The sequence below is a fragment of the Pinus tabuliformis genome, chromosome 8 (genome assembly GCF_031772625.1).
Source record: "Pinus tabuliformis cultivar Carrire ecotype Pingquan chromosome 8, CPIR1, whole genome shotgun sequence".
NCBI lineage: Eukaryota > Viridiplantae > Streptophyta > Pinopsida > Pinales > Pinaceae > Pinus > Pinus tabuliformis.
Genome location: NC_142294.1, coordinates 193,910,501 through 194,054,679, shown reverse-complemented (window position 1 = coordinate 194,054,679; position 144,179 = coordinate 193,910,501). Strand labels below are relative to the sequence as shown.

The following is a 144,179-nucleotide window of genomic DNA, read 5'->3' as shown; positions in this document are numbered from 1 at the left end:
ATAACATTTGGTATCAGAGCTTTGGATTCTAGGGTTTCGCTGCTCCAAACAGGTCATCATGGAATTTTCGCTATAACTTTTTTTCTGTGGCGTTTCAGAAGTCGAAAAAAAAACCCATTTGAGAAGAAATCGCGCTGAACCTTGGGTCCAAATTTCAGAGCTTTTCGTGTGACAGTTTCAGAGATATGATCTCAGGAAGTTGGTCTTTTTGCAGACTCCTGAATTACACTCAAAACAGGTGACCTGGGGAAAATCGTTATAACCTTATTTCTGAGCATTGGATTGAAGTTTCGTAAGAAGGTACAGAAAGAGGACGAAATGTAGTTTCTTGTGGGTGTTTTTTAGATCCAAAGGTCGAAACAGTGACTCGTGGCACGTCGTACAAGTTCGCTCTACTAAACTAGTCTATAATCAAGTCACTGTGGGAGATTTCACATAACTCTTCCTTGGAGAATCCAATTTGGGTCAGACTTGTGGCATTGGAAATAGGACACAGAGGGCTACTGCAGGTCACAAATTCAGAACTAGGTGATTGAAAAGTACAGAGTTACAGTCATTTCAAGGTCGAGCTCCTAAAATCAAGAAAAAGCAAGATGAGGAAGTTTGATGGCAAGGATCCAGTAAATTGGATACTTCAAATGGAGCAATATTTTGATCTACATGGTGTACAACTGTTACAAAAGGTATGTATTGCATCTTCATATTTAGAACCAGATCAATTTTTATGGTATGAAGGGCTTTGTTCTCGTAAAAAACTTGTTACGTGTGTTAACACCAAGGTTGTTCCCTATGACTCCCAAGGGAATACGGCCGGGGTAACCACTAACCAATCTTTGGATCACAGTTTCTAGCCAAACTGTAATCAGAGAGGGCTCTCTCTTTATAATTTGTCTCTTTTCTGATAGTGTTTTAGGCTAGCTATGTTGCTCAAACTTTTGTTTTTGTATTTGGTTGGAAAATGTTTCAGTCAAGATATATATGCTTTCACTAAAATGTTATATGTCATTGGGCAATGGAGTCAGTGGTCCTTTAACTGTTTTGAGGTGCTGTGTGATGCTGTAGTGATGCTGCAGAGCAAGGTTAGTGTCTGAGAAATAAACTTTCATAAAGTGATTGGGTGGGTTGTGTCCAGTTTATGCAAGGCAATTAAGAATCTTACAGTAAACTGTTAGAGAAAGACAGTGAGAATATTGACCTAGGAGCATTTAAGAATTTCTAGGTAATATTCATACATATAGAATCACCAGCTACATGAGCAATTAAGAATTCATGTCCATGGTTAATTCTGAAGACAAACATTTACAGCAGTAAAAATTGAGTACAAGGTGTCGTATAACAAATCCTGCACTATTCTTTTTCTTTACTGCTAGCTTAGTGTAACATGAATATGATTTGATAAACATAAGAAAGACAAGAACAGAGATTAAGGAAAAAACTTGTTATTTCATCAGACAGCACAGGAATTCTGCATCAACACATGAATCATCAGCAAGACACCATAGTTCCAGGAAATCACTGAGCTGATCTAGCTCTTTGTATTAAACAATTCTGAAGGTAAACAGTATACATGCCTCAGAGTGAAAAATTACCAACCCCTTATGCGTTACTAAGGGGAGTATATATACAAAGTTATACATAAGAAAATATCTGAATGGAGAGTAAATGCTTCATTAATAGCATGCCAACCGCTGGAGTGTAGCAGCTGAGAAAGTTAATGCTGTAATAACTTTTGTTCCCTTAGCTGTCAAAAATGGTCAGAGCTTGTTGACTTGTTGGCAGTTGGAGTCGGCTGAGGGTACGCTGTCAAAATTTACGCATTTGTTTCACCTTTTGGGCCAGTTGTTGTTGTCTATGTGCTGAGTCATATTTCAGCTGCTTTTAATGCTGACTTTATCATGCTGTTGTCTTGTAGTGACCTGGAGCTGGCAGTGGCCGAATGACTGAAGCTATCGTGGCAAAATCTGAAGCATAAATTGCCACCAATCCTCCTTAGGCATTTGATGTCTGCACATCTTTATCAATGTTTCCTCGGCCTCTGTATGTCTATAAAGATTGGGAGGGGTTTCAAACAGGTGATTGACTTCATTCTCAATGAAGAACATGCCTTCAAGTTTGTCATATAAGCTTTGCCCTGTGGGAGGCCCTGCTTGTTCAGATGAACTGCCAGATGCAATAATCTGATTTTCAATAGTGGTTGCCATTCTGTTGGCCATTTGATCTGGAGAGATCAGTTTTCCTGCACCACTTTGTAAGCTGGGCAGGCCTTTTGCTTGCAGCACTCCCATTTTAACTTTGTATTCCTCCACATCTACTTGCATCTCATAGTACTTCCTCTCCAATGTTTGTATATAGTTCCTGAGAGTTAGTACCTTCTTGGCAGAGAGGACAGCCTCTGTTCTGTTGGGAATGCCTATAGCTGCCAATTCCTCCCTTTCTTGCCTGCTCAGGAAGTCTATCATTCTGTTTGCCTGTTCTACTCTGTTCCCTAGCACTGTCTTGGCCTTCTGAATTTCTGCTTGAGCTTGGCCCATTAAATCCATCTGCTCATGCATTATTTTTATTGACCTCGATTGCTGTTTGATGGATTGGCCAATTTTGGCCTATAGGATTCTCTTTATGTCGGCCATAGCAGTCTCCAGGTTCAGCTCTTTCTCTAAGGCCTTTATCTTTTCTTTTTGGGCCTTTATTTCTCTACCCTGTTCTGCTACAGTCATTTTGGACTTGTCATACTTGGCATCCAATTCTGCCAACTTCTCCTTGGCCTTCTTTATTTCATCTGCCTGGAGCTCCATTGCTCTAACGGCCTTGGTCAATTCCTCTACACTTGGGCTGGCATTTGGAGCTGCTGTTGTTGTTGAAGTAGTTGGAGGAGCTTGGGAAGTGGATTCTGCCTGTTTATCTTGTAGTGCTTCTTCCAGCTCTTTCTCCAATTCCCTGATCCTCTGGTCTTGCTGCATTAGGAGGTCTAGTTGGTCCTCAGCCTGTTTTTGCTTTTGAAGTTCTGTTGTTTGAGGGTGTTCTGTGGGCTGCAACTTCAACCTCTTCTTCAATGCATTCAGGTCATCATCTTTCTTCTTCATGAGGGCCTTCACGCCCGTTGGATCACTAGGATCATGTCCTAGATCAATGATGATCTCCTCAAGAGACTTTATTCTATTGTCTTTGGCCTGAGAGGACATTCTCTCAAAATCCAACTGGGTGTTGGTGTTTTTTAGGGACTCTTTCAGCTCATGGGCCATGGTTGCCCTCTCCACCAAGGTTGCATAAACCATTTCTCCAGCTTGCTTGTGGAGTTCTATTTGGTCCATGGGATGGATATCTCTGGCTAGGACCTCCACCCTTGTTTTCACAAAATCTGCAGTTGATGTCGGCTGCGGTTTTGTAGGCTTGAAGTGACTGAAGATTATCTTTTTGTCTTTTATGTCATACACAGACATTAGCCTTTCTTGCTGGGCTGGTGTTGCATCTATAAATTGCTTGTAGACCTCAGCCCTCAGCAGATCATTCTGAGCCTTTATTTCTTTGAAAGAAGCCTTAGTGCTTTTGGGCTTCTTGGTCTGCTGGGAAGAGGAGGACACCTCTAAGCCAAGCTGTAAAGTTTGCTCCTGCTGAAAGGAGCTTGTACCTGTGTGCTGACTGCCCTCCCTGTCTTTTCTTCCACTGTCCAAGACATCTTTAGTAATGTCTTCTACCTCTGGGGAGTCTGCTCTTTGCCTTTTGGCTTCTGGCTGGTGGGAGGATCCACTGAGAGGAGTGGACTCTTCTCTATCTCTTTTTGTCCCCCTTTCCTCATGTGCTGGGGTCTGTAAAATTGGAGCAGTTACTGGCTCAGTTTGTGGGGGTGGAATTTGCAGTGCTGGAGCTGCTGGTAGCTCAGTTTGTGGAAGGACAGTTTGCCCTTGCTGCTGTTCTGTTTGCTGCCCTGTTTGCTGCTCTGTTACAAGGGCAGGCTTTTCCTTCACTGCTTCTTCCTCTGCACCCATTATGCCTTTGCCTTTGTCTGTCACCGGTGCTGATGTAGAGGGTGCCTGTGGTGCAGTCCTTGTGGCCGAGGTCCCTTCTCCCACTGAATAAGGCGGTCTGAAAGGTACCTGCTGCACATAGTCTAGGTCAATAGTTTTTTCAAGCTCCCTCCTATTCTTTAGCATTCTCTCTGCCTCAGTTAGATTTTCAACTAGAGTATCCATCTGCCATTCTTGCAGGTTGGCATATTTTTCAATGTGTGGGTACTGGCAATGCTTAATGCCTATAAGCCTATACTTGTTTCTCCTAGCAGTGATGAAACCTTGAGGGTCATAATGGACCCACCGAAAACTATAGGATAGCTTGTATTTATCCTTAAGGATTAGGTCTGCATCTTCCCACCCTTCTTTCTTGTTCATGATGAAGGGGCCCAACTGGTGTTTGAACTTGAGGTGGGCCTTCTTTTTGGCACTGTGGAAATGGGTGAGGTCGGACTGAATCAACTGCCTGTAATACTCCAAGGCAAATAACCTCATAGGTACATATTTTGGGAGCGTGTATGGACAGAGCTCACAGCCATAGATCCTAATGACAGTATGGTTCTCATATAGGTACCAGTCACCTATTTTATGTTTTTTGGAAAGCTACAGTGCTTTCTTTATCTCATTTGATATTCTGGGAGGAGGGGACCTCATCAACAGGCAAGAGACTGGGTACACAAATTGGTCAACAAATTCACAGTAGGTATAGGGTGAATTTGTGACTTTGTGATAGACAGAGGTCCAGAAGATGACAGATCTTCTTTCCCCTCTGTGATCCAGCTTTTTGATGTAACATGGGAAGGCTTTAGAATGATAGTACATGAACAGGTGATAAATATAGGCCGAGTACTTGAAGACCCCCTGTCTGTCCACTCTGCTCAACTGATCATGAATCTTGTTAGCTATGAACTTAGCAAAGTTATATTTGCGGGCAGGGGGTTGGCGTGGGCTGTAAGCAGATAGTAATACCAGCATTGTTTTATCCACATGCTCACTGTTTTTGTATCCCAGCACATAGGCAATCATGTCCAGTAAAAGCCTGCCTACATCATTGAAATGGACATCCAGGTAGGGGGGTGGCCCTGTAGGCTGGCACTCAGGTCTCATGAAATTCCTGGTGACCTTTTGAATCTCCTCACTGGTCATCTTGGCACCAGTGTCCAGCAAATAGTTCATGGAAAATGGGATTAGCAACTCTGTCTGATCAAAATGTAACATTTTGTTGATGGACTCAGCATTAATGTAGAACAGGATCCTCCCAGATGGAGTGCTAATAGCTTTGTGCTGCACATTATAATTTTCAGCACATAGGTGAATGATTTCAGGGAAGACATTTACAGCTGGGAGACAATAGTATGGTAGGTTTGACTCCCATATCCCATGTGTACCATGACCATCCTTATAGTCCTCTCTTAACTGACAGAAGGTCTGCAAGAAGTCTCTGTTACCCTCAAAGTCTTCAATAAGATAGTCCTTGTCAGCAAATGCCAAGGCCTCCAGCTCTTTATTTGGTGGATTTAATGCAGCTTCACTGAGGGATGAGGATGCAGAAGCAGCCATTGTAAAACTTGATTTTGAAATAAGGTGATGGCAATGGCTTGTAAAGTTTTAAGAGCTCTAAATGTCAGGTCAATTGTAGTCAATGTCTGAACTGTGTCTTATAAAAAAACACACAGTCTGGCTTCTGCAGTTTTTTAGCAAGTTCACAGGGATTGTGAACTGCTCAGGGCAATTTGCAGAGGGTATGAGGAATTATTTAGGTGAAAGGCTGCAGCTGGTGTGTACACCCGACAAAAGGGAACAATGCCGGGCGTTTCAAAGGTAATTTCACAGTTTTTACCCGCGAATTGACTGTTTCTATGTCGAATTATAGAGCTGGGGCAATGCAGGTTGCCTTGGCTTACTTTAGGTAATAGGTGTAGAGCTTATATGAATTTCAACAGGTATTCTAATGGCAATTTACAAAGAATTGGTAAGCATGGGCCAAACAGAGGAATTACGGTGAATACCTGGACAGAACGCTTAGACAACTTGCGGGTTGAACTCTGAAGGTTGAAGTGATGAATCTGAGCGGTTGCAATTTGAATTTGGAGGTCTGGAGTCACTTTGGCAGCTACAATGGCTAACTCCTTCTTCACGCGAAAATGACATTCAAAATGTCTCAAAACATGACTTTAACGATAAAATTCGGAAAAATAGGGTAATTGGCGCCTTTCCGCCGATGACGTCAGCATGACGTCATGGCGGGCCCGGGTACGGAGGTGACGTGGCTGCTGAGGTGTAGGCCAGGGTGACAAGACATGGTGGCGGGTGGATAAGGTGGCATGGCTACGTGGAGGATCATATGGCGCGGGGGCGGAGGAGGGCACTACGTCATGCTGACGTAGTGATGACTTAAGGGAAGTCGGTAAAGGAACAGCGGTAAGCGGATTCCCCACACCACCTTTGGGCAAAGGCGGTATCGGGGAGGGGGGCTCCGAACAACCCCACTGCCTGCCACGCGTCCCTGTACGGGGCGGAAAACCACTTTCCCCGGACGCTAAAGGTCGGCAGGTCGGGGAGCGAAAATGACCGCCCACCATTAGATCTGGGCGGCAGAGATCGGACGGCTGGCGGGTCCTCCGACGAATCGTGCAGGTTGGGGGGTCCCGCTGGTTTATTTAAATATTCAATTAAATATTTTCGGTGGAAAACTTTAGGATTGAGGGTTTTCGGTGTTTTTTCTGGATTTTTGGGTTTTTCAAGGGTTTTTATAAGGAAACATAGGTTAAGAGTGGGTTTAGCAGGGGGGAAAGGAGTTTTCTATGGTAGTTATGAGCAGAGGGAAGGTGAGAGCCTAGGAGGAGGTTCTTGCTTATAACCAGAGGTTAGAGCAATCCCAAGACAGGGTTGACCAGAGCCCCTGGTGGACCAAAGTCTCCCTAAACAACTTATTTAGCTATAGTGCTAAAGGGAGGATATGAATATAATGCTGGGATTTATACACCATAGTGTTATTATAGTAGGGTAAGGGGGACATAGGGGATTTAGATAGTAGAGTTAAGGGTTAATATGGAAAAAGAGGTGAATGAGGAGTGCTGTCATTAAGTGTATTTGAAACTCACTTAGTTTAGGGAGTAGATCAAAATGAAAAGATTTTTAGACAAGAAATGTGGCTTTTAAATGAATAAGAACCACCATAAAACCTCAGATCTTCTCATTAATCTCAATAGATGAAGGGATGTTAGTAATGAGAGTGAAAGGGGAAACTGGGAAGTTAGACATGCTCCCTTGCCTTGCTTTTCCTGATGGAGAAGAGGAGCTTCTCAACCATTGATTTTCCTTTGTGGACATTTCAGCACAGCTTTATTTGCAAGGAATGATATTTCTGCAACCCCAGCTGCCTACCCATCTACTCGCCTAGCATTTTTTATTTCTTCTTGGAGGGTGCACTTAGGCTTGCAGACCCTTACTTGCCTTTTCTTTTCTTTGGCTTTTTTCTTTTGATGGTTTATCTACTTCTACCCTTATTTCTTCCAAGGCCCCAGGTTAAGCAGTTGGGAACCTTAATTCTCTACCTAGCTATTTTATCTGCCAAGATTAAACTGTTTGGACAGATTTCTTTCTCTAATATACAACAAAAATTGAAACATGGCATGACCCAGCTTAAGCTGTTGGATCACCCATTGAGAAGTATAACAGCATCAACCAAATGCACATGTGTGCCTTTTATCAGAATATGAGATCTTTGCCTTGCCAAAGTAGATCATATTGGCACTTCCCATGCCAATCATGAAAAATGAAACCTATTGGTATAGGTAGCTAACAGTGGCTCCACATGGGGATGGTTTTTCTTTTTGAAAGACCAAGAACAGTAGGTCAGATTGCCTTGGCCCTTGATCTGTTTTACCAAAACTTAAAAATTCTCTTCTTGTATTTCAAAAATTGGAGGCTGTCACCTTTGTGGAATTTCTGAAAGATTAAGCCCCTTTCTGCTTATCTACAGCAGCATTTGTCAAACTGAGCTATTTACATGATAAAAAAGAAAAATATATACAGTTGTTTATGTACAGAAGGAAAGACCCAATTATGTGGATGGAAAGTGATCAAAATAGTGTTTGAACATCCTGCCATTTACAGGACCTTCATCCAGATCAGTTTCATTAAGATTTTTAAGGAAATAGGTGTTGTTTCCTTGTACTGCTTGGACAGCAAATGGTCCTCTCCAAAGGGAATCAAATTTTCCATGTTTTCCCTTATCTTCTCTTCTTGAATCCCACTTGAGGACTTTGTCTGCAATATTGAAGTCTTCTGCCTTAGTTCTTCTGTCAAAAGCTTTCTTTAGCTTTTCTTGAAGGATTTGGACTCTGTTATACACTTGATCTCTAGTTTGTTGCAAACATATAATTTGATTCACCCTCCTTTGCATATCATTTGGCTCAGCTTGACTCTCTTGTAGTAGTTTCATGACAGGAACCCCTAGTGATGAAGGAAACTTGGCTTCTAATCCATAAACCAACTCATATGGGCTGGTCCCAATTGATCTTTTGGTTGTTAGTCTATCTGCCCATAGAGCATTCACAAGCTTCTTATGCCAATTCTTTTTATTTTCTTCCAACACTTTCTTTATGATGTTCACCAGGCTTTTATTTGATGATTCAGCTAGGCCATTCCCTTAAGGGTAGTAAGCAGTAGAGTGGCCCAAAGTAATCTGAAATTTGTGGCAGAAGTTGACCATCTTCTTGGATTTAAAAGCAGCAGCATTATCTGTTATTATTTTCTCAGGGCAGCCAAATCTAGCCAATATATTGTTCTCCAAAAACTGAATGATTGTTGAATCATTTGCTTGTCTGCATGGAACAGCTTCAATCCACTTAGTGAAGTAATTTGTGGCTGTTAAGATCCATCTATGTTGGCCTGAAGATGAGGGATGAGTTTCCCCAATGAAATCCAAGCCCCATTGTTGAAAAGGTCTCTCTGTTGCAATAGGTCTTAAGGGAAGTGGCAGTAACTGTCTCTTGCCCTCAAACACTTGACATTTATGACATGAGGTGGTGAATTTCTTGACATCAGAGAACATGGTGGGCCAGTAGTAACCAGCCCTCAGTATTTTATCCACAGTGGACTTCCAGTACAAGTGTCCACCACAGTCACCTGCATGAAATTCTTTTATGATTTTGTCAGTTTCATTCTCAATTAGGCAGTTTAGCAATATCCCTTCATGGTTTCTCCAAAATAAATTTCCATCCATAACACAGAATTTAGAAGCTTTCATTTTTAGGAACCTACATTTAGTTCTGGACAATCCTGGGGGAGCACACAGGTTTTGCAATACATAACATATATCAGAGTACCAAAGGGATTGTTCAAAGGCTACATTGATCTTTGGAGTCGCCAGCTCCAGTTCACTGTCCAGCTGATTGATGTCTAAGGCTTGGAAATTTGCTTCTGTCATTAGTTTGGCCAAACCTTGCCCTTTTATTAGTTTTGTAGGTTTTATCTCAATATCAAATTCCAAAATGTTGGCAATCCACTTTCCTCTTCTGCCCTCTAAATTTTCTTGGGTGAGAATGTCTTTGACAATAGGACTTGGTACGTAAGCTATAACATGTGAATAGAGGATGTAAATCCTAATGTATTTAATGGCTTTGACCAAAGCATAAGCTTGCTTTTCCATAATTTGATATTTTAAAGGTGCATCTGCTCTGCTAAAGAAAGCAATTGGCTTCTCATTTCCTTGGTCATCTTTCTGTAACAAAACAGCAGCAATAGTATGCTGGGAGGCAAAAGAAAAAATGATAAATTCTCTGTCAAATTGAGGATTGGTCAAGACTGGGGTTCGGGTAAGGGCCAGCTTTATACCTTCAAAGGCTTGAATGGCTTCAACAGTCCATTTTACTTTTGAATCCTTCTTTAGCATGTTATTTAGCAATCTGATCAATTCTGCTAAGTTGGGGATAAACCTTCTCAAGAAATTGATTTTTCCCAAGAATCCTTGCAATTCTTTGATATTTCTTGGGTGGGGCATTTGCAAGATAGCTTGTATCCTATCTGGGTCAATTCTAATGCCGTCTTTAGAAATGATGTGGCCCAATAGTTTACCTTCCTCTAAACCAAATAAGGATTTCTTGGGATTCAAGGAAATTCCATATTTCCTGCATGTTAGGAAGATCTGTCTTAAATGTTTCAATGTTCTTGATCAGATTTTGAAAAAGGCGTGAGGTCATCTAAGTAAATGACAAGGAAGTCATGAATCTCTTTGGCAAAAGCAATATCCATTGCTCTTTGAAAAGTGGCCCCTGCATTTTTCAATCCAAAAGGCATTTTTACATATTTGAAAGTTCCCCATGGGGTTGTAAATGCTGTTTTGTGTTGATCATCAGGGTGTACTAAGATTTGATTGAAACCCAAGAATCCATCAAGTAATGAGATCCTTGAGGCCCCTACCACTATTTGGAGAATGTGATCCATCTTGGGTAAGGGATAGTTGTCTTTGAGGGATACTTGGTTCAGATTTCTTAGATCCACACACAGCCTTATTTCACCAGTTTTTTTCCTTGTAGGGACCAAATTTGAAATCCACTCAGAGAATCTGATTGGTGCTATGATGCCTGCCTTGAACATTTTCTGTACCTCTTGTTCCATTGCTGGGAGAAGCATAGGATTGATTCTCCTCAGTTTTTGTTTAAAGGGTTTTTGATCAGGCTTGAGAGGGATAGTGTGCTGGATTACAGAGGTATCATAGGACTTTAGGTCCTCATAGCTCCATGCAAAAACATCCTGAAACTCTTTAAAGAGGTCAATGTATTTAGGCTTTTGGTCAGGAGGTAAGGAAGCAGATAATTTGATTATTTTGGGTTTCGCAGCAGTCCCAATGTTGCATTCTTCAATGGCAGAGTTGAGGGGCTGCATTTTTGGTTTTCTAGGGATGTCATTTGAGTCGAAGATATCCTCTAATGGAGTTAGGCCTGTTGGAAGAAAATTGTCCTTCAGTTCTATGATTTCGGCTTCAGCATTGGCCACTTCTTCACAACTTATTTGGTGAATTTGCTGAATGTTTTCCTTGTTGAAGATAGTTGGATTCAACATTTGTTTTGCTGTTCTAGGTGATATTGGGTGAATAACCTGTTTAAACTGTATTTGTGATTGACTTGCTTTTTCAGGTATTTATGATTGACTTGCTCTTTCAGTGTCAATATTTAATCCTGCAAACTCTTGTTGCAGCGTTAAAAAATTGTTTATTTGCATATCATCTTCAAATACTTGCCAATCTTTAACATTGTTTGGAATGGAGGGTCTGTGTTTTATCTCAGCTGTGAAACAGTTGTTAGGTTCCAATGGTAATTTGCAAGTACTAGCAAATGTGACCAAACTATGAGCATGCAGATTGTGGGTTCTAGGAATTTTAGTGATTTGGAATTCAGAGAAAAAGTTTAGTACTTCAGCAACAGCAGACCTATAAGACCTTAGTCTTTTGTCATTTGTAACAAAATTTCCCTTCACTTGTTGGATAACTAAATCTGAATCTCCCATGATTGAAACCCTGGCAGCTTGCAAGAACTTTACTAACTTGAGGCCTAGTAAAAGAGCTTCATATTCTGCCATATTATTTGTACATCTGAAGTTTAATCTATAGGCTCTGCCTTCTGCGTGACTGTTTTCTTTATTGTGTACCCAAACTCCAGCTCCTGCCCCTAATTTGTTGACTGAGCCATCAAATTCAAGGAACCATAGAATGTTTTGTTGTAGGGGAGAGTTAATGATCTTTTCATGAGCTAGAATAATTAGTTGCAATTCTAGTTTTTCATCTGGTTTATGCTCTAGGACAGTCTTGTCATTTAATTGAATATCCTTGACTACTAGAGCAGCAGCAGTGTCTAGTGATTGATTGAATGTTGTTTCATGGGTAGCAGTTTGCTCATTGGTATCTTCCTCTTGTATGAGTATCTTGGCTTCAATATCATTTTTTGAGAGGGTTGTGCTGTCATTGAAGAGAATGTATGAGTCTATGTCTGAATGGACAGCATATATGGGAAAGTTTTGAGGCTTTTCTTCACTGCTGACCATGTATTTCATGAGTGTTTCTCTGTATAATCTTTTTGGTTGCCCAAAAACAGAGATGGTGGCATATGACATATCCAATTGTAGGGAACCTTGGAGTTTAGCTCCCCATGATCTTGACAACAGCATCCCATACTTAGGTGGGATATCAGCAACTACAACATCCATTAGAATTGTTTTGTTTGGGTATTGAACCAGAGACACACATAAATCTTTTATAAGACCTAAACACTTGACTTGGCTGGAGTCAAAGGAAAACAGGTCCTTGTATGGTCTTGTTATGTCCAGATTCAATCTCTCCATGACTGCTTTTGGCATGAGATTGTGAGAGGCACCTGAGTCAAACATTGCATTATGTAATATTTTATCATGAATATGTAAGCTGACATAAAAAGGTAATACCCCTGTGACTACTGTTTTTCCATCCACTTCTGGGCCAAACAGTAATTCTGGGGTATCATCCAACACATTAACATCATCTTTGTTGCTAGTGAGTTGGAGGGACTTCTTGATCTGTTGTTTATAGATGTCATGCTTGGCTAGTTCTGAGAGAGGAATTGCTATCTTTAGTTTGCCTATTTCAGTTTCTAGGTCAAAGGGTTTTTCAGATTGGGTCTTAGGGTTATGGATAACAATCCTTTCCTTGTTCACTAACTCTTCTTCTTGATTCTTATCTTGATTTTGGGATTTGTCTTTTTTACTCATCTCTTGAGGAGTAACATTTAAATTAGGGTGAGAGGATGACGTAGCCAAAGGTTGCTATTTTAAGGACAATGGTTCAGTGATCTCTTCAATAATTACTTCTTCTGCAGGTGAATTTGTTTTGTCATTAGGCTCTGTGACTATGGCTCTTTTAGGCTGCTGATTATCCTTTATTTTTTCAGGCTGGTTTACATTCACGGTTCTGCTCCTTAGCTTGTATTGTTTATGGACCTCATAAACAGCAGTGTCATAGCCTTGTTTAAAGTCAAAGGATTCACCTGATTTAGTTTGGAACAGTTTGATTTCATCATCCTCATGATCTTCTTGTGTTAAGAAAACTTGACTTTCACCATCTAGACCCATTAAATTAATCTGAGAATCTTCATTGGGTTTAGTTGCTGTGGAAGTTTCAGCATAGTTTTCTTGGAAAGGGGGTCTTATGTCTTGGTCAGCACTGGCCTTGCCAGTGCCTGGGTTTTGAGTTTTCCTAAAATTTGGATTCCTAGGAGGGTTGTTTTGTGGTGCCTCCCATGATGATTTTCTCTCAACCGATTCCACTCTATCACCCAATCTTTTCATTCCATTAAGTATTGCATCCAGCTTTTGATCAAAAGCAGAGGGTTCCTCTTTGAAAACAGTCCTTTTTTCCAACCTTGCTCTGTTTCTTTTGGCAATCAGGTTAGCTTCCACTGTGACAGCAACCCTTTGGGCCTCTGCAAGGGTTTGAGGGTCTCTTTCCTTTAACTGATAGGCCATGTCAGGGTCAAAACCATCAGGGAATTTGTACAAAGCTAAATCAGGAGGGGGTCTTAAATTTTGTGGGATTGCGTTATATACATTGTTAAATCTTGCACAATACTCCAAAACGGTCTCTTGGGGACCTCTTTTGATAGTGTCATATTCTCCAAGTATGTGCGGAGGATACTTCTTCTTCTCCCATCTGTTAGTAAAGGCTTGATACAGCTCATCAGGAGTTGTGATGGAATTTGCATTCAGGGATCTAAACCAAGTTCTTACATCCCCAGTTAGGCTTTGGACAAACATCCTCATTCTCACACTGTCATCATCTATTTCATAGGTTTCAAAATGATCTTGCATCCTTTTGGCATGCTGAACAGCTGTCAAAGGGCCAGTGGAGTCAAAATATGAGATTTTGGTTTGGTAGTCTTGGGGTAGAGCTGCAGCATTAGCTGGTATTTGCAAGGGTGCATATCTGTTAGCCATATTTACAGGGTTCAAGGGGTTGACAGGGATAAATGGGATAACAGGGATAACAGGTATAACAGGGTTAATAGGAGGGGTAGAAACTAGGATGTTGGTTAAGGGAGTATGTGCAGTGGATGAAGGTGTGAAAGGAGGGCTTTGAGATGTAGAAGGGGAACTAGGGTCAGACCGGAAAAGTACCTTGCATGGAGTAGAGATGAGGCTGGGATGATCTGAATCTGAGGTTAAATCAGTAGGTTGCTCCTGCCTTTGCTGCCTCCTAATGTTTCTAGTGATAGTATTTGGATTATCAACAATGATGGGTGGATTAGGGTCAGGATTTGCCCTAGTATGCCGTGGATTTTTCTTGGGAGCCAGCTTCTAACTGTTTTTTAGGATTTTATAGGAAGTTTTTATATCTGCAAGGACTGGATAGAGATTTTGGAATGGCTATATATATTTCAAAGCTGAGATGAAGATTCACTGAAAAAGCTCTTCCCTAAAGCTATCAATGTGACACAGAAACAATTTTGAAGGCCTCCTGACTGATTTCAGGCTTGATTTGTAGCTTTGAGAGATGTATAGAAATTGGAAAATCCTAAGAGTCCCCAGCGGAGTCGCGAATTATGTTAACACCCAGGTTGTTCCCTATGACTCCCAAGGGAATACGGCCGGGGTAACCACTAACCAATCTTTGGATCACAGTTTCTAGCCAAACTGTAATCAGAGAGGGCTCTCTCTTTATAATTTGTCTCTGTTCTGATAGTGTTTTAGGCTAGCTATGTTGCTCAAACTTTTGTTTTTGTATTTGGTTGGAAAATGTTTCAGTCAAGATATATATGCTTTCACTAAAACGTTATATGTCATTGGGCAATGGAGTCAGTGGTCCTTTAACTGTTTTGAGGTGCTGTGTGATGTTGTAGTGATGCTGCAGAGCAAGGTTAGTGTCTAAGAAATAAACTTTCATAAAGTGATTGGGTGGGTTGTGTCCAGTTTATGCAAGGCAATTAAGAATCTTACAGTAAACTGTTAGAGAAAGACAGTGAGAATATTGACCCAGGAGCATTTAAGAATTTCTAGGTAATATTCATACATATAGAATCACCAGCTACATGAGCAATTAAGAATTCATGTCCATGGTTAATTCTGAAGACAAACATTTACAGCAGTAAAAATTGAGTACAAGGTGTCGTATAACAAATCCTACACTATTCTTTTTCTTTACTGCTAGCTTAGTGTAACATGAATATGAATTGATAAACATAAGAAAGACAAGAACAGAGATTAAGGAGAAAACTTGTTATTTCATCAGACAGCACGGGAATTCTGCATCAACACATGAATCATCAGCAAGACACCATAGTTCCAGGAAATCACTGAGCTGATCTAGCTCTTTGTATTAAACAATTCTGAAGGTAAACAGTATACATGCCTCAGAGTGAAAAATTACCAACCCCTTATGTGTTACTAAGGGGAGTATATATACAAAGTTATACATAAGAAAATATCTGAATGGAGAGTAAATGCTTCATTAATAGCATGCCAACCGCTGGAGTGTAGCAGCTGAGAAAGTTAATGCTGTAATAACTTTTGTTCCCTTAGCTGTCAAAAATGGTCAGAGCTTGTTGACTTGTTGGCAGTTGGAGTCGGCTGAGGGTACGCTGTCAAAATTTGCGCATTTGTTTCACCTTTTGGGCCAGCTGTTGTTGTCTATGTGCTGAGTCATATTTCAGCTGCTTTTAATGCTGACTTTATCATGCTGTTGTCTTGTAGTGACCTGGAGCTGGCAGTGGCCGAATGACTGAAGCTATCGTGGCAAAATCTGAAGCATAAATTGCCACCAATCCTCCTTAGGCATTTGATGTCTGCACATCTTTATCAATGTTTCCTCGGCCTCTGTATGTCTATAAAGATTGGGAGGGGTTTCAAACAGGTGATTGACTTCATTCTCAATGAAGAACAGGCCTTCAAGTTTGTCATATAAGCTCTGCCCTGTAGGAGGCCCTGCTTGTTCAGATGAACTGCCAGATGCAATAATCTGATTTTCAATAGTGGTTGCCATTCTGTTGGCCATTTGATCTGGAGAGATCAGTTTTCCTGCACCACTTAGTAAGCTGGGCAGGCCTTTTGTTTGCAGCACTCCCATTTTAACTTTGTATTCCTCCACATCTGCTTGCATCTCATAGTACTTCCTCTCCACTGTTTGTATATAGTTCCTGAGAGTTAGTACCTTCTTGGCAGAGAGGATAGCCTCTGTTCTGTTGGGAATGCCTATAGCTGCCAATTCCTCCCTTTCTTTCCTGTTCAGGAAGTCTATCATTCTGTTTGCCTGCTCTGCTCTGTTCCCTAGCACTGTCTTGGCCTTCTGAATTTCTGCTTGAGCTTGGCCCATTAAATCCATCTGCTCATGCATTATTTTTATTGACCTCCATTGCTGTTTGATGGATTGGCCAATTTTGGCCCATAGGATTCTCTTTATGTCGGCCATAGCAGTCTCTAGGTTCAGCTCTTTCTCTAAGGCCTTTATCTTTTCTTTTTGGGCCTTTATTTCTCTGCCCTGTTCTGCTACAGTCATTTTGGACTTGTCATACTTGGCATCCAGTTCTGCCAACTTCTCCTTGGCCTTCTTTATTTCATCTGCCTGGAGCTCCATTGCTCTAACGGCCTTGGTCAATTCCTCTACACTTGGGCTGGCATCTGGAGCTGCTGCTGTTGTTGAAGTAGTTGGAGGAGTTTGGGAAGTGGATTCTGCCTGTTTATCTTGTAGTGCTTCTTCCAGCTCTTTCTCCAATTCCCTGATCCTCTGGTCTTGCTGCATTAGGAGGTCTAGTTGGTCCTCAGCCTGTTTTTGCTTTTGAAGTTCTGTTGTTTGAGGGTGTTCTGTGGGCTGCAACTTCAACCTCTTCTTCAATGCATTCAGGTCATCATCTTTCTTCTTCATGAGGGCCTTCACGCCCGTTGGATCACTAGGATCATGTTCTAGATCAATGATGATCTCCTCAAGAGACTTTATTCTATTGTCTTTGGCCTGAGAGGACATTCTCTCAAAATCCAACTGGGTGTTGGTGTTTTTTAGGGACTCTTTCAGCTCATGGGCCATGGTTGCCCTCTCCAGCAAGGTTGCATAAACCATTTCTCCAGCTTGCTTGTGGAGTTATATTTGGTCCATGGGATGGATATCTCTGGCTAGGACCTCCACCCTTGTTTTCACAAAATCTGCAGTTGATGTCGGCTGCAGTTTTGTAGGCTTGAAGTGACTGAAGATTATCTTTTTGTCTTTTATGTCATACACAGACATTAGCCTTTCTTGCTGGGCTGGTGTTGGATCTATAAATTGCTTGTAGACCTCAGCCCTCAGCAGATCATTCTGAGCCTTTATTTCTTTGAAAGAAGCCTTAGTGCTTTTGGGCTTCTTGGTCTGCTGGGAAGAGGAGGACACCTCTAAGCCAAGTTGTAAAGTTTGCTCCTGCTGAAAGGAGCTTGTACCTGTGTGCTGACTGCCCTCCCTGTCTTTTCTTCCACTGTCCAAGACATCTTCAGTAATGTCTTCTACCTCTGGGGAGTCTGCTCTTTGCCTTTTGGCTTCTGCCTGGTGGGAGGATCCACTGAGAGGAGTGGACTCTTCTCTATCTCTTTTTGTCCCCCTTTCCTCATGTGCTGGGGTCTGTAAAATTGGAGCAGTTAATGGCTCAGTTTGTGGGGGTGGAATTTGCAGTGCTGGAGCTGCTGGTAGCTCAGTTTATGGTAGGACAGTTTGCCCTTGCTGCTGTTCTGGCTGCTGCTCTGTTTGATGCCCTATTTGCTGCCCTGTTTGCTGCTCTGTTATAGGGGCAGACTTTTCCTTCACTGCTTCCTCCTCTACACCCATTATGCCTTTGCCTTTGTCTGTCACCGGTGCTGATGTAGAGGGTGCCTGTGGTGCAGTCCTTGTGGCCGAGGTCCCTTCTCCCACTGAATAAGGCGGTCTGAAAGGTACCTACTGCACATAGTCTAGGTCAATAGTTTTTTCAAGCTCCCTCCTATTCTTTAGCATTCTCTCTTCCTCAGTTAGATTTTCAACTCGAGTATCCATCTGCCATTCTTGCAGGTTGGCATATTTTTCAATGTGTGGGTACTGGCAATGCTTAATGCCTATAAGCCTATACTTGTTTCCCCTAGCAGTGATGAAACCTTGAGGGTCATAATGGACCCACCGAAAACTATAGGATAGCTTGTATTTATCCTTAAGGATTAGGTCTGCATCTTCCCACCCTTCTTTCTTGTTCATGATGAAGGGGCCCAACTGGTGTTTGAACTTGAGGTGGGCCTTCTTTTTGGCGCTGTGGAAATGGGTGAGGTCGGACTGAATCAACTGCCTGTAATACTCCAAGGCAAATAACCTTATAGGTACATATTTTGGGAGCCTGTATGGACAGAGCTCACAACCATAGATCCTAATGACAGTATGGTTCTCATATAGGTACCAGTCACCTATTTTATATTTTTTGGAAAGCTGCAGAGCTTTCTTTATCTCATTTGATATTCTAGGAGGAGGGGACCTCATCAACAGGCAAGAGACTGGGTACACAAATTGGTCAACAAATTCACAGTAGGTATAGGGTGAATTTGTGACTTTGTGATAGACAGAGGTCCAGAAGATGACAGATCTTCTTTCCCCTCTGTGATCCAACTTTTTGATGTAACATGGGAAGGCTTCAGAATGATAGTACATGAACAGGTGATAAATATAGGCCGAGTACTTGAAGACCCCCTGTCTGTCCACTCTGCTCAACTGATCATGAATCTTGTTAGCTATGAACTTAGCAAAGTTATATTTGCGGGCAGGGAGTTGGCGTGGGCTGTAAGCAGATAGTAATACCAGCATTGTTTTATCCACATGCTCACTGTTTTTGTATCCCAGCACATAGGCAATCATGTCCAGTAAAAGCCTGCCTACATCATTGAAATGAACATCCAGGTAGGGAGGTGGCCCTGTAGGCTGGCACTCAGGTCTCATGAAATTCCTGGTGACCTTTTGAATCTCCTCACTGGTCATCTTGGCACCAGTGTCCAGCAAATAGTTCATGGAAAATGGGATTAGCAACTCTGTCTGATCAAAATGTAACATTTTGTTGATGGACTCAGCATTAATGTAGAACAAGATCCTCCCAGATGGAGTGCTAATAGCTCTGTGCTGCACATTATAGTTTTCAGCACATAGGTGAATGATTTCAGGGAAGACATTTACAGCTGGGAGACAATAGTATGGTAGGTTTGACTCCCATATCCCATGTGTACCATGACCATCCTTATAGTCCTCTCTTAACTGACAGAAGGTCTCCAAGAAGTCCCTGTTACCCTCAAAGTCTTTAATAAGATAGTCCTTGTCAGCAAATGCCAAGGCCTCCAGCTCTTTATTTGGTGGATTTAATGGAGCTTCACTGAGGGATGAGGATGCAGAAGCAGCCATTGTAAAACTTGATTTTGAAATAAGGTGATGGCAATGGCTTGCAAAGTTTTAAGAGCTCTAAATGCCAGGTCAATTGTAGTCAATGTCTGAACTGTGTCTTATAAAAAAACACACAGTCTTGCTTCTGCAGTTTTTTAGCAAGTTCACAGGGATTGTGAACTGCTCAGGGCAATTTGCAGAGGGTATGAGCAATTATTTAGGTGAAAGGCTGCAGCTGGTGTGTACACCCGGCAAAAGGGAACAATGTCGGGCGTTTCAAAGGTAATTTCACAGTTTTTACCCGCGAATTGACTGTTTCTATGTCGAATTACAGAGCTGGGGCAATGCAGGTTGCCTTGGCTTACTTTAGGTAATAGGTGTAGAGCTTATATGAATTTCAACAGGTATTCTAATGGAAATTTACAGAGAATTGGTAAGCATGGGCCAAACAGAGGAATTACGGTGAATACCTGGACAGAACGCTTAGATAGCTTGCGGGCCGAACTCTGAAGGTTGAAGTGATGAATCTGAGCGGTTGTAATTTGAATTTGGAGGTCTGGAGTCACTTTGGCAGCTGCAATGGCTAACTCCTTCTTCACGCGAAAATGACATTGAAAATGTCTCAAAACATGACTTTAACGATAAAATTCGGAAAAATAGGGTAATTGGCGCCTTTCCGCCGATGACGTCAGCATGACGTCATGGCGGGCCCGGGTACGGAGGTGACGTGGCTGCTGAGGTGTAGGCCAAGGTGATAGGACACGGTGGCGGGTGGATAAGGTGGCAGGGCTACGTGGAGGATCATATGGCGCGGGGGCGGAGGAGGGCGCTACGTCATGCTGACGTAGTGATGACTTAAGGGAAGGCGGTAAAGGAACGGTGGTAAGCGGATTCCCCGCACCACCTTTGGGCAAAGGCGGTATCGGGGAGGGGGGCTCCGTACAACCCCACCGCCTGCCACGCGTCCCTGTACGGGGCAGAAAACCACTTTCCCTGGACGCTAAAGGTCGGCAGGTCGGGGAGCGAAAATGACCGCCTACCGTTAGATCTGGGCGGCAGAGATCAGACAGCTGGCGGGTCCTCCGACGAGTCGTGCAGGTTGGGGGGTCCCGCTGGTTTATTTAAATATTCAATTAAATATTTTCGGCGGAAAACTTTAGGATTGAGGGTTTTCGGTGTTTTTTCGGGATTTTTGGGTTTTTCAAGGGTTTTTATAAGGAAACATAGGTTAAGAGTGGGTTTAGCAGGGGGGAAAGGGGTTTTCTGCGGTAGTTATGAGCAGAGGGAAGGTGAGAGCCTAGGAGGAGGTTTTTTCTTATAACCAGAGGTTAGAGAAATCCCAAGACAGGGTTGACCAGAGCCCCTGGTGGACCAAAGTCTCCCTAAACAACTTATTTAGCTATAGTGCTAAAGGGAGGATATGTATATAATGCTGGGATTTATACACCATAGTGTTATTATAGTAGGGTAAGGGGGACATAGGGGATTTAGATAGTAGAGTTAAGGGTTAATATGGAAAAAGAGGTGAATGAGGAGTGCTGTCATTAAGTGTATTTGAAACTCACTTAGTTTAGGGAGTAGATCAAAATGAAAAGATTTTTAGACAAGAAATGTGGCTTTTAAATGAATAAGAACCACCATAAAACCTCAGATCTTCTCATTAATCTCAATAGATGAAGGGATGTTAGTAATGAGAGTGAAAGGGGAAACTGGGAAGTTAGACATGCTCCCTTGCCTTGCTTTTCCTGATGGAGAAGAGGAGCTTCTCAACCATTGATTTTCCTTTGTGGACATTTCAGCACACCTTTATTTGCAAGGAATGATATTTCTGCAACCCCAGCTGCCTACCCATCTACTCGCCTAGCATTTTTTATTTCTTCTTGGAGGGTGCACTTAGGCTTGCAGACCCATACTTGCCTTTTCTTTTCTTTGGCTTTTTTCTTTTGATGGTCTATCTACTTCTACCCTTATTTCTTCCAAGGCCCCAGGTTAAGCAGTTGGGAACCTTAATTCCCTACCTAGCTATTTTATCTGCCAAGATTAAACTGTTTGGACAGATTTCTTTCTCTAATCTACAACAAAAATTGAAACATGGCATGACCCAGCTTAAGCTGTTGGATCACCCATTGAAAAGTATAACAGCATCAACCAAATGCACATGTGTGCCTTTTATCAAAATATGAGATCTTTGCCTTGCCAAAGTAGATCATATTGGCACTTCCCATGCCAATCATGAAAAATGAAACCTATTGGTATAGGTAGCTAACAACGTGGTCAATTTTCACGGAGGAAATGATAGCACATTATGAGGATACAAAGAGCAACACCTTCTTTAGAGCAACACCACAACAATTGGAAAGAGTAAAAGGGCTTTGTGACATAATGGAAAGAAAAATTATGGAAACCAGGAAGCATACCCCTCACAACTATAAAGATGGAAGTGTTGTTTCTCCCAGCCTTCCACAACCTACAAGGGTTACACCACAACAATTGGAAGAAAAAAGAGAAAAAGGGCTTTGTTACAATTGTGATAGCAAATGCACTAAAGGTCATAGGTGTGCTGAGAAGAAATTATTTTACATAGAATATGAAGAGGAGGAAGAAAAGGATCAAGAAACATCAAAAGAAGAGGATATATACCAGGACACCACCCCAGAGAAAGAAGAAATGAATCAGACCATATCTTGTAAAGCATTGGAAAGAATTACCACTCCTCAAACTCTCAAGATAGAAGGACATATCAAGAAGAAAAAGGTGCAAGCAGTGAAAGATCACATCGAGAAAGAAGAAATGAATCCAAGCATATCTTGTAATTCAATGGACGAAATTACCACTCCTCAAACTATCAAGATAGAAGGACACATCAAGAAGAAAAATGTTCAAGAAGTGAAAGATCACATTGAGCATCAAGAAATGAATCCGACCATATCTTATAAAGGACGGGAAGAAATTACCACTCCTCAAAAGATAGAAGGAAATATCAAGAAGAAAAAGGTTCAAGCAGAGAAAGATCACATCGAGCATCAACAGCAAGTTCTCCAACTTTTAAAGGATAACGCCACTTCGGTGCAAAATCAAACGACACAACAAGTAGATCAACATCGTAGTGAAAAATGTTTTGATGTAGGTGATTGGGTATTTTTACTGCTACATCTCAAGCAAGCTATTTATGAGAAGGAAATGTTGGCAATACTACATGCACTTAAAAAATGGCGACCTTACCGAATGAGAATACTCTTCAAGGATGAGGATGTGGAAGCATTGCTTTTTGCTATCTATATTATCCAACCAAATTGGATAAACGAAGCAAGGGATGAATGGAAGAAGGACGAAGAAGTATGGCCACTTATTCAAAAGTTGCAAAAGATCCCAATTCAAGCAATATTGTCAGAAATTGAAGAGGAAGGAAAAATCATATTGCAACCTGGAGCAGTCACAGAAACAAGAACTCAACAGCTACGAAATCGATCAATTTTAGAGTATTTCATCAAGTGAAAGAACTTACCCGTTGAATATTCCACATGGGAGGACAAGAATTTTATACAGAAGCATCAAGAACTACTCAAGCATTGAGGACAACGCTTTTTGAAGGAGAGGGGCATGTTAGGCCCCTATACTACTAGTGTAACCCCCTATTGTTGTTAGTATAACCCACTTATTATATTGATGTACCCATGTAGTGCCCATATTGTTACTATTGTGCCACATAGAAGCCCACTATTGTTATTATTGTGCCCTTACATTATTATTGTTATGTCGGCTCTGATTATGTTATAACCCCTTAGACTCCTATATATAGAAAGGAGGTATTTTCATTTGTATCATCCAAGAATTGTTCATTTATGTAATGTAAAGGAGGTTGCCCCCTCGAAGAGGCTGAATTCTAAGGCTTGGATCTCTCTTTTCTATCTTTTTGTGAGCTGGTTTCATAACAGAATGGCACTACAAAACAGACTGTATATATAAAGCTCATGGGAAAGGAAAGGGATTTGATGATGCTCCTTCTACAAAGGAGAAAAACCACCTCAGGTGAAGGTGCAAATATGTTCTTGGATTCTTCTTCAAGTACACATATAGATCATGAGGCATGGTTGATTGAATCAGGTGCATTCTTTCACTTCACTCCCCATATAATGGTGTGGTCCAGCGAGTATGAAAAGTTTGATGGTGGTGATGTCTTCTTAGGGGATGAAAGGAACGTTAGAATCATCAGATGTGGAAAAGTCAAGTTGAAGTTACAAGGTGGAAGGATTAGAACACTTCTTATTGTTCTGCATATTCCTGCATTATCCATAAATCTAATTTCTGTAAGAAAGATGGATGATGCAGGTGTTAAAAAAGGGTTCGATAAAGATACTAGCAAGATGGTTTGGGGAGCACTGATATTGATGCAAGGAGTTAAGATTGGAACTCTGTAAAATATCTTGGGTAGAACTATTATAGATGGGTGCAACAATTCTATGGTTCCTAAAAGTGGAGCATAAAATCTACTGGTATATAGAGAAAAGACCATGGTATGGCATCAAAGGCTTGGACATATTCGAGAGAAGGGCCTTCAAATACTACATGGTAATGGTATGCTAGAAAGTATGTATAATTTCTCTCTAGATTTCTTTTTTTGTGAACACTGTGTATTGGGAAACAAAATTGGGTGAGCTTTTCCTCATGTGCTAAGAGGGCGAAAATGATATTAGAGCTTGTGCACAATGATGTGTTTGGATCTATGTCAGTTCCATCACTAGGTAAGTTTATGTACTATGTCTCATTTAAAGATGACTTCTCGAGGAATACATGGATATATTTCATTAGGAAGAGACTTGAAGTCTTTGACAAGTTTAAGAATTTGCAGCTTTGGTGGAAAATCAAACAGAGAATAAGATTAAGGTGTTGATGGTAGATAATGGTGGAGAGTTTTACAAGAAGGAATTTGAAGAGTTCTATAAGAAGTGTGGTATAGTATGATAGAAGACTGCTCCATACACACCTCAGTAAAATGGAGTTGCAGAAATACTAAACAAGACACTAATGGAAAAGGAAAGAAGCATGCTCAGTGGCACTGAATTAGGGCATGAATTGTGGGCAAAGGAAGTGGATATTACATGTTACCTATTTAACATATCACCTTAATCAATGTTGGAGGATAAGACTCCACATGAGGTATGGACTAGTAAGGAACCCTCTCTTTCACATCTGAGGGTATTTGGTTGTAATGCATATGTACAAGTTCTAAAGGAGAAAATAACCAAGTTAGATAGTAAATTTGAAAGCTACATCTTTATTGGGTATAGAGTTTGTTTAAAAGGTTATAAGATTTAGAACCTAGAAATAAGGAAAGTTGTGTAAAGTTGAGATGTGGTGTTTAGAGAGGTGAAATATGTTATTAAAAATGATGAAGTCTTGCCAAAGGAAACTAAGGAGATAGAGTTTGAACTAAAGGAGGAAGAATCAGACTCTACAGTAGAACATAAATTAGAAGATGAAGACCCACAAACTCTAGCTTTGAGAAGATTAGTTTGAGAAAGAAAGAAGCGAGAGAGATATAATTGATCTACTTTTTTTTTCAAATTATTCTTTATCTATTACTAATGATGATCCAAAACCTGTAAAGGAGGTAGTGGATTCAGAGGATAGAATACTCTAGAAAGAGGCCATGGTTGATGAAATGGCATGTTTGGACAAAAATGAAGTTTGGCATCTGGTGGAGTTGATGATTGGAAGGAAAACCATTGGTAGAAAATGGGTGTTTAAAAAGAAGATGAATGCAAAAGGCAAGGTGGAGAAATGCAAAGCTCGGTTGGTATAAAAAGGTTATTCCCAAGTGTCGGGAATTGATTATGGTGATATATTTTCTCCTGATGAAAAGTTAACTTCTGTTAGATTACTTTTATCTGTAGCTACTGCATTTTATTTTGAGGTAGAATAGATGGATGTGAAGAAAACATTTCTTCACAAGGATCTAGGAGAAGAGATCAATATGAAACAGCATGAAGTATTTGCGGTGAAGGGTAAGAAATAACTTGTATGCAAGTTAAAAAAGTCTCTATATGGCTTAAAAGAGTCACCAAGGATCTGGTATCATAAATGTGATACATATCTATGGGGACTTAGGTTCACTAGAAGCAAAGTCAATCACTGTTTGTATTTTAAATTAGTTGGTGACCATGTTATTTATTTGTTCATGTATGTGGATGATATGTTGTTGATTGGAAATGACAAAGAAATTATCCATGATTTGAAGACCCAATTTTCCTCCAAATTTGACATGAACGATCTCAGTACTGCAAACTATATTTTGTGAATGGAAATTAAAGGGGATCAAGCAAACAAGAAGCTCTAGTTAAACTAGAGGAAGTATGTCGAGACAATATTGTAGAGGTTTAATATATAGGATAGTAAACCAATGAAGGTTCATATTCCTGCAGCTGTAAAGTTTTATGTTGAACAATGTCCCAAGACAGAAGAAGAGGAAGAGGACATGTACTGTGTTCGATATGTGAGTGCAGTTAGTATCCTAATGTAGGCAATGGTATATACTAGACTAGACATTACACATGTAGTGTGAGTATTGAGTAAGTTTATGTCAAAACTAGGGAAGGAGCATTAGACAACAATGAAGGGGGTTTTCAAGTATTTGTGTGGCACTAGTGATTATGGTTTGTGCTACCAAGGAACACTAGGATTGGACAAAGTTTTGGACATTCGCGGCTTTGTTGATGTAGACTAGGCTAGAGATATGAATCAAAGAAAATCTATAAGTTGGTATGTGTTTAACCTATTTGGAGGAGTAGTCAATTGGATGAGTAAGGGGTAGTCTTTAGTGGCACTACGGGGGTGGGGTCAGAAGTGTGGGCGATAGCGCCTCAGGAATTATGTGGACCCAATAATAGTTAGGAAAACCAAAATATAGAGGGTAGACAAATCAATGGTTTTGTACCTGGGTTTTGCATGTGGTTTTGGGCATGGTGGTTTTCTTCCCATGGTATTTTATAGATTTGGTCAAGGGAACTACTGTTATGCTCTAATCCAGGGTTAGTGGATTGGGGTTTATGAATTCTTCAGCATGTATATATATTTATTGTAACATTGAAAGAAATATAATGAAAAATAATTCTGGTAGTCCCTTTTTTGGGATCCAGGGTTTTTTTCCAGTTCTCACCAATGCTTATTTTTCTATTTGAATAATTCATTTGCAGGTAATTTCTATATAGGGTTAAAACATACCCATTTTATAATTATGTGGGCTCATTCAACTAAATTATGTCCTTGAATGATTGTCGAAACCCACTAACATATCTCTAAATCTTTGGTTTTCATCCTAGAGGTAGCACACATACCACAACACTTCTAAAAACTTGTTGTTATATTGCTTATCTCACATTTTCTGATTTTTTAGTTCATAGAACTCCTTTAATTTTCTATGAAAATACCATTTTCATCGGTATTTTCTCTTGAAATTTCCTTCAAACTCACTCCAAGATAGTTCCTCTTCTCTTATTCCTTTTACATTCTTTAAATTCTCCCACCATATGTTTGAAATTACTTTCAATATGAAGGTAGCTACCTTTTCCTTCATGTTCTATAGCTATGAATTCTAAATAAATTATTCATCCCAAGGGGTCATGCCTTAACACCCTCATATTTCTTCACCTCACCGTCAATTGTAGGAGTTTTGGACTCCTTGAATTCCTCTAGTACATCTTCTAATTTCCTTTGTCATGATGATGATCATGTTGATGTATATTAATGCTATTCGATTATTGCATATGGTGGCTTGTGCTATTTTTCAGGGTATCTAATTGAGTACCTTCTTTTATGGTGTCCTCACTTGACAACTCATCCCTTTTCTTGGATTTTCTCTTGCATTATCCATTATTTTTTCTTCTTATTCTATGGAAATCTGTTTGCTGCTATGAATAGCTCCCAACTCATGTTGATTTTTCCTCCATAACTTTGAGAGGCTTTGTAGTCTAACTATATTCACCTATTCTTTCCTCTCTTGTGATATGACAATCCTTTCACTATGAGCCCTGCAACTCCATATCTAATCCCTTAATCTTCTCAATGTATCCCTCTAGTCAGGAGAACCTACCTCTCCTTTCTTTCCCAATTATTCTTCCTCTTCATAACCCTATTTTGACCTATCTATGCTATATTCCACCATATTGGTTCTCATCTCTTCTAGTCTTGAGTATCTCCTTATGCGTTGCCACACACATTCATAAATGTTAGATTAACCAAAATTCAAATGCATAACCTAATTACCACCTTCGTTTGTTATTAAGAGTATGTTGGTGTAATGATAACTAAAACAATACACTTCCAGTTAGTACCTCAATATCAATAGAATCATATCAAATCATCAATACTACACTATATGCACATATCAAAATGAAAGTGCATCAATCAACACATAAAATCAACCCACAAAAAAAATTCAAGTTTTAACATTTATCACACTTCTCTAACACCTCATTTGATTTCCAAAGGTCCAACATTAAACTTTCCTATGATACCACTTTGTAACACATCCCCTTACCACCCATAGACCAAACTAAGGATGCAAGGAGATTATTACTATGCTAAACCAACCTCCAATTTTAGTTATGGAAATGGGGTATAGGTTTTTTTTACCTTTTTCAAACTTTTTAAAACTTAAAATGGATAATGCTATTATGTTTGTCTCATTAAGACATTTCCAGTGATATAAAATTTATGTCAATGAAATTTCAGGAATGAAAGTTATGGTCATTTAAATAGTGATCTACTAAACCTTTCTATGTCACTTAACATGTCACATGGCCTCCATGTAGTGCCCACATGGTTACCCAAGTCATCACTATGTCACATTCCAGGGTTAGCCACATCATGCTAGCTTCTGAATCATCCATTCCATCTCATACTTATGAGAACCACCCTTTCTTCATATACACATAACCCACAACTCATGGACTACGAAGAAGATCACCCACTACCACATCACCTCGCGAATAAAATCTATGGAGTTCTTGCCCATGCCTCTAATTAAAACCTTCAGTGTACAAGAGAGGGATGAATATCCCCATGTATTAATTGAAGGAATTTCAATTCTCATCCCATGACATAAATCCTAGGAAAAATGCATCAAACACCCTTTGAAGCTACTAGGATGAGGTCACAACCATGTCACACTAAATTCATGCCTTGCATGTGTTGTCTTCCAAGAGTACCACATGGCCTTCACTTTCATCCCACCTTGCCATGCCAAATAATTGAATTTGGGTGCCATGTGTCACAATTTCACCTTTAGAACATGTCATTCACCATGCAACCATGGGTCCCACGAGGGTAAGAATCCTTTATAATTTATTAAATTTATGTTGTACTGAATTTGGGTGTTCATGTCCCTTTTATAAGGACTTAACTGTTTTGGGTTTTCAACCTGAGCCCTCATCCTATGGCTTCGAAGGCCCAATTAACCAATGGCTAAGATTTAAATGTATACAGCCCCTTCCTTATAGACATGGAAAGTGGGGGGGGGGGTCCACTATCATGGTTCCCATGTGAAGTTCCACTACCACTGACAAACATCTACGATTTAAAAATGAAACCCACATCTCCTTATTGACATTGCAAGAAGAGTGCGCTATTAAATCATCATGGTCCAATAAATGATCAACCTCTACCATTGATTTGCATAAGTGCCAAGGGCCCCTGACACCTAGTTCTAGCACTTAGCCATATTAATCGATAAGGCATGAGGCCCATTTTCCTTGGAAACTTTAGAATCCTCATAGAGACAGATGTGTGTGTGCGCGTTATGTAGTTTCTCTTGAGCTTAATTAAGCCTCATCACAACCCAACTTATAAACATATATTTCATAGGTGAATTGGGACATTATCCCCTATAAGATTAAAAAAAACTTGGCCATGTACGAATATATACATATTTAGATACCAATGATAACCTTCTTGAAGTTGTGAATTTATAAAACAAGGCCTAATACCCACATCATTTTAATAGAAATATTTAGTTATTTAGCAGAGATTTGTCTATCCCTTTCATGTGCAAACCATTTAGACTAATTATAGGCTCATAATAGACACATGAATAACTAAATCCATAGAAACCATTTCGGGAAGAAAACACCTCCCCATCATCAAGAAGTATCAACCATTAATGTTACTATGAGAAAATAATTAGTCTGGTATTAGTTTGGTGTCCAGGATGTAATACTTAATATAGAGAAGCATAAATTAGATTTAATGGGTAAAACATACAACGATTAATCATTCTTCATCATTATCATACAAGTTAACATTTCCCATTCAGATAGGAATTATCATTCCTCACCATTAACATAAGAATTGAGCTAACACCTCAATTATATTCATAATATTCAAAAGACAATTATACTACACCATAAACATGTGTACAACATTCACTAGTACATAAGGTATAAGAAACACTTATATTATATGGTACCTACAATTGGGACTATGAATTTTCACCCAATCGTAGATTGGTCTGCACTGTGGCCTTTATTGCAACCAATCACCCCCGAACCAGATTCCAAAGCTTGAGTAGGAATGCTCAAAATATAAACCAATGCTGCTAGTTGAAACAAGGACTCTAGAGGTTGCAACAACTACACCCTCCAACTAGATAATTTGAACCAGCTAAAAAATGGAATCCATAGGTCCAAACACCTCCACCCACCATCTACTTGATCTACATGTTGAAACAGGGAGTCTAGAGGCCTCATAGCTTCCACTCACCAACCAAACAAGGGAATATAAAGGTTCTTCACCTCTAGCCTCAATGTAATGTTCACAATGGATCCACCTAGGATTAGTAATCTTGAATACAAGATAATGAAAATGAAGAAATGAGAAAGAAAGCTAAAAAAAACTCCTTACCAGGAATCAAAGAGGAAAACATCCACCCCAGCTATTAAAAAAATATAGAAATTAACATTTTCCGCCCTCTATCCAATCAGGGAACCCAGAGGGCACTATCCCTCACCTGAGATATATTATTCTATATTTTGATGCTCAACCAAAATATCACTCTTCTTATTTCTGCAACAAAGTAGAGCTCCACATTTTTTCCCCTCCCTCCTATGATTGGCCTCCTCTTCTCTTCACAAGTACATGATGATAAGTCTCCAACTTTCTTCTCTATGCCCCTCTATGATCTCTCACCTCATTTCCTTTTGTTCCTCTACGATGTTTTACCCATTTATTCATCATTTTCCAGGCCAATGAAGCAATACTACATGCCCTTGCCTCCCCATGGCCTTCCTTGTTTTATTTCCTATTATTTTCTTTTTTTAGCAAATGGCGAACTCTCCGCTACATTCTCTCATACATAAATTGACTTCTGAACAACATGTCCATCACCTCTTAAAATTTTTTTCCCTTCGTGCTTGTATATTATTGCAAGAGGGATATTTTTGGTCCTTATTCTCTGTTGAGTTAATTTATATAATCTATCCTCTTATGAAGACCTCCACCCTCCCATACATGTCAGTTAATCAACTTAAGAATCATTCTAATCCCAAGCAATCTCCTTATTCAACTCTCGAAACATGTGTCCCAATCTCATCCAATTTCATTATAACAAATAATTATAATAATTACAATAAAGGAAAAGTAGCCAATGGTTGTCACAATCATGTATTTGTCTCTCATGCCATGTGGATCTTCTACCATCAAATTGTTGGTGTCTTCAGTGCATCCTTGATTTGATTATAGGAATGTTAGTAAATCCTTGATATGTGGGTCTAAACGACACTCTTTGTCAAATTTGATCCATGATTCGTTGGTCTCCTCAACAGATTAGAAAGGATGATCAAAGAATATTTCCTGATCTTCTTGTAGAGGTGTATCATGGGTATTTTTTTCTTCTATCATTTCTAGAGAGGAATATATTCTCTTCATTGCTACTAAGGTTCACTCTTCCTTAAAGGGAGAATTTTTTCTAGCTATGGTTGGAATATCAATATGTGCTTGGAGAAACATTGTTCAAAAATCATAATCAGTCCTGATTTCTTCCTGTTGGTTCTTGATCCCTATATAGAATAAGGGTTAGTGTATGGGGATTCCTACAAATTAATAATACCATGATTTTTATTTTGTTAAATAAATAAATAAAATATGCTAAGGGAAAAAAATTTCAAAGAAAAAATTACCATGTACTTTGAAATCTTGACACTACAAAGATCGTGTTGTCATTAAGTTTTCTATTGACATGAGTTAGCTTCTTCCTTTCCATGAATCAAAATATAAGAAAACATACTTTCATATCAGAAACACATCGTACCACCATGATAAGGGCTCATAGAGACTCACTAAGGTCATTATGTAGTTTCTTACATGCAGTCTTATCTTATCACTCATCCAACTCTCAAGTGTTGGGGTAAACCATGAACATTTACTTGTAATAAAAAGTAGACTAGTAATATCATAACCCTATTAGCAACTCCCCAATAATGACACCAAAATGTTGATCAAACTAATTTCTTACTAATTACAACATAAATTATCCACTAGGAGTTGTAAATTTAGATATGCTACATAATATGTGCAGAGTTCAAAGCATAAAAATGATTTCGAGCCTATACTATAAGATGGAAACAAATAATGGCAATATAAGAGATGTGTGCTATCTGAGCATCAATATAAGGTCCCTTCACAACAAGATGCAATATTTCAAAAATGACCTAATAGAGTGTTCATGCATTTGAGGAAGAGTTACAATGCATATTGTTTCCCCTTCATAAATTAATCTCACCTCTATCAAACAAATATATAGATGAAAATAAGGCAAGAAAAAAGAGATGAAAAATGGTTTCACTAGGGTTGCACATAAATCCCTTGTTTGAACATGTACAAATATATCACCTTAGTGAGACCAAGCAACCAGGAGGGTTGCAATATGCATCATTTCCCCTCAATGATCAATCTTACTCCTATAACAAACAAAAAATTGTAAGCATTAGAACAATTGAGAAACTAAGAATCAAACACACATTGATCTATGAAATTGAAGGGAAAACGGATTACATTCTAAACTAATGTTCTAATCTATGCTACAATAATAAAGAAAACATAGTATCGTGCATTGAGTTGGTGGGCCTACCAAACCTATAGCACAATTCCTAAGAAAGTACAAAACAAAGGATAATTTTTGTTGTTAAAAATATTAGGTACTAACTTCACTAATTTGTTATTAATCTAGAGATGAAATCAAGGTTACATAATTTACAACAACTTCTAATAATGATATTATAGGATTACGCAAATTATTTGACAATAAGAACATCTATTTGAACTAATTATTAACAAACATAACTCTCAAAAATATTTATGTCCATATATTTATACAGAGAAGCAAGGGGGTGGATTGAAACCAATCCCCCCAATTCTTGACTATCAAACTATGGATAAATTACAAAATATTGTGTTTTTCTTATTTTTTGAATATCTTGGTTGTAGAAAAACTCATGATTTATTATACTTAATCCGTTCGATATACAATTAGTTGAGAATATGTTGGAGTTAGTTTGTTTTGTTGGTTGGTTTATCTATTTCGGATGTAGTTTGGGAATGGTTGTAACGAAACATATACCCTTGAAAGAACCAGCAATAGCTCCAAAACAACACACACTATAGGGAAATCAAACTAATATGACATTGTTGGGATGCTATTGACAAAACCCATGCCTTGGATTTCCCATATTATTGTTCATTTCCTCGTAACTCGCTTCGAAAGTTAGTCGCTTGATTTTTCCTGGCACAAGTTGTCTGAATTGTTGATCATGAGTTGGAGGAATGTGGAATTGACCTAGGTACAATTTACATGACATGAAACCCTGTCACCAATTGTAGGAACAAAATACATGTCTCAATTCCACCTGGAGATACTTAGATATGCCAAACTTGGAGGTTGCCTACTAGAACTGCATAAGAGCTACAAGAACAATGCTAGACAAAATATTCATTATTAAAATCAAGGATAATCATTTTTAATTTGTTTGAAAGGAAATTACAATAATGGAAATTAACTACATTAACATTTGTAATATTGTCATGGTATATGTACAAAGAGATGCATTAAGACTAGTAACATACAAGCAAAGGAGTGAGATGAAATACAAAAAAATGGATTTTTTGAATGGTGAAAAGGATGCCAAATTGGTGACTCAATAGAATGCATTGTCCACTTATTTAGTTAAATATACACAACATCACATGCATATTAGAGTCATATACACTTTTCCTCTCTCTACCACCAATTTGTTGCTATGAGAATCTCTATATCAACTCTAAATATTTTCTTTCTACTACACTTTTTCATCTTCTTCATTATCATCTCCACTTGCTACTAGACCTCTTCATCTTCCTCATTGTGTCACACAAAATTTTCTTGCTACAATCACTTCTCTATTAGGAATACATCATCATGTTCTTTTTCATTTTCAAACATTCATTATTAATATGAATTGCACTAATAATTTGCATCTCCACCTCATCTTATCCTACAATTTGGAAACATCCTTCTCGCATCTTTTGTTTGATTCTCACTACAATTCTTAAAGAAAATTGTAGTTTTCATCACCAATAGCACATCAAAACCTAAAATAATATGTGAGTCATTCCCCATCTATATATATTTCATTTTTACATTTGTAATAACATCATCTATTTGTAATTCGACTACTAGAATACCACTCTCCACATTACATTTATTTTTCTCATGTAAATTTCCTCACTGATTTTTTTGTCTACATCAATTTGCCCTCTTTCCCTTATTCAAGTTACCTCAATTGACATTCTATTAATATATTCAATTTCAAAGACAAGCATTCAACATTCTCCCATTTCAGTCCATGCCACATTCACGTACCAATTTCCTCATCTCTTCTATATTTTTGTAACACACACCTTGCCTCTTTCAACAACACATTCTTTGCCCTTACTATCTCATTATTTCCTAAGTATATTTATCATTTTCTTTGCAAAAATATTTTACCTCTCCTAATGTTATAACTAACAATGATGCCACTTGATGTAACATGGATTGTGATAAGAGTGACATAAAAAGGGTTACGATGTCATTTGACATACCAGGTTCACCCTCCTCTCCCTTAAATTTAGAGTACATCTCTAAATTTCCTATGTACTCAAGCTAATGAACCAAATCGTATATATAGTGGACAAAGAGTTTCTATAAACAAAAGTAACAACCCTTCCAACTAGATATTATTTCTAAACAACAATTCACATAATTAAGAAGTTGTTACTCGCATTTTTATTGTGTTCGACTTTCTTGAAATTATTAATTGAGCTTCAACAACTTTTGTTTCTCGAATAAAAAAATATATGGAATGAGTTTTAAGAAAGAGGGTATATTCATGGTCATATTTACACATAAAGGGAATAGATTAAACTCTAACCCCATTTTTGGTAGCTAGTCAATTTTTCCTTTTTCTTGGTTCATTTCAATTATTTCAACCACACATTCATATCTTAAGTATTATTATAAAAATATAAAATTATAAAAAATAAGATTAAAAAATAGAATTAAAGAAAGTTCATTTGATGGTAGAAAAATACAATTTAAGCTAATCAAACATTTTACTTATATGATTTGGTTGGCATATATCATAAAAAAAAATGACTATGAAATACTCAATATTAACTAATACACCTCACCATTTAAAATTAGTCATGAGATTTTATTTTTATCCTTACTTATTATAAATAAATTAACCATATTAAATGAATCAAAAACTTAACTTTGGAATACTACAGTATAGGAAATCTTACCTAATATAGCAATACAATATTAAAATATTAAACCTTATACAATTACCCATTAAAACATGTATATTTTAAAAAAATGTATTTATATTCCATATATTTAATAAAAAATCAATATATTATTACATATACTTGAAAAACTAAAATTTAAATATTTTTTATGAGCACAACATCAACATAAACATTAAAAAAAAAAAAAACCCACAAAAATATATATATATATATATTCCAGTAAACTTCATCAAATTTCTCTTTATTTCATGGTTTTTTATTACGTTTGCAACTGAGCATAGCATTAACTTATTATAATCATTATGAAAATAATCTCTTTTTGAAAGTTGACATCTTTATTTATTAATCATAAATCAATTCCCGACTTTCCCTAAATTATCGTCGTTTGTTACCAAAATCATGTGTAAAATTTCGCAAATAGTAAATACACGATAATATTATAAATCCATTTTAATATCATCATAATATTATTATAATATTTTCCAAAGTATAGAGACACAACGTATCATCTCCCTAACCAAAAATCTTCGTAACCAAAAAGATATGTGAATGTAGGGATGACATAATGATGACCATGATCTTAAAGATCTTACTTATTTCTATTTTGAAATTCTTTCAACGTGACGGTATATTTTTATTATACTTATTGTTATCACTCAGGTTGTTCGCCAAGAAAATTCTAAGGAGGGAATATGGTTGAGGTAACCACTAACCAATCTTTTAGCTGTGGCATTCCAGCTAATTTGCAACGAGAGAGGGCTCTCTTTGTATGATTTAGCTTTGTTTTGCTATATGTTAGGCTAGTTATGAGGCACAAGTGTTTGTTTGGTGTTTGGAAGGTGACATTCAATAGAACAGAACTGCAAAGTATAAGAAGTTCAGACCATTGGGTTAATGGAGTCTAGTGAAAATAAACTTTCTGAGTATGATTTCTTTGGCAAAAGGGGGAACTACAGAGCAAGATAATTAAACATGGAACAATCTTCAAGCTGGAATAAGATGAGATGAAGTCAGGGAATGAAAGGCAATTAAGAATCTTTCATTATGCTAACAGAGGGAAAATGAATAAATATTACCAAGGAGCAGTTAAGAATTCCTGCCTATGCTAGTCTTGTAGAAAAAATAAATAATGACAGGAATTGAACACAAAGTACAGTAAAGTAAATTCTGGGCTATTCCTTTTTCCTGCAATTTAGAGCATGATATATAGATGATATATAAGACACAGGAACAGTAAAACAAGAGTTAAAAGACTTATTGATCCATGAGGTAACACGAGAATTCTGAAACACATTCTTCTGCCATTAATTCCATAACCATCAAGCTCATCAGCAAGGCTTTCCAGCAATCTTTATTCAGAAGGGTTCTCAAAATTTACAATGCAGGTCCAGAATGATATTCACCAACCAACAACAATACATATCTTGAGGAGATATTTATAAAAAAGAGTTACAAAATATCTCATAGAGAAAACATCAAGCATTAACTTCATCCATCTACTTCTTCAAATGTAGTAAATGATATTGAGTATAGAGTGTAATGAATAAAGGAGTAACTTCGCTATACTGGCTGCCTTAAGTGGTCTGATATATTTGACTTTTTAACTTAATAAGTCGGCTGGCAGCTGTTTCTTTAATTTGCATTCCTGCGTTGCTGTCCCGGTCCTTCCACCTGTGCTTAATTCCACTTTAATGCGTTTGGCGTGAATTCCTTCCTCCATTGTTTTCATTTTCTGATAGGTGGCCCGTGCATTTGAATTTGATTATATGCAGATGATCAAAAAGAACAAGCACCAAAGACTACCTTGGTAAAACCTCCAACATGCTCTTCCACCATTGGTTTGTTGGCAACTGGTGTCTTTGTAGTTTTATCAATGTTTCATCAGCTTCAGTATACCTGTAGTAATTGGGCTGGACTTCAAAAAGATGTGTCATCTCATGTTCAATGTAGAACAAATCTTCCAATTTGTCATATAAGCTCTGTCCAGAGGGAGGTACTGTGTCTTCTGAAATGCTTGATGATGTTGTAATCTGATTGGTAACATAGGTATTTACCCTGTGAGCATATTGTTCATGTGTCAACAGTCTTTGATTGCTGGTCAATAAGCTGGGTAACCCTTTGCTCTGCAAGACTGTGAACTTCTCTGTAAAGGCATTTATTTCTGTCTGCATTTCTTGGCACTTTCTTTCCAGATTTTGTACAAAATTCCTCATGGTCAGCACCTTTTTCACTGTCAAAATGGTGCCTGTTCTGTCCTTGATATCCAAAGCTGCTAGTTGTTCCCTGGTGTGAGTATTCAAAAAATGAATTAATCTATTGGCCTGCTCAGGCATGTTCCCTAATAATGCTCTGGCCTTTTGAATCTCAACTTGAGCTATTTCTATCAATTCGATTTGCTCATAGATAGTCTGTATTGATCTCCATTGATCAGTGATGGACTGGCCAATTTTGGTCCACAAAATTGTTTTAATTTCTGCCAGAGTTTTATGAAGAGTAAGGTCCTTCTCCAAGGATTTTACCTTACTTTCCAAGGCCTTTACCTCTCTTGTTTTCTCAGCCATAGTTATTTTTTATTTATCATAATTTACCTCTAAATTGGCTAGTTTCTCCTTGGCTTCTTTTAGCTCTCCCATTTGGGGTTCTAAAGCCTCTATTTCCTTCATCATCTCTTCCATGCTCAGGCTGGTATGTGGTACTGCTGTAGTTGCTGTTGTAGTTGTTGCTAAAGCTGAGGTACCTGCTGTTGATACTGGGACAGGGGAGGGACTGCCACTGTAGTTGTAGGAGGAGCTGTTGTGCTTATTGGAGATGTTTCTAGTGGCTGGGAGGTTGACACTCCCTGCTTTCCTTGTAATGATTCCTCCAATGCCTTCTCTGTTTCTGCTAATCTCTCATTCATCCTCATTAGTAAACCCATCACGTCCTCCTCTTCTTTCTGTTGCGCAACTTCTGTGGTTTGTGGGTGCATTGTGACGGGCAACTTGAGCTGCTTCCTAAGAGCTGCATTGTCTTCCTCTTTCTTTTTTATTAATGCCTGGATGCCCCTGGGATTCATGGGATCATGTCCCAGCTCAATAATAATTTCCTCCAAGGATTTGATCCTATTATCCTTGGCTAATGAGGAGGCCTTCTCCAATTCTAATTGGGCAGAGATATTATGCAATGAATTCTGCAATTTGTGAGCTAATAATGCTTTGTCTGCCAGGGTGGAGTACACCATTTCTCTGGTTTGTTTGTGTAATTCAATTTGGTTCATTGGGTGGATGTCTTTAGAGAGAACTTCCAGACTGGTCCTGATATAATCAGCCACTGACTGAGGCTGCTGCATTGTGGGCCTGAAGTGACTAAGGGTCATTTTCCCTTCTTGAATATCATAGGCTGCCATTAGCCTTTGTTGATTTGTGGGGGCTGTTCTTAGGACCTGATTATAAAGTTGGATCCTTATTAGGTCATTTCTAGTCTTTATTTTAGTAAAGGCTTTCTTGATATCTGAGCCTTGCTTGCTCTGTTGTTTGCTCTATGGCCTGGTGGATGTGACCTCTTCACCATGCTACCCCACTAGCTCTTATTGATATGAGCTAGCTGATGTTTCCAAAATTGGAGGGATCTATTGTTCAGTTCTTTCCTCACCTCTCAGGTTCCTTGTTGTCTCTCCCAAGAATTCCTCTTCAGAGTAAGGATTTAACCTTTGCCTCTTTTCCCCTTGCTGTTCTGCTGATCCACTTAAAGGTGTGTCTTCCTGCCTATCTCTCTTCTTAGCTCTTTCTCCATTGAGAGGAGTTTGTAACACAGGGACTTCAGGTACCTTTGTTTGTGTTGAAGTACCTTGCCCTTGGCTTTGTTCTTTTGTTGTATTTGGCCGATCTGCCATTGCTTCCTATTCCCCACCTATTACCTCCTTGCCTTTAGCTGATGCTGTGCTAGCTTTTTGTAATGGTTGTTGAGAAGTCCTGGCAAAAGATGTGTCACCTCCTATATGCTGGGGCAGTTTGAAGGATACCTGTCCAAAAGAGTCCAGGTCAAGCGTTTTTTCAAGCCCTTTCATAGCCTTTTCAAGTCTCTCTTCCTCAGTAATCTCTTCTACTAATGTGCCTTCTACCCATTCTTGTTGGCTAGCATATTTTTCAATTTCAGGGATTTTATGATGCACATATCTTGTAAGCTTGTTTTTGACTCTTCTATTACTTATGAAATGTTCAGGGTCATATGGTGACCAATGAAAACTTTGTTTCAGCATAAGTTGATCCCTCAAAATCTTATCTACTTCTTCCCTTTTATTGAAGATAAAAGGGCCCAATTGATTTCTTATCTTGAGCTGTTCCTTTTTCCTAGCACCATAGAAATGAGTCAAATCTGAACGACTAAATTTCTGGAAGTATTCCAGGGAAAAGAGTCTCATAGGGACATACTTTGGCAGCTTGTAGGGGGATAATTCATAGCCATAAATTCTGATCACTGTGTGATTTTGGTAAAAATACCAGTCATCAATACTGTATTCCTTTGAGAGATGCAAAATTTTCTGCATTTCAGCAGAGAGTCTGGCAGGAGGAGTTATCAATAATAGAGAAGTAGCTGAATATATGAATAGGTCACCAAACTCACAATATGTATAAGGGGAGTTATGGACTTCATGGAATACTGAGGTCTAGAAAATTACAGATCTCCTTTCTCCCTTGAGGTCCAATTTTCTAAGAGAGATTTGGAAACTATCAGTTTGATAGTACAACAGCGAATGATATATGTAGGATGTGTATTTGAACAATATTTCTCTTTCCAAGTTCATGAATTTCTCATGGATTTTATTAGCTATGAAGGAAGCATAATCATATTTGACAACAGGGGGCTGTCCGGGAGTAAATATGGACATCAACACTAAGACAGTTTCATCAATATGCTCACTGGTTTTGAAACCGAAGATATATGAAATCATATCAGTAATGAATACACCAGCTTCATTGAACCAGACTTGGTTAAACGGAGGTGGTTGCCTGGGCTGATGATCTAGTTTCATGAATAATTGAGCTATTCTGGCTATCTCTGAACTGGGCAGTTTGTCACCTTGTTCAAGTAAGAATCCCATGGTGAGAGGAGCCAGAGGCTGAGTTGGCTTAAAGTTCAGCATTTCATTTATGGATTGAGCAGCAATATGGAAGAGGATAGTCCCTGATGGAGCCATAACTGCTCTTCGTGTGGGGTCATAATTTGCACAGAATAAATGGATAAAATCAGGCAGCACATTTACTGAGGGAATGTAGTAAATAGGCATGTTGGACTCCCAAATTCCAAAGACATCAATATTGCTTCTGTAGCTATTCCTAATTTCACAAAAGGCTTGAAGGTGAGGTTTCTCTCGAATCATATCAATAATTTGGAAATCTTTGTCAGCAAGGGGCATCCACTCCAACTCTTTATGTGGTGCATTCAAGGGGGCAACATTCAGGGCCATTGGAGCCTCCATGCTTCAACTGTCTGTGTTTTTAGTTGGAATGTGGGTCTATGCAGCAATAGAAAACAAAACACTGGCTCTGAGGTTTTTCTTAGGAAATTGCAGACTGAGTTTTAATTAGAATCGCCTCACTGGGTAAAACTCACAGTGAAAGACAAAGTTTGCAGAGTTTAATTGGACCGTTGAATAAAACAGTGGTAATGGTGCTCCTTTTGTAGGTGTTTTGACAATTTAACTCAATATTTGGGTGTTTTTTGGAGATTTTGTAGAGGAAAGTTAAAAAGAGGGGGCTTGGAAAGCAGACTTTGGTAAAATCTTGTTTTTATCAGCTCACTGTGTTTCTAGCTAGAGTTATAGACTGAATTTGTTGGATTTATTGGTTCTTTAAGCGGAATGCAGAGAAAACAAGCTTAAAATTAGCTCAACGGGTGAATTTGCAGAGGGAAAGACATTTCACAGGACTTCTTTGGAAAAAAAATGGGTAAAGTGGTGACTATGGTGCAGAGGTGCAGTGGCAGCACTGTGATTTTAGCTCGAATTTTGGTTATCCAGAGGATTTCTACAGAAAAACTTGGAAAAAACAGGGTTTGTGATTGCATTACGGGTAAACACCTGTTCTATGGACGCCTGGTGCGAAATGTAGGTACAAGACTGAGCTGAGAGGCTGAGCTGCGGAGTGAATTCCCCTGGGTGGCGGACTGGAGCTTTGGGTGGCAAATTCGTCGTAATTTGCATGCACATGTTCCGCAAATCAACGAATAGAAATAAATGAAAACAATCACTTTCACAGGTTTTTAACAAAATTTGAGCTTTTTGGGCTTTTTGGCCTTCATGACGTAAATTCTGTCATGTAGTGGGGTACGGAAGGTGACGTGTCGGATGACGCGGTGGATGACATGGCGGATGACGCGGTGGATGACGTGGCGGATGACGTGGGTGCTGACGTGGCTGCTAACATGGGTGCTGACATCAGCGGCGGTAAGCGGGAGCAGTTTGTGGTTTTATCGCACCGCTTTATGTACCATGGCGGTTTTGGGCCAAACGGACGCGATAAACTGTGGGAGCGACACGCGTCCCACAGTATGGCGGGAATACCGCTTTCTATCGGGGCCTAACATTTGGTTATCGGGGTGCCTCCGATATTGACGAGAGCCGTCCGATCTGGGGGATCGGATCCAACGGTTGATGGGACGATGAGTTGATAGGGAGACACAGCGCAGGTGCCGCCCATTTAACTCAACATTTTATAACGTTTCGGGGTGTTAAACCTTGGTTTTTCGGGGTTTTTTGCATGGTTTATGTGGGCGGCTATGGTTATTTTTTTAACCAAGTGTTAAACAAATCCTGGTGGAATGCGTGGAGGGTTGTTATTGGCCCCGGGTGGACCAATAATCTCGACAAAAATTAAAATATGGCCATAACTTTAGCCGTGGGGGGGATATTTATAATTTTTTAGGGAATTTTTATGTATTTTTACATAGTATGGGAGGGGAAATATACAAAGGAGTTATATAAATAGAGTTAGGATGTTAATATGGTTTTATGAATGGAGAACACTAGGTTTATAAGGTGAAAACCATAGGTTTTTTGGGGAAATGAGAGGGAAATGAAAAGGATCCTTTTACACAAGAAATGTGGCTTATTTTGGCTAAGCAAACACAGAGTTCTACTTAGAATTTTTCATGAAATGAAGTGAACTAGGACCATTGAGCAGATCCCAATGACCTTGAGGGAAGTTAGTAAATGTTCTTGGAGAAATGAGAGGGGAAATTAGTGATGCTTCGCTTCAACTATAATCATCTTGGCATGGTACCTGTGATAGCCATGAGATAGATCATAAAAAGAACAAAACTGTTCATGAACTTGCTTCTGCAACATCCAACTGCCTACCTAGCCTAATACACCTAACATTTTTTCTTCCTTTTGATTGGGTGCATTTGAACTAGCAAACCCTTTTTCTTTTGTTTTCTTTCAACTATCCTCCTATCTAAGTCTGCCCTTATGTCTTCCAGGGACTCAGATTTAGCTGTTGAGAGCCTTTGCTTCTCTACCTAGCTGTTTGTCTACCAAGCTTGAACTGTTTGAACATACCTTATTCTCTAATGCTAAAACAAGAAATTTAAACATGGACTGGCCAAGATTGAGCTGTCAGGCCATCCATCAAGTGTGACAGGAGTCAGTGATTGCACATTCTGAACTTGTTTGCAAAAAATAGGACAGTAGTATCATTTTGACTAGCCACTTTCCCGGTCTTTCTTTGGGGTTCATTTTCTTTGTTTTCTTTGACCAATTCATTCTTTTTGCCGTTTGATTTTTCTTTTAGGGCATACCCTCTTTACATTTTTTAAATTCTTGATTTTTTGAAAATATGGAATCTTTGCAGCATGGAAAGGATGATCATATTTGGCATTTCCACAATCAATCATGAAATATGACACCTATTGGTATAGGAACCTAAAGCTTATGTATTAGTTTTTTATTGATTTGTTATTATTTCTTTTACTAAAAATTTTAAAATCTATTTAAAGTTTAACATTATAAAATTAAATTTATTATTTTTATGTCTCTTTTTTTTATTGTGTAATGATGGCGAGAATTGACTTTTGTGTACTCTATTATTAATTACTATATATTATATCACTAATTACTATGTACAATAAATAAAAATAATTTAAAAAATAACATTATATATTAATTACTATGTACCATAAACACATATGGTTTGTAGTTAAATTTAAAAATTCCATTTTTTCATTGGTGTAAAGTATTGAATAGACAATTTTTATGGGTTTTCTTTTTTAATTTACAAAAAATAATTTAAAAATTATAAATGTGAAAGAAATGTGTAAAAATAACATGTGTACAATTTGATGGGATAATAAAATAAAGATTTTGCGTACAATGTAATCATTATAAAATAATGTGTGAACCAATCAAGTTTGAAATAAATATATTAAAAAATTATTAGAAAATAATAAAATTTAATTTCTAATGTTAAACTATGGAGAAAAGGGTAAATTTTTTGGCCAAAACAAGTTAATAGATAGCCAAACAGAAAACTGAACACATTATATACTAGTATAATAATAGATAACAAGTGTAATATGCAACATTGCTACTTAGTACCTACCTCTTATGGAAAAAGTAATTGATAAAAGAAGTTATTGTTATTAAGACAAAATGAATACTAAAATACTTCAAAAAAGATTTAGAATAAAACAAATAAAAAATAATAATTTCATAATAATATGAACTTCTAAAAAATAAACATTTGGAAAATTTGTAAACATTGCACAACTCTACAAAATATTAACCCTCATGAAATTTGTACTAATCTTGAAATCATGTGAACCAATTCTCTCTTTCTTTCACAAGTCTTATTGGTCTTGTTGTAAGTTTTGGAAAGGTCTTTTGCTTAAATTTTTGTCTAGTACTATTGGTCTTGTTGTAAGTTTTTGAAAGGTCCTTTACTTACATTTTTGTCTCTTCTCTTTAAGAAGTACTACTTAAGAATTATTATTAGTCTTTTTGTAAGTTTTTGAAAGACCCTTTATTGACACCATTGTAAGTTTTTGAAAGGTTCGCTAATTAATTTGTTGCTAAATCTTTGAGTGTCCTAGAATATTTGTTCTTTTCAATATTTTCAATAGCTTCAGAATCCTTCATAAAGTAATTTTTGATTGAGTTGGACTATTTGTTTTCTTTTGTATCTTTCTAGCAATTGCGATGACCACATATAATCTCAGAAAGGTGAAAGATTATAAAAAATGTCAAGTGATCCCTAATTTTTGGAACATTTTATCTCTAAATTTTAAAATAGTTAGAAGAATAATTGCAAAGTAATTAGTATATGGTTGAAGATTATGTATAGAATTTAGATTTTTTTTTTATAAATTTGAGATTTAAAATTTAGAAATAGAGACATTTTATCTTTAAATCTAACTTGTTATTATATTTTGACAACTTTATAATTTACAACTTTTATTTATTTTAACAAAAATAAATAAATATTTTTATTTAAAAAATTAATTAAAAAAATTAATATGAAAAATAATACGAATGGAAAATATTTACGATTATAAATTCCATTATTTTACATTTTGATAACACGATATAATGTATTCAATTTTCTATTGATTTACTATTAGTTTTTCTTTGACTAAAAAAATTTAAAATGTATCCAAAGTTTAACATTCTAAAATTAAATTATTATTTTTAAATAAAAAATATTTCTATTTATCTCAAATATGATTGCTTGAAATTTCTCCCCTCTTATTGTGTAATGATGGCAGGAATTGACTTTTGTGTAGTCTATTATTAATTACCATGTACTATATCGCAAATTACTATGTACAATAGATGTAAATAATTTGAAGAATAATATTATATATTAATTACTGTGTACCATAAACACAAATGGTTTGTAATTAAATTCAAAAATTCCATTTTTTCATTGGTGTAAAGTATTGAATAGACAATTTTTATGGGTTTTATTTTTTAATTTACAAAAAAATAATATTAAAAAATATAAATTTGAAAAAAATATGTAAAAATAAGATGTGTACAATTTGTACAACTCTCATTATATCAATCTATACTCTAATGCCATGACATGTGTACTATAATATGAGAATTATATAAAAGAATTGTCATCATTCAATATTAAGTAAATAATTATTTAGTTCTTATCATTCTTTTCAATGTTATATATATATATATATATATATATATATAACCTTTATTTACCAAAAAAATGTTTAATTATATTAAAAAAAGGTTAAACAAATATTCATATAACTCATTTTACAATTTTATTATTGTTTGGAGTACATATAACACATTATGACATTAAAATATTTTATTAAACTAAGCGACACAGAATGCTAGTTATATTTTTGTATACACATATGAATGGGAAGACACTGCATACCCTTATTTTTGTACACACATATGAATTAGAAAATTGTGTTGTGTAGGTTCCATCATCACATGGAGACATATCTAGTTAATTTTTCAAATTCTCTATCCTCTGCTTACTTAACATCAGAGTAGGGGAGAATTCTTATTGGAAAAAATGTTTTGGGACATGGTGAAAAAAGAAGATCCATGATTCTTTTGAATGTAGTTTTTTACACATTGAGAAAACCTATCATAGTATAGTTGTCAAATCAATAGTGAGAACAACCATTACCAGTTGTTATCTGCACATGAAGGTTGACTCATCATCATTATTCAAGGAAAACCACACCACTTGGAATAACCCATCGATGATTCGTAAGGGGGTAGGCATTCACTCCTATCAAATGTCTCTCGCTCTTGGACCGTTAACCTATTTTTTTAAGCGTGAGGAAGACGAGCTCTTAGCCAAGAAGAAGTGATTTTAGGGCATACTCTAGGCCCAATGATACCTTTGAATGTGTTTGGATTATAAAGTGTTTAGTTTATGTTTTCAAATTTATTTCAAATTTGGTTTTTAATTTTTAATTAATAATTAATTAATTTACAATTAAATTTTATAAATTTATATTAAAAATTTGAAATTATTTATCTCATTTTATATTTTGAAATGTAAATTTTAAGTAATGTATATATCATTTTTGTATTCAGAGGTGTTTTATAGTTAGATATCGGGTGATATTATAGTGGTGTAAATGTTTGTAAACATTTATCATAAATATAAAAATATATTAATATAGGGTTGGCCTTATATGTTTTAATTAATATTCAAATTAAAACATATATAAATATAAAATATAATGTAAAATTGAAGGCACAAAGCTACCAATGTAACTATTTCTTTTTAACAAGTTATTTCTTTATATATTATTATTGGTATAATAATCAATAATATTTACTATTGTTATTCCAATATATTATAATAATAATTATCTCCATTATAAATATCATTATATTAGACCTTACATATATTATTGATTAGACATAGTGACAATTCTCGATCATATGGATGGAGGTGGAGGAGAGGGAAAATGAGAAAGACAGAGAGAGGGGGAGAGGCAAAGAGAGAGAGTAAGATGGAGGGAGGATATAGTGATAGATATGGAGAGAGAGAGAGAGAGAGAAAGAGAGAGATGGGGGAGAGAGAGGTAGAGAGAGGAAAGAAAAGAGAGAAGAGAGAAGAGGGATAAGGAGAGAGAGATGGTGTTGGAGGGGAGGAGAGAGGGAGGGAAGAATACAGACATAGAGAGATAGAGGTGGAGAGATAATGGGAGTGATAAGGGAGAGAGGAGATGAGGGACAAGGGAGAGGAGGGAAAAGAGAGAGAGAAGGAGAAGAGAGAGAGAGGGAGAGAAGTGGAAGAGAGAGAGAGGGAGACACACATATGGAGCGGGGAAGAGGGTGAGAGAGAGAGTAGGGAAGAGAGATGGAGGTAGTGTGTGTGTGTGTGTGTGTGTGTGTGTGTGTGTGAGAGAGAGAGAGAGAGAGAGAGAGAGAGATGGGGGGAGAGACATAGGGAGGTGGGGGAGAAAGGGAGAGAGAGGAAGGAAGAGAGAGAGGACTTGAGAGATAGAATGTGAGAGGATGGGATAGAGAGATGGGGTTGGATGGGGAGAGAGAGGGAGGAAGAAGAAACAAATAGAGAGAGAAATTTGGAGAGAGAGAGGGAGTGACAAGGGAGAGATGGGGAGCAAGTGAGAGAGAGGGGAGCAGGAGGGAATAGAGAGAGAAAGGGAGAGAGAGGGAGAAAGAGAGGGAGAGAAGGTGAAGATAGAGAGAGAAAGAATGGAAACAAAGAGAGTGGGAGAGGAAGAAGGACATATAGAGAGAGATATATAGATATGGAGAGAGAATGTGTGTATGCTTGGGTGGTGAGATAGAGAGACAAAGAAGGAGGAAGGGAAGGAGATAGAGAAGTAGATGGAAGGGAGAGAGAGAGGGAAGAAGAGAGAGATGGAGATAGGGGAGATATAGATAGATATGGAGAGCGAAAGAAGGCGAGATGGCAAAGAGATGGAGGGGGAGAGAGATATACACAAAGATTAGGGGAGTGGGGAGGGAAGAAGAAAGATACACACAAACATAAATACAAATGTTATATAGTATTATATAATATCAAATATTATTAACCATAGAGGAAGTGGAAGAAATATTTTACGAAAGGTAAAATAAGTCAAATTTAGAATGCCATAATTATTTTGGTTTTTCACTAAAATAGGTGCATTGGTTTTAGTTTGGATGTTGATTCCTAATCTTATTTGATTGATTGCAATGGATGCATTGATTTCTCTGTACTTGCTGATTTCTAATCCTATTTTATTGCTTGCACTAGATGCATTGATTTATGTGTAGATGTTGAATTTTAATCCTATTTTATTTCTTTCACAAGATGCATTGAATCTCTTTACTTGTTGATTCCTAATCCTATTTGACTGCTTGGACTAAATTCATTGATTTCAATGTAGATGCTGATTTCTAACCCTATTTGATTGGTCGCACCAGATGCATTGATTTTAATGTAGATGTTGATTTATGATTTGATGTATCTAGATGTATGATGTGCACTAATTTCAAAGTAATTACATTAATAGTCTGCATTGATTTCAGTGTAAGAATAAAATATTTATTGACGATGTGCATTGATTTCTATGTTACAGTAATTCAACCATAAATAAAATACTTAAATTTTCATCATAAATAAAATGTTCATTTTCCTGAAATGTTCCTTCTTGAAACCGTAAATTATTTGTAATTGGCTACATTCTTATTATTCCCATTTTTCATCATTCAACATTATTAATCACTTCACATTGAAATGAAGTAATAGAAGAAAACTACCAATGAGACTTACTTGGGGTTTAACACTCCAAAGTCATAATGATTGATTTGGGAGAAATATACTATTAATAATGGAGAGAAAGAGATACAAAGTATAATGTTTACTACGACAACTCAATTTAAATATTTTAATGGCCTATAAATTCAATCATCCTTTTCATATGATCAATATGGAAAGATGGTAAAACTAAGACGGGTGATAATAGGAGTAGTCAAAACATAATTTGAGATTGATGAAAATGAACACTATTTATAAATAAATTATTATTACTCACAGTTTCTATCATTCAACACTATTATATTACCATATTGCATTAGAAATTTTTATTTCATTATTTTTCATCATTCGACTTATCAATAGTCTCTATCATGAGAGCGAATAGAGGTGACTCATAAAAATTAAAATTAAAATGAACATATTAATCTTAGACATATTTAGCATATTTAAAAATTATTAAAATAATTAGATGTTCAACAAAGTTTGTGTGATTGTGCACGACAAAAAATTGCCTAGGTACATATTAACCCTAGATAAATCAAGTGCAAAGAGAGATCAAATCTCTTGAGATGCAAACCTTTCCTAAGGTTTTCCACTGAGAAAGGAGGTTTGCACCTTGAGAGATTGTTGGAAGTGTTATGTTGACATTGGTGTCAAATTCAATGATGAAAATCACAAGATGAATTGATTGTCAATATTGGAATTATTGATACATTCAATAATTGAATGTTGGGTATGTTTCCTATTTTATTGGAGTAGAATATTGGTTGTGGAGGCTTGGTAAGAATATTGATTGGTGCTGCTACCTAATTAACGTTAAGGATGGAGATTATATATTTGAATGTGTTTTGGATATAGAATATCATCTCGAGTTCTCTTGCAAAGTGCACGGTTGGATAGTCCTCATAAAGACCTTTCTTATTATATATGGCACCTTGAAAATATCCAAAGGGATAAGGAGTTATGGTAGTTTCAAAGTTGGAAGGGTTCCAAATCCCCTTAGTTCCATAGGTTGATAGAAGGTGGTGGTAGATGGGATGTTTCCCATTAATTGACTAGCACCGCATAAGATTTTAGCATGGATAGACAGGAGTTGCACTTGACAAAACCTGTAGGATGAGAATTTTCTTAATAGTTGATAACTCCATAGTAATAAATTACATAAGTTGACAAATAAAAGGTAACAAACACAAATTTCTCTATCAAGTGATAGACATCAAGTCACTAGAGGTTTATAAATTGTATAATGGCATGGTAGACAAATCTTGGGAGATAGAAAATCATCCATTAGCATGATGAATAATTTCACAATTGTCGCAATAGTTGTTGTAGCTTGTAAGAACTAATGAGGGGAGTCCCACAGGAGATATAGTCCACTAGATGAAGATCTTACCAGCATTGAAAATAACATGAATCCATGCCCTAGGCCATTTTCAATTAACAAAGAATTAGCTAAAATCCACCATACCCTCGGCATCGTGTTATTGCCAATTTGACCCCAATTAGACCTTGGCTCCTTCTGTCAGTTTGACTTTGTGCCTCCCTTGCTATATGACTTCCTCTCATATTCTCATAATAAAAAATCACTCGCTTGATTTTTCATTTTTGCCTACATTAAATCTGTCATTGTAATGATCATCGTAACTTGTAAGAAAATCACTATTATCTTAAATAAAAGATAAAAATATTAATTTTGAATTAATAACTACAATTATATTATAATAAGTTAAAATTAAAAATTAAAATAAAATAAAGTAAAATAATAAAGTAAAAATAAAATTTAATTAAATAATAATGAAAATAAAAAATTATTATTAAACTAATTACAAATTATAATTAAAAAATTAAATAAACAAAATACAATTTAAATTAATAAAACAAAGAATTATTAAATAACATGCATTTAAAAAATTAAAATTTTAAATAAATAAAATATTAATAAAATATATTTCCCTACTCTTACCTCTCATCACTTATTAAATACAATGAACATATAATAAAAAGTCAAAACTAAATAGTGGAAACAAATGCCTTAAATAATAACCACGTCAGAGCATCTAAAGAATATGCAAGCTAACATCTAAGATTGAGGAAGCTAGCTAACATTAAATTAGATTGAGGATGATGAGATGAGTTATCTTAGGTATACTAGACTTAGTTTTATGTTAGCTTCCAGACACACCATACAAAGCTATCTAAGACCCGTAGCCAAGCACCGGTCTTAGCTATGCTGGACTTTAGACAAACCTTTGTTGTGAATGTCATGCCTCTCGAAATGGAATTGGAGTTGTTTTAATGTAAGAAGAGAGACCCATTGCTTTTGGAAGTCATCCAATTAAAGGAAAGTATTTACACAAAGATATTTATGAGAAGGAAATGTTGGCAATACTACATGCACTTAGGAAATTGCAACCCTACCTAATGGGAAGACACTTCAAGGTAAAAATAGATCGTGATAGTCTTAAATACATTTTAAAACAAAGATTATCTTCAAAAGAGCAATAGAAATGGGTCACAAAGATGTTGGGCTATGACTTTGAAATCATCTACAAAAAAGTGAAGCAACATGTTGTGGCAAATGCACTCTCAAGAAAGGATGAGGACTTGGAAGCATAGCTTTGTGCCATTTATATTATCCCACTAGATTGGATAAATGAAGCAAGGGATGAAAGGAAGAACGACGAAGAAGTGTGAGAACTCATTCAAAAGTTACAACAAGATCTCAATACATATGATAAATTTAGCTGGAAAAATGATTCATTATAGTATAAAGATCACTTATAGCTATGTCCGAATTCCGAACTGAAACAAAAGATTCTTATGGAATTGCACACCTCTCCCTTAGGAGGGAACTCAGGGTTTTAAAAAACTTACCACAGGATTAAGAAACAATTTTTTGGGGATGGCCTTAAATATGATATTCAAAAGTTTGTGGCGGAATACTTGGTTTTCCAACAAAATAAAGTTGAAACAATTAAGACCCCAGGTTTATTACAATCTTTATCCATTCCAAGTCAACATTGGGAGGAATCTTCAATGGATTTTATCACAGGTTTACCAAGTCCAAACGAAAGAGTTTTGTCATGGTGGTAGTTGATAGACTTACCAAGTATGCACACTTTTGTGCATTATCTCATCCATTTAAAACCAACAAAGTTTATGGAAGCAATTCAAAAGCTACATGGAAACCCAAAGATTACTGTAAGTGACAAAGATCCTATTTTGAGTTGAAATTTTTAGACATAATTATTTTCTTGTTTGGGTACTCAGTCAGCTCATAGCTCATCTTATCATCCTCAATTTGATTTTATTATGGCCATCAACATATGCAACCACCAATTTCAATCCCAACACATAATTACCAAATTGAATATCCAATGCCACCACTAGTCCATTTTCAAACTTATGACACAACCTCCAATTACATAATTCAGAATGTGCTTCCACTTCATTCCAGACTGAAAATGTCCCATCCATACTACAAGAAGAAATGGTGTCTCCATACTTATGAAGATCCCATACTATATTTACCATGCTACTAGTGTGCGCCTTCCACCTAGAGGTGCAAGTAAACTGTGAATCTTCGACCTTGTGAGAGTAGAAGATGTGGACAGAACTGTCTACATGGTCCCCCACAATTTTTTTCCAGTGTAATTCCATGCATTGCAGTGAATGCCTTCCTCCATTAACACTAATGTTTTCTCCATTTTTGTGCTCTTTTTAGATCGATTACCTCGAAACAATTGAATGCTTATAATTCGATATGCTTACTCGCAGCGTGAGATCAGAATAGCATGGGCATTTTGGAAAAGACAATTTTGATTTGGAATAATAGGCCATTTGAACTGTTATGCACTTAGAGCCATATGACACCTAAAATTTTCTTACTTGGAAGGGACATGTGAGTGATGAGTGTATACAAGGATGTTACGCCTCGACAAGACTCGATTGTGCCACAAATCACTAAGGGAAAGAGAGGCATGTGTCAAATTTTGATTGTCTCTAAGACAAAAAAAAAAAAAAATAGCCGCTTTCTATCACCCCAACCCCGCAGAGAAAACACCTCCAACGTAATTAAATCTTTATACCTAGAATACATTTTCTTAACTGCTCGATCAAAAAGAGAATAGTGAGAATGTTAAAGCCGAAGAAATCTCGTCCATCAAAGAAATATAATGGTATGTTCATCGGGTTGGTAAAGGCTCGATGTCTATCCTTCTTTATGAGCCAGATGGCTTGACTTTGTTTACATACAATGGCTAAAGTAAAGGGTCACATGACTTATTCATTTTTCAAAGGTTTTTTGATTTAATGTTCTTTAGATGCTCTCACGTGGGTATTTAAGGAATTTGTTTCCACTATTCACTTTTGACATTTTTTATAGTTTTGACTTTTTATTATATGTGCATTTTATTTAATTGGTGATGAGAGGTAAGAGTAGGGAAATATATTTTATTAGGAGTTTATTTATTTAAATTTTTAATTTTTTAAATGTATATGTTATTTAATACTTCTTTATTTTAATAATTTAAATTGTATTTTGTTTATTTAATTTTTTAATTATGATTTGTAATTAATTTAATAATAATTTTGTATTTTAATTATTAGTAAATTAAATTTTATTTTTACTATATTATATTATATTATTTTATTTTATTTTTATCTTTTAATTTTTAATTTTAACTTCTTATAATAATAATTGTAATTGTTTCTTCAAAATTAATATTTTAATATTTTATTTAATATAATAGTGATATTATTATAAGTTACAATGATTATTACAATGACAAATTTAATGTAGGGAAAACATGAAAATTTAAGGGAGTGATTTTTATCATGAGAATATGAGAGGAAGTCATATAGCAAGGGAGGTAGAAAGTAACTCACAGAAAGATCCAAGGTCTAATTGGGGTCAAATTTGCAATAACAGGATGCCCAAGGTATGTTGTTTTTCAGCTAATCTTTTATTAATTGAAAATGCCCCACAACATGGATTCATGTTATTTTCAATGTTGGTAAGATCTCCATCTAGTGGACTATGTCTCGTGTGAGACTCCCCTCATTAGTTCTTACAAGGTACAACAACTACTCTCACAAGTGTGAAATTATTCGTCATGCTAATGGATGATTTTCTATCTCCCAAGATCTATCTACCATGCTATTATACCATTTCTAAACCTCCAATGACTTGATGTCTATTACTTGATAGAGAAATTTGTGTTTGGCACCTTTTATTTGTTAACTTATGTAATTTACTACTACGGAGTTATCGACTATTAAGAAAATTCTCATCCTACAGGTTTTGTCAAGTGCAACTCTTGTTTATCCATGCTAAAATCTTATGCGATGCTAGTAAATTAATGGGAAACATCCCATTCGCTACCACCTTCTATCAACCTATGGAACTAAGGGGGGTTAGAACCCTTCCAACTTTGAAACTACCATAACTCCTGATCCCTTTGGATATTTTCAAGGTGCCATATACAATTAGAAGGGTCTTTATGAGGACTATCCAACCATGCAGTTTGCAAGAGAACTTGAGTTGATATTCTATAGCCAAAGCACATTCAAATATATAATCTCCATCATTAACCTTAATTAGGTAGCAACACCAATCAATCTTCTTACCAAGGCTCCACAACCAAGAGTCTACTCCAATTAAACAAGAAACACACTCAACACTCAATTGTTGAATGTATCAATAATTCCAATACTAACAAACAATTCATATTATGATTTTCATCATTGAATTTGACACCAATGTCAACATAACACTTCCAACAATCTCTCAAGGTGCAAAAATCCCTTTTCAGTGCAAAATCTTTGCTTCTGCTACCTTTTGTGAGAGTAAAATTTGTTTCACTTGTTCTCGTAATTTTAATATATCATGTTTCATTTCTTCCTCTTCCTCATGAGTCATGCTAGATATTTTAGGTTGCTTACTAGTTGTTTCCATTTTCTTTCTTTGGGGCATCAATTAATGATAATTATGCTTCACTGTACCCTATGAACTTTAAACTAATTTTTCAACCCAAACTCTTGCAAAATTTTAAAAGGACTCCACACCTTTTTTCGCTTTGTAGAAGCTTGATATTGAATCTATTATATCTCTGTAATTCCGAATCTCCAAGGTCTGAAATTTCTTCCCATGGTATTTCTCTGAGTCCTCTTTCCAATGCCACGAGTTTGATCAAAATTTGATTCTCCAAAAAAACGTTATGCCCAATCTCCCAATATGACTTGATTATATATTTGTTCATTATAGCGAACTTGTATGACATGTCACGTGTCACTATTTTGACATTCGAATCTGAAAAGGATACAAAGAAAATCGCACTCCATCCTCTTTGTGTAAATTCTTATGAAATTTCAATCTGTTGCTCAGAGAAAAAGTTTTGACTATTTTCCCAAGGTCACCTATGTTAAATGTAATTCGGGAGTCTCCAAAACCCTAACTTCCTCAGATCATATCTCTTAAGGTATAAGGAGACAAGCTTTGAAATTTGGGCGCGAGGTTCAGAACGATTACGACACAAATGAGTTCTTTTCTTAGATTCTGAAACTTCATAGAGAAAAAGTTTTAGCGAAAATTCCATGATGACCTCTTTGGAGCATCGAAACCATAGAATCCAAATCTTTGATACTAAATGTTATGAAACCAACTCAAAAAAAGATAGAACAGATAGATCAATAGCTTAAGCATGAGCCTCTTCAAGGGGAAACCTCCTTTACATTACACAAATAAACAATTCTTGGATGATACAAATCGAAAAACCTCCTTTCTATATATAGGAGTCTAAGGGGTCACAATATAATCAAAGCCAACATAACAATAATTATATAAGGGCACAACAATAACAACAGTGGGCTTCTATGGGGCACAATAATAACAATATGGGGATAATAGGGGCACAACAATAACAATAAAGTCTAAAGTGACAATAGTAATGTGGGAATCACTAGTATTATAGGCATCAACATAAAGTGATGGCAGCTTCAGTTTGAATTTCAAAAACATAAGTAATGTGGTTGAGAAATTTGGCAAATGTTCATGTTTGAAGCCCCATGCGAGTGCTATTCAATAGCCCACATTTGTTTTAGTCTTAAATTTGAATGTTTTAGTCTAAAATTCAAATCTACCACAGTTCAACGCTTCAAAGATATGGGAGTTTATAGATGTTCATTAGCATTGGCATCCAATTACAAAGTTAGTAGCCCCTACTGAAGATGCAGACCAACTATATGCTATTTCATGGCCACCTAATATTGGCAAGCCATATGAACTAATAGCCATTGCTAGTAGAAAAGGATTCTCTATCGCACATTGAGCTCGATTCAAACACAAATGAAAATCCTTTACTCGACAAGGTTTCTTTAATATCGGGGAAATATGGTGAGGTATGGCAATTGGATTGGGATATGGGTGGCATGACATTAGCAACATCAGGAAGTGATGGTGTTTTGCATCTGTGGCAGTCAAATACAAGTGGAGTATGGCAGGAAGTATCAGTTATATAAATAAATTACAGGATTAAACAAAGATGCATTATTATTATGATGTCCTAGTACCATGAATTGTTGAAATCGTAATTTCAACGCAGCGGCAACATCACCAGAAAACGTTAAGCTACCCGCCTGGAACTTCTCGGACCAGCTTTCCGATGAAGGAATAATCCGGCAAGGAGCTCCGAGAAAATATGGAGCTGACACGTGGTTTACCACTGACGTAACGCAACGTAAGTTTCTCGGGAGGTATTGTTCAGTCATATGATGCCTTCCGATATTCTTGTGAGCCGTCCGATCTGCCTGATCGTCCTCCACCATTGATTGTCCGAAGCTGCACACCTGCATACGATCAACGTCAATTCAATGTTTGCGTGGAGTGAAAACTTAAATCTGTTGACCGCCGAGAAGGGAATTAAATGCCTTTAATGACTTTCGTAGTTTTTGGTAGAGGCTTTAATTTTGGATATGGGCTTGTGTCCCATATGATATACGTCACATTCTTTTTATATGTTTTTTATATATATATATGTTGTCATAAAAAGTCTACGACAGGGAGTCTTTAGAATGTGCGTGCTGTAGTCTTTATTTAGTTGTGCCTGCGAGCAAAAAAAAGGTCATGTTATGTTTTTTTTGTTGTAGTGTATTGTGGCTGCGGCAGTATATAACGAAGTGCGTTTTTTTTGGTGATGTATATTGTGCTTGTGCACAATTTTTTTTGTATGTAATGGTGTTATGTGGTGGCTGAGCTCGGTGGAGCAAAATTTTTGTAATCGCACAGCAGTGCGAGATATGAAAGAGGTGATGTAACTGTTTTTGGCCCCCATTGTAAAACAGAAGATTATGTAATTTTCACAGCAGTGGAGTATGTAATTTTTGTGGTAAATGTTGAACGCACAGCAGTGCGGAAAATGGAACAGGGGAGGCATGTAATGTTTGTTTGTCATTGTAAAACATAGGAGCAGCAAGAAATTGTTTTGTAATATCCACAGCAGTGGAAAATCTGTGAGAGCAGCAGAGTTTTATTTTTGAATCCCTCTTTGCACAGAGGATGAAGTTTGTATCAGTCTTTCAGTTTTAAATTAATAGAAATGTGTTGTGACTGTGTAATGGACTGTGTTCTGAGTTAATTTTTTTTAAAGAGGTTCTCTGCAAAAGATCCTGAACAATGGAAACAGAGCATTGCCTCTGTGGTGTTAATGTTTGTTTGGTTTTTGGTATTTTCTCCATTAAAAATACCCAACAGTGGTATCAGAGCTAGTCCAGGCTCTTTGATGGTGATAGAGCAGGTTCAAGCTCTTTGAAGTGTCAAAGAAGCTGAAGGAAAGACTCTTGTTGCAGCAGCAGTAAAGCTTCTCCAGCAGTGTGAAGTTTCAGCCAAAGGGATTCAGGTATTTCTCAAGTTTTTGAGTTATTATTAAAGGAACAGTGAGTGACTTAAAAAACAGTCAAGTATTTAAAGCCTAGATAAGAATGGCAAGGTCAAAGAAGAAAGCCTCCAGGGCTGTTAAAAATGTGTCTGCCCCCTCTACTAAACTAGAAGGCAATCCATTAGAATACATTTTATTTGAAACCCCAAAGTTTGATGGAAACTTTGATGTATGGGAAATAATGATGAGGGCTTTCCTAATGTCTGAGGGGATTGAAGTCTAGGAGTCAGTGATTGATGACAGCAAGATGGATGAAGAATCCATGGAGTATGATGCACAAGCAGTAAAGATTATCTTGGATGGACTCCCTGATTCTGTGAAGAAGAATCTAGGAAAATATACATCAGCAAAAGATATATGGGACAGACTGCATGAACTTCATGCAAAGGGAGCACTGACCATGACAATGAGTCAAGAAGAACCCATCATAGAAGCTGAGAATGAAAAGCTTGACCTTATCAAGCTTCAAGTAAAAGAAAGAGATGAAGAGCTTGCTAAGCTTAAGAAGGAGCTTGACCAATGCAAGAAGAAACATCATGAAGAAGTCATATCCATGACAAATCAGCTGAATAGTGCAAGGAAGCAGGCAGACGCCTTGTCAAGTCAACTTGAACAAAGGCACAAGATAGTGAACAAACTTGCAGAAGAGATTGGACAGTACAAGGTAGAGGTCTCCTCCCTTAAGTCCGAACTACAAGAAGCCAGGAAGCAGGCACAAGGAGCTCAAAAGAAAATGGAGAGCAGTCAAGCAGAAATCTCCAAAATGAAGTCAGATACTATCTCCTTCAAAGTAGTAGCAGCTAAAGCCACTCGTAGTAAAGAAGAAACTAAGGAACAACTTGCAAAGAAAAATAATGAGTGTGAAAGATTGGAAGAAGAGATTGTCCTCCTCAGGGAAAAGGTTGAAGGGATGAACAAGATCATGAAGAGCTCTCAAGCATTGGATGACATGCTCAGCTATCACAGATCTCCATTTGATAAATCAGGACTTGGGTATGTAGGTGAACCCTCAAACAAGCATGAGGATGCTTTAAGCAAAGGAGATGTGAAGAAGCCAGAGAGAGATGGTGATGCTCCTAGTTCCAGCAAAGGCAAGGAGAAAAATGAAGGCAGCAATAGAAGGAATCCTGCTCCAAGCAGAAAACCAGCTTCAAGAAGAAATGTAGCTGATGTCAAAGAGGCAAGAGGCAATGGTCATCAACAAAGAATCTCAAGGCAGCAAGGCTTCAGAAGTACATCAAGGAAACCTCCATCTCCCAGGTACCAAAGTTCATTTTATGGTTATTGTTATGCTTGCTCAAACTTTGGTCATATGGCAAAAGACTGTAGAGCATTTCATGGAGATAGATGTTGTGGTCTACGACAATCTCCAAGAAACAATTTTAGAAGAAATCATGAAATGTTATTCATGAAAAATGTTGAATGTTTCAAGTGTCATAACATTGGGCATATGGCACGTGAATGTAACTTAACATGGGCTCCTATGCAAGCTAGACCCATGCAAAAGAAGAAAGTTACACAAGTATGGAGAAGGAAGGAAAGGCAATCTGAAAGCCCCTTGAACTCCCCAGTGGATCTAAATTTATTTTGAGAAGAGTCTGCTGAAAGAAGATAAAGCATACACTAAAGGGGAGCTTGAATTTTTTTTTGTTGTTTGCTGAACTGTATTAACAGTCATTTGTTGATGGAGGATGTATTGCAGCGCAACAGTTGCAAATGAAATCTTTGTTAATCCCTCTAAAAGGTAATATGCAGCAGTGATGAAATCAACAATGTTTTTGCTTTGTTTTTATGCAATATGCACAAAAATGCATAAAGAAGAAAAGATGGCAGCGCTGAAATGTAAAGAGCAGCAGTGAGATAAGAGAAAAATGCAGAGCATGGAGACCCTCACAGCAGTGGGAGGACAAAACATAAAACAGCAGTTTGAATTTTTTTTTTTGGAGTACATGCATTGAAATGCATAACAGTGGAATGTAGTTTTCTTCTATGTAATGTGAGAGAATATACTCACAGCAGAATGAGTTTAATACACAGCAGATGGAAATGTTTTGTATTGGGAATGAAAATGCAAAGCAGTGAGAAGAAAATGAGAAGAAGGCAAAACGCAGCAGAGCATAAATGCCCAGTGGCTGAGAATGCAATGAAATTTTTCACACAGCAGTGAAAAATGTAATGTTTTTTTTTTGTATGCAATGCAACATGCAAAGAAATGCATAAAGAAAAACAAGGACAGCAGATTTTTAATGCACACTGGATGTATAAGAATGTGTGTGGCAGCAGAAAGCCAAAGGAATTGCACAGTAGTGCATTGTGTAAAAAAAATGAAGACTAAGATTGTGTGAAGCAAGAGTGCATGAGAAAAGGCAGCAGCAAATCGAAAGGAATTGCACAACAGTGCATTATGAAAAAAATGAAGACTAAGATTGTGTGAAGCAAGGGTGCATAAGAAAAGGCAGCAGCCTGTGTTATTTTTTTTGTGTTGAGAATGAAGTGCCAAGAGTATGGGCACAGCAGTATGATGAAACAAAAGGCAGCCATAGTGCAAATTGCAGAGGCAACGCAGCAGCAAATAAAAACTCAGGGATGACAGTCTATGGTTATGGGTATGGACAACAGTGAATATGGAAAATGCAGCAGCATGAAGTTTTGTTGAAGAAATGAAAGGTAATGGACAGCAGCACATGTAAAAGAAATTTTTTTCTTTACAGCAGTATATGTAACTGTAATGAATGTGTTGTTCATTGAATTGAAATGCAACATATGCAACAACAGTGAATGTAAAGAAATATTTACACACAGCAGTGTAAATTTGTAAGTGGGGACAGTGTAATTGTTCCAGAAAAGACAGAGTATTTTGTCTTTGAAAAGTGCAGAAGCAGTGCAAGTGTAGACACAGCAGTGTGGGGTAGACGTAGTAAAGAAGATGGCACAACACATTCTAAAGCGTGCTGTAGTCTTTATTTAGTTGTGCCTGCGAGAAAAAAAAAGTCATGTTATGTTTTTTGTTGTAGTGTATTGTGGCTGCGGCAGTATATAGTGAAGCGCGTTTTTTTTGGTGATGTATATTGTGCCTGCGCACAATCTTTTTATGTAATGGTGTTATGTGGTGGCTGCGCTCGGTGGAGCAAAATTTTTGTAATCGCACAGCAGTGCGAGATATGAAAGAGGTGAAGTAACTGTTTTTGGCCCCCATTGTAAAACAGAAGATTATGTAATTTTCACAGCAGTGGAGTATGTAATTTTTGTGGTAAATGTTGAACGCACAGCAGTGCCGAAAATGGAACAGGGGAGGCATGTAATGTTTGTTTGTCATTGTAAAACATAGGAGCAGCAAGAAATTGTTTTTGTAATATCCACAGCACTGGAAAATCTGTGAGAGCAGCAGAGTTTTATTTTTGAATCCCTCTTTGCACAGAGGATGGAATTTGTATCAGTCTTTCAGTTTTAAATTAATAGAAATGTGTTGTGACTGTGTAATGGAGTGTGTTCTGAGTTAATTTTCTTTAAATAGGTTCTCTGCAAAAGATCCTGAACAGTGGAAACAGAGCATTGCCTCTGTGGTGTTAATGTTTGTTTGGTTTTTGGTATTTTCTCCATTAAAAATACCCAACATGAATATCACCCTTCAGACTACTAGATTGAAGCCCCTGTCATTTGAGAGGGTCGATGCAACTTTCTCGAGTCTTTTCCAATGGAGGCCACAACTACACAAACGCACCAAGAATTTGACCATGAGTTTTCTATAATTTAGGAAAAATTAGATTTACATAACTAATTAGATTTACAAAAATATGAAAGTTAATGAACTTTCCTTCCTTTCATGAGAAAATTCAAGATTGGTCCAACACTTCTCGTCCATAATTTCACCATCACCAAGATTGCGAGTCCTCCTCCTGCAAAAAAATGCCCGATACAAAGTAAGCGAACACCGAACTCTTCACACTCTCTATGGCAAAGTAGGCTTCCACCACATTCAATGTGCTTCGAAGCTTGTAGTCTATGCTATCATACTACAACGCCCATTAAAACATTATGAAACCCTTTCTTTCACTATAAATTGTCTGAGAAACCTTAAATTCATAAACTAATTCATATCATATACCTGTGCAATCTATCGTGATGATCATAAAGTGCAGGGATGTGGAAAACTATGGAGAAACCATTGAAGTTTCCAAAAATGTTGCGAAACTGTAAGAGATCGACCTGCTATATATCCAGCTTCCCTGATAATTCTTCTTCAGACTCCATAAGTGTAGCTGCCTCTTCTGTAAATTCACCATAATTTAACATATTCATGATTAGATTTTCAGAGTCATTCATTGATTTTATGACTGAATGTTGAGAAAGTCTGTATCTACAGTCTAATTAAGCTCAAGCTAAAAAAAATTGTTACCTAAAATCCTTCTGATCAATCTTTAGATACCGATCTACAGTAATTTAAATTAAATCTTTATATGAGACTACGAGTATACAGGACTGACTTACAAAGTAAATTTATTATTAATTTTTACAAACCTTCAAAATTTTCTTTAAAAGAATTTTGCATGAATATATACTTTAAAACATAGCCATGCTTAGATCTATAATATGAATATCTAAAGATTTGCACAATTTTTTCTTTAATTTGTTTTCATGAATATATACGTTGAAACATAATCATACTCAGATCTACGCTATCAATCTTTAAGTTTTTTCACAAAATTTTCTTTAAAAGAATTCCGCTAATAGATGTGGCTTCACTTGAACATCCAAGTTTATATACTGGCTAATAGATGTGGCTCCATTTGAACATATTTAAAAGGGATTAAGTTTTAAACAGAGAAATCTCTGTAAGGTTACCAATCTTCTTTCATTTTCGTCGAGTAGTGTAAATTGTTTCAGAATTTTGATGGCTATCGAGGTGTAAGAATCACAATAATTATTTCAATTATTATTCAACCAATTGTCTATACATACCCACAAGCTCTACCTATCACATGTAATAAATTTCTAAAGCATGATTTACATTTATATGGTTGTTGCTTACGTTTGAGTCACTTGCATCGAATTTTTTATGTGCCTTTATTGCTCCACATCATTGGAAACAAGTTTTGTCTGAGGCCGAGTGAGTGATTCAGTATGATGGAAGGAGTATGCAACATGAAATCATATTAGCTTCCATTTCCTCCTTATAGAATGTCATCATTACGTAATTAAATTTGCAAGAAGAAAATAAGCCATTCAACCTAGCAATAGTTGCTACTTGAGAGCATATATGGAGATAGTCTTCTAGTGGGAACAAAGGTGATTATAGTGGCTCTCCTAGTTTTGTAGATACAAGAATTGAATTTTCAGAATGGCTATTTTTTTTTGGAAACATAGAGATGGTCTTCCAGTGGGAAGGGTAACATTGCATTTTTTTCTTCTGAAATTCTCATGCAATTCTATTTTCTCACTACATATTTGATGGATTTTCAATTAAAAAAATGTCTAACAAACATAGACCATAATAAGGAAGTTCACAAAAACGTTTACTATAAATTCTCCAAATATAAAAACAAGGTCTTGGACAAATGTCTATAGGTCTCTAAGACAAACCGAAGTAGCATTCTATTACCATAAAATTCCTTATGAGAAAAATAGAATTCTATTGCCATAAATTTTCTTGCTAAACAACAAAAGAACCATACTATTGCCATGTATTTTCTTTGTAAACAGTGAGTAGAAATAAAGAAACCAAAATTATAACAAATATTTCTGGTCTTTATTATTTTATGGTAATAATTCTATTGCATAATGGCAGAAAAAAAGATTATGTATAATACTTTTTTTTTTTCTAGGTTAAGACTAAACTAAGTACCCACAGGGAATTGAACCAGTGACCTATCGCAAGGAGTGCCTTAACAACGCACCCATTCACCGTCAATCCAAAGCCCCGTGGGCAATTATGTATAATACTTAATGATTATAAACAAGAAGATTAAAAATGATTTATTGTTGGCTGTAAATCGTATGGTAATATTCTTACTGCAACAATAGAACTATTTATAAAAATCAATCATCATAACAAAAACATTAAAAAAGACCACAATAATTGTCTTCAGGATAGTCACCGACCTAAATCATGTTAGATTTAATGCTATAGAAAAAATTGGAATTCTAATTGTATACATATATTTAGGTTAGATATTGATTCATCTTCAAGGTACCAAGAAAACACAATTTATATTATCTATATCCCAACTGCAAAGAGAATTTAAAGTAGCATTTGTCAAAAGGAACAATGTTGACCTCACGGTTAATAAAAATGTATTTATGATGAGACGCTACAAAGTACATGGTATACAAGCATTCAAATATACCATACCTCCTAGTATGATTTCCCATCTCACTCTCAAGTTCAAATTTCCAGTCTCACTCTCACATTCAAATTTCCAGTCTCACTCTTAAGTTCAGATGAGTTCCACTTGTGTATTAAGTTTTATGTCCTCTTGCCCTCTCTTGTTCAAACAAAGTGACTTAATATTGATTTAAGCCTACAGAATTTGTTACATGATCAATACAACATGGCACCAGTTCAAATTCATTAGCATGTAGTTCCAATTTGCAACTAAATGATTTGCATGTGAAAGCCCACCACAAGCTTCTTGTGCCTTTGGTTTTTGGTTTTTTTCTATAGACACAGTCAACATTCAAAATACATTGAACAATATTAAATCGAACAATATTAAATCATTTACTATAGTGGTGTGGTTAGACATTTTTGCCGTACATCTGAAAAAGTTACAAAGTGAAAGTAGAAGTGCTAAATCCTCTCCAACATAAGTGAAACACATCACACATCCAACATTACAAATGATTAGTAAAAAAATGACACGTGCTAAATAACAGAGAGGGCAGGTTGGAACATCATGGAACTTGCAAGACTTTATGGGGTAGCCACACCCTAGGACTCTAATTGCGAGAGAAATTGTATTGACATTATAATAAATAATAATATAGACCAATGTAATGCACGGAATTCCGATAAATAAGGTTTTAGTTTTGCTATCTAATTCTACAAAATATATTACAACTAATTTATATATATTTATTGGGACAAACGAAACTGGATGGCCAGATCTAGAATGACCTCATTCCAATTGACCATCCGATCAACCCATATGATAAAGTATAATAAGAGAGGAAATATTGAAAATGATAAATAAAAAAAAAATCACTTTAACTATAATGATAAAAATAACTATAACTTTAACTTTAATGATAAAAATGTCAAGACGTCCGAGGAGGTGTGGAATGAGTGGTGGAATGTTATTAAGTAGAACCCCGTTTTATGTTTGTTTACACTGTTAGTTTTATAATAAGTCAAATATTCTTTTAATGAAGGTAGAAAAACAAATTATACTATCATAATCTAACAAATGACAATATTTATTGAAAATAAATATTTTTTAAAGAGAAAATATATTCAAAATACAAATAACAAATTTGATTGAAAATAACAATTAGTACTCATTTAAGATGATGAATTATTTGTGGATTTCAAGAGATATCTCAATCAATATTTCAATTTTTTTGCAAAAAAATAATGTATATAAATGAAATGTTCACCCAAGCACCTTTTCACAGAGATGCTAATGTAATATTTGTTAAAAGACACCCCTGAGTCAAATGCCCCAATCACAAAACTTTTCACAAGTACTTTCACAACATTCTTGGAGACAACAATTTTATTTGAAATCCAATGTTTGCTCATCTTCACAACAACTTACTAATAAACATTGTTTCTCCCAAGTGCCATTGGTAGCTTTAGTTGACAGATACCCAAGGATAATTTTAGGGGCGAATGTTCGCCCTTTGGCGAAATTAAGGGGTTTTAATTTTTTAGTGGGCGAATATTTTGTATCATAGTACATTTTTACAAATGACCTCAAATAGCCCACCTTATTTTAAGGGAGAGGGTAAAAAAGGTAAATTTAGCCCTTGAAATTAGGACTTACAACCTTCCATTAGCCCATTTTCAAGAATAGGTTTTATTTAAGTGAATCCATTAACCCATTTTCAAGAATAGGTTTTATTTAAGTGAATCTTATGGGCCAAATACCACATTTATAAAAGAGGTATGGTAAATTAATAAAAATATAAATAAATGAGAGGTATGGTAAATAAATAAAACATTTTTTATATTTACTCCATAAGTCACCTTATATACATGTAAGGATGTAAACAAATAAAAATATAAGTAAAGTGGAGGTATGGTAAATAATTAAAACGTCTTTTTATACTTACTCAAAAGGTATGGTAAATAAATAAAAATATAAATAAACTAGAAGTATCGTAAATAAATAAAACCTCTTTTTATATTTAGTCCATAACCCTCGATCTATTTATGAAGGCTCAAGAAAGAGGTTTTATTTAACTGAATCCTATGGGCCAAATACCATATTTGTAAAAGAGGTATGGTAAATTAATAAAAATATAAGTAAACGAGAGGTATGGTAAACAAATAAAACATTTTTTTATATTTACTCCATAAGTCACCTTATATTTAAGGACACTCAAAAAATGGGTTATATTTAGGTGAAACCTATGGCCAAAATACTATGGGACAAATACCATGGACTAGATTGTTATTAATATCATGCAAAAAACCATTATTAACCCTAATATTAGAATTATTAAAAATAAAAATGGCACATGGTATTGACCCATGGTATTCACCAAAATGGAACATGGTATTGACCCATGGTATTCACTTGGAATGTAGCCTATTTAAATGGGGGAATTAAACCAGCATGTAGCCTAATCTAAGATTCACTAAGACTTTACAAAGTTTTATTATTTAGTGAAAGACTTGCCAAGATCTTACAAGATTTTATAATTGAGTAAAATATTCGCCATGCCTGGTGAGAGATTCGCCAAAAAATTATATATGCATATTATATTATTGATAAAATCGCCTTTCATTTTTCCTATATACCATGGAGATTCGCCCATTTATTATATTTATAAATTTAGGGGGGGTTCTTAAAATTTTCCCTACAGATACCTCATTATTTCCATCTTCACAACTTATTTCATGGCATTTTAAAAAGCCCCATAGAAATTTAACTCCTATTTTAAAAAGCCCCATAGAAATTTAACTCCTTTCTTATGTACCCTCTATGTGTAAGGATTTCCATTATTTCCATTACTTTAGGACATTTATGTTATTGTAAATTTATTCTTAAATTTAATATCCTACTACACTCTTTAGAAGACATATAGAAACTCAAATTTTGATTGTATTTCACTGTCCATATATTTCACTTCATTATTACATTCCATATTTCCCACTCCTCCTATTGATGTTCCTTTGCACCTCTTGGTGCAATTGCCAATATATAAAGATTTTAATATATATATATATATATATATATATAATGTATACATATTATTATTAAGATTTATATATTAAAACTTATATCTCATATATTGAAAATTATATATTAAGGTTACATATAATATATATTATTATTTGAAACTGATATATATATATATATATATATATATATATATATATATATATATATATATATATATACACACGAATGACATTATTAAAATTTCATATATATATATATATATATATTAATTAATTATTTTGATTATGTTTTTAATCAAATTCTAAGTTTATATTAAAACATAATGAACATTTAAAATTAAAGCTATATCTTTGAGGTTGTCTTTCATTTAAACTCAATTTTTTTGTTTTTATAATGGTAAGATGAAAAAATTGTGCAAGCTTCAATTTAGCATGGGACGAGTATTGAGATTTCATGGTAGATTTTTTATAAATGCAAACATTCAACATTTAAAAGGGAAAACCATATTAAATTTAATATTTTAGATTCTATCTTGTATTTCTAGAAATTACGTTCATGTTAAATACCGTTAGAAATTTATATATTATAGAGCAATAGAACACATAAAATATTGCAGAAACACAAACAAAGAAAATGCATAAAACAAGAGAGACATAGATATACGTGGTTCACTCAATCTCGGTTACATCCATGGAGAAACAACCATTCCTTCCTTTTATAATATCCAATAAAGTGAGGAGATACAACCTACAATAGATCGATTGTAATTTCCTCTTCGCTCTCACACAATATCCTCTCTATTTTTTGCTTAGAATGCATGTCTACATAGTCGCAATACAATTCTCTCATATATAGCGAGGGGTTTCCTTATAGGGAAAAAACCCATAAATTAAACATAACTTCTACAGTGAGGTCATTCACCTAATGAATGGCTTAGATTAAGTACAAAATTACAATATTTTACAAGGAAAATTTACATCCATTTTTTTCTTCGAGGTCGCTGCCCCCGCCCCACTGGGGGGGCTCATAAAATCATCATCACCCCTTCCCCTCAACCCCCCTAATGAGGATTAAATGATAGGTGGCATTGTTGTCCCGTTATGAAATAGGATCCAACGCGGCGATACTTTTGAATAAAGAATATAATGAGGCTCCACACCCCACAATCTCCCACTTAGAGACTGATTATAGCAACTCCACTACTGCTTCCTTTGTTAGACAATGACTCCACTTTAGAGATATCTATTTCTCATCTTCATCGTCATGCTTGAAGACCAATTGAAATTGAGAAAAATCTAAGTTTCTCCCTAGTTACAACTTTTGTTAACATATCTGCAGGATTCTCGCTAGTGTGTATCTTTTCCAGCTTCAACTGTCCATCTTCCAACACTGATCATATGAAATAGTACTCGAGCTATATATGTTTAGTCTTGGAGTGAAATGCAGAGTTCTTTCCAAGATCAATGGCACTTTGGTTGTCACTGTATAACCTGCCCAACTCATGTTTCTTACCCAATTCATCGAGAAACCTTTGTAATCAAATAATTTCTTTATTAGCCACTATAGAAACAACATACTCTGCTTCTGTTGTTGAGAGTGCAACAACACTTCGCAATTTTGAAACCCAACTTAAAACTATTCCACCTACAGTAAACGCATACCTTATGGTTCTCCTCTTGTTATCTTTATCACCTTCCATATCTACACCAACATATCCCTGTAGAGCAATGTTTCACGGGGGATTCACTCAATGAACCTATGACCTATCACGTGCATTTGTGGAATATTAAACAATACCCTTAATTTTAATACATATTAGAAAATACCCTTAAAAATCACATTATTTAATCCCCTACCAATATGAACCCAATAAACCTTCCAAACTAAAAACCCCTACTTCCACTAGACATTGTCAGTATCCATTTTTTCATTAACATTTTTTATACCCCTTTATATTTTATCATTAATTTTGAGCTCCATTTTTTATAATTTCCAATATAAAAACCCTTTACGCCCTATATATCCCCCAATATATTATTCCATTTTTTCCTCAATATAAATCCCCCAATAAAAACCTATGTGGTATAGTATTTCTACCCTAGTGAAGCCCCCATGCAATGTTTGAACGATGAAAGCATAATGATTGATATGTGGTACCTCTCAAATAATTGAGAATCCACTTTACTACCATACGATGTTCTTTTCCTATATTTTTCATGTACCTACTTACAACTCCCACCACATGTACAATATTAGGCCTTGTGTAGGCCATTGCATACATTAAGCTTCCAACTACTAACGCATATGGAAATTTAGACATATAATCCATATCTTCCCGAGTCTTGGGATACATTACCTTAATTAGTTTGAAATGGCTAGCCAAAGGTGTAGTAACTGGTTTTTCATTTTTCATATTAAATATTTCCAACACCTTTCATATGTACTCACTCTGAGACAATGTTAATTCACGATTTTTCTTGTCTCTAGTTATTCTCATACTAAGGATTTGTTTTGCAGCACCCAAATCCTTCATTGGGAATGGATTTTCTAGTTTTCCTTTGAGCACATTTATTTTCGGCATGTTAGACCCTACAAAAAGCAGGTCATCTACATATAATAATAATATAATATAGTTGCTATCATTTTTCCATTTGAGATAAACACAATGGTCAAAGTGACATCTAGTATAACCTTGTTGAGACATAAACTTGTCAAATTTTAGATACCACTTCCTTGGAGCCTGTTTTATGCCATACAAGCTCTTTTTGAACTTGCACACCTGTTTCTCCTTCCCTTTGACCTCATATCCTTGTGGTTGCTGCATATAGATCTCTTCCTCCAAATCACCATGAAGAAAGGTCGTTTTTACATCTAACTGCTCAAGATGCAAATCTTCTACTACTACTAGAATTAAAATAGTTCTAATTGAAGTCATTTTAGTAATAGGAGAAAATATCTCATCAAAGTCTATACCTTTTTTTTGTATAAACCCCTTCACCACAAGTCTAGCTTTATACCTGTTGGTCATTATAATTGCTTATTTAATTAAAACAATCAAGTGCTACACAGATTGTCAACCTAGGGAAGTCTGTTTATTTCAAAGGCAACCACACACTATATATGCTCAATCTCATAAGCAATCCAAAGTTGTAATAAAAGTTACACTAATCACATCTTGCTTTGAAGAGACTGAAGATTTAATTTGAATTACAGTAAAAGCAATATTTCTATTGCAAAATTCAAGATTCAAAAGAAAACAATCATCAGAAGAATCCTAGATTATATTAAGAAACAACAACCTAGGAAAAAGAAACCTTTCAACAATCTGCAAAGGAAAAGACTAACTATGCTGTAACAGAGAACATGACCCTATTCCCCAAAGTAGGAATTTTCAACACCTGTCTCTAACTATCACACTTTCATAAACTCATTCTGCAAACAGAATTACGAGTCAAAATGATCAACAATTACCTAGAAATGAATTGTATGAATACGATGCAACAATCAGTTGAAACAGAGTTTCAGCAATAGATAGTAGAGTTCTAACAAGGCATGAATGAAAACAATAATTAACACACTACAAAAAGTAATGGGTGAATCTTGTGAGGAAGGTGGGCCCTCTCCTTCTCACAAGATTCCCCAGAAATGAATGGGAACTAAGAAGAAGTGCTCAAAATGATATTTTATTCATCTGTCCAATGTAACATGTTACAATATCAAAAGTAAACATGCTCCTCCTCTATAATTCCCTTCTAGCTAAGCCTTCCGTATTCTGTCATAGTCCCCATAAAGCTGATTTCCCATATTATTTAAAGAGGAGAATCCTCTTAATACAATTAAGAATATGATTACATGTGTACATAAAAATCCTATTCCTAGTCTGATTTAATATTCTATGCTGGAATAGGATATTCTGATCTTCCGTAGCAAAATGCTGTTACAGTGGTTGTAATGGTGCTGGCTTTGAGGTATAGCTATTGCGGCTAGTGTAACAGATCCTTTAATTATCTTTTCTTGTTACTGTTGTATATGAAATACTATTTCAGCATCGCAAATCATGGACTGTTTTAGCATCACAGATTACAAACTGTTTCAGCAATTGGATTTGTGTACTGTTTAACTGTTTCAGCAACGTGGTCTTCAAATAGCAACGATATATTAACTGCAGTCTTCAAACTATTTTAGCAACTATATATTTCTGATTAATGGCTAAGTATGAAAATAATAGAAAATTACATATAAAACAAATTAAACATATAGCAAAGAGAAGAAACGTTATATACCTTTGGAAAAATGGATTAAGGTGATAATGTAGGCTTAAATATGAGTGGGAAAAGGGTGTAATGATAGAAAAAAGTATGAATAAAAAGGTAGATTATAGGATCCTAACATCCCCCCCAACTAAAAAGGTTGCATGTCCTTAGGCAACTTCAATCTGATTTAGAATCCGGATACTGACTCTTGGCATGCAAATTACTTAAGCAGTAATTGTAGAAAGTACTGTTTATTGGGGCTTTGAATCCTTGAACATATTGTAGCCTTTGCCAGGCTACTACTTCAAACTTCTTGGGCAACCTATGATGAGCCTAATATTTTTCTGCTGGCATTCACAAAATGGGAAAATGGAACTGATAACCTATCCAATTTTCAGCGCATTTCTGGACACATTTGATGTAACTAGGTACCCGGAAGATTGCTATCTCAAGATTGGTAGGACTAAGGGAATTTTACTCCTACCTTTCCTTTGAATATTTTTGCCAAAACATGTTATTTTCTTTTAGGGCGGAAGTCTCCTTGGATTTAATAAACTGTTGACAATCTTGAAGTATTGTTGCCTTTAGTTGCCACATATGTTGAATCATCCCCGGTTTCTTCAAAAATTGAAAATATTCTGCAACAAAGGGAACAACGTTCTATGGTTCTTGCCGTATCTAGAGGAGATGGTTATCTTCATTATGCCTGGTAGCTAGAAAAGAATTCTTCCATGTAATCTCGTTGGTGAGAAAGGAGGCGAGTGCCCGAATCTAGATATCACCAACAAGAGGATTAAGATTAAGTTGTCTGTCCTTAGGAATGGCTTCATTATGAAGATATAACTGACATAGTAGATGTTCATCACTAGTAGAGGCTTTTGCAAAAGTTTGAACAAAATTTGCTGGTTTGAACACTGCATAGGGTCTTCCATATTTGATTGCTTTCATCTGAAAGAATGCAAGTCATTCTATGAGGAAAAGAGAATAATTTAGGGATGGTTTCCTAGCAGCCAACAATTTTTGTACCAAATCTAACATCAGGAGAAATTTTCTTTTTAACTCCTCATTCTGCTTCTTATGGGTACGAGATTCTTGGATTTTTTGCTCCAAAGCTTCCCAGTTTGAATATATGTGGTTCAGCCAAAGTAGTTTGTGCTCCTGCAAGATTTTGTGTTGTGTAATAGCAAACTCCTTCTTCCATTTGTTCATTATTACCTGCTCATTCCATGGTTGAGTTTGTGTTCCAGCATTGCGAGTGGTAGGCTGAGGTAGAGTCTAAGTAGAGGTACTAATAAAAATAGGAGCTCCAGATTTAATAGTTGTTGTAGGCGAGGGTTCCTGTAGATTAGCTTCACTTTTTGGAATTTTTGAAGGTCCTACTAGTTCTTGTGTAACAATAGGGTGTTCCTCTTTTTTAACTGCAAAATACGTAGATGCAGGGGATGCTTTAGGAATTGGGATTTGAACCAATTTGTAGCTTGCTTGATCATAAATATCCCCACATTGGCTACACATATACTCTCTATACTGATCATATTTTTTGTTTTTCTCTGCCATGGCCACTGTCCGAGCTAAGGTATACAAATTAAGTTCCCTATCATAGGCTTCCTTTGCCATTACCAACTTTTGCTTGTAAGCTTCTAGTTCTAATCTTAGAAGCTCAGTCTCTTGTAAGAGAGAATCCATTGTTGGTTCTGGTTGTTGATCTCTCATAGGTGTATCAAGAGGGGTTACTAGTTCTTGTGTAACGGTCACAACCTCAGTAGTTGGTTCTTATGGAGAAGCTACAAAATCAACAGCTCATTCTTTTGTTTCAGCTACTTGATGTAAAGAAAATTGTGTTGCAGCACCCTGGGCATATGATTCTTGTATATCAGGAACAAAATCAGTAGCCAGTTCTTGTGTTTTAGTTGTTGAATGAGTAGTTGGTTCTTGTGTGAGAACTATTGAATGTGTAGCTCGTTCTTTTGTGACAGCTACTGAATGAGTAGTTGGTTCTTGTGTGATAGCTACTTGATGTGAAGAACATAATGTCGCAGCACCCTGGGCATCTCGTTCTTGTGTTTCAGTGCCCATGGGTGAAACAGGTGAAAATTCTGGGATTTGGAAGGGTGGAGGTGTATGGGCTTTTAGCAAAATGGGTTGGGGGTTTAGGGTAGTGGTAATAGTTGCTGCTTTGGTTGAAGGCCTCCTTCGTCTTCTAGGTAAAAAGGCAGGAAAAGTAGTAGTTTGCTTCTTTCTTTTGTGAGTGGGCTTTTCCTCAGTGATGAAGCAGGGAGGGTTATTAGGTTTATCTTCTTGAGAATCATCACTAGGGATATGAATAGTAGGAGTAGATGATTCTGGTAAATTGTGGGGTGGACATGGCATCGTAGGAGGGTTAATTGGGTCAATTGGATCTGTAGGTGGATTAATAGGAATTTCCATAGGGTCAAGAAGGTTTTATGGTTGCTCTTGATGAGGGTTTTCAAGATGTTCAACATCTTCCTGAGGGTTTATGGGTGGATTGTTTAGGGGAGGGTTTTGTTGGGCAAAACCCTTTTGGATGAGTAATTGAATGAGACGGTGATGAGTGAGGGAAAGGATGGGGTTTTTAACCTGTCTACAATAATGCGACATATTTCTAAGACATCCGAGGAGATAGTATGGAATAGTCACCAGTCTAGCATGTTGTAAATGAGATAATAAGACAAAGTCATACTGGTAAACTACCTAGTCTCGGCCTTCATAGGTAAGGTAGTGCTTGACAAACTCTGCAACTTTCGGCCAAGGAGTCGCCAACGAGCTAAGTTGAACACCCCGGGCTTTAAGCTCAACTTGTTCTCTTGGCAAGAGAAAATCCTGCTAGGCATTAAGAATAATGTGTTTACAGCTGAACCAGCGAATGCCAGCGACGGGAAGACTTGAAACCTATGCTATATCATCCTCTATGATTGGAATCCGAACCCCTTGAACAACAGAATGGCCTTCTTAAAGATTCCGAGAAAATTGAAGAACTTGTTGTTGATCAAATACCTAGAGCCTTTGAAAATAACCCAGCCAGCCTGCTTGCTGAAATATTTGGTAGACTTCTCAATACAATTCTAGCAAGGTTGTCGTGGTGGGTTCATATCGTATAGCAGGACCTCCCATAGCTATTCAACTAAGTAAAATGCATAGTCACAAAGCCGAGTAACCACACCCGAACATAGTAAGTTTTGTGGATGAGGACATGTAAATGATGGTTAAAAGACGAGATAATGGGGCAAAAGAGGTGATGGTAGTCAGTTCGTGTGAAATTATGGCATAAAGTTTCGATATTCCCCCCCAACTATGGGTGAAATAATGACTTTAAGTGTATGGGGATCATGGTAATAATGAATTGGAATCTTCTCATTAACCATAGTTCAATTGTATATACATATAAAGTTTACGTACGTCATCTTTACCTTTGATTTGTACTTCAAAAAATATAGTGCCTGTTCATAATAGATGTACAACAATCATGGAAGAAACTTTGGGATTATGAGAGAAATTGTATGAAGGGTTCATTTAATCATGGGAGAATGTAGTGAAAGGACAGAATGTAGCATGAAAAATAGGAGAAGTGAGAGTGAAAGAGCTGAAGAAGATGCTTTTATGATAGGAAATGCTAAATAGTCATGTCTTAGCAACGGGAAAATGGGTAATGCTAAAAAAGTGGTGTTTCAGCAATAGGAAAAGAATGGAAAAATGTTGCTAAAGAGTAATGCTTCGACAATGGAAAATATTAATGAAGAAATGGTGTTTCAGCAATGGAAAAAAATGAGGAAAATGTTGCTACAGAATGGTGTTTCAGGAATGGGAAAATGGGGAAAAATGTTGTTGAAGAGTGATATTTCAACAATGGAAAATATTGTTGAAGAAATGGTGTTTCAGCAATGGGAAAAATGGGGACAGGGAATGGAAAGGGAAAAAAAATGAGAGGGGATGAATGATGGGGATGTTGAAAGAAGATTGGAAGATGGGAAATGAAGATGAATGGATTGAAGAAAGAGGGAGCAATGCTTCACAAGATGAAGCTTGGATCTACTTGTAGTAAGATTGTCGTTTCTTGGTAGGCCTTTTCTGGATCGAGAATTTGCAAAAGAATCAATTGTAACATGCCATCCCTTGGCAAGGGTTATTAGTAAAAGAAATTTAATCTAATACTAAAAATAAAATTCAAAAAAATTAAATGCAATGAGGGGTAGGAGGCTCCTCTAAAAAGAGATAATGTGAATCTGCCACACATGTGGCCTTAAAATCTTTTTTGGAAATGGGGTGCTGGTACAGACGGAGCTGATGACCGTTCACTAATAATAGTGTTTTAGAGCCATCAATTGTTAGGATCCTTACTGTTCCATTGGGGAAAATAGTATCCACTTCGTAAGGTCCTAGCCATCTTGTATGTAGTTTCCCTTGAAATTATTTAAACCAAGAATCATACAATAAAGCCCAATTACCTTTTTCAAATTTCTTATGCTTCATGATTTTATCATGCGATTTTGTTCTTTGTTGTTGAATCATAGTTTTCGGATGAATGGCATCTAATCTTTTTTCATCCAATTCATTAAGCTGCTGCAACTTGGTTGTCTGTGCATTAGTCAAATCAAGGTTAACAACTAAAGCAGTCCTTAAGGTTTTGATTTCAAATTCCACAGGAAAGACAACACTTTTACCATAAACTAATTCATAGCGGGAGAATCCTGTAGTGTTTCTCCAAGTAGTTTTGTAAGCCCATAATGCTTCAAGTAGCCTTTAAGACCAATCCTTTCAGGTTTCCTTCACCATTTTTGTTAGAATGGCTTCTATTACTTTGTTTGTGCTTTCCATCTGTCCATTGGCCTGGGGGTGGTATGGTGTAGTCATTCTATGATGAATGTGATATTTTTGAAGGGTGGCTTTAAAACCATGAAAGGTGAAAAGAGGTCCTCCATCTATGACTAATTCTCTAGGCACTCCAAATCTGACAAAGATATCTTCAAATAAGAAATCTAGAACAACTTCTGCAGTAGCTCTAAGGAGTGCCTTAGCTTCCACCCATTTGGTCATATAATTTGTGTAGATTAATATATAAACCTTTTGATTGGATGGAGGGTTAATGTGTCCTACAATATCTAAGGCCCATCTTTCAAATGGTTCAAGTACTACCTGAGGTTTTAATGGCATTTCATCTTTATGATTAGGTTTACCCATATTTTGATAGCTTCATAGGCCTGGACATATTTCTTTGCATCTTTAAAAAGTGAGGGCCAATAACAACCCATCCTCAGAATTTTATGTGCATTTCTTTTATCAGCAAAATGCCCTCCGCAAGGCCCATCATGACAAGGTTTTAGTACATCATAAACCTCATCTTCTCTAATGCATGTTCGGATTTCTTGATCAAGTCCTATGTAGAAAAGACACCCACTTATCTAGCTATAATGAGAACTTTGTTGAATGATTTTTCTCTTCTCTTGGTGGGATAGGTGTGGTGGTAACTTCCCTGCAACCAAATAATTAGCAATATCTGCATACCATGGTGAGTGAGCACATACTACAAATAAATATTCATGAGGAAAGGAATCATCTACTAGAGTATTATCAACAGGTGTTAACCGAGAAAGAAAATTAGCAACTACATTTTCTTTTCCTGGTCGATCTACAATTGTAATATCAAATTCTTGTAATAATAGTAACCATATGGTGACTCGAGCATTTGTGACAGATTTGTTCATTAAATATTTAATAGTTGAGTGATCAGTATGGACAAAAGCGGAATAACCTGTGATGTAATGTCGAAATTGATTAATAGCATAGATAACTGCTAAAAATTCCTTTCCGGTAACTGTGTAGTTAAGTTCAGCACGAATCATATTCTTGGTAATGAAATAGATAACATAGGGGAGATGATTTTCTTCTTGTCCCAAGACAGGTCTAATTGCAGTATCCAAAGCATTAAATGATATATGAAAGGGAAGTGCCCAATTAGGTCCCCGTAGAATAGGAGCTGTAGATAACTGATGTTTGAGTGCATCAAATGCTTCTTGGCAAAGATTAGTCCACTTGAATTCATCATTTTTCATAAGTAACACAAATAAAGGAGAAGCTATTTTGGAAATTTTTTTGATAAACCTTCTGAAGTATCCAACATGTCCTAAGAAGGTTCTCAATGACTTGTATTTTGGATGGATCTACCTAAATTCCTTGAGATGAAATAAAATGTCCAAGTACCACTCCTTCACTAATCATCATATGACATTTTTCGGTGCTTAATGAGAAGTGGGCTTGTATACATCGGTTAATTACTTTGTCAATATTTTGTAGTGCCTCCTCAAAAGAGACACCATAAGGGGTAAAATCATCCACAAAAATTTCCATACAGTCATTAATAATATCAGAAAAGATTCCTATAACTGCTCTTTTAAAGGTTGTTGGTGCATTACATAGCCCAAATGGGAGGACTCTATAGGCAAAGGTTCCCTAGGGGCTAGTAAAAGTGGTCTTATCTTGGTCTTGGGGTGCAACTTTGATCTGGTTATATCCACTGAAATCATCTAAGAAAGAGAAAAATTTCTTCCCTAACAAACTATCTAACACCTGATCAATGAATGGTTATGGAAAGTGATATTTTTGAGTGGCTTTATTTAAGGCTCTATAATCTATGCACACTCTCCATTTCCCGTTTTTCTTAAGAATTATTACCAACGGGGAAACCCATTCACTGTCAGATATAGGATATATAAACCCTACATTAAGCAATTTTTGAAGTTCCTCTTTAACAATTTCCCTTAAATTAGGGTTCATTCGTCGTTGAGGTTGACAGATCGGTCGACAATCTTCCTTGATATAGATACGATGAGTACATAATTAAGGAGGGATTCTGTTCATATCTGTATATTCCCACGTGAATGCTTCCTTATTTTCAAGAAGTAACTTCATTAATTGTTGTGTTTCAGCAACTATCAAGTTAGGGTTTATATTCAGTGTTTTTCTAGGTCTAATTTCTATTGGTATACATTTAGAGGAGATGGTAGCTGATGTTTGAGGTAGGTCTTCAGAACTAAGCTTTTCCTAGGTATCTGACTCAAAAAGCGCAGATAGTTGATTATGTGTTTCTGGAGTCACAGAGGAGGGTTCGAAAATAAAATTATTAATTACTTCATCCTCATTGACATATTTCAGGCTTAAAGCTTATCCGATAGTCAAGATAGGTTGAGTAGTTTGATCATCATAGTCCACCCATAAGGAATTTTCATTATTAATCAAGGGTGTAGCATGAGGTTAGAGAGTAAGTTGTTTGGTTTCATATCCATTGGAAATTGTCATTGAACTAGATCTGCAGCTGATAAAGGCATCTGTTGTGGCTAGCCAAGGCCTACCCAAAATTAGAGGATGACCCCCAACTTTGTTTTAGGTTGCAATACCACAAAGTCAGCTGGATAATTCCAGGACTCAACTGAGATGATTAGGTCTTCAATAACTCCTTTCGGTTTGATTGTAGAATGGTCAGCTAATTCTAGAATGGTTAGCGTATCTCTTATTCCATTCTTCAGTTGTAACAGTTGTGAAGTTTCAAGAGTCATAATATTGACAGCAACGCCTAAATCTACCAAAAATCAAGGAATTACTGTTTTTCCAATTTGCACTATGACAGTAGGGTGGCTGGGATCACCATATTTAACTAGACGAGCTTTACCTAGCATTAGTGCAGACAGATCACCCATGACATGAACTGTGAGGGGATCTTTAGTTTTCCTACCGGGTTTCTTAACATAAATGTCTCGCATAGTTCTAGCATAGATTGGTACATCTCTTAGTGCTTGCAATAGTGGAATTTTGACGTAGAGATTTTGTAATTCCCCTAGAAGATTGAAAGCAAGTGGGTCAGGAGTTTTAGTCAAAGCTAAATGCTCAAGGAATGGTGGTTTAGTTGTTTCAGCAACAGTATTAGAGGGTGGCTGTACCTCTTCAGGTGAATCATGTCTTTTTATTTCTTCTTTATCAAAATCAGAAGAGGTAACATCATCAATGATAGGTTTCAGGGCTTAAATCTACCTCATGCTGAGAAAGGCATGATCTAGGGAAACCTCAAACCATGCTTAACCTGGTAGCTCACCCTACCAGGTCGGGAGAGGGCTCTCTCCTTGTCAATCTCAGGAAAATATAGCAAATGAGGCTTGAGATGCCTGATGTAAAGACTAATTTTAGGCTAGGTATATTCTCATTAGAGTTTGATTGAATTTTATGTTGGTTTGCTGGATCAAATGTGAAAGGTAGTTTTGGGTCCAGGGAATGGACTTAGTCTTGGAGATATTTCTATGGGGCGAGGTAGGCAAATGCTTTAGTACTTTGAATTAAGTGAAATGGAGAGTCTTAAGACTGGTGAGGAGTTGGAGAGGACATGAATGTGTCATGAGTCCTCTACAAATAGTAGAAACCATATAAAACTAAACAAATCCTAAGGTAGAGCACTGCGACATCAATGAATTCTCCCTTTATACTTGATTCATTTAGTTAAGCTGAAAAGAGAGAGATGATGGCATACATAAACACATGTAAAATTGAATCACAGAAGAGAAAAAAATACCAAATCAACTTGCCACAAGAATCCCACAAAATGCTGCAAACTGTGCTCTATTTCCTTGCCAAACTGCAAAGATGAATGTACAATAATGCTCAAAGCATTCACAAGAGTCCAACCTTTACAAATGACTGAAAAAGCACTAGATATAGGAAACAAACAACTCATGCTAGCATTTAGGGGTCAAATTCATGAGTTTAGAAGCTATTTCAATAAGATCTAAACTAAGAACTAAAAAGTAGGCATTGGAATAACTTGCCTCTAAAATCTAAGAAACTGATTCATTCAATTGAAAACCACCTATTCATGATGTATCTACCTCCATGAGTGATTTTTTATCATTTTTACATCAAATTCCATCAAGTTACATCAATTTACATCATGAGTTTGACCATGAGAGAGAAAAAAGTCAAACTGAGGAAAAAATAGGCGAAAAATAGAGCTTTTGGGTAAAAATAGCAATTTTCCATCCTATGCACTGTGACACTTTCCCTGTGCATAGCACCTTTTTGTAGCTGATTTTGGAGGCCTTCCCATGCACCAAATTTTCTCCAAGTGGGCTTGTTGGAAACGTCTGTCTGTCTACTTTCAAGAACAAGTGACATTTATGAGTTTGGTGTCCATTTTCCCCTCAAAAGGTGAGTTCTCCAAACGCTGCTTCCTGTGTGGCCAAAAAGGGGCAGAAAGGGCATTTTTGAGGTATTTTTGACCCTTTTGGAGGCCCAAAACTTGACAAAATTTTCTATCCATTTCTGGGTATGCATGATTTTTCATGATGAATCTAAAAATGTATATTTTTCCTCCAGTAGAGGTCCCTAGCAAAAGCAAGCGCCGGTGGCACTACGCACCAGGCAGACAAACCTGCATTTTCCTTCAAAATTTCAAAATTGTCAAAAAGTGTGCCAAATTTCTTGAAGTTTTGGATGCGTTATTTACATCAAGTACTATGTTGGGCCAAGGAAGCTTCAGCCAAAATCTTGAGCTTATCTTGCTCTTTCTTCCTCGTCAAAGTTTTCCTGAACATGGCCTTTAAGGTCCTTATCCTCGCTTTGAAAATCTTGTTTCGTGCCAAACAGTGATAAGCCACGTGACGCAACATATTTTCTCCTTGTTAGATTTCTCTAGCAGCTTCTCCAAGTGCATATTCACCCTCTCTAGGCAAGATTCTCGATCAACATCAATCTCTTGCTCAAGCGATGTCAATTTGACTTTCTTTCTTTTTGTTGCGTGCTTGTTTTCCCTTATGGTTTGTAGCTCGATGATTCTCTACTTATCCTCCAACTATTTGTTCTCCTTCTTGTTTGTCATCTATATCATCCTCGTGGATCTTCTCTTTGCCTTTGCTTTGCTACTTATGTTTCTCCATAGAACTATCACTAAGTGTCTCTTCCTCATAGTCATATTCACTATCTCTTTCCATAATGCTTGTCTTAGAAAAATGATGAGATGAAGGTATGGTGGAAAAAATGATGATGAAAGAGGGATGAAAGAGGAAAATGGTGATGAGTATGAAGATATTTTACTCTTGGGAAATGAAATTAGGGAAAGAAGGGAATAGTTTTGGGAGATTAGGGTTTAGTGAGGGATTTAGGGTTTTATGAGGGAATTAGTTACTTTAGGGGAGTGGGATATGGGAAAATAGGATAAATGGAGTGTATTAGGGTAATAAAAGAGTGAAAAGGGGTTTTGATGATGGCTGCAGGGTTTTTAGGGAATGATAGGGTCTAGGAAAAGGGAATTAGGGTTTGGGAAATAGTAGAAAATATGTATAGGGTTTAGGGTTTGGTGATAGCGGGTAAGGTGACTGTCAATGGGAGAAGGAAAGGGGAAGGGAATTAGGGAAATTTTAGTGCAGGGGCACGGGATGTGGAAAAATCATGAAAGGGAGTAAAAACAACAAGAAAAACAAAAACCCTAGGCAGTTTTGACAACACAACTTTGAGGCAACTCGGGTTTTATTTTTTAAGCACTCACATCACCATCACGGATGAAAAAATCTCTTTCTAGGTTGAATGGGATGATGTACTTACTTTTAGAGAGGTTTTTTGCAAATTTGGAGGCTTGGGAAGGTAATGAAATTGGTTTTTGAGCTTAGTTGACAGGTGCGCTGTGCCAAGGAATAGCTACGTAGTGCCATTTTGCAGACCAGATTTCGAGGCCTTCCTGGTGTAGAAATTGGGCACGGGATAGCTCATTGGAAATATTATCACGTCTACTTTCCAACGCAACTTGAATTTTTCAATTTGGAGTTCATTTGCCCCGTCAAATGTCAAATCTCCCAAGACTGGTCAAAATGTGCAAAATGAGGCTCCTTAAAGGAAAAGTGTTGTTGCAGTCAACTTTTGAAGGTCTTCCTCAATTCCAAATTGATCTAATGATAGAACATGGGAAATATATTTGTGTTTATTTATCATTTGACTCATCAAGCAAGTCATTTGGACAACCAAGCTAGGAGAAATCTTGATTTTCCCAAGGCCACTCGAGAGGTGCAACAACCCTCCTGAGACAACTTTATTTTTAGCATTTCTCTACAACCATGAAACCTATGTAAAAAGTTAAGGAGGGTTTTCTTCCTCGACCTATTATGGAAAAAAACCTCTCTCAGGTTTTCTAAATTCATTTTTCCTTGCTCAGAAGCATCATTTGAGTAAAACCTACCCCAATGTGTGGAAGAGGGGATTTGTCGAAATGAAGTGAAATGAAAGGGAAAAGGGGTCTCTAAATTCTTGAGAAAATTTTGGGAAGTAGGAAGGGATGTTAGGAAACAGGGGAAAGTAGAATTCCAAATATTGAGTGAGGGGAAGGGGTCCAAAAGGGCTAAACATAGACCCAACCTAGAAAATTGTCAAATTGTAGCAAGAAACTAGGGTTTGTACGAAAATGAGGAATTTGAGGGATACCAGTGATGGGAAGTGTTTAATAAGGTACATTAAAGATAGGGGAAGGTGTATGAACATCATGATACAAGTTTTGTTGATGATTTGACCATCCAAGAGAAATTACCTTCAAAACCCTAGGAGAGGGAAATAAACCTTACCTAGGCACAACTGAAGCATGAACAAGATGTAAAATGACCCATTGGAAACTGGCATGATGATGAAAATCCTATGAATGATGGTACACTCAGCTAAATGGTGACATGGACCAACATTTGGACAGCTTTGAAAGGAGTGAAAACAAACCCTAGACCTAATACCTAGTGACCAAATTTTACTTGAAGACTCACTGAAATGACAAAATTTGACTTTAACACCCTAAAACCACTTTGTAAGAGCATATTTGATCACCAGTGGAAGGCTGCAAAGACTGACACTAACAATAGGTTCTACTATTTTCCCAGATTGTAAGTGAATATCATTGCATTATGCAGGAGAAACAGAAAGCATAGGCTGGTTTTGAATATCAATAAACTGCATAGCCTTATTATTGGGGTTAGGGTTAGGTTGTATAGGTAGTTGAGGCCGCATCATTTGATTATTCGTTGGAGCACCTGATGGTAAAGGGAGTGGTTACTGAAATTGTGACTGAAATTGAGGAAATTGATTTGGAAATAGGGGTTGTTGACCTCTCCAATTTGGATTCTATTGGTTAAAGTGAGGTTTCTGTTGTGGAGGCCAAGGAGTCCACATTGTTGGGTCTACAAAGGGAGGGTTCGTTTGTTGCATGGGTGGGTAATTCATTTGATTGAAGGGTGGGTATTGCATTTGATTAAAGGGGGGGTAATTTGCTTAACTAAAAGAAGGATAATTATTACAATGATTAGAAGATGTAAATGACATATCAGGATGCATACCTTGTCCTCATGGTTGCCATTGCCTTCTCTATGTCAACAAATAGACAGATTCAACTTCTTCATCGGTTGGTTGTAATGATGCTTTGATTCCTGGTAAAGAAGGGCATTGTTGAGTTTCATGATCCTTATCACAAACGGTGCAAATTGGCATTTTGTCTAATGGGCATTCCCTTAGTGGGTGCTTTTCGTTGCATTTGGACCAAAAGATGGATAAAGCCGCTTTTTCTTCAGCTTGTTTCTTTTTAATCTCCAAGGCATCAATTTGTGAAGAAAAATAACTTAACATTTCAGTTTTAAAATAATCAAGTAAATTACCTATTTCGGCTCTTGTTGCTCCTCCACTGGTTGATCTTTGAACTCTTGAAAATTTGGTATCCCTACTGTTTGATCTATTCCATGCAGCTCTTCTTGAACATCTTTTACAGACGTTAATAATTTCATCATATGATTCTTTAGATATGTCCCCTTTACCAAGCATATTTACCATATCTAGACAGTCATCCCTTACTCCTTTTAATAATATTGTTTTAAGAATATATTTACTTACATCGGGGTGATTGGATCTTTGTAGATTATAGTGTAATCTTTCCACAAAGTCCTCTAGATTTCCATCCTCTTTCTGTATCACCTTGAATAGTTCCTCTCTTTTTTCTCTTGTTCAGCAATAGTCTTAATATTTGTGCAGAAATTTCTATTTCATCTAATCCCATGTTATGATTACATGACCTCCAAGACTCATGAACCATCTTAATGCATTTCCCTATAATGTTGCTGGAAATGGTTTTAATTTTTGAGCATTGGTAATGTAATCATAACTTTTGCATAATATATCAAACTCGAAAAGGAATTCATCAAGATCTTCAGAAGATAAACCATGAAAGTTAGGTAAAGCTGAAAGTGGAATATTCTTCATAGGAGCTATTCCTCTAGGAAGATCACCAATACAAAATGCTAAGGTAGAAAGAGAGTTTTCATCTTGTACCTCTCCTTTAGGACCTACTTGTTCTTCATGGTGCAATTCTTCATTATACTTATCCATGGTTTCTTCTATTGTTCCCCTACTGCACTTGCTCGATCCTCAATGTTTTCTGCTGGTTTCTCAACTATTTCAGGGCTCACAATCTCTTTCTCCACTTCGAAGTTCGCTTGAAAGGAAGGTTGAGGCTTTGGTTTTCCAGAGCTTCGTCATTGAGGAACATAAAATTCAAATTTTTATATAATCTCGTCAATAAAGGTCTTTCTTCCTCCCCTTCCTCTGCCCTTGCCACCTATAGGGTTAGTTTTCTTGGGGCCTCTGCATCCTCTCATGCAATCTGGACATCTGAAAAAAAAAGAATATAAATTCTTTTGAAATCTATAATTTCCTTCCCCGGCAACAGCACCAAAATGTTGGTCACTATAGTTTCTTATTTAATTAAAACAATCAAGTGCTACATAAATTGTCAACCCAGGGAACTCTGTTTATTTCAAAGGCAATCACACACTGTATATGCTCAATCTCAAAAGCAATCCAAAGTTGTGGTAAAAGTTACACTAATCACACCTTGCTTTGAACAGACTAAAGCTCTACTTTGAATTGCAGTAAAAGCAATCTTTCTATTGCAGAATTCAATATTCAAAGGAAAACAATCATCAAAAGAATCCTAGATTATATTAAGAAAAAACAACCTAGGAAAAAGAAACCTTTCAGTAATCTACAAAAGAAAAGACTAACTATGCAGTAATAGAGAACAAGACCCTATTCCCCAAAGTAGGAATATTCAGCACCTGTATCTAACTATCACACCTTCATAAACTCATTCTGCAAACAGAATTACCAATCGAAATAATCAACAATTACCTAGAAATGAATTGTATGAAAACGATGCACAATCAGTCGAAACGGAGTTTCAGCGATAGATAGCAAAGTTCTAACAAGGCATGAATGAAAGCAATAATTAACACACTACAGAAACTAATGGGTGAATCTTGTGAGGAAGATGGGCCCTCTCCTTCTTAGAAGATTCCCCAGAAATGAACGGGAACTAAGAAGAAGTGCTCAAAATGATCTTTTACTCATCTATCCAATGTAACATGTTACAAAATCAAAAGTAAACACACTCCTCTCTAATTCCCTCTAGCTAAGCCTTTCATATTCTATGGTAATCCCCCTAATGCTGATTTCCCCTCTTATTTAAAGAGGAGAATCCTCTTAATACAATTAAGCATATGATTACATATGTACATACAAATCCTATTCTTAGTCTGATGTAATCTTCTATGCTAGAATAGGATATTCTGATCTTCCGTAGAAAAATGTTTATTACAGTGGTTGTAATGGTGCTGGCTTTGAGGTACAACTATTGTGGCTAGTGTAATAGCTCCTTTAATTATCTTCTCCTATTACTATTGTATATGAAATACTATTTCAGCATCGCAAATCACAGACTATTTCAATCACAGATTACAGACTGTTTCAGCAACGCGATTTTCATACTATTTAACTATTTCAACAATGTGGTCTTTAAATAGCAATGATATATTAACTGTAGTATTCAAACTGTTTTAGCAACTATATATTTATGATTAATGGCTAAGTATGAAAGTAATGTAAAATTACATGTAAAACAAATTAAACATATAGCAAAGAGAAGAAACGTTATATACCTTTGGAAAAATGGATTAAGATGATAATGTAGGCTTCAATATGAGTGGGAAAAGGATGTAATGATAGACAAAAGTATAAGAAAAAAGGTACATTATAGGATCCTAACAATACCTTTGTCTACCTCCATATTCTTCCTTCAACCTATAAGCCCATTTATTATCCAATGATGTTTTACCTACAGGAAACCTGACAAAGCCCCAAGTCTGGTTATGTAACAAGGAGTCCATGTCTTCTTTTGTGGCTAGTTCCCCCTTCTTCTTGGTTACTACCTACACTACTTCTTCATAACATTCTGGTTCACCAGAATCAATCAATAATACATAATATAATGATGGAGAGTATTGCTCAAGTGGTATACTTATCCTAGTAGATATTATAACACCACTTTCAGGTGCTTGAGGTGCCAATTGTTGTTGTGGTTGTTGTTGTTGTTCTGGATGTTGATCATTATGATTTTCAGGCACCTTTACTTTTTTTTTGATCTCATCAAGCACTGTGTATTCTCTATTTTCTTTTTCCTGTTTCTTTTCCTGCATTTGATCCTTATACAAAACCTTTTCAATGAATATGACACCTCTGCTCCTAATGATTTTTTGCTTTTCATAATCATAAAAGAGATAACCAAAGCCATTAACACCATATCCAATAAAGGTACATTTCTTTGATTTTTCTTGAAGCCTTGTTCTATTTTATTGATTAATGTGGACAAAGGTTTCACAACCAAAAGTCTTTAAAAATGAGTAGTTTACGTTTTTACCTGTCCATGCCTCCTCTGGAATACCACCATCTAAGCAAGTTGAAGGCCCTCTATCTATTAGATAAAGAACAATATCTATAGCATCTACCAAAAATTGTAAAGGTAATATTGCATGCAATCTCATGCACCTTGCATACTCCATGATTATCTCATTCATCCTTTATGACACAATTTTCTTGTGGTGTTCTTGGAACTTTCTTGTCTCTGCGAATTCCATGCTCTAAACAATACTTATCAAGCTCTTTGCTACAATATTCACCTCCATTGTCTGATCTGAGACATTTCAACCTTTTTCTTGTCGCATTCTCAACCAAAGATTTCTATTTCTTGAAAGGATCAAATACATTAGATTTATTTCAAATATAATAAATTTGGGTTTTTATGGTTGCATCGTCAATAAAAGTAACATAATAGGAAGAACCACTGAGAGATGGTACCTGAGTAGGTCCCCATGCACATGCTCTAATTTTTCGCTCTTCTTTTCTTTCTCAACTTTGAGGAATCTGACTCTCTTATGTTTTCCATAAACACAATTCTCACATAATTCCAAATCAACATGCTTCAAAATTGACAACAAATTTCTTGAGTGAAGAATCTTCATCCCCTTCTCACTCATGTGCCTGAGCCTATGATTCTACAATGTTGTATCTTCTCCTGTAGAGGTTAAATAATTAACAAAATTAGAAATACCATTGCATAAATACAATGTACCAACCTTTTCTCTTTTTCCTATTGCCACAGCTCCTTTAGTGACGTTCTAGGTTTTATCTATAAAAGTAGTTACACAACCTTCACCTCCCAAGTCCCTAGTTGAAATTAGATTTTTCTTTAGATTTGGAACATGCCTTACCTCCTTCAATAACCATTGGTTTTCATTCTGTTGTTTTATGAAAACTTCACCCATTCTAATGATTTTATAGGGTTGATCATCACCCAAATGAACCTTTCCAAAATCTCCTTGAGCATAATCATGGAAATGTTTCCTATCAGGTGTGGCATAGAATAAGGCCCCTAAATCTATCACCTAGGCATCAATAATATTTTCTAAAGAAAGAATCAAAGCATCTTGCAACACGTCACATGTCACATTCGCTTCATGAATGTTTTCTTGATGCACGTCTCCTTCTTTTCGCTTCTGAGACATACAGTATTTCTTCAGGTATTCTTTCTTCCCGCATTTCCAACACACTATCCCTAATCTAGACTTGGATTTCCCTTTCCTTACCTTACTATGATATCCTAGGTTCTTTCCTCTTTCCTTTTTTCTTCCCCCAGTCTCTGCAGTCAAAGCATTACTTGATGTCTCACCGGAGATTCTCCATCACATTTCCTTGCTAAGGATTGCACCGAAAACATCATCAAACTTTAAAGTACTAGATCTAGAGATAGAGTTGCTAATGGACATAACTAAACCATTCCAACTTTTTGTTAATGAGTACAAAAAAAACAGAGCCCTAACTTCATCATCAGAGGTTACCCCTACAGAACTTAGTTGACTCGAAACTGTATTAAATTCATTTAAATGACCAACAACAGATCCACCTTTTGACATATTCATATTAAACAATCACTTAATAATAAATACCTTATTTGAGGCTAAGGATTTTTCGTATAATTTGGCTAATTTTGACATTAAACCCTTTGTTTTCGTTTCCTTTGAAATATTAAAGGCTACAAACATTTCTAGGCACAACCGTATTGTTCCAGGTGTCTTTCTGTCGAGAATATCCCATTCTGTCTCGGTCATACTCGTCTCCTTCTATGTCTTTCCTCTCAATGGTAGGTATTATTGGTGCACTAAGATGTCTTTTTATAGGTAATCTTAATTCCTACATTAATTGTCAACCCAAGGCAAGTCTTTTTATTTCAAGAGTGTCAACACATATGCAATGAATTTAGAGGTTAACTAATAAAAAACCGTTGCAATTGATAATGACTATCTTCTTCAAACTCAATCCAAACAATTCTGAAAGAAGTAACTCTGAAAGAAATTCATAACATACTTTGCAATTCTGCTTGACCTATCATGAAAGTGAATGGACTTGAGTACAACTTATAAGAATCACACTTGGAAGTCTTGAATGGAATTGAAACTAACTCGCTCACTCATGAAAGAGAACTATAACAATTAACATCAATGATAATTGAATAGTAAATCCTAATTGAACAACAAATCCTAATTGAACAACAAACGATACTGGAATAAGGAATGGTATCTAAATCGTAAATGGTTATATAAGAATATTATGAGAAGCAATCAATTCTATCTCTGAAATCTATGATAACATTAGTTGAAATGAACAACGTTCTGAGTTGGAACTAGCATAACCAATTCAATCGAAATCATTACTTATATATAACACAAGGATCAATCTAAATCTCAAATGAAAAACAAAGGAAAATTGAATCGACAATCCTTGCGATAATCAAAATTAATATTAACTTAACAATAGCAAGCACTAAAGAATAAAATATAAAATATTATGACACAGGTGAAGCAACAAATCTTCTCTTGTCTGGGCCTAGAGTTGCCATAAATTCCACTAAGAGATAGTTAGAATATAAGTATGAATTAAACACAATATTTGTTCATTAAAATAAGTAACCAAGTTACAACATCCAAGATAACAATATTATATGTCCAAAAGAATATTACAAATTGTGAAATTCTAAACTCCCTTGCAGTTTTTCCTTTTTACCTTATATATTAAATTTAGAAAGTAAATAGATAAAAATGAATCCTCATGATTATAGTATCTTGAGGATTTCGCTATAATTGATCTGATTCTATCATAAAATAGTCATTGGTTTACTCGGTCTTCCACGGTCTTGCCTTGCCTATGATGCTATCTCTTTCCCTTATTAGATGTTGTTGTTCCATTGGTTGAGCAGCTATTGACCAATTTGCATCTTGTGCACATAAGGATATTAAAAATTAGTTTTTCCTACTTAGATTCATCTAATTTGTTACTATTGCTTTACCCAACTTTAACTATTATTTCCTCTACTTTTATTCATAAACAAGGATAATAATATGAGGATGAGTGTTAAATAAATCTATTACTAAGGAGAAAACGTACCTTTTTCTTGACCCAACGTACTCCCCAACTTACCTTGTTGTATGAACTCATGTAATTAAATGGTTTAGGTTTAGCTGAGTTAGGGAATAGGCAGGATATACCTCCTCCCTATAAATTTTGAAGCCATTTTTCTTCTTAAGTACGACGAAAGCCTGGTTAACTTCTTGATCCTTCAGGTTGTAGTCACTGCGATACATATCTAGAGGATACCATATGATTGGAGTTCTATACTAACATCCTATCCATTCATGCCCCATGGTTAAGACGATGTTAGTGTACACTTATGGAAATGAATGGAGGCAGCTTAAAGTTCTGATATCCAAATGGTTCTTGGTTTCTAACAATAATGCTGGAGAACTCCCACCTTTGTCTAGCTGCAGATAAGGTTTCCTCCTTGATCTCTTGGACTTACTCCTTTCTAGCTTGTATAATATCTGTGTGAAATGGCCTCAGTTGGCCCACAACACCAGCTCGCTTCATAAATTTCTTGTTCCTGACAGATATGTGTAGGGGTTTAATAGGTTCCCCTCTAAACCATAGGTTGATTTCATATTCATGCTTTTTAAAAGTATTGTGAGCCTTGGCCCACTTGATTTGGTTAGTAGCAAAAGAGAGAAATGCATGGAGTTGGGCATCCCCTATAAAGGGGTCAGGTTTGTTGTCTTTGTCATCTTCCAAAAAGAAATTGTGCATATAAAGTTCACAGAGGATGCGTTGTACTTGCTTGTTCTTCTCTCTGAAGCACTTGATGAAATCTAGGGTAGTTCTGATTTCCACAGACTTCCCAGACTTAACAACTTTGATTTTCAGTAGCAGGTATCTTTCGACGAGGAATAATGCAATGTTTGTAGCAGGGACTCTACATGACAGGGTGTCTGAATAAAGAGAGTAGATAGACTCCAACTACTCTTTAGCCTTTTGTAATTTGCCCTGTGATTTCTCAACCTTTTTCTGTTCAACCTTGTAGTGAGCGAAGGAATCATCCTCAGTCACTGTGAGTGCCTCAAACTTTTTCCTTAATTCTTGATGTATAGGTAGAGGCACTATCTCCTCCTTGTGCTGAGTTAATTCTTGCTAAACCTTCAATAGTTCATTCTGCAGTCTCCTAATAAATGCCTCCCTTACTAAGAGAGCGTAAGCAGGATTCTCCTCTCTTTGGGTTCCATTATATTATGTCTCCATAGGCTCATTTTGGACAGCATACTCGGCTACATCTTGAGTTATGCAACAATCAATTGGGATGCTTTCTTCAGCATCAGTTTGAATGGCAACATTCACAATAGGGTAGTCTGTTTGGGTCTCCTGTGAACAAACACAGGGGTCTTTAGTCTGCATTTCAGTGTCCTCTACAAGACATGGCTCTATCTGAGTTTCCTTTGAACAGACTAATAGAATCTCAGTTTGGATTTCAACATCCTTTCCAGAACAATGTTTTGTCTCTATTCTTGTGGTCTCCATTTCAACTTTCAATTTTCTGGCTCTGATTGCCTCTTTTAACCACTGTCTTAGCTGCCAAATTATTCACTTCTATTTTCTATATTTTTTAATAATTTCTCTGAGCATGTCCTTGTAGGACTTCTTTATTCTAGGACTTCCAACCAGTGGCAGCGCAACTGCATTTTCCTCAGGTTCATGCTCGAGTGGTATCGTTTCATCATCAGGGAGGGTTTCAACTAGAACTATATCCCCCGATGGAGATTCACCTTCTAGCTCCTCTTCATTATGATTTTTTCTCTTAGGAGACCCCAATAAAATTGTGTCTCCTCAGCAGTTATTGTTCTCCGAGTTTCTTTCTGGGTAGGCCTTGTCCTTAGGGGACTTAGAAAAAATAGTATTACCTAGTTGATTTTCATCTCCCAGGGTTTCATTTGTAGGATTTTATTTAGCTAGGGGGTCCACTGGATCAATATCTGCTATTTGATTTTCTTCTCTAATGGCTTCTTCTTCATGCACCTCAGCTTCAAGGGGTTTTCCCATAGAAGGGACTAGTTCCCTTTGTTCTTCCAAGAAATCAGTAAATGGTAGGGTTTGATCACAACCAGGGCTATCAGCAAAGGAAAACTAGTTGGAGGTACATTTATGTCCTTTAACATTCTCAGATTTTTCTATTCCCTCTCCAAACATTCCCATGTTATCCAATACCCTGGCCACCTCTTCCTCATGGTCTTGCAAAGGGGTATTCTGTCGACATGGAGGTGGTGTATGTGATGGCCTAACCTCATTTGTTTGAATTTGGGAATTTCGCTCGGACTTCACCTCCACATAGCACTTGCATTTTGCTAGGTTCAAGGGCACAAAATAATTTTTCCTTTTCAGTGTCCTTCTTAGACCTGGGGTTCTAGGCCCTTACTATTTTGTTACTGGGCTTTCTAGAGGTGGGGCCAGGGTAGGATTTACAATATTATCCCAAGTTAGATATTATTGGTCTAATCCATGCATGATAATCAATTTGATTAGTCTGTGATGACAGGTGAAGGTGTGCGGGTCCTTAGCTTTCCTAACTCGTCGAGTGACATCATACAAAAGAGAATTCAAATAAAACAACAAATTAACTAAAAATTTTCTGTTTTAGGATGGCTAAAAATTTGAGTTGGCGGGGCTTTACCAGATCCTGGTGACCAACGCATGTGATGTACCATTGCACAATGACTCCCAATTCCTTCCATGGTTGTCTTAATGCCGAAGGGTGAATCCCTTTCCCTGTTCGTGCTAATTGCTCACTGGGTCCTGGAACACTATGACCGCATTGTGCAGAAGGACGTGCTTGTCTTCCCAATTTTCTCCGTTAGCCAGAAGTCCAGTGAATTTTGCTATGACTGATTCAGAGATTTTTATGTACCTACCTTCTACAATTTCTGCAACAATTCGAGTGTCATTTCTTTGTGAAATCCATACAATTTATTCAGATATTGCAGCCAGTTGAGGCACTCGAGAATTGCACGAGACTGGTCCAATACCATGAGCATTGTGGGTTCATTTTGGATAGCTGTACCTCCCATGGCCTTTGTGTTCCTCTGACTAGTTCACTTTTATGGACTTCTCTTGCACTTTCACAATTTAGAACAACAATAAAGAATGTTAGAGTAATTAACAGGAAAATGACATTGATTTGAGAATTAACAACATATAAAATCAAGTCATTTGTCTCATCAACCATATTTGATGCAAGCTCATAATCAATCGCATGCCATCCATAATGGTCGTCATCTTTTCTCCAATCGGAAATACCTTAATAATTATTACAAATACATAATCATGTTGTATTCCTTTACCTGGAAACCAATTTAATAATTATCATTCAATTATCCATAACTGTCACACATGTTGTTCATACGCAAACCATCCCCCCTCCAATGGGAAAAGGGCATCCATGTCTGCCAAGCATGTGAAAAGCAAGCACATGAATTGATAATTCATAAATGCAGGCAACCAATCCAGAAAAGCGGTGCAATTTATGACAAAGCAATTAAAGAAATACACGTATCAGAGGTAAAAATGGCTGAAAAAATAAAAACAGATATTTAAATCATTATGTGAAAATATTTTCACCTTAAGTGGTATTAGTAATAAACACATAATTGGTGGTAAGTAGTAATGACTGTCATAAAGTGATTGGACAAATATAATATAATGAATATATAACATAAGTTACCATGCATGTTGGCTTGTAAGAGTGTTGTTCAAATGGGAAATTTCCTTAGAAATGAATCCATAGGTGGTAATAGAATAGAGAGCATTTGGTAGTGTAAGATAATACTCCAATACCACAAGCAGAGCCATTGCTTCCAGTAGGCATTCATAGCCTCGACAGGGTTGCTTTTTAACCCCACAAATGAGCTAGAGTCCTCCTTTTAGTATGTAGATGATTCTTCTTTTCCTGCCATAAAGAGATCACTATGCTGGCATGGTGACCAGATGATCATAGTTCCATTCACCAAGATATAAAAAAGTGATCAAGCTGGCTCATAATGAGACCCCCTGTCCTTCTGATAGTTTTAATCATCAAGAAGGTCATTACCTTGGTTTGGTGGCCAAAAATGGAATGTCACATGTTACATCCTTATGATCATGGTAGGCTAGCTCATGATGAGATCCCTTATCCTCTTTAAGACAATATTTGTTACATTTTCATATTTCTTTATTTTCATTTTTTATCTTTTGATGTTTTTATAAAAAGAGGGAGGCTCATTTTCTCCTTAAGAGTCAGGGATGGTGTAAGAAGTAAAAAGATGCCAAGGAAAGTTTATACTTTTACCCCCATCTCATCGTATCAAAGGGATTTTTCCATTTGAAAGTGTGGAAAATAAGCGAACATGGATTGAAAATAATGAATTATTTTATAGTGCGTCCAAAGAAAAGATGTTTAGCCAGTCATTATAGAGATGCACCATATCATCTTTTGAATAAATATAACCATCAAGAGGCTTCATAGATCATAATGGCATTGACATTACTGTTTTTCTTTATGTTAGGCACAAATCCACTCAGATGGTGTTTATTCAAAACATAAAAGTAAAAAGAGAAAGATGGCACAATGATTGACAATGAATCAATAAAAGAAATCACAGTTTGTCCTATAATAAACACAAAATTGTTGTTCAATTGATCTAACAACGATTGTTCAATCGTTTGAACAATAAAATCGAAAAGAAAACAAGACTGTTGTTCAATTGACTGAACAACAAAATCGAAAAGGAAATCATGCAAGAGTGTTGTCCAATCAATTGAACAACAATTGTTCAATTGTTTGAATAGCAAAATTGAAAAGGAAATCATGCAAGAGTGTTGTTAAATCAATTGAACAACAAATAATAAGGAAAAAAACACAAAAGTGTTGTTAAAATTGATTAGACAACAATCATTCAATCGTGTGAACAACAAAAATTGAAGATAAATCTCGAAAGTGTTGTTCAATCAATTGAACAACAATCATTCAATCATTTGAACAACGAAAATTGAAAAAGAGCAAAAGTGTTGTTCAGTTGATTGAACATCAATCGTTCAATTGTTTGAACAATGAAAATTGAAAAATAAAAGTGCAAAAGTGTTGTTCAATCAATTGAACAACAATCATTCAATCATTTGAATAGTGAAAATTGAAAAATAAAGAGCGCAAAAGTGTGTTCAATGGATTGAACAACAATTATTCAATCATTTGAACAACAAAAATTGAAACATAAAAAGTGCAAAAGTGTTGTTTAATCGATTGAACAACAATCGTTTCATTGTTTGAACAACAAAAATTGAAAAATAAAAGGTGCAAAAGTGTTTTTCAATAGATTGAATAACACTTACCAAGTATCGAAAAAAATAAAAAAAAATCCTCCTATTTATTATTATTAATCAATATTAAGATTTAGTTATATTAAGATTAAGGATTAGTATTTGATGAAGAATAAGGATTAAGTATTTATTTAATATTCCATTAATATTTGGATTTAAATATAATATTTTTTAATAGTTTAAAATTAATAAATTAACTCTTAGATAATTATTCAAAAATTATTCAAAATAACAATAAAAACTTAAAAAAGATAATAATAAATATTATTAAACAAGCTGACCTTCATCTCATCCTTAAATCAACTCGCCTCATAACTACTTAAATCTCTCAGTTAAGTTCTTCTACTATCAACATTCAAGAAGTCCTGATGATGGATCCCTGTTAGGATTTGAAATGTTGATGAAAAATGCCTTTTACTGTTGGTTCTCTGGTAACTAAGTCAAATGGTGACACCTAACTAAATTCCAATCAATCGAAAAGGATATTTACATTATTTACAATTTGGAAAAAATCTCAGTTTTTTGAAAGAAAAGTTTCGGGGTCGTCACTATCTACAGCTAAGAATTGCATGGAGGTGTCCTCGTGTACCTGCTGGTAGAAAGATTTCTTTGTGAGTGTTATGTGGTAGAGATGCACCCGATGCCCATTCACCTTAAAATAATGGCCAGACCCATCAATGGTAGTCAAAGTAAGAGTGCCATTGTTATGTACTTCTTGAATCTCATAAGGGCTGAGCCATCTTGTTAGCAGCTTGCCCGGAAAATCCTGGAATCTCGAGTCGTAAAGGAGTGCCTAATCCCCTTTTTGAAACATCTTCTTTTTGATAATGCTATCGTGCCACTTTTCCCTTTGCTGCTGAATAATTGCATTACACTACAATGCTAGCAGTAAAGCTTCATCTAGTTCGTTGATTTGTTGAGGTTGCTTGGTTTGGGCTTTTGTTGAATCTAGCCCCACTTCCTAAGCCATTCTTAGAGTCTTTATTTTGAATTCGATCGAAAAAATAGGTTCTTTGCTGAATATGAGTTAGTATGGATAGTATGCAAAAGTATTCCTCCAAGTCATGCAATAGGCCCACAAGGCCTCTCGCAGTCTAGTCGTTGAGTCTCATCGATTTGTTGAGATTGTTTTGGTCAAATTTGCTTCAATGACCTTATCGGTGCTTCCAACCTGCCCATTCACCTACAGGTGATACAGGGAAGTGATCCTGTGTGTAATACAATGGTGTATGAGAGTGGAAATAATCTTGTGTCCTACGAATTTCCCAACCCCATCTTTTATCACTTCCCATGGTAAACCATACCGCACGAATAAACCAAAGAGGAAGTTAATCATGACTTCCTCTATAGCTCTTGGTAAATATACTATTTCCACCATTCCATCACATAATCTGTGGTAACCAGTATGTAGGATTTTTGATTCGATGGTGGATGGAATGAGCCAACAAAGTCCAACGCCCATCATTCGAAGGGTTTTATGAGTAGTTGGGGACCGGGGTTGCAGTGGAATTTCAGCAGATTGGCCAGGTCAGCCCATCCTTTGGCAGCTATTAAAATCTTGGGCATATTTCTTAACATCTTTAAAATAGTGGGCCAAGAATAGCTCATCCATAATACCTTATTCCCTGTCCTTCGATCTGCGAAGTGTCCTCCGCAGGCCTCGTCATGCGAAGCTTTCAAGATGTCATAAATCTCATCCTTGTGAATGCATCTACATATACACATATCAGACCCTATGTGAAAAGGGTATCTGCCAATCCAAGAGAATCTGGTGTTGTGCTGAATGATCTGTTTCCTCTCCCTCGCTGTCAAATTCCTAGGAAACTTCCCCACTGCCAGATAATTCACCACATCTGCGAACCATGGCATTTTGATTGTAATGGCAAACAAATGTTCATCTAGAAATTGGTGATTTACTGCTAGTGGATCATTTACCTTTCGAATTCGAGAAAGAAAACCAGCAACTGGGTGTTCCTTCCCTAGATAATCCGTGATAGTAATGTCAAATTCCTATAAAAGAAATAGCCAACAATTCACTCGACCATTTGTGATAGGTTTGTTAGCTATATACCAAATGGCAGAGTGATCAGTATACAGAAAAACTTGGTAGCCAGTTATGTAATGTCTAAATTATTTTATTACATAAATAATGGCTAAGAATTCTTTTTCTGTTACTGTATAATTAAGTACTACAGGAGTAAGAATTTTGCTAATATAATATATAACATAAGGCTTCATGTCCTCGTCCTAGCTGAGGATAATTCCTATAGCTGCATTTGATGCGTCCATGGATATGTGAAAAGGAAGCTCCTAGTTTGACCCATGTAATACTGGTGCTATCAAGACTAGCTTCTTTAAACCTGTAAAAGCTATGTCACGTTTGTTAGACTATTTGAAATCAACATTTCTAGTTAAAGCATATAAAGGTGCAACAATTTGTGAAAAGCTTTTAATAAACCTGTGATAATAGCCTATATATCCTAGGAAACTTCGTACCTTTATCTAAGTATAGGGGGTAGGTAGTAAAAGAATTACCTATATTTTTGCTAGATCTACTTGTATCCCTGCTGCAAAAATATAGTGTCCCAAGATTACACCTTCGGTCATCATCATGTGACACTTAACATTGCTTAAACATAACCTAGTAGAAATGCATCATTCTAAAACCTTTTCTAATGTTTGTAGTGCTTAATCAAAGTCATCCCCATATGGAGTAAATTCATCCATATATACCTCAAGTCGTTCATTTATCAGGTTGGAAAAATGCTGAGTATATCTCTTTAAAATGTGGTTGGGGCATTGCACAAGAAAAATGGTAATACTTTGTAGGAAAACATACCCCGGGGACAAGTGAAGGTTGTTTTGTCTTGGTGTTCAAGGGCGATCTAAATCTGATTGTAGCTGATGAAGTTGTCTAGGAGGGAAAAGAGCAGCTTCCCTACCAAGGTATCAAGGACTTCATTGATAAATGCGAGAGGGAAGTGACCTTTCTATCTTTCCTTGTTCAATTCCCAATAATCTACAGAGATACACAACTTCCTATTTTTCTTGTGGATGACCACCAATGGAGAAACCCATTTTCTATCCGAAATAAGATAAATGAAATTCACATTCAGCAGCTTTTGTAATTCTTTTTTTACAACAGATTCAATCTATACTGAGGTTGCCAGATAGGTCGAGCATCCTTTTTGGTATAGATGTGATGTGTACACAACTATCGATCTATACCCTTCATTTCGGGATAATCCCAGGTAAAAGCCCCTTTATGTTTTTGTAGGACCTGAATGAGCTTTTACTGTTGATCACTGTCCAAGCTATCATTAATGTTTAACACTTTGACTGGTTCAATTTCCATAGGCTGGCTGTTATGAACAATAGTCATCTGGATGTGCTTATCATCGATATCCTTCAAGGGATCTTCCAAGGTTTCATTATCAAGAATTAGTCACATTAGTCGGCTGATTGATGAAATTGTTGATAATGTCATAGCCAATCTAATCTTTGAATTCCAATGCCTCTACTACTGTAAGTGGTGAACAGATTCTTTCTTCCATGTATGCTGGTGGTTGTTTACATATTTTTACAATGGGCATAATTGGTATGGCAGGGGGATATAAAACAATGTTTTTTATAGCATCCCCCTTTACAATAGTCATGCGGCCCTTCCGACAGCCTATATATGCCTTAGTTGTCGCCAACCAAGGATGGCCCAATATCAGAGGATGCCCATCCAATCGAATTTTAGGGTTTATAACAAGAAAATCTACTGGATATTCCCATGAATCCATAGAAACCATAATATCTTGTAGAGTTCCTTCTAGCCATACCACCGAACAATCAACAAGTTCTAGTAAGGTGGTGGTTTTTTCCAAGGTTGTAATACCAAGTGCTTGAAAGGTTTCTGTTGTTAAAATGTTAATGGTTGCACCCAGATGAGCTAGCATATTGAGAAAAGAGCGGCCATATGTCTGAACTCTCACTCTGGGATTCCTAGGATCTTCATACTTTACCAGAGTTTTCCCTCCGAAGAGTAAATCAGATAAGGTTCCTACAACATGAATGGTGGGTGAAGTTTTTGCTTTCCTCATAGGATTCTTTACACATAACTCTTTAATTGTCTTAGCATAGATGGGAATGTCCTAGATGGCTTGGAGGAGCATAATTTTTATACAAAGTTTTTTTATTTCCCCTACGAGATCAAAATCTGGGTAAATAATCGGCTTAGGTATCATTAACCTTTGGGGAACAGGGGATAAGTGACTATGAGTTCCTCTGCATATTTATGCTAATCTATCTCTTCTCCTTGTTTCATTTCAATATCAATTACAAGTGGGAATATACGTACAGGTGGTGTTCCGATCACAATTTATGGTTGATCCATGTTTTTCTCCGGGGTGATGATACATCCTAACCTTAATATAAGTTTATTACATTCCTTTTGCTCAATATCATAGCCCGAATTTCTACAATTTCCACCAACTGGACCAGTCTATTATTAGGATTGGGATTCAGCTGGGCTGGAAATTGATGACGCAGAAGAGGCTAAGGATTTTATTGTAATGGATAAGGAGCTGGCAATGCAGGTTGAGGTTGAGGATCTATCCCCATATGAGTGTTGGATATTCCCAAAGGTCGTTGCCAATTCGTAGACCAGTTCAGATTTTGAGAAGTCGAGGCAGGCCACTAGGATTGATAGGGATTACCTTGCCAAAAGTGAGTAAAAGGAGAATTTGTCTAGACATTACCTGGAAAGGAATGAGTTGACCATGATGTCATAGGAAATGGATAATGTTGCCAATTCGAGTAGTGTGATTGGCCTTGCCATGCTGCCCCATGGTTTTGTTGCTAATTAAATTGTGAAGAAGGAAAGAACTAGGATGCATCTTGTGACATACCTGTAGGTTTGTCCTACAACTATCACCGTTGGTTCATTAGATATACTGGTTCTGTCTCTTCTTCTTCTTCTGTGAAGACTGCTTTCAGCCCTAGGAGTGATGAACATTGTTCAGTGGCATGATCCTTGCTACAGATAGCGCATGTTTGAACCATGTCTAATGGACACTCTCATTGGTTCTGCTTCTTTTGACAATGTGGGAAGAAAACAACCAAGTTTTGTTCTGCTAAAGCTTGTTTTTTTTTTACTTGTAGGATGTCCAGCTGCATTGTGAGGGTGCCCAGGATGTTTGTTTCGAAATCTTCCAAGAGGTTTTTTATTTCCATTCATTTTACACCTCCACTGTGTTGTTTGCTTCCCCTACTCATGGGATCTTGACTTGGTGCTCCTGTGCATGTGCTTCCTCGTGAACACCTAATACACAAGAAAACTATTTCATTATAATCTTCTTGAGAAATATCTCCTTTCCCAATTAAATTTAGCATTTCTAATGACTCATTTTTCATTCCTTTAATTAAGATATTTCTTAGGACTTCTTTTGGTAGTATGGTGTGTGGAGATCTCTGCAAGCTATAATGAAATGGTACGACATATTCTTCTACAGTTTCATTATGCTTTGCAGCCATCTTAAATATTTCATCTTTTACCTCCCTAGTCTTGCAAAATTCCTAGTATCTTGTGAGGACGGAAGTTTTCATATCATCCCAAGAATTAATAGTACGTCAAACCAGACCCATGAACCATCTTAAAGATGCTCCTTTTAGAGTAGAATGGAATAGTTTTAGCTTTTGGGGGTCAGTGGTGTAGTCATACCCTCTACAGAGGACATAAAATTCAGACAAGAAGGCATTAGGATCCTCTGTGATTATCCCATGAATAGTTTGGATGCTCTCTAGAGGAATAGCCTTAATGTGGTATTGGCCACTTGGTTGAATATGGGGTATTCCAATGTCGAGGTTTGACCTTGAGGTGGTTGATTTTCCATTTGGTCGGAGATGTGCCAATACCCTTTAGGGATTTCATGAGGTACTTGTCGAGTAACCAAAGGATTAGCAACTTGAGATGGCTTTTTAGCATTGCCTAGATCTAGGATCATAGGAGACCCTTGTTTAGACATCTAAGGTCCTGCCTTAGCAGTTCCACTAGTTTCTCCTTATCCTTCTCTTAAGTTACATGAATTTTGCTCTTGTAGACAATCAAAATATAAAATTACTGTAGCTTGAAAACTCTATTCAGACCCTCCAATTGGGCTTTGAATCTCAGCATCAGCTGCAAATGGTGAGCCTGCTATGTGAGGGATTACGGTAAGATTTTTTCTAGATACAGCCCAGAATCATACTAATGCTTGAGACTCTGCTTTTCTTACAAGTTCCTCTGTAAAGGTTGTTCTCCCAAGGTTCACCGATCCCTTGGGTTTTGTGGATTTAGGAGGGGGGTTCTGTTCTTTTTCTATCTTTCTGTTCCTAGTCAATAAAAACCAATTCCTATTTAACCTCGAAGATTTTTTTGAAAAGCAGGCTGGAAGAAATCACTTTACTTGCCAGGTACGCAGATTCTTACCTGTTGTTTTGAAATCCCAATTCTTTTGTAGCAAGATATAAATGGAATCACTTTGAAACACTCTCCTTGACAACGGTGCCAAATTGTTGGTGCACTAAGATGTCTTTTTATAGGAAATCTTAATTCCTACATTAATTGTCAACCAAAGGCAAGTCTTTTTATTTCAATAGTGTCAACACTATAAATGCAATGAATTCAAAGGTTAACTAATAACAAATTGTTGCAATTGCTAATGATTGTGTTCTTCAAACTCAATCCAAACAATTATGAAAGAAGTAACTCTGAAATAAATTCATAACATACTTTGCAATTCTACTTAACCCATCATGAAAGCGAATGGATCTGAATACAACTTATACAGAATCACGCTTGGCAGTCTTAAATGGAATTGAAACTAACTTGCTCAGTCATGAAAGAGAATTGTAACAGTTGACAACAATGATAATTGAACAACAAATCCTAATTGAGAATCAAACAATACTGGAATAACAAATGGCATCTGAATAGAAAATGATTGTATAAGAATATTACATGATGTGATCAATTCTATCTTTGAAATGTATGGCAACACTAGTGGAAATGAACAACGGTCTGAGCTGGAACTAACATAACCAATTCAATCAAAAACATTACTCATATATAACACACGGATCAATGTGAATCTCAAATGAACGACAAAAGAAAATTGAATCGACAATCCTTACGATAATCAAAACTAATATTAATTTAACATTAACAAGCAGTAAAGAATAAAATAGAAAAGATCACAACACAAGTGAAGCAGTAGATATTCTCTTGGTTGGGCCGAGAGTCACAGGAAGTCTCCAATAAGAGAGACTCAAAATATAAGTATGAGTTAAATGTAGTCTTTCTTCATTAAAATAAGTAACCAAGTTACAACATCCAAGATAACAATATTATATATCAAAAAGAATAATTACAAACTATGAAATTCTGAAATCCCTTGCATTTTTTCCTTTTGGCCTTATATAATACATTTAGGAAGTAAATAGATAAAAGTGAATCCTCAGGATCACGGGATCCTAAGGATTTCGCTATACTTGATCTGATTATATCATAAAATAGTTATTGGTTTGCCCATTCTTCTATTGTCATGCCTTGCCTCTGACACTTTCTCTTTCCCTTATGAGATGTTGCTATTTTGTCGATTGAGAAACTATCAACCAATTCGTGTCTTCTGCACATAAAGATAGTAAAAATCAATTTTTCCTGCTTATATTCATCTAATTTGTTATTGATTACTTTTAGCCAACTTTAGCTATTATTTCCTCTACTTTTATTCATAAACAAAGATAATCATATGAGGATGAGTATTAAATAAAGCTATTACCAAGGAGAAAACATACCTTTTTCTTGACCCAACAGGGACAAATTTTTTTCATATAGAAAATATTCCATCTGCATCTTCCACAAATTGTAGTTTTGGTCGTTAAATGTTTTGATCCTAAACCTACCATCTTCTACCATTTCTCCCACTCACACTATGAACCCTTCTCTCCTATGAGTTTATTAACCAAAGATACCTTCGGCTCTAATACAAGTTGTTAGAAAATTATATATTACAAAGTGATGGAACACATAAAATATTGCATAAACACAAACATAGAAACTGCATAAAACATGAGAGACACATATATACATGGTTCACCCAATTTGGGCTACGTCCACAGAGAAACAACCGGTCCTTCTTTTTATATTATCCAACAAAATGAAGAGATACAACCTACAACATATACACTGTAATTTCCTCTTTGATCTCACATAGTGTCCTCTATCTTTCTCACTTGGAATGCACATCTACATAGCCGCAATACAATTCCCTCATATATAGTGAGGGGTTGCCTTCTAGGGAAAAAAACACTAGATTATACATAACTTCTATCATCAGATCATTAGCTTAATGAACGGCTCAGATTGACTACAAATTTACAATATTTTACAACGAAATTTTACATATTTTTTTAGCTTCGGGAGCACTACCCTAAACCCCTGCCAGGCGTGGTCTCATAAAATTATCGTCGCCCCCCCTCCTGGAACCCTTGACGACGATTAAATGATGGGAAACATTGCTGCCCCATTACGAACTAGGTCCAATGCAGTGATACCTTTGAATAGAGAAGATAATCAGGCTCCACACTAATGCAGGAGCATTCAACCTAAGAGAAAATCATTGTAATTAAGTAGACATAGGAGGTCATGTATTTTTAGGAAGTTGGATTCCTAAGTGACAAATTGATGTAATTTAGGCTTTTAAGTGCATAGAATAGGAATAAATTAGATAGTGTGAGATATCTTGTAAATGCTCTTGAATAAGGAGGACATGAGTGGGAGTAATGACAAAAGAGTTCAAAATCAAATATAACTCTTAAATAGTTCCATGATTCAAGGAACTAAGTAGAGCCCTTAGGAATTAATTTTAAACCAAGAAATGGACATAGTTGACAGACGATTTAGGAGTCAGTTTAGTAGATGTAGGAGTCGAACCAGGATTAGTTCAACAGAGCTACCTAGAATATATGTAAGCCCACGAGCAGAGTAGAAAAAAGAGGCCACTGAGAATGGAAAATAGGCCTGTACAAGACAAAGAAGTCTCAAATGTAGTCTTTACTTTTACATATATATATATATAGAGTTTATTCCTGAATGTGTCAGAGTGTGTGAATCACATGTTTTATGATTCATTATTGTGTGAATCGTAGGTTCTGTAACAAAGGATTGCAAGAAAAGTTATGAAGAATACGTGAAGGAGAAAATGATTCAGAGGAATCATAAGGGATCTTTGAATCCAATAGAAGAATCAGAGTAAGATTTTGGGAGATAGTAAAGGAAGAACTGCGCAGAGTTAAGCTTAGAAGAAGTAGAAGAGCGGAAAACCGAACCCTAAAGAGAACCTTAAAGCACAAAAGAATTGAAGAAAACGCGAAAAAGGCCAGGTAAAAAGGAGGAGCGAAGGAGTGAAGTGTCTGTGCTCAGCAACCATTGGATCTCGAAGATCAATCGCCCAAATGATTTCGGTAAGGAGCAAGGAAGAATATCGCATCGACGGAGTTTAATTCATAGTTTAACTCTCGCAAGCCTAAAACAAATTTACATTGAAAATTGGCACAAAACATAGTTTGAGTCTGGAAACTGAACTTGAAATATTAAGGTTGGCCTAAATCCTTATTGGATCCATAAGTTTGATCAGATCAATGATTTGTAGTAGAAGGGTTCCAACCATAGAGGAGAGTGATAGCGATAATGTGATGGATCTAGACTGTCAGATCAAGATTCTAGATCGACAACCCAAATCTAATTGCTAATCGTATATCGACGCTTTGAAGCAGTCAAAGGTCAATGCGATAGAACACCGATAGGCCGATAGCTATTGGATCAGCGAATGAAATGGACGATGGAGATTGAGTCAGAGATCAAAGCTACGGAAAGGGTCATAGCGAAGAGCGGACCTGACATATATTTAGATCTGGTGAATTAGTTTTGATGTACAAACAAAGGGTTCGGTGGGGTTTTCCTTTGTATTCCATGGAAATGGTGTTAAACGAATTCGATAGTAATACATCAGAATCGGAGGGGGATACGAGCATGTATGTATGGAATCTAAATGGAGCAACACCTGATAGCGATGAAAGCAGAACCTCAAAAGACGTGCAGAGGCCGTACTAAAGTCAGAAGGTATGTTTGGGAGCATTTTCCTTTGTAAATGGGTCTTATAAGGAAATAGCGCGTATAAATATTTATACGTTAAAACATATATGTAACCATAGGTAAAGAGGGAAGGTTATATATGTGGCCTAAGAGCTTAAAGTAAGGTTTATGGGAGTGAATGAGACCCGGTAAGAAGTTTTATGTCCCGATAGGAGGTTTTGGTAGGGTGATTGATTCTGATAGGAAAAGAACTATGGATGAAGAGGGCCTTAACCATTGTGTGGTTGAAGATTTGACTCCTTAGTGAGCTAAATACCTGGGAAGTTGTGTTTATGCATATTTATACATACTGTTGGTATCTGTTGGGGTATCCCTACATCATTAGTGGTATCAAAGCAAAATTGTAATCATAGCGGGGAAGATTTATATGCAAATGAGTTTGCACATAAAAGAAGGTAACGTGCATAACTTAATGAATGGATGATAGAGACTATGGTGGGAGATTATAGCAGTTCTAGTAGAGGCTTGGAGTAAACAGAAATAGAGGATTCCTTGAAAGAAAGAGAAAGCAAGATTTCTTAGTACAAGTTTTGAAGAAAGCGGACTTGGAGACGAAACAAAGGGAAATTCATTCAAAGTACAAGTGGAATGGTGAAACAAGATCATGCTGAGATTTTGAGGGTGAGGTAATATGTTTTGTTTTATGAGAATGTGTGTTCTTATACTAATGCATAGGTGACATCAAGAGAAGCTCTAAGAGGAGAACCAGACGTGTTCTTGAATATAGAGTAAGGAAATACTCTGAAGGAAAAGTGGTAGTGAACCTGAAGTATCCAACAAGAGATTGGACAGAGAGGACAGCTGAAGTGTTCTCAAGAGAGAATGAGAGATTTTAGGAGTCTAGAAAGAGAAAAGGTGTTACTCAAGAGGAGATTCTAGATAGAGGACTGCACTTAGCAAAAGACTGAGTGAGGAGAGCTTAGTGAGGCAAGATTATAGCCAGAAGGACTAGCTATTGCAGAGGCTTGTTGCAGAGGAGCTCATGAAAAAAGAAGAAAAGAAGATGACTACTGATAGTCATAGCAGAGGTTCAGAGAGAAGCTACGATAGAAGATATGAGAAGAAGGATGCCAAGGCAAATGGCAAGAGGACGAGCCAAGAGGAAATTGACAAAGAGATTGTAGAGTTAAAAGAATAACCCAATGCATTAAGGAGAATACTTGAGGAAAGCCAGAGACTAGGTTGGGTCTTGAGTAAGAAGCCAGTGGAATGGCATGAGATGCAGAGAAGGCTACAGCAAAATCAAGTCAAGTGGCTAATGTGAAAACTCAAGGAAGTTGAGTTAGAAATCGAAGAGTCCATTTTTGAACCAGAACAGGGAGAAATTGTGGGAGAGAGTGAAGATGAAGACTTGAAGCCTGAAAATTCAAGTGAGGCCAAAGGGTCACATGGTTTTAAATCTGACAATTTGTGTATGTTATCAAGTGAAACATGTAAAGAAGGAAAATTCGTTGATATTGTCATGAAGAAGGAAGAAGACAAGCAGAATCTAAATTTTGTTCTGGAATAAGATGAGATAGATAGGTCTCATATGCAATTGGAGAAATATATCAAGCAACCAAGTGAAGGGCTTGAGGAGATTGAAGAGGATACCATCAAAGAACTTCTGAGTCATAAAGAGAACTTGGAACAACAAGGAGATATGATGGCTGAAGCATCAAGTGAGACCACCGAGTCTTATGTTTTTAAAACTGATAGTTTGTGTATGCTGGCAGGTATTGCAAAAGAAAAGAAACCTTTTAAAGATATCTTCAGAGGAGATGAAGATCTAGAAATAAAAGGTGACAAAGAAAACTTTTCAAAAGAGGAGGAGTTTGACTGCATACAAAAGGAAAAGTCTATGGATGAGTCTATAGAAGTTGTCATCGAGATGAGGAATCAGGATCTTATTATGATGAAGAATGAATAAATATTGTCTCAGAAAGGCAATCAAATGAGTTTGATTAATGTTATTAATGAAAAAGAAATGCAGGACGATGTTAATGTAGATGATGAGACAAGGATAGCTCTGGGAGAAGAGTTACAGAGGGACAACAATACAAAATGTACTGAAGAAGAAGGACATCTATTGAAATATGTTAAGGAAGAAGAAGCCTATGCAAAAGACTTAGCTAGGGGAGAAAGGACATCTGATGATCTATCCATAACAAGGGAAGGTATGGAGAATTGTGTAAAATTTCCAAAATCTATTCCAATTGAAGTTATTGAGTTATATAGAAAATTAGATTTTCAAAGAAGGGAGTTGGAAAAACAGAGGATAGATGTTCAAGGTATACTGTTGAAAAGGGAAGACAAAGAATTGTCATGAATGATAGTCACAAGAAAAAGGAGATGGATATGCAAATTCAGCAGATTGACACTACAAGATAAGGAGTTAACTATAATGAACAAGAGCAGGAAAATATCAGTGAAGAAAATGATGTGGAGGAAAGACTAGTTGATAGTCTCATGAATTCTTTTGAGAGTTCAAATTAGCATACTGATGTGCTGACAGAAGAGAAAGAAACAGAGAAGAAAATTGAATTGTTGCCAAAGGAAGATAAGGAACTAAAGCCTTATGTTTCTAATTTTAACAAGTTTTTTAAGGGTGCAGGTTTTGTTGTAATTGCTGGAGGAGATTTGGCACAAGTGAACAACCAAATAAAGTTGAAAGAAGAAGAGTCTATGAAAGAATTTAATCCATGGAACAAAGATGTTAAATTATCGAGAGAGTGTTGAAAAATCATGATTCAATCATGAAAGAGGGTAAGGATGATAGGGAGGTAATAAGTAAAGGAAACCAATAGTAGTTTGAAGAATTAGTGGACAGAAACAACAACCTAAAGAAAAGAGAATGAGGAAGAAGTGAGAAGTAGAATATGGACCAGTCCAAGGAAGCATTGGAAAAAGATATTGAAGAAATGTGGTAGATGATGATGAAGCAGTTCAAATGGAGGAAAATAGTGGCAGTAAGAAGCAAGATTAATGAGAGTTTGAACCTGGTTGACAAGATGAAGAAAACAGAGCAAAAGACATCAGAAGTACAACAACAACAAGGGAACAAAGCATGTGGATAGTTATAAAACAAAGTGTGGGATCCAAGAAGACAAAGATAAGAAGACACATGATCAGGAGATCATGAATATTTTCTACTTTGGGAGTCTGATGCAGGAGCATCCAACCCAAGAGAAAATCATTATAATTAAGTACACATAGGGGGTCATGTATTTTTAGGAAGTTGGATTCCTAAGTGACAAATTGATGTAATGTAGGTTTTTAAGTGAATATAATAGGAATAAATCAGATAGTGTGGGATATCTTGTAAATGCTCCCGAATAAGGAGGACATGAGTGGAGGTAATGAAAAAAGAGTTCAAAATAAAACATAACTCTTAGGAATTAATTAAACCTAGAAATGGAGATAGTGGACAGAGGATTTAGGAGTTGGTTCAGTAGATATAGGAGTCGAACCAGGATTAGTTCAACAGAACAACCTGGCGTATATGTAAGCCTATGGGAAGAGTAGAAAAAAGAGGCCGTTGACATTGGAAAATAGGCCTGCGCAAGACAGAGAAGTCTTGAATGTAGTCTTTTCTTTTACACACACACACACACACACACACACACACACACATACACATATATATACAGTGTTTATTCTTGACTATGTCAGAGTGTGTGAATTACGTGTTTTATGATTGATTATGGTGTGAACTCATAGGTTCTGTAACATAGGATTGCAGGTAGAGTCTTGAGGAATTCGCGGAGGAGAAAATGATTCAGAGGAATCATAAGGGATCTTGGAATCCAACAGAAGAATCAAAGTAAGATATAGGGAGATAGTGAAGGAAGAACTGCACGGAGTTAAGTTCAGAAGAAGTAGAAGAGCGGAAAACTGAAACCTGAAGAAAACCTCAAATCATAGAAGAATTGAAGAAAACCCGTAAAAAAACCATGTAAAAAGGAGAAGCAAAGGAGTGAAGCATCATGCTCAACAACCATTGGATCTGGAGATCAACAGCCCAGATGATTTCGCTAAGGGTGAAGGTGGAATATACCATTGACAAAGTTTAATTCATAGTTTAAGTCCTAAAATCCTAAAACCAATTTACATTGGAAATCGATGTAAAACATAGTCCGAGTTTGGAAACTGGACTTGAAATGTTATGAAGGTTGGCCTAAATCCTTATTGGGTTCGCAAGTTTGATCAGATCAACGATTTGTAGTAGAAGGGTTCCAACCATAGAGGAGAGCGATAACAATAATGCGATGGATCCTGGACCATTGGATCGAGAGTCTAAATCAACGACCCAGATCTAATCACTAATCGCATATCGGCGCTTTGAAGCAGTGAAGGGTTAGTGCGATAGAATGCCGATAGGCTGATCAGTGATGCATCAATAGCCATTGGATTGGCAAAAGAAATGGATGTCGGAGATTGAGTCGGCAATCAGAGCTGCGGAAAGGGTTGTAGCGAAGAGTGGACCCGACGAATCTTTAAATCTGATGAACTGGTTTTGAAGTCTGAACAAAGGGTTTGGTGGGGTTTTCCTTTGTATTCCATGGAAATGGTGTTAAACGATTCTGATAGTAGTATATAGAAATCAGAGGGGGATATGAGCATGTATGTATGGACTCCAAAGGGAGTGATCAAAGCGAAACCTTGAAAGACATGCGGAGGCCACACTAAAGGCAGAAGGTATGTTTGGGAGCATCTTCCTTTCTAAATGGGTCTTACAAGGAGATAGCACATATAAATATTTATACGTTAAAATATATATGTAACCAAAGGTAAAGAGGGAAGGTTATATATGCGGCCTAAGAGCTTAAAGTAAGGTTTATGGGAGTGAATGAGAACCGATCATAAGTTTTAAGTCTCGATAGGAGGTTTTGGCGGGGTGATTGGTTCCGATAGGAAAGGATTTGTGGATAAAGAGGGCCTTAACCATTGTATGGTTGAAGATTTGACTCCTTAGTGAGCTAAATACCTAGGACAATTGTGTTTATGCCTCTTTATTCATACTTTGGGTATGTGCGGGGTATCCCTGAATCATGCACCCAACAAATACATCATTTATGACATAATATTTTATATAGTGGGAATTGTTTACTAAGGCTTACCTAAGGTAAAAAATGAATTTCATTAATAATACATGTGAGATAATGAGGAAAACATTATGAGAAGTAAGTTTATGTTTTAATTTTATTTACTATAATGTTTTATATTTGATAATTAATTTATATCTTTTCTTTTAATGCAGGAAATATTATTTAAAGGATTTTTAACGTGGAGGATTTGAGAAGAGATTTATATAAATGATGAAATTTATATTATATTTAGTCAAAATAATTGTTATTAATGTAATTTCATTTTGGAAGTTACAAGAACTAAATTAAACAAACTTCCAAACATTTAAAAGAATATGTAAAAGATTGTTTTGGGGATTTTGGGAAAATAGCTTTTTGCGATGTTGGAGGATGGTAGCTTTGAGAAAGAAGATTTTAACTATTACAACCATCTTGTACATGCAACAAATGGTCTCACTCACTATAACATGGAGGTTTTATAAATAATATTATAATTCATTTATTTTATTTTCTTCCATTATGTTCTATTTAATTTCAATTCTATGCACTGATTCATTGTTCCAGAATGGTGGCTTAACTTGATTATGTAATATTCTCGAATATATTAAATAATTTTAAATAATTTGGAATACTTGATATCTATGGTTTTAAAATTATATTTTGATTTTATTAGTTGCAGGGTTAATTCCATGAATACATGATATTTATGGTTATCTACCCCATAAATTTAAATTCCATAAAAACTGTTCAATTAATTTTATTTCTTTTTAATTATATTTATTTTTTCACTATTTTCCCTCACTAGAAAACATGTATTTATTTGACTTGTTCAGATTGTCTAATATTTCACACATTACATTTAATTTAATAAGTCTCCAATATTTATTAATTGAAATTATTGAATTAAATTATTCTAATTGTTATGTAGGTTACATAATAATAATACTTGATGTTATGTTATTTAAACCACATAGTTCAATTAGATGTATGTAACATCACTGTGCTTTAATTTCTTCCTTTTATTTAATTTTATTTGTATTTCTCACTAACATTTGTGAATTATGATATATATTAAGGTACCTCATTTTTCATTAATGAATTTGTAATTTGATAAGTTTTCATGAGTTATGTACCTACCATCTCTTTTTCCCAAAAAACATTATTTTCTTTAAAATACTCTCTATTCAAATAATATGCCCTATTTATTTGTTAATTAGAAAATCTATTTAATTCACACTATTTTACGTCGACTATTCATTTTTTATTGTCTCCAGGGAATACCCCCTATGGTGGAAGGGAGGCCAACCATTGTCACCTTGAGTGAGAGGATCTAGGATCCTCAGTGATGTGGTCTGAGGATGTCCTTAGTTACCAGGATAATTTGAGCACCAACATCTTTTGGTGCTGTTGTTGGGCATCGAATTGACAAGTGTCATTTTCCTAGTAACTAGATTAATCGATTAAGCCGATGACCTATTGTTGAACAATATCATAGTTGTATGCCCCTTAATGGTTTTTAAGTATAAATTTATTTGTTTTGTTCACTTGGCAACTCCTAGGTTATATATATATTATTATTCTTTTCAATGGATTTCTCTTGGAATTTTTTGCAATCTAAATTATCTTCTAACATGCCTAGTGTGTTTCATGTTTTTCATTATGCAAATATTGATGATTATGAGGAAGAAAAATTCAAAGGAGAATCAAGGTATGTGACGGTTTTTTCACTAGTTCTGATGTTGATTCATTTCAAGTTCATGTTGATTACATAAAACCTCTTATTTATGATGAATATGATAATGATTATTCACTTGTAAGTTTAAATAGGATGTTTTTCATATAAACAACCATAATAAACATAAATATGTAACTAATAATGAACCTGTTTATGATGGTAATGCACATGATAATTTTATCTTACATGAAAATGTAAATGAAGTAATTCTAAACTTTATTTTAACCAATGTGCATTTTTTCATTTTTCCATATATACGTCATCACTTCAATAACTCTTTCCAAACTACACATATTCATTCTTCTTATGATAATGAACATGAATTTCAAGAACATTTAAGTTGCCACATGACTAATCCTCGTATGATTTTGGATTACCTCGAGAGGGAAGTAAACTATGAATATATTGCATATGAATTAATGTTAGAAGTTTTTTATCACTTAAATAATCACACAAATTATTATTATTTTGTAGAAGATTGGATGGAAGAAGTCTTTAAGAGAACATTTTATCATTGTGTAGATATCATCTCCCTTGTAGGAACTAAAATCAGCAAAACACTTTACCCTTTCTTAAAATTACTGAACATATTACTATTTCTGAAACATAAAGGTAAGAGTCTTGGAGTTAATAAATTATATTTTTGGTTACACTAGCTTTTTTCCCAAACTTGGTTACACTAGTTGTTTGACTTCTTTAAACAATTTTGATTTTGAAAACACATTGTTTATAAACCTTGTACATAAATAAATTGTTTCTTACTTGTGCTTCTTGCGTTTATAATGAATAAAGATGAATGTTTTTGCATTTCGAAGAGTCTTTATGTGATCATAGTAGAATAAAATACACATATATGAGTCCTTGGTATGAACCATATTAACAAGATTTTTAAATACATATTTAATGACTTGGTTTGTAAATCATGTTTGAGGCATAACAATCTTTAAAGGGCTTATATTTTAGTTTCTTACTAATTCACCTTCATATTGAACATTCTTCACCTCATATATTTTTCATCCTACTTACACATAAATACCAAGGGATTTCATCAAGTCATAAGTGCTAGACCTATGATCATAATATTGAGATGTCATAAAATTCAATTAAAACTTTGGTAGGAGGCATGACTAGTTACATTATGACCATGCATGAGACCTTTCCTTATCACCATACAACGCATGGGATAGGAACCTATGTTTTCTTTGGTCAAGCATGTTGGTATCTCCGCTGCAGCTAAAAATGCTTGCTCGTAGTGGAGCAAGGCCACTAGCACTAGATTAAAATCTAGTGTGCAATCCTCCCACTCCTTCTACTGAGGTAACTTCTGATGGGGCATGCTGACATCCCCATCGGGGCTATGAACATTTGCTGGAAGTCAAGAAAATTCAGTGGTATTGGACTAAGTCTAGTGCATAATCTTCCCGTCTTGTGAATGTTGTATTTTCTAAATAAATTGAAAGAAGGGCCTCTAACACAAAGACAAAATAAGAATCCATAAAGTTCCTTACCTTAGGATAGTGGATGACTCCATGAGGGATATGGAAACTTGTTAGCAACAGCACGACATTTGATTATGGAAACTCATGTCATGTGACAAAAAAGGAAGCAAATCCTTGACAACTAATCTCCATAGTTTCAACCTTATTCTAAAATGAAAGTCATTCTTATGAATCATTATTAGTACTATATTTGTGTCATTCCCTAACCATGAAATGTAAGTAGGTGTGACTTGTTATGGTGTTGAATTATCTTATGAAGTGATATATTTATCATTTATGATAGTCCTCGCTTAGACATTATCATAGCTACCCCGATACACTTAATATACAAACAAATCTCTTTTATGTATGTAAATACGCATTGAAATTGTTAATCTATATGTACTATGACCTGAAATTTATTCTTATTTCATTTTTGCTATCCAATGATTGATCCTTCAGTATGCAAAAAAAAATCCTTTTATTGTGTTTTGTCTCTTAAGTTTCCTGTTTCGACTCCATGCCCAATATGAAGGCTTCTAGTCTACGTTCTTGATCCTTTGCATGGGAGCATCATCCTAGTTGGAGCTCAACGTTGTCGTCAATTTGACCCCAAATAGATCTTGGCTCCTTTTGTCTATTTCACCTTGTTCCTCCCTCCCTGTATGAGTTCCTCTTATATTCTCGTGATAAAAAAATCGCTCCCTTCGATTTTCATGTTTGCCCTGGATTAAATTTGTCATTATAATAATTATTGTAACTTGTAAGAAAATCACTATTATATTAAATAAAATATTAAAACCTTAATTTTGAATTAATAACTACAATTATAAGTTACAATTATTATTACAATAAGTTAAAATAAAAAATAAAAATAAAAAATAAAAATAAAATTTTATTAACTAATAATCAAAATACAAAATGATTATTAAAATAATTACAAATTAACAAATGATAATTAAAAGATTAAATAAACAAAATACAATTTAAATTAATTAATAAAACAAAGAATTTCTGAATTCAGACTTCTGTGATCCATAATGAACTAAGAAAACTCTTTCAGTAGAAATCACATAAGAAAAATTTTTGGACCACAAGTTTCAAACCAACAAGTGTGGTTCATCATGGGGACTAGATGAAGAGACAAACCATGGCAAAGGCTTAAATGGAGAGAAATGTAGAGACCATAATTTCAAGTAACGGCTATATTTGAACATAATATTAAAACTATGATATTAATTTATTAATATATTAAAAACAAATATTATTATGTAACAACTATATTAAATGCCTAGTTTTTGAAAAATAATATTTAAATCAATTTATTAAAATCAAATATTATTAAAAAATTCTATTACTGAGAAATAATCAGAAAAAGAAGGAAAAGAAGAAGAAGAAGAAGAAGTCAAACTCCAAACAAAGATGGAAGTCAAAAATTATAAAAGAGAGTCAAGATCCCAATCGAGAGAAGATCATTCAATAATTAAAAATAATTAATAGAAATAAAATAAACTAAAATAAAAATAATTAATGGAAAATAAATAAAATAAAACAAAAATATACACAAGTCTATCTATCTATCTATCTATATATATATATATATATATATATATATATATATAAGAAAAGAAAAGTGATCAAAAATTAAAACGGGGTCAACAATAAAATATGGGGCTAAGGCTCATTAAACAAATAAAAAAAAATACTAAAAGGAGTTAAGAACAAATAAGATGATGAAATACATAAGAAAACACGAAGGATCAAGAATATAAAATTCAATGAAGAATAAATCAACAACAAATACTATAAAAATGACACCAATACCTACATAGATAAAACAAACAAAATAAATCCCAACAAGAAACCTAAAAAACTAGGAGGACATGAGAGGGACCCAACTTCTACTAATAATCCAACCATCCTCTCTATTCAAATTATTGGGACATTTTTGGATTTCTAGGGCCTCCCTCGATTTACGATGATGGAAATGACTAATCCTAGCAATGACTTGGGCCTCCTCAATGTAGATGTGATGCTTAGATTTATCTTCATGCTCTATGAAAGCAAAGGAGCGGGTCCTGCCATGGTTGATGTCGGCGACATGCTCATGAATCCTTTGATTAATCGAGGAGCCAGTCTCATGAATGTAGGGAGTCCCACCAGAGCATGGGATAACATAAACACCCTTCATATTCTTGGCATCCAATGGATCTTTTACAAATATAAGGGATCTCGAGATGGTATTTAAAGGCCTAAAGGTTGAATCCACCTTATGCTTCTTTAGGATGCTCACAATCTTGTGAGTGGTCCCTTGGATAAAAGGAAGATGAACACCAGAAAATCAATCCTTGGTATCTATCTTAGCACTAGGACCGTTTTTAGCTCTAAGGAATACCTTAGTACATTAGTGTCTACTATACCCATATTAAAGAAAACACTTAGGAGATATGCTTTCTCTTCGTTGAATTGGTTGTCAGCGGGAACTATTAAACATCTAGCCGCTAAGGTGTTGAGAACAACAAGATTTTGAGATCGAAAAGGATGAGATTAACATGAAAATATACACTATAAATAAACTCTCAATGAAATATATTACCTTACGTTCATCTCTCATAACTTACTAAATACAATTCTCATATAATAAAAAGTCAAAACTAAATAATGGTAACAAATTCCTTAAATACCCACATGAGAGCACCCAAACAACATTAAATAAAAAAAACCTTTGAAAAAATGATAAGTCATTTGACCCGTTACATTAGCCATTGTATGTAAATGAAGTCAAGCCATCACGCCCTTAAATAAGGATAAACATCGAGCCTTTACCAATCTGATGAACATACGATTATATGGATGACATTTCATTCGGTTTAGCATGCTCACGATTGTATCTTTCCTTGAGCATTTACAAAAATGTATATATATATATATATATATATATATATATATATATATATATATTATTTTAAATGTAATGTATACCTATTATTATTAAAAGTTATATGCTCTATACTAAAAATTATGTATAATATATATAATTATTTGAAACTCATATATATATATATATATATTAAAATTTAAAGAACATAAATATTTTTAATGTGAAATCATTTTGATTATATTTTAATCAAATTCTAAGCCTATATTAAAACATGGTGAACATCTAAAATTAATGTTATATCTTTCACATTGTCTTTCATTTAAACTCATTTTTTTATTATTTCTAATGTCTAGATGAAGAAATTGTACATGCTTCAATTTAACATGGGAGAAGTATTGGTATTTAATGGTAGCTTTTTTAGAAATGCAAGTATTCAACATTTAGAAGGGAAAACCATATTAAATTTAATATTTTGGCTTGTATCTTATATTTCTGGAAAATACGTTCACGTTAAATACATCATTATGACCTAATATTTTGTATAGTGGGAATTTTTTTAGTGAGTCTTACCTAAGGTAAAAATTGAATTTCATTAGTAATATATGCGAGAAAATGAGGAGAACATTACGAAAGGTAAGTTTATGATTTAATTTAATTTATTATAATGTTTTATATTTGAGAATTAATCTATATTTTTTCTTTTAATGTAGGAAATATTATTTAAAATATTTTTAACGTGGAGGATTTGGAAAGGGATTTATTTAAATGATGAAATTTGTATTATATTTATTCAAAATATTTTTATTAATGTAATTTCATTCGGGAAGTTATGATAACTAAATGGAGTCAGGCAGTTGGCATTGTCTGGATGGCGAGTGGTTGTGAGTTCGTTGGCATTGATGTCAATGGGATTAACATGGTGATTGAGAGTGCAAGAGGAATCATATGGTAGTTGCAGGTTTCTAGTAGAGAATAACCATAGTAGCGGGCTTATTTCAAAAGCTATAAAATGGTGACTATGGTGAATTGGGGATCCAGGTTGTTAGCATCATATTTTAGGTTTGGGGTTCTAGGTTCTTAACATCATATTTTATGTTTTGAGCCATCTTTCATGATGAAAATGTGCTCAAAGACTACATTGGACCATCTCTAGTAGAACTTGCTATGAATAGTCTTTCCAACAGCATGTGGAAATATGGAAATGGCTATCAGAAACAAAATTTCTTGGTCATCGAAGTAAGGCATTTGAATTCTAATGGGTCTCTAAATTAGACATAAATTAAGGCCCATCCGTCTAAATTAAACATAAATTAAGGCCCATATGACCATCCTTCAACAAATTAAACCTCTCTTTTTTCATTATATAATTTATTTTTAACTTTAATACGTTCATTAGGAATGTTTATGAATAATTTCATATTCGTGCCTAATATTATTTATTTTTGTGGAAGTTTGTGAGAATATTGGGCAGATTATGAAGATTTGGAGGAGGAGATAATTTAGGGACTTTCTCCCTACCACATGAGGATCAATATTAAATAATAAATCAACAATATATTATGGAATTATGGTAGATATTGTGGAGCTCCGATGATTGACAAAATCTAGGAATGTGTTCCCTGCCATTTCATGCAGATTCCTAGTATTGGGAACCAGATCCACCACTCAGGTATTTTAGTGGGTAAAGCTTCTTCCTTTCATGTGGTATGATTCCTAATCATTTTTCATAAGTAATAAGTCAAATTTTCCTCTAGGGGTGGATTTTTATTAGTTTTCTTCTTGGAGAGAACTCGTATTTTTGTAACTCTATTGTAATTTCTTACAGGGAAATAATTGTATTGATGGAAAATGAATATTGATGGCATGTTCAAATTCTAGATCTTGGTCTCCTTCATTGGACTCTGAGTTTCCTTGGGTTTCGCCATCCCAGGAGCCTGATATCCCTTTTATATCATTTTACTTTCTTATTTTCACTGCTTATTCACATGGATCTCTTGTTCTTGTCTTTTTTCTATTTCTGCATTTAGAGTTGATGACTTTTTATTGTAGGATTGGGTTAAATGGTTGAAGTTAGTTCTTTCTCAGGATCAAAAGCATCATTTCATCCTTGTAATAGCCTTGGAAGGTCATAGTAATCATTGAGCTACTTGGATTTGTTTTCTTATTCTCAAATCTAGATTTCTGGAACTCCTTTGTGGAAAATAGCAGTAAATTTTTGTTATTTGTTAGAGCATGCTAACGAATTTAGTTCAAGTTGGTTCCACTTGCATTATATCACAAAGAAATTCTAGTTAATAAGAAAAAATACCCCACTTCATTTTCACTTGACTAGGTTAGGCATTTGGTAGATTTACTAGCTCATTATTTCTTGAATTTCTAGATTTTAGACTACTAATGTTATGCCATTGTTAGCATGAGTTAACAGAGGTATTTTTGAGTGATTACTCTTGGAATGGAGACCTAAGACATCCTAGTCAATAAAAAAGGAAATTTTCCCATCCAATTTGGATTTATTTTCTTGGTAATTCGATGAATTATAACTTCCCGTAGTAAATCGAGAACATCTTGTAGTTTCGTGTAGTAGCCTTCCAACATGCATTTACTTGCCCAAATTCACTTAAGAATATTGGTTGTTGTCCCTTAGGGTTGAATAAAGACCCATATGATCTAAATAAATGATTAGGGAAGACTAAATAACACTTAGGGCTCGCATCTTTACCCATGCAAAACATTTCAACGATTTGGTTTAATGGACAGATTTATGGATTGGATAATACAATGATGATTTTCTTGATTGTCACCTCTAATGAACTTTGTTAATGGATACAAAATATTTGAATGTAATGGTTTAAATTTACTTCATGATATTTATGCAATTATAATAGGTTTCCTTCCTTGTACTTTGTTTCTTGAAATATGTTAACGTTTCCATTTCGAGCATTTCATTTTTTGCAATTAGTCTAGGATTTGACTTCAATACATGCATTCCATTACATCATGACATCAAAGGAAGGACACATTGGATGTTGCACATATACTACTGATACCTCTTAATTTTCTATGAACCTTGGGTTTATAATTAAATTCAGTAGCCTTGGGAGTTGCATCATTCTTGTCGCAATACCGACACTCATCACTTTTTGGTGCCGTTGTTGGGGAGGTGTCAAAGGATGCATTGTTTTTCTTCCCTAGTCGATTGATTTATTTTACATTCTAAAAAAATGATAAATTTAACTAGGCATATTTTATTTCAAGAATATAAAATTGCATTGCATTAGCATTCTTATTAAAAATAAAATAAAAATTAAAAATACTTCTCCAACACCAACATCCACCCCCCCCCCCATTTGATCACGTGGTGTAGTAAGAGCCACATCACCATCCACTTTTGCAGGCAGAAGAAGAAGAGATGGAAAAGAATGTAGAATAAATGGATGAATATGATGACGATGAGGAATATCCTCTCAGATATCCCATTCAATATATTTATGGTAGTGTGCACATGAATAACATCCCTCCATATTTTCTTCCAAAATTTCATGGTCTAAGGTCAGGATCAGAAAACCTTTTCCTTTGAATTTGAAATCGTTTGTATATATTATGGTTACTTATTAAACACTCAAAAATTGATATTGTTTCCAGAAACATTGAAGGATAGAGCTCTTAAATGGTTCATGAGTTTATCGATAAACTCAATAAGGGCATGCAATGATGTGCAAAATATATTTCTACAAAATATAAAGATCATTATATTAAAGAAGAAATCTTTAGAATGAAGCAAAAAGAAGTTGACAGTGTTGAGGATCTAATAGAGAGGTTCATGTATAACGTTAAGAGGGAAAAATTACAACATTTAGGATCTGACACACTAAAAACCCTCTTACTTAGAATAATTAGGCATGAGTGGATTGATCTCCTTGATCTCATGAGTAGAGATGATGTATACCAATTATCATTTGAATAAATTTATGAAACATGAAAACAAATATCAAGAGGAAGGGCAAGAGTAAGTAAACCAACATCAGGATCGATAAGTCAAGCTAAACTTGGAAATTTGTTTGATGACTTTGAAACAAGGATTCTTAGCAATCTAACCAAACAAGTACAAATCCTAAGAATGCAAGATGAAGAAAAAGGATATGTTTATATTTGTGTTGTCCATGAAAAATCACAAGATGATAAATATTTTCCATCATTACCAAGGTTGAAGGAAGTTTACCAAGAGGAAAATGGAGCAAGTCAATCACCAAAGAAACTATGTTATGTAGCTCCAAGAGGTCCATGGAAGCTTGGTCAATCTAATATGATGCAAGAGAATAATTCAAAATTTCAAGGTTATGCATATCGACCTCAAAGTAATTGGAACACACCCTTGGCAACATTTACCATCTCAACCCAAAACAAATCTTGTAAACAAGATTGACAACGTATTTATGGGAGCCATCCATAATATCCTCAATATTTTCCTCAATATACTCCATACCCAACTCCATGTTATCCCTACCATCTACCTCCACCACAACTACAACCCCAACCACATTCATCTCAAATATCCACTCCCACTCAACTACATGCACCACCATTTCCAAACCCACACATTGAAGTAGCTCAGTCCACTTACAATGCTGAGGTACAACACTTCCAAACATACCCTCTTGAGCTAAATGGTATTCACCACAGCTTAGGAATAGTATTGCAAAAAAAGAGATTCTCTTGATATCAATGAAGGACCACATCTAGAAGAAGAAGATTTAAATAAGAATACCAAAGGATCATGAAATGCATTTGATGAAGAGTAGACATCAAAATAGGAGATTGAGAAAGCTCCCTCATGGTTACCATCAAATCCTCCATGTGTTCAAGAGAAAAATAAAAAAAGGAGGAAAATTTAAAGGTCATGGGAGAAGAAGACATCCAAGATGATCCAACTCAGCAAGTGGATGAGGGGCATCACAACTATATTGAAATAAGGTTCCAGATAGTCATTAATTTGTAGCAATAGTCTCTTCTTCAATTGTTCTTGATATCATCAAAGTCAAATCACTTGATCTCTAAAATTTAGGTACATGTCAAAGCATACATTTCAAGCCTACACATTAGTTTGTCTGTCATATTGATGTGCACATGGCCCCACTGGAATTATTCTTATACTTGAAAGTGATTTTTTTTTTTCAAGGGTAGGGTAGAAAAAAATTTTAAAAATGAAAAATAAGAGAAAAATAAAAATATCAGATGAAAAACTTCTTTGAGGCACTTGAGATTGGTCATTGATTGAAAACCTCCATGAGGAGGTCATTGGATTGGGAAAAGGAGAAAAAAATAAAAATCCTAGGTGAAAACCTCCTTTGAGACGCCTAGGCAGACCTGCTAGTTGAAAACCTCATTGAGGCAGCTAGTAGGCCTAGAAGAAAAAAGAGAAAATAAAAAATCTTTGCTTCATATATCTCCCTGATGAATGTAGGTGCCCTCCAACATATGCAAGCAACAAGAACATGTTGGCACCAAAAAAAGAAAAAATTGGTCAAAATTCTATTAAAAAGAAGTCAAATTTTGACTTTCTCCTCCTCTGCTCAAATTCTCCAACATGACCAAGGCCATGCTAATCCATCACCCTCATATATTTCCACCATCCACTCATCATTCCCAAACTTCTGCCACTCATTATCCTTGTTGTCCTGAAATACTACAGGAAGGCTCTGTTTTACCACAAGAAATAAGAATACATAGAGCAGAAAATTATTTTTGTCATATATTGAAAACAATGCATCCATTTGCAAATTTGTTTCAAATGGAGATGCATATGGATGATGGTAACGTTCTCAAGCGATTTCAACAAATTCTAGTGCACAATTTTTTAGATTTTTGAGAAATGGACCTCCATCAACTACATCCATTTATGAATTTTATCGATATTTGTGCGTCCATTTAAAATGTTGTTTGATGGGGAGATGCATATGGATGATGGTAACATGCCCAATCAATTTCAGGAAATTTCAGTGCAGAATTTCCAAGAAATCAACCTCCATCAACTTCAACCATCTTTAATTTTTCTCGAGATTCATGCATCCATTGGCCAAGATTTGTTTATGGGGAGGTGCATAAGGATGATGGAAACATTCTCATAAATTTCAAGTCAACCCATTCTACCATTTGGGAGATATGGAAAAAACAAGTCTGCAACAATAGGTTGTTCTGAATTACTACCGGAAGATTCTATAGTACTACAAGATGGCCAAGAAGAAGCTACAGGAGGCAATATGATTAGAGAAATGGGTGAAAAGGTCATGCATTCTTTAGGGAAGGTTTATATAGGTCCCCCAACACGACTTTCATCACTCATCAACTCCATTTAACGAAATTCCATCTTCAAATTCCACTCTACCTTACATGAAAAAAAAACATCTCATCAACTTTTCCACCACCTACACCACCTCTTCATGATTTTAACCCTGTCCTTATACCTCTTATGACTTTACATCAATCCTGCATGCATCAATGATGTTTCTAAGATGAATCAAATGACTGCTATAGGAAGCAGAGTCCTCTTATAAGCAGCCTACACATTTACAACAAATTCCAACATCAATTATTTTTTTCACTCACACAGCAGAAGATCTAGCCACCTTGAGCAACATGAAGCCATTTACGAAGATTGAAAAGGGGGAACACCCTCCTTAGGAAGCAGTCCACTCCACCTGCCAAATATTGAACACTTGAAAGGAAATTGCCCACAACAACATTATCAGTCAAAGAATCAACAATCTATAAAGACTTGTGTAGTAGCAAGCAAAGAAAATTAGCACCTCTAGGGAAGCAGGGATCGATCATCAACTCAACAGCATCATGCATGCCTCTCCAACAACCATTAATTAGGTACATGTATGAAATCTTCTATTGAACATATTATAGTTAGAAATTTGTTGTCAATGCATGAGAGATGAGGTTTTATAAGATAAGGATGGGTCATCAGTCTCGGCCACCTTCAACTAGTTAATTTTAGATCAATTATTCACTCATGCAATGTGGAAAAGTCAAATTAGGAAGGGTGATTATTTTGACGAATGGGGACAATAGTTATTTTTTTTTTTTTTCCAAAGGCCAATTCGCCACAACACTTCAAGCCTTCCATCCAATTCATATCCACTATCTATCCATCATTCATCCATCCCCTTTCATAAGAAAAAAAAATATTTTTCAGTAACAAACCCTACACTCTATCTCACCTTGAAAATTTCTTGAAAAAAAAAATAGAGCATCCTCTCCATTTTCAGAAACATACACTACTCCCTGTGAGCCCTAGCATAATTCTCCAACCCCTCTACATCATTTCTCATCACTCCCTTATAGTTGGAAGACCATGATGGAAGAAGGAATGACTGCTACAGGAAGGCATAATGTTGCTACAAGAAGGAAGAAATGAACAAATGGGGCTAAAACAAAAAATGACAATTCCTGAGAGAGACTTAATCAAAACAAAGTACTGCAAGGCCATTGGGCAATAATCTAGGCAAAAAAAAGAGAGAATAAGGCAACAAAAGGAAAGAAGGCATTCACCATCAAAACAAAACTCAAACTGCAGTGATGAAAAGAGGCTTTCCAAGAGGTCTCTAATATCGTTATAGATTTTTTCCAAGGTCTACAATATGTGATAGAAATGGGAGAATGGCATGGAAGTCAATTTAAGGGCTTACCCTAGGCTTAGACTACAATTTCTATTCAAAACGGGTTTAAACAGGGTTTTGTGTAGCTTTAACAACGTTTCCTGTACTTTTTACAAGAATAACTACGAGATGTCTTGGTTCTCATCTAAAGGAATTTTGAAGGTTTCAGAGATGTCCAAATGGTGGAACAAGGTAACAAAAGGTTGGAAAAGGATGTGGAAGACCTTGCCAAACTAAAAAATATTCAAGAACCCTTCTTGAATAAGGAAAAGAAGGCCAGCTAATTATCTCAAGAAACGCTCTGATTTTTTCTATGCACAAGAAGTTTTGGAAAAATGAGTGAAAATGGAATGAAGGTTTCAAGGGAAAGGATATGAAATAAATGGATTTACAATCCAACATATTTCACTTGCAAAGAGGAAATTTATGTTTTTCCTTGAAAGATAGTTAAATAATCATGAAAAGAACAAATATATTTTTTTGTTTGTCCTTGCGTAACTTACAAAAAAAATTATTAAGAGAAAGAACTAAGGAATGCACAAGAGAGAGGCCACCAAGGCCATGAATGAGGCATAATGAGGTCATTAAGTTTCTCAGAGGATGAGTAGCACCTTCAGCAAGGGGGTATGATGGGCCTCTAAATTAGACATAAATTAAGGTCGATGCCTCTAAAATAAACATAAAGGCCCATCTGACCATACTTCAGCACATTAAACCTCTCTTTTTTAATTAGATAATGTATTTTTAACTTTAATATGTTCATTAAAGGTTTATGAATAATTTCATATTTGTGCCTAATATTATTTATTTTTGTGGAATATTGTGAGAATATCGGGGAGATTATGAAGATTTGGAGGAGGAGACAATTTAGGGACTTAATCCCTACTACAGGAGGATCAATATTAAATAATAAATCAACAAGATATTATGGAATTGTGGCATATATTGTGGAGCTCCAATGATTGAGAAAATCTAGGAATGTGTTCCCTCCCATTTAATGCAGATTCCTAGTATTGGGAACCAAATCCACTAATCAATGGATTTTGGTGGGGAAGACTTCCTCCTTTCGTGGGGAATAATTTATAATCATTTTGTATAAGTAGCAATCAAACTTTCCTCTAAGGGTGGATTTTTATTAGTCTTCTTGTGGAGAGAACTTGTATTTTTGTAGCTCCATCATAATTTCTTGCAGGGATGTAATTGTATTGATGGAAATAATGAATATTGGTGGCATTTTCAACTTCTATATATTGGTCTCATTCATAGGACTTTGAGTTTCCGTTGCCTTAGCCATCCCAAGAGCCTTGGATCCCTTATGTATCATTTTCTTTTCTTCTTTTCTCTTGTAGGATTGGGTTAAATGGTTGAAGTAAGTTCTTCTGCAGGATCAAAAACATCATTTCATCCTTGTAATAGATTTGGAAGGTCATAGTAATCATTGAGGTACTTGGACTAGTTTTCTTATTCCCAAATCTAGATTTCTCGAACTCCTTTGTGGCAAATATCAATAAATTTCTACTATTTTTTATAGTATGCTAATGAGCTTCAATAAAGTTGGTTGCACTTGAATTAGATCACAAAAAAATTCTATCTAATAAAAAAAAATACCCCATTGCATTTTCACTTGATTAAGTTAGGCATTTGATAGATTTACTAGCTCACTAGTTCTCGAATTTGTAGATTTTAGACTAGTAATATTCTGCCATTTTTTTAGCATGGGTTATGTTAGGCGCCTCTAATACTACTGTAACCCCTTATTGTTATTAGTACAACCCACTTATTATATTGATGTACCCATGTAGTGCCCATATTGTTACTAATGTGCCCCATAGAAGCCCACTGTTGTTATTATTGTGCCCTTACATTATTATTGTTATGTCGGCTCTAATTATGTTATGGCCCCTTAGACTCCTATATATAGAAAGGAGGTCTTTTCATTTGTATCATCCAAGAATTGTTCATTTATGTAATGTAAAGGAGGTTTCCCCCTCGAAGAGGCTAAATTCTAAGGCATTGATCTATCTTTTCTATCTTTTTCTTGATCTGGTTTCATAACATTTGGTATCAGAGCTTTGGATTCTAGGGTTTCGCTACTCCAAACAAGTCATCGTGGAATTTTCGCTATAACATTTTTTCTGCAATGTTTTAGAAGATAAAAAAAAAACCCATTTGAGATGAGATTTCACTGAATCTCACGTCTGAATTTTAGATCTTTTTGTGCTATATTTGTGGATATATGATTTGAGGAAGTTGATCTTTTTGCAAACTCCTGAATTACATTCCAAACAGGTGACCTGGGGAAAATCGTCATAACTTTCTCTCTGAGGATCGGATTGAAATTTCATCAGAAGGTACAGAAAGAGGACGGACTGTAGTTTCTTGTAGATAATTTTCAGAGCCAAAGGTTGAAACAGTGACACGTGGCACTTCATACAATTTCACTCTTCTAGAAAGGTCTATAATCAAGTCATCTTGGGAGATTGTGCATAACTCTTTCTTGGAGAACCCAATTGGATCAAACTAGTGGCATTGGAAAGAGAATAAATAAGGCTACCACAAATCACAATATCAGAACTTAAAGGTCCGAAAGTACAAAGTTACAGTCGTTTCAAGTTCGAGCTCCTAAAATCAAGAAAAAGAAAGATGAGGAAGTTTGATGGCAAGGATCTAGTAAATCAGATACTTCAGATTGAGAAATATTTTGATCTACATGGTGTACCACTGTTACAAAAGGTATGTATTGCATCTTCATATTTAGAACTAGATCAATTTTTATGGTATGAAGGGCTTTGTTCTCGTAAAAAACTTGTTACGTGGTCAATTTTCACGGAGGAAATGATAGCACATTATGAGGATACAAAAACAGCAGCTTCTTTAGAGCAACACCACAACAATTGGAAAGAGTAAAAGGGCTTTGTGACATAGTGGAAAGAAAAATTATGGAAACCAGTAAGCATACCCCTCACAACGATACAGATGGAAGTGTTGTTTCTCCTAGCCTTCCACAACCTACAAGGGTTACACCACAACAATTGGAAGAAAAAATAGAAAAAGGGCTTTGTTACAATTGTGATAGCAAATGCACTAAAGGTCATAAGTGTGCTGAGAAGAAATTACTCTACATAGAATATGAAGAGGAGTAAGAAAAAGATCAAGAAACATCAAAAGAAGAAGATATATGCCAGGACCCCACCCCGGAGAAAGAAGAAATGAATAAGACCATATCTTGTAAAGCATTGGTAAGAATTACCACTCCTCAAACTATCAAGGTAAAAGGACATATCAAGAAGAAAAAGGTGCAAGAAGTCAAATATCACATCGAGAAAGAAGAAATGAGTCCAACCATATCTTGTAATTCATTGGTCGAAATTACCACTCCTCAAACTATCAATATAGAAGGACATATCAAGAAGAAAAATGTTCAAGAAGTGAAAGATCACATTGAGCATCAAGAAATGAATCCAACCATATCTTGTAAAGGATTGGAAGAAATTACCACTCCTCAAACTCTAGAGATAGAAGGACATATCAAGAAGAAAATGGTTCAAGCAGTGAAAGATCACATCGAGCATCACCAACAAGTTCTCCAAATGTTAAAGGATAACGCCACTTCGATGCAAAATCAAACGAAACAACAGGTAGATCAACATCGTAGTGAAAAATGTTTTGATGTAGGTGATTGGGTATTTTTACTGCTACATCTCAAGCAAGCTATTTATGAGAAGGAAATGCTAGCAATACTACATGCACTTAAAAAATGGCGACCTTATCGAATGGGAAGACTCTTCAAGGATGAGGATGTAGAAGCATTGTTTTGTGCTATTTCTATTATCCAACCAGATTGGATAAATGAAGCAAGGGATGAATGGAAGAAGGACAAAGAAGTATGGCCACTTATTCAGAAGTTACAAAAGATCTCAATTCAAACAATATTGCCAGCAATTGAAGAGGAAGGAAAAATCATATTGGAACCTGGAGTAGTCACAGAAACAAGAACCCGATAGCTACGAAATCGATCAATTTCAGAGTATCTCATCAAGTGGAAGAACTTACAATCAGAGCTTGAGGACCTCATAAATCCTATGAAAATGACATTTGAGAAAAGTTTATGATAAAAGGGCTTAGATATGAACTCGCACATGGTTGTGTTCAGACCAAAGGAACTAAGGGCTAAGCACGAGGGGCTAAAGGTATTAGAACTATGTGATTTCATAACGTTTATTTTATATTAGTTTCGATATGTTGTGACTCTGATGTAATAGTATAGAGAAATAAAAGGATGAATGGGTTGATAGCTAGAAATTAAATGTAAATTAGTGGAGAAGTTTTCTGTAGTTAGCAGGATATGTAGAAAATGTTGAGAGAAGTCAATGAGGACAATGGTCCACACAGAAGATATAATGAGATGAAGAAATACATCTCCTACTTCCCGTGCACGTCTTGTATATTTAAATAAGGAATAGAGTGGTCATTCCTATGTACTTTCAAGCTCTGAAAAGCAATGAATAAGCATGGGAAGTCATGTTAAAGTGTTCACAAGGACTGAGATTGAGTTCTCAATATGGAGGGTTACAGAGGGAGTCAATGAAGAACTCAAAAACCCATCCTTATGTTTAATGTTGTTACAGAATTCAACCATGAGATGCAATAGAAACAAGAGGAGCCATACAAAGGTACAATCAAGTAGTATGGAAATAGGAAACAAAGGCAACTTGTATAGTGTGCAATAGATGATAAAAACAATCAATTTCCATCGAGCAAAGGGGTAAGAGTATATTGTTGAAGAGTCGAGTAGCAAGAGTAGAGAGAGTTTTGTGAAACAAGTGCAAGAGAAAAAATGAAAGTATTTTAGCAAAGAGCATGTGTTGGAGAAGGTAGAGAGCCAAGGATATGCGGTTTTGAGTAGAGGATCGAGTGTTGTTGTATGAGACCAAGGGAATCTGTGGAATAGTAGAGGGAAGAGAACATAAGTTGTTTTTGAAACCAACCAGATTGGTATTTCTCATGATTGTATATGCCTTTGCTTTCAGTTGGAAAACTATATGAAAAGTGGAACAGTGGCAAGAAAAGGTTGTAGCTTGCATTGAGAAGGGGCTAGTGCCTCTTGGAAAGTAGTTTTTTCTAACGTAAGGGGTCATTGTTTCCTATGAGTGGGTGCTCACAAACAAACTGATGTAATTAAGTAGGTTCTTAAGTTACATTATAAAAAACAACAAATTGGTAGTTTTTTCCCTTTGGGTTTCCATGTGAGAACACTGGTGTCAATATGTGTGTGCTTATCATGTAATAGAATGCATGAACATATGAATCCTTAAGATTGTTTCTCACTTTCTTTATGAATGAATTCTCTCATAAGTAACAAAAAATAGAGGAAAGAACTAAAATCATGTTGAGTAAAAAGTTTTAAGAATCTCACTATTACTGATTCACTCCCCGTGAGTAATTTCTTATTCGAACAATTGGTATCACAGCCACATTCCTTTAGGAACAGTCTAACGTCTGGAAGGTAGATCTATAAGGAATTATTTCTAGGCAAGATATTCAAGAGGCCTACTAAAGAAGAATGCTAGTCATTGATGGGAAAAAATATGCCCTTTGTAAAGTAAGGATAGAAGCATATCTTATGTCCCTGAGAGTAGATGTTTGGACTTTATTGCTAGTAGACTACAATGTCCCTTATATTCCTCCCACTGATGAAAATGGTAAAAAAAGTATGGAAATAATGCTAAAGCCAAGAATGTCATTCTCTTTGGTCTTAGTCAATGAGAACTAATAAAGGTTAAGCATTGTAAGTCTGTTAAGGATGTGTGGATAAGGCTTAATCAAAGTCATGAATGAGATGAAAAAGTCAAGCAAGCGAAACTTCAAAACTTCAAAATGAGGTTTGAGAGCTTATGAATAAGTGAAGATGAAAGCATAGAAGAATACTTCCTTAGAGTTGATGAAGTAACCAACATTATTATAGGACTTGGTGAATAATTCAAGGAAGAGAGGATTATTCATAAAATGTTAAGATCTATGCCCATGAGATTTAATGTCAAATTCTCATCTATTGAATAAATGGCTAATTTAAAGGATCCCAAGATGGGCCAGCTACTTGGTACTCTCATAGCCTATGAGATGACAGTAGGAAGAGAGAAGTATGAATGTAAGGAAGAAGCATTCAAAGTATTCAAAAAGGCCAAAGAGCACAAATATCATCAATACTACTCCAGTTGTGAATCTAATTAGGAGTTGGCTCAATTAGTTAGGAAACTAAAGCATGACTTAGGAAAATATAAAGGGAAGTTTCCCTTCTTGTGTTTTAACTATGGAAGATTTGGAGATTTTTTGTCCAAATGACCTTACAATGAAAGGGCTGAAAAATAAGATGATCATAAACTTGGAAACAAATATCAAAAACATCAGAAGAAAAAGTTATATAAGAAAAAGGGGTTTTACTCCAAAGAGGATAGCTCAGCACTAGAGTTACAGAGTGAAACTTATTCGGAGGATGGTTCAGATAAGTATTTACTTATGGATTTTGGAACAGACTCCAAGAAAAAAATTATTATTGGCTATGAAGAGGAAGAGGAAGGAGTAGTGGACCTTGAAGCGGAACTCATCAATGCTCTTGATGAGCTAAACATAGCAAGGAAAAATAATAAGCACCTGAAGGAACAGATACAATGAGCTAGAGAAGGTATGTATAACTTTGATAATGAGGAATTTGTTTATCAAAAATAAAAACTTCAAGAAGCTATTAAGAGTAAAGATGTTTTCATCCTTCTACTAGAAGAAAAGTAAGGAACATGTGAGAAAATAGAAGAAGAGAACAAGAAATTAAAAAGGAGTTGCTAAAGATAAATAAGGAAATGATCTCAAGAACATGAAAATATGAAATTTTGTCCTTGAAAGTTAAACTAGAAAAGATAAATGAAATGAACAGGTTCTTTAAGATTTGATCCATGAATGGGAAGAGAACTATCGAAGTCTTGATGAAGAGGTTGTCTCTCTAAGAATAGATCTTGAGGGAATAAAGACTGAGAGAGGTCTAAATGAAAATTTTGAAGAAGGAACAAGGAAACTAGTTCAGATTCTAAGTAGGCAAAGGCCCTGAGGAATCAAAATAAGTTTGGGATACTCAGAGACAGAAGAATCTTCTATGGGGAAGATAAGCTTCAGGTATGTAGGATTTGAAGAACCACAAAGCTATGCAAAGAAGAATTAATAAAGAATCAATGAAGACAAAAGGGCAATAGGGAAAAGAGGAGATCATCAATGGGGAACGAATCATTCAACCAAACAACCAAGGTACCTTCATGCAAAAACTCACAAGACTTCCAACAATATGAATGCCTATTTATTTTATGGTCATTGTTATAAGTGTCATATCTTTGGAAATAAAGATATTGATTGTATAAGGATCAAAGTTGAAAGAGATGAAAATCATAGATATAATAAGTATCCGAATTTTAGATATGAAAAAATATCATCTCAGAGATCGAAATATATTCTGTCCCATGTTAAGTGATGTTGAGTGTTTCAAATGTAATAATTTTTTGCATAAGTAAAATGAGCGCAAAAGCATGTTTGAATACCTATCTAAGTTCCAAAATATTTGACAGTTAGCTATCCAAAAGGATAAGAGAATCTAAAACGAAAAGCTAAAAAGAGCTTGCAGTGTGGACATGCTCTATCATCACATAATCAAGAAAATAAATGGTATGTGGATAGTGGTTATTCCAACCATAGGACTAGGGATAAAATAATTTTTTTGTTGCTAAAATAGAAGGACAAAGGAAACAATGTCACCTTCGTAAATAATGCTCCAACAAGAATTAAGGGTAAAGGCATACTCAGTCTTGATAAAAACAAAAAGTCACAAAATGTGATATATATGGAAGGTCTCAAGCATAACTTGCTTAGTGTGAGATATATGTGTGATAATGGCTATGATGTGAACATTCTATGCAAGGACTGTGAGATCCACAATCTAAAGGATGGAAAGCTAGTAGGAAAAGAAATCAGAAGTCACAATAATGTATATGTGTTTGATGACTCCAGAGTAAGGTGTTATTTAGACATGACAAATGAAGCATAGTTAGGGCATAGGAGACTTGGCCATATTAATTTTTAAATTTTGATAAGAGTCAACAAAATTGGAGTTATAAGATGTTTTCTAAGACTGTCAAGACTTGAGAACTCAATTTGCAAGTCATGTCAATTTGGTAAGAAAACTAGCACTCACTTCAAGTCAAAAGAGTTTCCTTCATCTTCACCTCTAGAGATAATTCACACAGATATTTGTGGCCCAACTAGAGAAAAAACCCTAAGAGGAGGAAGGTAATTTATGTTTCTCATTGATGATTTTACAAGGGCCACATGAATTGTTCTCTTAAGAGAAAAATCATAAGCATTTAAACATTAAAAAAAAATAAAGATCAAGTTGAAAATGATAAATATCTAAAGATCAAATTCTTAAGATCAGACAGAGGAGGAGGATACACTTCAAAAGAATTTGAATAATTCTATGAAGAGCATGACATCAGGAGATAGTATTCAGTGGATGGAACTCCACAACAAAATGCAGTAATGGAGAGAAAGAACAGAACAATCCAAGAAATTTCTAGAGCAATGTTGAATGAAGAAAATGTGTCTCACATCTTCTAGAGAGAAGAAAATCAAGCAACAGAGTATCTATCAAACATAAATCAACTCAGGTCTAATAGTAATAAAACTCCCTATGAGTTGTGGAAGGGAAGACCTGCATCAGTTAAACACCTCAAGGTGTTTGGGAGCAAATGCTTTATCAAAAGGAATGATAAGAATCTTGGAAAGTTTGATACATGTGTTGACGAGGGAATATTACATGGGTACTCCTCTCGAAGTAAAGGATATAAGTGTTACAATAAGCGAACAAAGAATATTGATGATTGCATTGATGTGGTAGTAGATGAAATAACTTCACAACCTGAGTCCTCTAAAAGAAACATTAACTCATATTGTGAATTCAATCTAGATATGAGGTCCTAAGATCGAGAAGAAATAAATTAATATAGTGAAGGAGAGGAAGCAAGAAAAATTCCAAGGCCAAAAAAACGTTTCAGGTATGTATAGAAAGAACATCCTGAGAGTTAGATACTTTGATATCAAAGATATGGTGTTTAGACCAAGATGAAACTTGTTGAAAGTTAAATGTGTGCAAATTTGGCTTTGTCATCATTTATTAAACCTAAGAATTTCAGCCAAGCAAGTGAGGAAAAGCTTTGGTTGAAAGATATGAATGAATAACTTGACCAACTTGAAAAGAATGATGCTTGGGAGCTTGTTCCAAGACCTGGAGAGAAAAATGTCACTGGGACCAAATGGGTTTTCAAAGACAAGATGAATCAGCAAGGTAAAGAAATCAAGAATAATGCTCGATTTGTATGCAAAGGGTATGCACAAATAGAAGGGATAGATTTCAAGGAAACGTTTGCACTAGTAGCAAGACTAGAAGATATGAGACTTTTTCCTGCCGTTACCAGTCACAAAAACATCAAGGTATATCAGATGGATGTCAAGCCTGCATTTCTTAATGGAGATCTAGAAGAAGAATTTTATATTGAGTATCAAAAGGATTTATGCTCTCCACAGATGAAGGGTTTGTGTGCAAACTAAAAAATAACCTATATGGACTCAAACAAGTCCCCAGAGCTTAGTACGAAAGGCTGGATACATACCATCAATAAAAAGGCTTTAAAAGGGCACTATTGACAACTATTTATACATAAAATATGAAGGTTACCATCTACTAATTGTATTAGTATATGTGGATGACATAATATTTGGCAGCAACATGGATCAATTGGGGCATCAATTCAAAAGATTTATGTAGAAAAGTTTAAAATTTCCATGATCGAAGAGTTTTATTTCTTCTTGGGATTGCAAATATCTCATTCTCTGAAATGGGCGTTTATCTCCCAATCCAAATATCTCAATGAAACTTTGAATAAGTTTGGGCTGGAAGATTGCAAGCCAATGAGAACATCTATAGTTATAGGCTACAAATTATGAAAAGAAGATGAGACACCACTAGTAAATCAGATTGAACATAGGTCCATGATAGGAAGCTTGTTGTATCTTACTACTTTGAGGCCATACATCATGTAATGTTTGGGTCTTGTGGCAATATTTTAGGCCTTCCCTCATGAAATTCGTGTTGTTGCTGTTAAAAGATTTTCAAATATCTTCGAGGAATAATAGAATATGGACTATGGTACGCTAAGAGCAAAGAATTTAAGTTTAAGGCCTACACTGATGTTGATTGGGTTGGCACTCTTGATGATAGGAAGAGAACCTTAGGTGCATATTTCTTCTTGGGGAAATTATTGGTGTCTTGGCTCAACAAAACAAGCCTCCATTTCTTAATTGACTGCTGAACCAGAGTATATTGTTTTTGCTACTTGTTGCACATAAATTCTATGGATGAAGAAAAGTTTAAAATATATTCAGGCAAAGTTGAGTGATCCTATTTCAACTCTGTGTGATAATGCAAGTTTCATCAATATGTCTAAAAATTTGTTCATGCATTCAAAGACCAAGCATATTCCTATCAAGTTTCATTTCCTAAGGGAACAAGTTGCATAAAATGTTGTAATACTTGAATACGTCACCACTAAAGACTAACTTGCAGATATCTTTACTAAGCCACTGACGAGAGAACCCTTTGAATATATCAGGCAACAGATAGGAGTTGTGACTCCTCCTTCCAATTGACTCCATTTTGGTGTGTGTGTTGGTAGCTATGTGGCATGTGGGATCAATGGAAGAGTAGTTTGTAATGGTTTAGGGGGGAGTATTCAAGAGTATCATTTTCCATTGATGATAAAAGGGGGGGGGGGGGAGATTATTGGGGCATCAGAGAAAACCATCCCTAGTTTTGGTGGGGGGGGGGGGGGGCGCAATGAAGAAGGCCATTCCTAGCTTCGGGGGGAGCTTATGGTGTTGTCGTTAACACTAAAGAGGGGTAATGTTGGATAGTTGGCATTGTCTAGATTACTACTACCTGTGAGTATGTTGGAATTGATATCAACGAGGTTAGCATGGTGATTGGGAGTGTTATCACCCCAAGAAACTCTCCTAGGTTGTAGCTCGGAGATGCTCGAGAACATTACAAACTCAACTTAATATTGGAAATGGATGAATGGAAGGAATGATGCTTGCTCAAGCCAGATAACCACTTCTACTATGCTTAAATCCAGACATGTGTGAACACCCCCAGACTACAAGGCTTTAGACCACCAATCACTCACAGTTTAAAGATTGGGTGAATATGGAGAATACTGACCACACCAACAGATGCACAAGACCTTGTGATGGCCGGCTGCAACCAGTAAAGAGGTCTACAAATCTAATTCCCTAAATCATAGACAGGATGAAAGCTCTCTGTCACTAGGTGAAAAGAAACTTGAATAACAAATTCGTTGATACATACAAGATTCTAACACAGAGGGAGGATGACAGCTCCTCTAATGCTAAACATTAAGAGTTAAGGAAAACTACATAACAGGAACAACCTAGAATAGAATAGAAATGGAAAGTGAGAAATTCACAACAAAATTAGCTTGTATTAGCTGAAAATGAAGACAAGATGCTGCAAGTATCAAAGCAGTTACAGTCTCCAGAAGTTGAAATTTACATCAAAACCATAACCATCAACCCTAATTACATCTGTTTTTCAGGCATATATAGAGTTTCACTACAAAGACGTTCTACTATTCTAGACACGGAGGGGTCATAATTGACCACCAACTGCTTTACTGTCTGATGCAGTCTCTGGTGCAATTTGCGTGCTTCAGTGAATGAATTTGATCTTCTCGGGTGCTCTATTGTACTTCTTGAGGAGGTATAGTGTCGTATGGATGAAATTCAATAACTACTAAGTGCATTTAGCTACTCAAGGCTTGTCCTTTTCCTTCTCGGACATCCTTCCTGTTGAATGCGGTTGTTGAGGAGCTACTGCATTGAATACTTGATGCAGGCCACCTTTGTCCTTTGAGGTGTATGGGACAGGTAAGAGATGTGGGCTTCGTAGCAGGTGGACAGACTAGATGGAGGAATGAGATCAACCATTGGATCACGTGGATAGACGGCGGGGATCAGTTGGCAAAGCGTATCAAGAGATACGGAGGCAGAGAAACACGGGTTGTTGGATCTCAGGTGACAGATCCAACGGTTATTGGGAGGAGAAAACATGTGGGCATTAATGGGTGGGGACGAATGGTTTCAGTGGTAGGCGGTATTGATCACACCATCATGGACCATTGGGTGGTAATCGTACGAGGGGGAGTGATCCCATTCAACGCATGATGCGTGGTGGTGGGGAACGGGCAAAAACCACCTTCTATCGCGGGTTATCCCGCGGTTGGTTTGCGGAGGTGGGAGGAGCGATCATTGTCCGATCATAGCAGAGGGGATCAGATGGTGGAGGTTCAATCGAGTACGTTTTCGTTGAATGTGGTGGGGAACCATTGGATCAGGATGCGATGATCGATGGCTATGATCAAAAGATGATGATGAGTTATGGAGGTGCGGGGTCGTGTGGATATGATCTGATGGGGTTTTAAACCTAGTGCTCAGGTTTAAGAGTGAGGGCACTTTATTATGGGTTTTAACCAGGAAGCATGAGAAATGGAGATAAGAGGTGGGTAAGGGAGATAGAGGAGGAGGGAAGGGCAACCACCATAAGCCTTTCTTCGAGCATGATCGAGGACAAAACTTGCCTCCAGCCTTTTAGGATCCACATTATATAGCAGAGCTAACTCTGGCTCCTTCTGGGGATGAAATCCTCCCTACGAGGTCTAAAGAACTTGTAGATCAATGCCTTTCTCGTGAAAACAAATTAGAAAAATTTCCTAGTGTTCCATTGGGCATGGAGTCTAACTGAGTCCATACTAAATAGCTAAAATGACATATTGACAATCTTAGGGCTAGAAGACCTTAAGCAACATAATTTTCAAACCTACCCATTTACTGGGCCATCAAAATTGTTTCTCCTCGTCTTGGTCAATACGCCTGTCAGCTGGTTCATCAAAGACTTGTAGAATTGGATTTATTTGGTCATCTACCTCAAAACGTTTTGGACATTTGACATTGTTAGGTAGAGATGGTTTATATTTCACCCCGTCTTTTTATGCTCTTGTCCTTGGATGTTCTTCATGGAAGCTTTTGTACACACGCTAAATAACAAGGGATGTTGTGTACTCGGCTGTGTCATTTGTGGCCTGAACAATTAGTATAAATGGTGAATCTATGTATCCTTGTGTGGGGGACATAAAGACTTCACCTACTCCTACAGATTTCTTAGAACAAGCCCCATCCAAGGAGGTGTCCCAAATCTGTGCACCTTCTTCCTCTGTGATCTGGCAGACTGCCTTTTCAAACTATGTGGAGGCCATTGTGTGGGCTTTGGAATATCAAGACTGAGATTATCAGTATCAACCTTGGGCATTGAATCATGGCTGGCCCCAACGCCTAGGAGGCAACTATGAGGGATTGTCTCTTGAACAGATAGAGGAACATAAGATGATGGGGAACTAATTTCACCCTTTTTGATCACTGGGCTGGGGATAGTAGCAGGTTGGTCAATTTGCAGATTTGCATAGTCCTTGGAAGCTGGGTTGGCTTTAGGTTCAGGGTCTTCAAGGATGGATTTCTTGAAGGATTCATTCTTCACTTGTTCAATCAGAGGCATGGGTATTCTTGACTTCTAAACTTCTAATTGAAAACTAAAAGAAGAAGGGGAGCCTACAAGGCCTCTTACCTCTATGACTGGAACTTTGAGGATGATGGGATCTGCTACTGGTTCCCTCTGCTAATAAGCTTGTTGTTGTGCAAGGACAACAAAATCATGAGCAGGGCCTTTGGATAATGACTTCTCATATTGTTGGAAATAATACTGAGAGGGGGGGTGAATCAGTATTATCAGATTAATCAAACTTTTTAAATGCCCAAAAACATATACGCTACTTCAGTTAAGTGAACCAGCGTGTACACGCTACTGTGACGAAGTAAAACAGCGTATAAGCAGAAAACTCACAATTTAGTTGGCTTATTCTTCATTTAAGTGCATCAGGACATTATTCATCATATTAACAGTAAACATGTGCAGTATAACAGAACAGATAAAAAGCCACACACATGAACACCAAGATATAAGGTGGAAACCCAATGTGGGTGAAAACCACCTGCTGCAAGTTGTCTCTATCTTTCTTAATATGAAACTTCAGTTTACAATCTTTTGTACTGGTGCAGCCTTATACCAGTACGCAGGCTACAACCTGCAGAAGGCTTCAACCTTCTCTCGTTCTCCAAACTTCCTTGGAAGGGAGCTCCAACCCCCTTTTGCTTTTGTACTAGCCAAGATACTAGTACGTAGGTGCTGACCTACAATCTTCCTTCTTCCAGGTATCACTTTTCATACATTTTCAGACTTGGATATTCCTAAAGCACAACATTAAAATCTGAAGACCATAATTCATTCAATTTTCACAACAGATCATTGAAGCATAAAACAACCCAACTTTGAATCACTGAACCACTGAACCCTGTCAATCACCAGTTACCAGAACACAGAGCAGACTACAGAACTCTGTAATAACAGTCAGACCCCACTGTAAACCCAAATCAAGCTTCAAAAGATATACGCTACTTTAATGAGCAGAAACCGCGTATACACGCTTTTTTACCGAAGCCAACCTGCGTACAGATCTAAAAATAAACTTTCTCAATTTGCAGCTGTACCAGATATTAGTTAGACTCAGAACGTAACATTGCGACAATATGCAGATCTAGAAATACGCATAATCAACCATATCATGATAGTGCATTTCAAACCATTAGATCCCGATCTATCCTTAGATCTAGTCTTCCATTAACCGATGTGATCTCTCCTTGGCTTAGATCAACCAACTCAGAACCTGCATATCAGATCTCTTTCTCTCTTAGATATTCATGCCTTGTCGAAAGATGATATTTGCCTAATGATCTTCTTCTCCTTATATAGCCTTAGGCCTTTCTCAATACCAAGAGCCAAAACCATAGTAACACAATACCATCAACTTTAAAACTAGGGATCGACACGCCCGTCGAGACATAATGGTCCGAAATCATAGGCACAACTTCCAAGGTCTAACCACCATGAACCAACGGAACCTTTCCACATACACGCGCTTTTTCTGAATCGAACTTGCGTGTACACGCGACTTGGGCTTAACGAAACAGCGTGTATGAGCTTCCTTGGCATGCTGTACTGAGATCTGTCTTCTGATTAAGTTGCCATCACCTGTACTAACCTCTGAGCACCTGTACCATCCACTGAGTGAGTTGCCATCAAGGACAACACTTGAACCATAATGCCAACAATCTCCCCCTTTGGACTTGATGGCAACCACCACACCAAGTCACTCTCCCCCTTTGACATCAAGGGCAAAGGGTGGACCAAAATATTCTCTTCCTTGGTATTCCTTGCTGTCCATACTGCTGTCCATACTCCCCCTGAGTACATGCTGAAATCTCCAAGTGTGCTCCCCCTTTGTGTATGCCAAAGTGTACCAATCTATCCGTTCTGCTTACCAAGTGCTGTTCATGCTCCCCTTGACTGTAGGCAAGATCTGCAAAAGATGTTCTTCAAGAAGAACAAGGACTTATACATTAAAGAAGACCTTCCTATCACCAAAAGACTCAACATACATTCATCACCCAACCTAGTGGGGATATACCAATATTGACTCATCCATCTAACCATGTGAAGATACATGATAATACATGAACATTTCATCATTCATCCCAGGCATAGTGGGGAAACCAACAAAGGCCGTTACATGACCTTGACACCATAAAAGAGACAAGAAAGATACATGACATAGAGACAACAGATCTAGACCAAGACTTAGGAAAGACACCAGCAGCATCGGATAAACATCTTGTTAGATCAGCAACTAGAATTTCTTTCTGAGCTCCTTCTTAAACCAACAACCAAAACATCTGAATGCCAACAATGCTTTATGAGACTTTTGAGCTGCTCCCCCTGAACCTGTGCCTGTTGCACTCCCTGAAACTGTGCCTGAATACTTCTGACATTCCTATTGCTGTTCAGAACTTCAGAGTTTTCCTTTGCTGTTCAGAACTTCATATACGCGTTTTATCCTGTATAAAACAGCGTATGTACGCGGATATTCTTTCTGCAACAAGCGTCCAGCATACACGCGACTTACTCAGCATAAATCCGCGTGTATACGCTCATATCCCTTCCGTAACCTGCGTATACCAACTTTTCTGTAGAACAAACAAATTTCAACAACAGGATGAAGCATCAACTACTCCCAGCTTTTGTCTGAGATATTCAAAAGTTTCCCTGGGCAGTGGTTTTGTGAGAATATCAGCAACTTGCTCCTTAGAAGGAACATACTCCAATTTGACCTTCTGCTCAAGCACTTGTTCCCGAAGAAAATGGTACTTGATTGGTATGTGCTTGGTCTTTGAGTGCATGACTGGATTCTTTGAAATGCTGATTGCACTTGTATTATCACATAAGATAGAGACAGGTGGAGTGCAAGTGATTTGAAAGTCCTGCAAGGTCTGCATCATCCAAAGAAGTTGTGTGCAACAAGATGCTGCAGCCACATATTCTGCTTCAGCTGTAGATAAGGCAATCGAACTTTGCTTCTTGCTGAACCAAGACACTAATCTGGAACCCATGAAGAAAGCACCTCCACTTGTGCTTTTCCTATCATCCACACTTCCAGCCCAATCTGCATCTGTGTAAGCATGAAGAGTGAGATCTGTATTTCTAGGATACCATAAGCCATAGTTTTGGGTCCCTTGAAGATATTTGAAGATTCTTTTGACTGCCTGAAGATGGGTTTCCTTTGGGTTGGCTTGAAATCTTCCAACCATCCCTACTGCATGTGTAATATCTGGTCGAGTACCTGCCAAATAAAGCAAACTCCCAATCATGGATCTATAAGTGGGTTGGTGAACTGCTGCTGATTCATCATTTGCACTGAGGCTGCATCCTGTAACCATGGGTGTACATACTGGTTTTGACTCTTCCATGCCATACTTCTTCAAGATCTGCTTGAGGTATTTGGTTTGAGACAAGAAGATACCTCCTTCATTTTGTTGGATTTGCAATCCAAGAAAATATGTCAATTCTCCAAGAAGTGACATTTCGAACTCTTTCTGCATAACCAAGGCAAAGTTTTGACTCATAGTTTCTTCATTGCTGCCAAAAATAATATCATCTACATAAACAACAAGAATTAGCAATTTGTTATTTTCAACTTTTATATAGAGATTGCTATCTGCTGATCCTTTTGAAAAGCCTTGTTGGTGAAGATATTTGTCCAACCGATAGTACCAAGCCCTTGGGGCTTGTTTGAGCCCATAGAGAGCCTTTTTCAATCTGCATACAAGGTTTGGATCATTCCCAAGAATGAACCCATCTGGCTGCTCAATATATACTTCTTCTTCTAAGTCTCCATTCAGGAAGGCTGATTTCACGTCCATTTGAAATACCTTGAAGTTTTGAAAGCTTGAGAGAGCAAGGAACATTCGGATGGCCTCTAGTCTTGCCACAGGAGCAAAGGTCTCTTCAAAATCTATTCCTTCTTGCTGTGCATACCCTTTACAAACAAGTCTGGCCTTGTTTCTAATTACTTCTCCATTTTCATTTAACTTATTCTTGAAGACCCATTTTGTTCCTATTACATTCTTATCTTTTGGTCTAGGAACTAATTCCCAAGTGTTGTTCCTTTCGATTTGCTCAAGTTCTTCATCCATTGCTTTGACCCAACATTCATCTTTGCATGCTTCTTTCACATTTTGTGGTTCAATGGAGGAGAGTAGAGCCAAGTAGCTTGAAGCTTCTGCAAGTGTCCTTCTTGTTTGTACTCCTGCTTCTTTCTGCCCCACAATCTGAGTTTCTGGATGATTCTTTTGGACATATCTGGATGGAGTCTTCTCTTCTATTCTTGTCTGCTCCTCTGGTTCTTCTTGAGATTCTTCTTCTTCTTGAGGTTCTTCTTCTTCATCATTTCGCCTTTGAGAGTAACCTTCATCTTCTTCATGATGAACTTGCCTAGGAATATATCCCTTCTCATCAACCACTATATCAATACTGTCAACAATTCTGCCAAGTCTTTTATTGTAGCACTTGTATGCTTTGCTATGTGGAGAATAACCAAGAAGAATGCCCTCATCTGCTCTAGGTTCAAGTTTGCCAAGTTGCTCATCAGTGTTCTTAATATAACATTTGCTCCCAAAGATTTTGAAATGCTTCACGGAAGGAGTTTTACCACTCCAAAGCTCATGAGGTGTTTGAGTGCTGTTTACTCGGACATTTGTTTTGTTAAGAATGATAACAACAGCATGTGCGGCTTCTCCCCAGAAGGTTGCAGGAGTACCTGATTCATCGAGCATAGCACGAGCCATTTGTTGGATAGTTCTGTTCATTCTTTCCACAACCCCATTTTGCTGAGGAGTTCTAGCTGTAGAGAATTCTCTTCTTATCCCATGTTCATCGCAGAAATCAAAAAATTCATTTGATGTGAACTCCCCACCTCTGTCAGATCTGAGGCACTTGATTTTGTGTCCTGATTCATTTTCGGCCAATGCTTTGAAGGATTTGAATTTTTCGAATGCTTCATCTTTGTGCTTCATAAGCCCTAACCAAACAAACCTTGAGAAATCATCAATGAATAATATCAGATATTCTTCTCCTCGAGGTGACCTTTTCCTAAATGGACCACATACATCTGTATGGACTAGCTCAAGAGGCAAGCTAGCTGATCCTTCCTTCTCTGGAAAGTTAGTTCTGGTCTGCTTTCCAAACTGACAAGATTTGCATATGGTGTTGTCTGGAATTTTGATATCTGGAAGATCGCGAACTGCCTGATATTTGCATGCTTTCCTTATTTGTGAGAAGCTTAGATGTCCCAACCTTCGATGCCATAACCAGTGCTCTTCATCCTTGCTAAGATAGCATTGTTGTTGTTCTTCTTCAAATATGTACAGATTATTTGGAGTTCTTTTGCCTTTGAGAACTGTTTTACCTGTATCAAGATCACGAACAAGACATCCATTCGATCTGAAAATAACCTATGTTTTTTGATCACACATCTGGCTGACACTTAGAAGATTATGTTTCAATCCATCAACATACAAAACATTTCCAGCCTTGACCTTTTCTTTTAAAGGAGCAATACCTTTTCCTTTTATAGTTGCAGGAGTATCATTTCCAAAAGAGACTTTCTTTCCCTTTTCTAAAGTAGAATAAGATTCAAGTTTTTCTTTATCACCTGTCATATGTTTCGAACATCCACTGTCAATGTACCATAGATTTTCCTGTCCTTCTGCATAAAATGCTATCCCACATCTTTCTGTTTGAGGTTCCTTTATTCTCCATGTTTTGGTGCTTGTGGCTTGTTCCTTTTTCTCCTGAAACCTGCTCCTGCATTCAGAGTCTTTATGACCAAAATTATTGCAAATAGAACATTCAACTTCATTTTCAAGCACCGAAAAGTTGTTATAGGTCCTTTTTGTAATCCCTGTCATACTTCTTTGTTTTTGAGCTTCCCTAGTCATGATTGTTTTATATGCAACACATTGAGCTGCTTTGTGACCAAAGTTGTGGCAAGAAAAGCATTGTCCATTGAAGAAGCTTCTGCGGTTATTGAATCTACCAGCCAACTGATTGTAATTTCTATTTTCATCTATTCTTGAGCCAAACTGAGAAGATTTTACCTGTGGTTGGTTGTAGCTTTTGTTCATCCTTAAGGAGGATTGTCCCTGATAGTTTCTGTTTGTAACTCGTCCCTGCTTTACCTGATTATCTTCATTGTTCTTCCGCTCATTTCCTCTTGCTGCATCAAGATAACTTTTTGAGGTGGATGCTTGAGAGGTTTCTCCATTATAGCCCAAACCTGTTTTGTTTAGAGGAGACCGCTGCACACTAATAATCTCATCCAAGGTTTCAGATCCTTTGACAAATTTAAGATTAATAGTTTTTGTTTTCTCAATTTCTTTTCTGAGACCAACAATTTCACCTTCTAGTTTTTCAAGATG

The 144,179-nt window shown here is 36.2% G+C and overlaps 1 pseudogene; it reads left to right on the top strand.

The window, feature by feature from the left end:
- The first annotated feature begins 53,275 nt into the window (after positions 1-53,275).
- LOC149234794 (protein SEH1-like) lies at positions 53,276-135,966 on the top strand (annotated as a pseudogene).
- Positions 135,967-144,179: the final 8,213 nt, after the last annotated feature.